General features: G+C 45.7%; 5 protein-coding genes across 7 annotated transcripts in view; 3 read left to right on the top strand and 2 right to left on the bottom strand.

Annotated features, from left to right (window-relative positions):
- Nucleotides 1-13,642, top strand: part of XG (Xg glycoprotein (Xg blood group)) — a 37,965-nt gene extending 24,323 nt beyond the window's left edge. Inside the window, exons 9-12 of one of the 3 annotated variants that reach the window (XM_028114991.2) lie at nucleotides 2,131-2,172; nucleotides 3,495-3,530; nucleotides 4,914-5,030; nucleotides 6,793-13,642. In XM_028114991.2, coding sequence (XP_027970792.2) covers nucleotides 2,131-2,172; nucleotides 3,495-3,530; nucleotides 4,914-5,030; nucleotides 6,793-6,809 — 212 coding nt within the window. In that variant the 3' untranslated portion in view covers nucleotides 6,810-13,642. Of the gene's footprint in view, nucleotides 948-2,130; nucleotides 2,173-3,494; nucleotides 3,531-4,913; nucleotides 5,031-6,792 lie in introns of those variants that run through there. The other 2 variants (XM_028114992.2, XM_088028889.1) reach the window with 2 other exon arrangements.
- Nucleotides 13,643-22,113: 8,471 nt separating this feature from the next.
- GYG2 (glycogenin 2) lies at nucleotides 22,114-54,098 on the top strand. Its single transcript, XM_088028586.1, has 11 exons — nucleotides 22,114-22,310; nucleotides 25,862-25,875; nucleotides 25,942-26,083; nucleotides 35,191-35,365; nucleotides 36,594-36,756; nucleotides 37,678-37,804; nucleotides 39,168-39,375; nucleotides 40,632-40,763; nucleotides 49,884-49,988; nucleotides 51,080-51,187; nucleotides 53,937-54,098. The coding sequence occupies exons 1-11, from the start codon at nucleotides 22,114-22,116 to the stop codon at nucleotides 54,096-54,098; spliced, it is 1,533 nt and encodes a 510-aa protein (XP_087884712.1).
- Nucleotides 54,099-58,163: 4,065 nt separating this feature from the next.
- ARSD (arylsulfatase D) lies at nucleotides 58,164-79,536 on the bottom strand. Its single transcript, XM_028115018.2, has 10 exons — nucleotides 79,464-79,536; nucleotides 77,646-77,795; nucleotides 71,704-71,825; nucleotides 69,883-70,005; nucleotides 67,209-67,632; nucleotides 66,889-67,025; nucleotides 65,470-65,604; nucleotides 63,223-63,385; nucleotides 61,836-61,957; nucleotides 58,164-59,395 (listed from the first exon to the last, which is right to left on the bottom strand). The coding sequence occupies exons 1-10, from the start codon at nucleotides 79,505-79,507 to the stop codon at nucleotides 59,037-59,039; spliced, it is 1,779 nt and encodes a 592-aa protein (XP_027970819.1). The 5' UTR covers nucleotides 79,508-79,536; the 3' UTR covers nucleotides 58,164-59,036.
- A 1,445-nt stretch (nucleotides 79,537-80,981) lies between these two features.
- Nucleotides 80,982-98,716, bottom strand: ARSL (arylsulfatase L). Its single transcript, XM_088028585.1, has 10 exons — nucleotides 98,694-98,716; nucleotides 97,469-97,618; nucleotides 96,005-96,126; nucleotides 94,433-94,555; nucleotides 92,199-92,622; nucleotides 90,318-90,454; nucleotides 88,058-88,192; nucleotides 87,199-87,361; nucleotides 85,102-85,223; nucleotides 80,982-81,373 (listed from the first exon to the last, which is right to left on the bottom strand). Exons 1-10 carry the CDS (start codon nucleotides 98,714-98,716, stop codon nucleotides 80,982-80,984), a joined length of 1,791 nt encoding a protein of 596 aa, XP_087884711.1.
- A 12,297-nt stretch (nucleotides 98,717-111,013) lies between these two features.
- Nucleotides 111,014-129,227, top strand: ARSH (arylsulfatase family member H). The gene is made up of 10 exons (XM_088028584.1): nucleotides 111,014-111,036; nucleotides 112,530-112,679; nucleotides 114,686-114,807; nucleotides 116,912-117,037; nucleotides 117,649-118,072; nucleotides 119,343-119,479; nucleotides 123,313-123,447; nucleotides 126,171-126,333; nucleotides 126,936-127,057; nucleotides 128,860-129,227. The coding sequence occupies exons 1-10, from the start codon at nucleotides 111,014-111,016 to the stop codon at nucleotides 129,225-129,227; spliced, it is 1,770 nt and encodes a 589-aa protein (XP_087884710.1).
- The last annotated feature ends 14,284 nt before the right edge of the window (nucleotides 129,228-143,511 follow it).

The raw sequence follows: 143,511 nt of genomic DNA, 5'->3' as shown, positions 1-143,511 counted from the left end.
CATAAGCAGGAGGAGCAGAGGGAGAGGGAGAAGCAGATTCCCCGCGGAGCCAGGAGCCCGATGCGGGACTCCATCCCAGGACCCTGAGATCATGACCTGAGCTGAAGGCAGATGCTTCACCGAACGAGCCACCCAGGCGCCCCACAGATTTTATTTTTTTATTGTAAAATGAGAACCTTAAAGATTTACTCCCTTAGCAACTTTTAAATATAGGATACAGGATTGTTAACTAGGGTCCCCAGGCTCTATGTGACGTCCCAGGGCTTATTCATCCCGTAACTACACGTTTGTACCTTTGAGTCCCCTTTGCCCTTCAATCAATTTGTGGATTGATTTCAAAGCATTATTTTTCTTTTCCGTTTGCCATGTGTTAAACGTTTTGAGCACCATAAATGAATTGAGTGACTTACCTTTTTGGCCGAAACTAATATTTGTACGGTGCGTTGTTGGCAAGGGGGTATGGTCCTTTCAGAGATGTGGTCCCATTAACCTCCCTAACCTCTGAAGGGCAAATTTTTGTTTTATATCCCATTTTCTAAAGTAAAGGTGAAGCACGGTGCTCAAACAGTCCGCTTTAAGGGACAGATATCTGTCACCCTATAGATGGTCCCGTCCCCATAACGCTGGCCCTCCAAGGTGCACACGCTTGTATGGGACAGGCGGCGTGTGAAGGGTCCTGGTGGAGAGGGGTCAAAGGCTGTCTGCTTTAAACTCAGTGTGCAGATGTGATGGGCCCATCGTCTTCTTTCTTTGGAAATTGTGGGACAAACGCTTATTCGATATTTTTATAAGCAGCCACGTGGAACATTGCATATGGTCAGATGACGCCCCCACAACCCTCCAGGCCAGGGAGGTATCCTGATCCTGGGATGTGTTTACCCCACGCAGGTGTCTCTGAAGGGTCTCCCTCTGCGAGGATCCTTCCCAGAACCTGTTGTTTTGTTCTTTGCCAGATTCACAAGCGGGAAAGGAATGACTCATCTAGCCGTGCTCCCGGGAGCCCAAAGGATGCCTACATTTATTCCCCAGGAAATTTGTCAGGGCTCTGATCCCACGCCACCATGTCTTGGGGACCCGTCTCCCCTCCGAGTGCAGAAAAGCACACTCATCAGGATGATCATTCACCCTGGGGGCAAAATGTCTGCAAACCCCCCTCCCCTGACCCCATGCTCCCGGGTGGGGCCAGGGTCAAGCTGCAGGACAAAGCCTGGCTGATGTGGTTTTCCGGAGGGCCGCGCTCACTGGCATGTGAGGCTCTGGGAACGTGCATCCGGCCCTGTCCGTGTCTGGACCCCTGTTCTGTGGTGCTGAGCTGCGCCAAGCTGTGAGTCAGCTCTCAAACTAGCACCGAGGATTGGGTTCATGCACCAGGTGACTGCGTCACCCGGCTTCTCCCTGGAGGTGGCAAAATGCATTGGGCATGTCCCTTCCTCCTGCACAAAGGACACCCGTCCTAACAGCTTAGTGACCTCATCCTAGCGAGACCTCATTTTACCTTAATTTGGAACGTTGTTACCTTTGAAGACCCCACCTCCAAGCACAGTCCCGTTCTGCAGTTCCGGGGAGCTAGGACTTCAACATATGAATTTTGGGGAGGGGGACATGGCTCAATCCGGAGGCAGTTGATCAAATGACCCATCAGTGTTTAAACAGCACCCACAAAAATGTTCCCACTTCCAAATTAACAAAATTAGCATCAAGCATTCCGTTTGTCATCTCAAACCTTCGTTGAGAAATTGGTCTCCAGACATGAGAAGAAGGTGCCAGAAATCTTTCTGTTTCACTGGCCGGGATGACTGTAGTCTGTGCCTACGGCACTGCTCAGGCTGGCCTCATGGAAAGCGTGTTTGCACGCGAGCTAAGGAAAGCGCCCAGTCTTCAGGCATGAGCATGGCGTGTGCCCCAGTCGTCGTGAGCTCCAGAGGGTGTCAGGGGAAGCTGTGCATCATGCAGGCTGACCTCAGCTGCTGCTCCTTGTGTGGTCAGAGGCCGCCCCGTGGTGACTGTGCCTCTTCCCTTTGCACGGGGAGGGAGGGCTGGAAATCTCCGCAGCTTCATGCAGCATCTTGCTTCCGGTGAGCTGAGTGGTGTCACCCAAACTTCTGGACACGTGGTCTTTCTGTCCTGCAGGAGGAGGGCGCTCTAGACCCAACTCTAACGGAAATACTTATGGTAAAGGAATTATTTCTTACGAGCTGTGTGCAGAGAAACTGTCCTTGGGGAGAACTAACACCCCATCTGGCGCTGGCGGGAAGCTTGTCCTATTGTCTCCTGCGTGGGAAGTTAACTGACCATCCGGGTCTAATTTGTGTGCTCACCGGTCACCAAAGTTGCTTTGCATGCAGTGCAGGCTTACTTTCTTGCAAGGAAGTAAGCCCTGCTTAAGGTTGATATTGTGTGTGTGTGTTTGTACATGCGTGTGTGTGCACATTAGTGTTCACCTGTGCTTGTGCATGTGTGTGCCAATGCGCGTGCATGTGTGCATGAGTGCAGATGGGTGCATGCCGGTGCACACATTTAGGGTTGTATGTGTGCATATGTCTGCCTCTGCATGTGTGTGCGTGCCTCTGTATTTGGCTGCACACACGTCTACTTGCTAATGCATATGGGAATGTATTTCTCCTGTGCACACATGGGCCTCTGTGTGCATGAGTCTGTGCACATGGATTTGCATACAGATGTCCATGTGTCTCTGTGTGCGTGCGTGTGCAGGTGGATGTGTGCACGTGTATATGTGTGTGTCTTGTATGCGTGCCTGCAGGTCTGTTTGCATGTATTCTGCAAACATGTGGAGGTGTGCACACCTGCACGTGTGGAGATGCGCTCATGTGTGGAGGCACGGACATGCGTGGAGGCGCGCGCATGGGTGGCAGTGTGCGTGTATGCATGTCTTTATGTGTTCACAAGCGTGAATGTGAGTGTGTGCTTGTGTGTATGTGAGGATGCGGGCGCATGTGTGGTGGCGCGCGCCTGGGTGGCGGTGCGCGCATGGGTAGAGGCGCAGGCACGGGTAGCGGTGCGCCCATGGGTGGCGGTGCGCGCATGGGTAGAGGCGCAGGCACAGGTGGCGGTGCACATAGGTAGAGGCGCAGGCATGGATGGCGGTGCGCGCATGGGTAGAGGGGCAGGCACAGGGGGCAGTGCGCGCATGGGTGGCGGCGTGAGTGTGTGCACCTGTGCGTGGGTGCCCGTGCATGGCCGCGTGCACGTGCATGTTGCGTCTGTAAATGTGTGTGTGTATCCCCTGTCCCCTGGAATGGAAGCTGCATTGCCCTGTCGCTATGCTGCCCCCTCGCACTCCCAGCATCGGATGTAGCGTCCACAGCCCCCTCCTGAGGCTGAGTGTGCACCTCCTCCTCTGGGAGAAGGTAAGCTCCCTGCACACGGAGATCCCCATACGCGGTGCTTCTCGCTGCATGCCCAGCCTCTCCGGGGTGCCCGGCGGTGGAGACTCTGCTGAATAATCCCATGACCATGTGCCTTCCTCTTTACAGGCGGAGATGGACACTCGACCTACGGGAACCCCCAGGGTAATGGATCCGTGCCGCTCCCGTCTTTAATAAAAACACGCTTTTGCATAGGGCTGTGGGCGGGCCAGCAGGGTCTGGACATACTGTCTTAACCCACAGGCTTTCATGGAGCAGCCTGCTTCTGCAGGGTGCTCACCTCCCTGGGGGCTCACAGAAGGAGGGCGGAGGTGGGGCTCCTCCGAGGGCAGGGTGGGTCTCGTGGACCTGTCCCGGGGCCACCGATGGCTCATGTGTCTTTGAGCAAGCGCACGAACGGAAGCCAAGAAGGAGAACGGGAAGGAGGGTGTGGACATTCGGCCCTGGAGAAGCCCCCTAGAGTGCCCTGCCCGCCCCAGAGCAGGTCAGACAGGGCAGGGGTGGAGGCCAGGAGGCCCACGCTGGTCACACGTTGCTGGCAGAACGCAGCCTCTTAGCAATCCTGCCTTCATGTTGAGGATGAATGCGCTTGCCCCGACGCCAAGCTTCTGTGCGTCACAGATGCTCCGCGAGAAGGACGCATGGAAGCGCTTTGCAGCCTCTGCGTCCCGACGCGCGTGCCCAGCCTCGGGGTTGCTATTTGCTGGGTGTCTGCACTGGCGTTCGCAGGACAGCCATCCATCCCTACCATTCTCCTGTGGGACACAAGCTGGGGGCCGGAGGGGTGAAGCCCAAGACAAAAATCGAGGTGGCACACACGGGGTTGCATGGAACGTATAGGGTCCTGCGTCCAGACAGAGCGTCTGATGCCAGACCGGGGTGCGGAGAGGGCAAGTGATGCTTCCTGCAGGCGACAGTACCCAAGCCAACGTCCCATGGGGGCCATGTATCCATCCCAACAACACACCAGCTGCTTGACCCACTCTGATAGAAGACACAGGTGGTTCTCGCCAATAAAAGCAATGATTTCTTCTTTCTCGGGACCGTCGATTTTTGTCACGCAAGGTCCCAGGCAGAGAAACCAAACTGTTGGCAGTAAGGTGGCCTCCAAGGTGTCAGGTTAGGTGTGTGCCTGTGTCCAGACCTTTGTGGGCACGTGTGCATTGAATATATTTTGCAAGGGCACAAACATTGTACTTCGAAAAAGGTACAAACCCATCCAGTTCAACAAATCCACGGAAAACAAATCGAGTGCCTCTTATTTGCAATACTCTGCCTTGAATGTCCTGAACGGGTAAGACATCGTCAAAAATCTCAAAATCTTCTGCTTACAGAAGCAGAATCCTTTCCTCGGACTTCTTGTTCTGATTTGATCTTTATTATTGTTATTATTATTTTTTTTTTTTTTTTCCTGTGCATGTGAGGGTAGGAAGGGCCCGAGGTGAGATTGTGGGAGGATTTACAATGAACGGCTTTCTCGCCGGCCACGTGTTTTCTGAGACCGTCTTTGGTTTCTCCATCCTGCAGGGAACATGGTAGCGAAAATCGTGTCTCCTATTGTGTCAGTGCTGGTGGTCACGCTGGTGGGCGCCGCAGCGGGTTACTGCCAACGCAACAGAAGGAGAAACTGTTTCAGGACAAATGGTAAGTGTTAGGCTCTATAAAAATACTTCCTGGAGCCTGTTACAGGGCTGGGTTATTTCTGGGGACGTCCCATATAGCGGCCTTGCTTAAGGAAGTGGTTTTAAGTTGGGGCTTCATGGGGGATGCTTTTCCTACACCCCCCCCCCCCCGGTATTTTTAAGCAGCTTTGTGATCTGCAAGAGTGGATGTTGTAACTCACGTAGACTGAAACGTTCTCAGCTCGGGGTTGCAATCGGCAGGGCTGATATGGTTTCGATCCATCGTAAGGGACTCGGAAATGTTTGGGTTGAGCCTGCGATGTTCACCCACATCTCCTTTGTGTCCCTAAGAAGGGAGGCCTGCAGGAACGGGGTTTTAGGTAGGATTGCAAAATCCCAAAACCTGCCCGGGGCCTCCCTCTGCTGGTGGATGGGGAGTACTGACCAAATCCAGACTCGGGGGAGCTCGGGTCTGCACCGCGCCTGGCCCTCCGAGAAGCCTGGGGGAAAACCAAGTCTCTGAAACACCCCTCCCGTGGCTGGCAGCTCTCATGGTCATTGCGACACACCGAGCGTGACTTTGGATTCCGACTTCGGCACGGGCCCGTGGGCATTTCAAAACCCAGCAGTGTAGACCTGAGTTGGCTTTTTTCCTGGCGCCTGCCGGAATTTTGTGCCCAACCGCCTCACCTTACCTGACTTTCTTTTTGCAGCACCTGGAGTTGTTCTTATTTTGTTTTTTTTCGTTTTTTTAAATGTGGGTCATGATCTCCCCGTTTATCTGAGACAAAGCCCACTCTTTTTGTTTGCTTGTTTGTTTGTTTTTTTTTGTTTTGTTTTCCCTGCCTGGAAGCTCTTTTTGCTTTTTTGAAGGCTAGATAAACATCCCATCTAGTTTTTCTGTTAGTTATTCTTTTTTAAATATTTTATTTATTTATTTGAGAGAGAGAGCGAGCATGAGCAGGGGGAGGTGCAGAGGGGGAGGGAGAAGCAGGCTCCCCGATGAGCAAGGAGCTCGATGCGGGACTCGATCTCAGGACCCTGAGATCATGACCTGACGCTTCACCGACTGAGCCCCCCAGACGTCCCCTCCGTTAGCTATTCTTCAGGGATGACGTCACCGGGTCCAGCGGAGACCACGTCTGCCTTCCCATCTGTTAAAGCTACGGTCCTCAGACACCAAGACTGCACACTCGCTGTCATAGCATGAGGGGACTCCCCCCCTCAAGGTGGGCAAGACTCATCCTGGGGCTACCTGGTCTTGCCGGCTGCCAAACCTGCAAACCGTCTAACAAGTATGAGCATGGCGGCTCCATCTAGGGTTTTGTTCAAGACCCGGGGTGCGGGGGAGGGTCTCAGCATTACAGCGAACTTGGCTCCACGCAGTCACGCTGACGTTGCTTGGCTGTGCGGTTGGGTCCGGGAGGTCACCCGTCAGCTGAAGGACGGCTCACACGCCGTCTTGGCAAGGTGTAGGGGGATGAGTTTGCAGTGCACAGCCTGCGGAACTGGACAGGTGCAGCAGCTCCACTTTGAAGCTGCCACATCTTCTGGAGACACACTTCTGGAGATGGGGCCACATACGGGGCAACAGGTGGACTGTTTGAGCATGATGCTTCGGCTTTATTTGGTAAACTGCAAGGAATAAAACCTCCTGAGGTTGTGAAGGTTAATGAAACCACATCCATAAAAGGGGGTTTGTGCAAATATTAGCTGCGACCAAAAAGATATAGTTGGTCAATTCATCCTAGCTGTGACACATGGTTGCCCATCTTCCCTTCCAGAACCAGCACATGTATGAGGGTTTCGAGATCCAGCGGTCGCTTAGGGAGAAGCTCGGTGTAGACCAGAACCCCGTTCGCCGCTCCTGGGACAATTCCTTTCATTGTCGACATCACCTGCTGCCCTGAGGTGCTTTCTGTTCGGCACAGATGAGCCGCCTCCCAAAGCATCCCCAGATCTGCTGGATGAGGTGCGTTGGTGAGGCTAACTGGGCTCCTCCCTGGGTCGAACGAAGATTATTGCTTCATCTGTTGGTGCGATCGTGAATGTGGATAGATGCCGACTGTGTCCTGGGTTCCCAACACGACCTCATGGTGCGGGACGTGCACATGGGCGACCCGTGTGTGTCGCCCCAAAGCACGGGGGGTGTCCCGGGGCATGGGGTCATGGGCGGGGGTGCTGTCTTCTGCTGGGGTCTCAGGAGCACCACTGGGGGTGGGGGGGCGGTTTCCAGCCAGCTGTGGGGAGAAGCTTGACCCAGGCTGAGTGTTCATCAGGGAGTCAGTGCCCACCGGTCCAGCTGATGTGGAATGCGGGATTCTCAGCGCTCGGGGTGGCTTCGACCAGCCCTCCATCCCCTGCCCCCAACCTACGGAGCCTGAGGCTGGGTTTCGGGATTGTGCATGCATGGTCGCTCGAGTGCAAGCCATCTCGGGGGTGGGGGGGGGCGGGGGAAGCGGCCTGGGGATGCTTTACCTTTTCCTGTGAAATCTTACATGGTTTCGGGTTTTCTAGGAAAATAGGGGACGGCGATCGCAATATGTGTCTCTTGACTGTTCTCATATCAGTTTCCATCTGATGCTCTCTAGGTTTCTGTTCTTCAGGCAACGCCATCCTTTTTCTTAGTTTATACTTTTTTTTTTTACACCCGTAGTAGAGAACCTTAAAAAATGCTCAAGCATCTGAAATGCATACTAGCTATTTGCTTCTATGTTAGTAACATTTTAGGGGGAAAGGAAAAAGACAGTTTGGGCTTATTGGCACAGTTTCTTCCAATTTAGGTACATGCTTATAGAACTTTTGGGCTTTGCCCTAAATATCAGAATAGAGACAATTTTTGCCATCTGCAACTCATGGAGAGGACCCAGAAAAGTCCTAAATATGCATGCTTTGTGCTCACCATCATGGACTGGGAGCTAGGTCTCCAAAGAAGGGGGCGCCAAAAGCAGAAAGCCCTAAAGAGAGCTTCCCAAATACAAAAAGGAACTTGCAGCTAAGATGGTGGTGTCTCATGTCAGGGATTCACGTATGATTTGAGCCATTTCAAGACAGCGGCCCGCAATTCCTGTTGGGACAGGGATGTCCTAGCACGCTTCTCAACTGTTTGCACCCAGGGACGAAGCCGCACGGTTGCCGCACGTTTTCTGTATGTGAGTTTCTTTTGACGCTGGTTAAAAGCCTGTGTGAAGGTGTGCGTGCGTCCGTGCGTGGGCACACGCATTTGCACCTTCACATACAGACCTAGATGCAATGGAAGCATTTATAAAGACATCCATCCATCCGTTTTGTTTTTTTCCCCACACCTGTCATACATAAGTTTGCATCATTCTAAATAAATGTAAAAGAAAAAAGAAAAAATACCGCGGTTGGCTCGCCGTGTTCTTGCTTTCTGTAATTCCCACCTACAAGGAGGAGGCAGCACGCGGTAGGTCCACGACTCAGGAAGCTATCTACCCAGCTTAGCGGCACCGGATAAATGTCGTCCTGAGTGGGGCAGAGTGCCCGCTGGGTGTGTGTCTGCCTGTGGCAGGGTGTCTGCTCCATTCCGAGGGTCACGGCAGGGGTTTGGGGAGCAGATGGGCACCTGAAACCTTGCCGAGGAAGACGAGTTGTCACCGGCGCCTTCTGGAATACGATGGAGGGTGAACACTTAAGCATAGTTACAATCTTAAGGGATGAAAATCACCCTCGTGGGGGGCATCTGGGGGGCTCAGTGAGGGAAGGGTCTGCTTTTGGCTCAGGTCATGATCCCAGGGTCCTGGGATCGAGTCCTGCGTGGGGCTCCATGCTCAGCGGGGAGCCTGCTTCTCCCTCTGCACCTGCTTGTGCTCTCTCTGGGTCAAATAAATAAACCGAATCTTAAAAGAAAGGAAAAGAAAATCACCCAAGTGACAAGCAGAAACTGGTTAAGGTTCAACCTAGTTAGAATAAGAATCTTCAAATCATGAGTACTTGGAGGCATATCTTTTTTGGGGTGGGTGGGGATTTTATAGCAGAAGCCTCCTATTGATTGATTGACTGGTTGATGCCTGAAGTCTGCTTGACCCAGAGTGTTACCTGAGTCTCAGGTGGGGAGCATATGTCCTTAAGGAACTCACCCCCCGACTCCGCCCCACCCCAGGGCCACCAGGACGGCATGCTCCCCTGCTAAAAAGAGGAGAAAAGTCACAGTTGGCTGCATTCTGCATGCCCATGAAGGAAGGAAAAGATGGTGTTGACCGTATTGTGTAAAAAGCAACACTCCCGGCTCTTCCTGGGAGCCTGAGTGGGTGCCTGGGGGTCCGGGCCTGGAGGAACATCTTCACGCTGGAACAGAGCGAAGCCCCGGAATCGAATTTTAGACGGGTCGAGAGGACGGTGACCACCACGGGAGCCATACTTTTATTTCCGTTTTCCTGCACGCCCTCGGAAAGAAGTTCTGCTCCCCTCCCCCGCCACGTACCCATGGCGAAGTGCAAGGCTTTCCAGTGGTGGGGGGGGGGGGAGGTGTGGTCACGCTGATTTGCCGTGTGACTTGCAGAGTGGGAAGAAGAAATCACACACACACGCACACGCACAGGCACACACATACCCAAGTTAATATGTTCCAGTTGTAGCCTGCAGCAACTACAATGTGACCTTATTTGGAAGTAGAGTCTGCAGCGGCCATGAGCTGAGGTCATCCCGGAGGACAGTGGGCGCTAACCCCACAGGGGACCGGCGTCCGTGTGAGAGGGGAAATGTGAACACGGACACGCACGCGGGGAGAATGTCGTGCGTAGCTCAGAGCGAAGCTGCCACAAGCCGAGGACTGACCAGACGCTGGGAAGGGGGGACTGGAGCAGAGCCTCCCCTACAATCTTCAGAAGGAGTGCAGCCCTGCCCAGCCCGGATCCCAGGCTTCTTGCCTCCAGAACTGAGAGAGCGAGAGAATAAATGTCTGTTGTTGAAGCCGCTGAGTTTGCAGGATTTTGTTATGGCAGCCCGAAGAAACTCACGTGTCCATCACTATGTGTTGGGTACGAGTGTTCCTAATTTACAAGAGAGGATGGGGACCTCACTGAGCTTCCCTAGGGGCATAGCCGTGAAGCCGGTCAGGATTCATCTCCAGACGCTGAGGCCTAATTCATGAGTTCACAGGCTACCTTCTGCATTTCGAGCTGTGCCACCTGAGGCAAGTTAAACGACCTCTCTGGGCTTCAAGTTACATCATCTGAAGAATGGGTGTAATCATGGGCTCTGCTTCCCCCAAATGGTGAGGTTGAATGAGCTCCTGTGTGACAAGCATTCCCAGCCGTGCCTGGTAGGTATCGAGGGCTGCAGGTGGGATGGGGGAAAAAATACAAATAAACTTTTTTTCCTTAATATAAGTAGAATTACGCTCATTGCAATATATAAGATATGTGTTAGAGTCAGGTGAGAAGTTGAGACCATGAAATCAAAAGTGCAGACACTAACTAAAAACAAGGAGTGTTTGAAAATGCGGGTTTTCCTCCAAAAAAACCTGTTCTGTTTTCAGAATCCATAGTGCTCTAGGTAGGTGCAGGGATTCCCAGCTGAACTACAGTTCCCAGCACCCTTTGCAGGTCATTATGGTCATGTGACAGCTCTGGCCAATGGCATGCAACCTTGATTTCTGGGGCTGCAGGACCCTCCTGTTTCCCAAAAACTCAGCACCAGTCAGCTTGAGGAGCATCAGGAGTCGATTTTGGTTTTGGGGAGGGGCTGCTGTGTCACCACCTGGTTGCCCTGCTGGAGGAACCCTTCACCTGTGCGTCCTCCTCATGCCCTACCGATAAAAAGTGCAGAAGCTCCCAGTGATAGGACCCAAAAGTCATGGGGAATGAGCATGGTGACTTGGTTCACTCTTGCCCATGGTGCATGGGAAAGTCGCCGAGAGAGCGGATCTTCACTGTCCTCGGCACAAAGAAAGACATAGTTAAATCATGTGCCGGGGAGGGAGGTGTTAGCTAACGTGGTGGTGGTGGTCGTCACATGGCAAGGCGTAAGTCTGTCCAGTCATCACGGTGCACACCGGACACTTACAGAAGGTTCTATGTCGATTCTATAGAACACGCAATCAAGCTGCAAAACAAAAACAAAGGAACAAAAAACCAGTTCTGGCTTTCCCCCACAAGCATTTTTGCTTGGAGCGTGCAGGCGTCCCCATGAACAGATGATGCTTGCGGAGACTTTGGAAAGACGCCCCCGTTTCTTTCCATGGTAAATTCACTATAAATGCAATATTCTGTAATAATGCATGACATGTATAGAATTACATATGTACAGTATACAATATATATACACAGTGTATTTATATATAAATGCATACATAAAATATATACTGTATAAAATAAAACTATAGAAAACATGTATATATAAATATAAATATACATTATATATAATTTTATATACATCTGGATGTGGTTCAGTTATGGCTTTATGTTTGCGCTGACATTTTGATATGCATGGAATGCATGCGCATTCCGTGTGTGATATGGAATCTGACTTTCAAATTGCATTTTTTTTTTTTTTCCTGACTGCAATGAAGCTTGTCCATTTTGGAGACTTTTTTTAACAAGAGCTGTGTGGGCACCATTATTTTATCTTCTATCAGATAATTCAGTGTAGATTGGGTTGTTTTTTGTTCCAGAGAATTTGAGCCTTTATGTGAACACATTCATCGTTTTCTCTGAGTTTCTTCCTTGGGATTCATCACCTGGTCTCGTGCATTTGTCCCCAATTCCAAGCCCCAGCGTCCGTAGCAGCCGGACATCTATCTTGAGCAAGTGTTTGCTGACATTGTGTTTGCTTATTGATTTTACGCACTTTTTCTTTGCATCCTTGGGCTTCCTAGAAAAGCAGCTTTAGGGAACCCTGAAGATGGGGATTTCCACCCACACTGTCAATTTTCTGATGCATGTTACTCTCCTTTCACTTGGGCCTTGATTTATTCTGTTTGTTCCTATGACGCAGGCCTTGATTTATTTTGTTGGTTTGTTTCTTTGACACCCAGTCATATGGTCAGAAACATAGTAAAAAATAATCATAATAAAATAAATTTTAAAAAATACCCAGAAACATAGTCTAACAAATCATTGGAGGCAAATAACCTGTGATTTGTGATTTAGCATTGTTTCAAAAAAAAAATTACTCAGTTTTTTTTGCTCACGAGCTAGTGATGGGACCCTAGTTTTGGAAAGTTTTAGGAAGAGCAGACGTCTGTATTCTGACCCCGGTTCCTCCTGTGAAGTCTGCAAGGACAGGAGTGCAGAGTTTGGCTTTCCAGAAATTCACCATTCTGATGCGGGATGAAGAGCTAAGGCAAACTCTAAATCAGGTCCGCTATGAAACTGTTTAACACTGTGCTTCTGGAGTCTCTGGGTTTCGGGGCACGCTCTCTATGTACACAATGCTTCCTCGCCCTGTAGACCTCACCTTGGCCCAAATGTAGGTGGTTCTTTGAGAAAAGCTGAATCTCTTCAGTGGGCTTCTTGGCCCCCCTCCCCAGCATGTTCCATTCCCAGTGGATGGTTTTCCACACGCCTTCAGTTCTTTTTAGGGGCCAAGGGCAGGCCACCCCAAGAGGCACCACTTTGGCATATGGATTTTTTTTATCTTTTTAATTTTCATTTTTTTAAATTCCAGTGTAGTTAGCACACGGTGTTACCTTAGTTTCAGGTGTACAATATAGTGATTCAACACTTCCATACATCGCCCAGTGCTCATCACAACAGGTGCACTCCCCCATCCCCATCATCCGTTTTCACTCATCACCCCCACCCGCCTCCTCTCTTTTCTTGTTGTTGTTCATGGACAAAGAAGATATGATATATATATATATGTGTGTGTGTATATGTATATACATATATAATATATACACATTGTAATATATTTTATATAATATGTATTGTATATATATATCAGATTCCAAGTGTGTATACATATATACATTATATATAGTGTGTATACATATGTATACATTATATATGTGTGTATATACACATATGTATCACATATATAAAATGTGTGTGTATATATATATATATTTATACACACAATGGAATGTTACTGAGCCATACAAAAGAATAAAATCTTGCCATTTGCAAAGACATGGAAGGATCTAGAGAGTATTATGCTAAGTAAACTAAGTCAGCCAGAAAAAGAGAAATGCCATGTGATTTCACTCATATGTGGAACTTAAGAAACAAAACATATTATTTAAATAGAAGTTGCTCAATACACGGCCGGGACAAGGACACTCAGACCCTCCTCTGTCCCCCTGAAAGCGAGGAAATAGATCTCCCAAATGAAAAATGCCCTCCCTGTACTAAGAAGTGAACATACACCGATTCCACCAGAAACTGGAGCTTTAAAGCTGAGAAAACTCTGTAAATAAATCTTATTTTTTTCTGATCTGCCTCTGCCCAAATTCTGCTCAGAATTCCTTACTCATTCCAGCTCCCAAACACCTGTTTTGTTTTGTTTTGTTTTGTTTTAATGCTGTCCATGCTTCACAAATATATTGTCTCTTCATGGAAAATGTGTAAAAACTGCCTGCCTTGGTCATTTCTTTGGTTCTCAAATTTCGATGTTGGGCCTCCGTGCACACGTAATAAAACTTTGTGGGGTTTTGTTTGTTCTCTTGTTAAACTGTCGATTTAATTCCTAACGCGGCTGGAAGACCGTAGAAGGTAGAGGAAGAATTTTCTCTTCCTGACACCGTGAAGGACTTTTCTTTAGGAATTGTGATGGGGATGGTCCTTGCATGCAGGTGCCTTGCTGCCTGTGAGGTGCATCAGCCTGTGCCGAAGACCTGCTGTGTGCAGGTTCTCTCTATGTCTCGGGATGTGCCCGAAACACACCTGCCAAGAGCACCGTGCAAATGTGACACCTTGCCCGTCTCCCCGGCGTCACTGGTGCAAAGCATGGTGTGGACGGCTTCCCTGAGGACTGCAAAGTGAGAGATTCGGCAGCTCTGTGAGGCATCTGGGTGCAGGTGGTAATTGCCTTTTGAGACATGAAATGCTTCTGTACCCAGGGTGCTCAGAGGGTTGTGTATTACGCCGTGCCCTCGCAGACTCGTGAAAGAGTGCGGAGCTTGGTTGTGGGTGGAAGGGCTGTGGGGTGGTGCGGGGCCACGCATTTCATGCCTGGCTTATAGCTCCCCGGCACACGAGACTTTGGGGCTGAGGGCAAGGGTTGGGGTGCAGAATCTCAAACGGACACAAGGCAGGTTAGCTGATGATACGTGCTGTGTTGTCTTGTGATTTTAAGGCGTTTGGGTAAAGGAAAAAAAGACATATATTTCGTATATATATAATTACATATGTATTATAAATATATATCATTTAATAATATATGCTAAATAAATATATAATTTATAAACAACATATGTAAATATACAAATATGCTTATATGTTTATATAAATATATTTATAGATAAAAATTGATGTTTATATATTTATAAATAAAATTTATAAAAAGATGTTTATATACTTATATGAATATATTTATAGATAAAAATTTATAAAAATATGTTTATATATTTATATAAATATATTTATAAATAAAATTGAGAAAAATGTTTATATATTTATATATATTTATAAATAAAAATTTATAAAAATATATAAATTTTATATGTTTATATAGTTTTACATATATATTTGTATATATATTTTATTTACAGATTATATGTATAATTTATATATGTTTATGTATAATTTGTATAATTATATGAATTATATATATTTCTAAATTTATATTATCTATATATTTATATAGATAAGTTTATCTTATATATGTTTATATATTTACATATATTATTTATATAATAGATGATAAAATAATTATATATACTTATGTATATAATATCTGTAAAATAAATTATACATTTATATATAAATATATAAATAAGTATCAACATATCATTTAATAATAAATTAATATAATATACAGGATATATAATATAGAGGAACATAACATATTCCATAATATAGTATATTGTTATTATATTACATGATATTATATATAATATAGACAGATCTACATATACAGGATACATATAATATATGAACGCCAGTACATACATGATAGTAACAGCAGTAGCATGCATATATGTGTTCTATTTCATTAGGAAACTGTGCGAAAAGTAAACTTTTAAAATAAATTAGACTTTACACAAGTGCACATGACAGTGGGCATTGTTGTAAAGATGTAACGAACAGGAGCAGGGGAGAAGGGGAAGGTATGGAGTCTTACAGAACCCACCGCACACCGTGTGGGGTTAATATGCCACGACCAGAGTTCCTCTTTTCCAACCGCATGTCTGAATGAGGCCAGATAATTTCGGACTAAATGGTGTCTTGAAAACGAAGCCATGTGTAAGCAGATATGAGAAAGCAGCCCTCTTCTAGGAAGCCAGGTATTGAAGAGATTTGCAAATGTGCAAAATGAAGCCACCCTTCCCCTCCCCCAGTTATTGTTTGGGAAGACATATTTATTTTTCCACTAAAAATGTGTGATTTGTGTAAAGCGTAATGGGCTTCTTGTGATGACCTTCAAAGTATTAAGTAAACAAACATCTAAAGTCTTTCCGTTACTATTTCTAATACGGAAAACAGGGATGTCATTAACCCACGTAAACAAATGTCTTGGGTTCCTCGATCGTTTTTAAGAGTCTCGAGGAATCGTGTGGCCGGAACGTTTGAGAACTTCTGCTAGGTTGTATGAATCTGGCCGTTGAAGTCACAGCCCATCTCAAAATGGGGAAAACCATAAAGAATCTATCACCTAAGAAGACCTACTGAGGTTTCAGCCTCTGGGGTGGAGTGATTTGAGAGATCAATAATACCATTCTCTGTTTTGTGACCTCCCCTGTTGCAAGGCATTAGCCAGTTTTACTCATGGCCGAAGATCCTGCTGTAGCTCCAGTCATCACAGCCTCATCCATTAATATCCAGGGCCCTATTTAAGGCCACATCCTTTCACTTTCTTCTTTTAAGGATAGAGATTTCCTTCCAGAAGCTACCAGCCAACTTCTCAGTCCTGATTGACCCACAATGGCCCACAGCACCCCTCACCCAAATTGAGCAGATGAGGATGCGTGAAACCTGGGGGAGAATCCCAGCTCTGTCAATCCAAGTTACTGTAATGCTACCAAGTCAAAGGTCCGCGGGTTTATCTTATTTATCTAGTTAGTTTTAAGTAATCTCCACACCCAACTTGGGACTCGAACTCACAACCCTGTGATCAAGAGTCGCAAGCTCTCCGGACTGAGCCAGCTAGGTGTCCCTCCACCGGTTTATCTTAAACTTCAGGCAGATCTTTTTTCCATTTATGATGCTGAGTCAGGGCAAAGTAGGGGTTGAAAGTAAACCAGTATCCTGTGCTATAAACGCTTCGCTTATTTGTTGTATCAAGCGGTTTGCAACTGTAGTTCTTTATACATCACGTGTCTTTACAAGTGGGTAAAATATGGATAAATAATTGCAATCGTGATATCCTGTATATATATATATATATATGGCAAATATTGTCTCATTCTCTTGCTTGTCTTTCAGGTTAATTCCTAAAGCCTTGATCACACACACACACACAAAAGCGTGTTGCACAATCAAATCGGTTGGTGTCTTTTTTTGTAGTTTCTGGTTTTGAAATCTATCCCAACACATGGTTATTATTATTATTAAAAAAAAAAAGTAAGGTTGTATACCTCTCTAATAATGCTGTTTCTGGTGAATGAACGAAAAGTCGCATTTTTTCCCCGGGTCTCCTTCGGGGAGGAGGCAGGCTCACTTCTACAGTTAGCAAACACCTTTTCCCAGGAGCCCAGAGGAGAGCCCACCTTCCACCCAATGCGCCCACGGTGGAGGTCGCCACGTGTCCCCTCTGCACGGCTTCCTGGAGACCCACCATGCACAGGAGCCCAGCGACGCCCAGGGCAGGATGCCTGCTCTGGGTTTAAAAATGCACAAAGCCTGTGGCCGGGGACCGGGGAGGCTCGCCTGCGTCTTACTGCCATCTGCCCTGCTTTCTGAGCACAAATTCGGAGGAGCAAGGGTCCCACGAGGCAGGCGGGTGTGTGGGGCAGGGGTGGAGTCACGATGGACGTGTGGTGTTGGGACACAAGGCCGCTGCTGGGACATCCTAAACCTTCTGTTTTGAACATCTCTGTGGTTCCCTCCCCCTCTCCATTCCCTCGGGCTGTTGCGCATCCTTCCCCACCGTCTCCTGCCCCATCCCCACCTCCTCCTGCCCCATCCCCACCTCCTCCTGCCCCATCCCCACCTCCTCCAGGAACCACAGCAGAGCTTGTGGTTTGAGCATGGATCATGAGGCCCCCATTGGCCCCCAGGCTGAGTTTTCTGATTCCAGGGGCTCGGGGTTGCTGGAGGATGTGCATCCCTCACAGTTTCCCCAGGGAGCTGCTAATGCTGTCTGCTCAGGGCTGACCCAGGGCTGGCGAGTGGGTGGGAGGCTCAGGGGCTGGGGAGGGGGCGATGGTTATTTCTTTCAACCCCCTCATGCACCTGGTGTTGTTTCCTGTTCTGCTGAGAGCTGTTAGAACACCGGCAGGCATTCCAACTCCACCTTTTGGAGCGCTTATGGGGTTGACAGGATACAGAATGGTTGGGGAGGAGGTAGAGACCAGGGATGCACTCTGGACCCTACCATGAGCAGGGCGCCCCACCCCAGCAAGGACTGAAGCCCTTGAGAAGTGAAACCCCAGCAGGGAGCTGGCGTGACCTGACTTTTGCTCCTGGTAATTTGCCCAGATGCCCATGATGTGCATGTGCATCGGAGCCAGAGGCTTGTGTTCCACTTGGAGAGAGATGTGCCTGTCCCACGGCAGTTGGAGAGGCGGGAGGCTGCCCTCTGCACAGCTGACCAGCCACCAGACACTCCCATCGAGCATGCACACCCCCGATGGTGCCCACTGCATTTTCGTCTCCATCGTTCCACACAGAGACTGCTGAGACATATGTCGAGGAAGCTGTGGGGGTGGCCTGGGGAGGGAGAACACCCCCACATCTTTTCTCAGGGCCTGGCAGAGGGTTCTGCTTGGCTCAGCCCCAAGCTGGCTTCTGCACTCAGAAGTCTCTCTTGCTACAGGACAGAGTTTCTCAGTGAGGGGCAATGTCTGGAAACATTTTCAGTTGTTACAGCTGGGTGTGGGAGTGCTCCTGGCAGCTGGTGGGTCGAGCCCAGGGATGCTGCTCGAGATCTCACAGTGCACAGGGCGTCCCAGCTCAAAGAATGGTCCAGCCCCAGATGTCAGTCCTGCTGATGCCAAGAAACTCTGCTTTAGCACAAGAGACTCTATCCATCCATCCATCCATCCACCCACCCATCCATCCACCCACCCATCATAACTATCTATCATCTATCAATCAATCTATCTATCTATCTATCTATCTATCCATCCATCATCTATCATCCATCCATCCATCACAGTAGCTAGCACCCCAGGGGTGATTCTGCCCCTCAGGAGACCATTGGCAAGGTCTGGAGTTGTTTCTGGTTGTCACACTGAGGGAGGGAAGAGCATGCTCCTGGCATGTGGTAGGTAGAGACCAGGGACAGTGCTCCACACCCTACAGTGCACGGGATGCCCCACCCCAGACAGTGACCCGCCCCACATGTTACTAGTGCCAGGTCGAAATCCTGCTGCTGGGTAACTTCTTACCCACGGAAAGGGGACAATTTGGGAACCTCACTGCCCCATGTAGTAAAGGAGGCAGGAGCTGTCTGGGACATTCGGAAATAGATCTCTGATTGTTGGAGGTCTGTCCCAGGACCCATTCCTCAGAGGAGGGCCCTTGCACACAGCACTCCACAGTTTGCTCACTTGAGGCCAGAATGAGACCAAACAGAATGAGCTGTGACACGGATGTGTGGGGACACTTGGCAAATATTAGAGACAACCGCAGGACCAGCACAGAGGCCAGGGAACCTCCGCCTTCCCCTGGAAGCGAGGGGGCTTTCGGGGGCTGAGCGGGACTCACGTGAGACCTGCCCCTTCCCCCGCCTGTCCAGCTTCATGTGAACACTTCTCCCCTTCCAGGCTGGCGGGCTGGGGATAGAACACGGGGTACTGACCCCAGAGGGGGCTCTTCCCAGATATTTCTGCCCGGGTGCCTTTGGAGCATGCCAAGCCCCTGTTCCCCATGGGGTTGCAAGTGGGTGACTTGACCCACTGGGGAACCAGATGAGATCCAGCAAAGCCCTGCTCTGGGGAAGCCGAGATGCTGGAATAACAGTAATAATAATAGCCGGATAATAATTATATCGTTGGGCAATATCCGTCGGATCGCTAATGAAGGTTAGCATGGGCGATGTCCTGTTGGACCCTTTTCTCTCATTTCTGGAGCCTCAGTTGTGCCGGTTCCCACAGTGTGGGATGTGGAATCCTAGCTGGGGGTTCCCTGACACCCCGATGTCAGTGCGGGGTTGGGAGGAGCAGTTTTCATAATAGCACAAAGACCTTGTTCATCTTTTTAAACCACGTTGGTCTGTGCACTGATGGTGTAGACACGACGTGGGGTGAACCTGTGGGGCAGGTGGCTGGGTGACCCCCCTCTGGGACTCCTCTCTCCTCCTCCCCCACCCCAGGTGACTTGACAGGGCAGGAAGCCCTGCTGTTCCATTCCTGAGCAACAGCACGTCAGCTCCCCCCTGCAGACGTACGTCCCCTGGACCCCCTCAGCCGGCAGGACGATGACAACCTGCTGGACCAAGGAGGGCCACAGACAATGAAGAGTTCTGGAAAGAGTTGCCTGGTGTTTCTGATCACTGGTCCTTGTGCTCTCTCCTGGGGCCCCAGCCAAGAGTTGTCCCCTCCCCCACGACTTCCTGGCCCACCTGGCAGACGCTTCTCTCCCTCTGTGAGTCTCCATGGCTCACATGTCTCCTGTCCCAACACCAACTCCTACCCCACATTCTTCTCATGAGCCTTCAAGGTGTGTGTCCAACATGTTCAGCTCTCCAGGGCCGCATCCCTGGGTACCTGCTGCCCCTGTGCTCCCCCTTTCTCTGTACATTCAACTATACTCATGCAATAGTGGGAGGGTTCAACCCGGGGGCTCCTGGGTCCACACACGAGCCACATGCCTCCCTGTCCTGCCCAGTTCTGGACGGTTGACTTGAACTACTTCCTAAATTTCACTTGTGCGCACCTGCATCCATTCAAGGATGCACGCATTCACTCATCCCCTTGTTCATACATTTAATTCGTTCACTCGTGCACACATTCACTCATTCATGAATACTTGCACTCACTCATTCCCTTGTGCATACATTTGATTCAGTCATTCACTCCTGCGCACACTACTCTTTCTTGGATATGGACCCTCACGCACTCATCCAATTACGCATACATGAACTCACTCATTCATGCCTTGAGCGCACTCATTCACTCATTCCTAGATCCCCTCCTTCATTCACGCACGCATGCATTCAGTTATTCCTGTCCGTACTCACTCACGCACCGGTGCGCGCATATCCTCACTCATGCCTTCGCTCGTGGGTACAATCTTGCATTCATGCATGCGGCCCGTCACTCACACATCCAAGCCCGGAGAGCGTGGACGGCACCCACCCGCTCCCTGCGGGCCTGCACAGCCCCACTCCTGCATGCGCACGCGCGCCCTCACTCACGCACACACTCCCTGGTGCATCCGCCCATGCGTGCATGGATTCAACCGCTGAGGCGCCAAGTCTCCATTTATCTTGTGATCCTCTCTGGCGTCCATGCGTGCGCCCATGCTCGACTCCTTCCTTCGCCCACCCCCGAATTCAGTAAGATCGCGTGTGCCTCTGTCCCGCCGGGGAGGTTTCCAAGCGTGGCCTCTCCAGGGCAGCCGGCTGGCCTTGGGCCCAGGCCGCCAGGCCACTGCAAACATTTACTCTGGAGCGGGCTGGGTGAAGGTTAAATGTCCAAACTAGAAACCACGGGCTCCCGGATTCCGCGGGGAGGGGGCCGCGGGGGGCAGGGGCGGGGCGCGGGAACGAAGGGCGGCCCAGGCCCCTCTGCGGCTCTCTCCCCGGGCACTGAGACAGGCGGCAGGCGGCGCGCCGGCACGGCGGGCTGGGGCCGCAGCTCTGTGGTGGGGGACCCGCGCCCGGAGGCCGAGCGGGGGTGGGGCCGGGCTTCCGACGAGCGGCCAATCGCGGGGCGCGGGCCGCGAGGCCCTCCCAGCGCCGGCGGGGCCAGAAACCACCGGAGCGCGCAGGAGGTGTGGGGGGCGAGGGGTTGCGGGGGGCTGGGGAGGGATCTGCGGAGTGTGGCGCGGGGGCTGCCTGAGCGCCCCGGAGGTGCGGGGGGGCGCCGGCTGTGCGGGAGCGCTAGGGAGGCGCGGGGCGGCGGGTGTGGGGAGGGCCGGGGCTGCGGGAGCGCGCAGGAGGTGCGGGGGCGTGGAGGCCGCTTGGGCGTGCCGGGAACCGGAGCGGGGGGGGGGGGGGTGCCGCAGGGCTGCCAGAGAGCCGAGGGACGAGGTGTGCAGCGTGGGGCGCGCAGTGGGGTCTTCGCGAGAAAGGAGGTGACGGGGGCGCGAGCCCGGGGTGGGGCCGGGGCCTCCAGGAGCGCGGAGGAGGGGCGGGGCGCAGCCGGGCCGCAGGTGACTGGGGAGCGGCCGAGGAGTCGTGGGGGCGCCGGGCGGGAGTACAGGACCCACTGGAGCCAGGAAGAAGTGCCTGGCGCACTGGGGACGCTTCTGACACCCGGCTGGCCAAGGGGCTGAGGGTGTCCCAGAACGGGGAGTATAAGCGGGGCGCAGAGGGATCGCAGGTGACTCCGGGGCGAGGCCGGGGGGGTCGAGGGGAGCCTGGCTGGAGGACAGAGGCTGCCCAGGAGCGCGGAGGATGAGGGGCAGGGCATGGGAGTCGTGGAGGTGGCTTCGGTTCAGCGGGGCCCAGGTGACGCGGGGCCGGGTAAGGGGGCGCTGGGCTGGGGCTGCAGCTACTATGGGGTGTCTGGAATGCCGAGCTGTCGCCTGCAGGCCTGGAAATCTGCGAGGGTCCCTTGGAGACGAAGCCTCTGCTAGGCCCTGCTCCCGGCGGCAGAGTCCACCCACCACGCCCAAGAGAACCCAGGCGCACGTCGGCACTACTGTGCCCAAACCATGCCGGGTAAGACCGCGAACGCTTTCGGCCCAGCCTCCCTGCTCCTTCTGGGACCTGTGAGATCGATCTGCTCTGGGGAGAACCCCCCCCCCTTTGCCGACACAATCACCCCCAAGCCCCTGGCCTCCCCAACGCCTCCCCAGCCTATCCCTGCGTTTGCAGAGCCTGGCGCTGCCGGGTTGCAGAGGGAGATGGGGTGAGTCTCACCCGCTGGGAGGGGTCCATATATAGCCTGATCATGGGGCCTCGAGATTCCTGAATTTCCCTTCTGTAAAAGGCAGCCCTAGGAGTTTAGATGCGCTACTTTCTTGGGCAGTTCTCACCCACTGGTAGACAGATAGGAAGTCCGTGCCCCTAAAACTTTAGGAACACAGTGCCTTTGGGGGTTCCCAAGTTCAGACCACCGGGCGTACTCCTTTATTCCAATAAAGACTGCAGTAATCCCCCGGCGGGGCAGTGGGCTTGGGGTGGCCACATGGCTGGGGTTTAGGGCAAGACCTGGCCCCCAGGGCTCAGACTCAGTCTTACACACCCGCCCTTCAGGGGGGTTTGTACACATCAGATGTGGGCAGTTCAGAGGGCTGAAAGAAATTAGACAATGGGACTGTGCCCTTAACCCATAAGAGAGATGCCTGTCCTGTTTTTATCATGAAGACACCCCATCTTGCACGAGACCAGACCTGATCATCCATGAGCGCATTTTTTTTTTTTTTAAACAACAGGTTACTTTGTATTTGGAGGAGCAATTTGGTAAAATCACAGAGGAGCTTCCATGCTGTTTTTCTCCTGCCTGGCCTCGGAAAGGAAAATGGTTCAGGCGGGGTTTCCTGTGGTTCCCGCTGCAGGACTCTGTCTCGGAGGAGAAGCAGAACGGTTTCTCTGTTCCAGGGGGCGGTGTGCAGCTCTCCACAGTAAAAACCACTCTGCCCCCAAAGCCGCTAGGGCCCATATAATGCCAGTATTCAATGAGCAACCTTCGGATGCATCTCCATCAGCCCTGGAATGTGCTCGAAGACCCGAAGTGGGTATTCGGCATGTTTTCGGGGGAACAAAAACCACCTTTGAGTAAAAGAGGAGGGGCCAGGGAGGAAGCTAGCCACTGACTCTAATAGCAGTGTCCTTGGATGGTCATGGACATTCCTTGATACAGCGAGACTTGGTCATCGGTAGCTTCTTAAAAGCAAGGCAGTGTGGCCTCTGAAGACCCGTTAATGAGTTTTCGTCCTTGTTATACCTTAAAATCCACTGGTCTGCCTTTGCACCTCTGACGGGCTCTTGTCCGCGAGTGATCTTGCAACATGGTGCACGGGGCCCTGGTGGCCAGCCTTCGGACGTGTGCGTCTTTCTCGCAGAGCGTGGGTTTGCTTGTTGGGGTCGCTGGAGAGAGGGGGTTGCTCTCCGGGGGTGCTGTGGTGTCATCCTGTTGATAGGACCACGAATCCCTCCATCCTAAGCAAGGGCGGAGTCTACCCTCTCTCTAGACCCAGCACTATCTCCATCCATCCCGCGAATCAGGAAGCTTCTGGACAAATAGCTTGTCCTCAGTGCGTCGCTTGGGGTCCCCAAAGCCCTCCCAGGTAAGGTGCTCCCCTCCACGGACCGTGGAGCAGCCCTGCTCCCAGGACCTCCCGGCTTCCCCCTGCCTCACCCGCGACTCGTTTCTCATGTGGAAGCAGCTGATGTGTTCCAACCAAGTAGGTCTGAAACATGAGACGGTTGGAAATCTAATTGTTCTTCTGGTGTCTGGTTTGATAACTCTCCGGGGAAGGAGACCCATATTTATCAACCATGCTGAGTCAAAACAGACCCCGCCAATTGGGTAACAGTTTCCTTAGTGATCATTGAGAGGATAAAAGCAGTAGGAATAATCTAGTTGGATATTTTTCGTGTCTTTGTGTTAACTTCCATTTAGAAGGAATTTGAGGCTCTTTTTAGGAATATCCAACTAAGCTGTGTTGCGAACTTTCTTTTTCTTTGAGGAGGATCCAATTTAAATTGTTTACATATGAAATGTATAGCCAGTTACAATGGTGGAAATGTAGCTTCGTAGAAAAAGATGAGTTTCTCAGCCTGGAAAGGGCAGTTGCATATAAAATTAAACCTGACAGGGTCACCAGCTGATTGCTCTGCTTCTTTCCCCCAGGGTGGGTATGGGGGAAAGACTCCGCCCTTGCTTAGGTTGGAGGCATTCGTGGTCCTATCAACAGGACGACCCCACAGCACGCCCGGAGATTACCTGGTCTACTTCCTAAGTTTAATGCCCCAATTTATTAGGGTGCCAGACAAATCCCACCGATGGGCTGCCTTAAAGAACATATATTTATTCCTCCCAGCCCTAGAGGGTGGGAGTCTGAGATCCCGGCGGAGCCGAGGCTGGTTCCTCCCGAGGTGTCTCTCCTGGGCGTGTAAACTCTGTGTTCTCCCCGTGTCCTCACGTGGCCATGCCTCTGTCTGTGTCTGTGCCCTCATCTTCTCTTCCTGTGAGGATCCCCGTCTTAGGGGATCAGGGCCCACCCCAATATTTTACCTGAATCCCGTCTTCCAAGACCCCATCTCCAAATACATCCGCATTCTGAGGTCCTGGGAGTGAGGACTTCCTGCGACGTTGGCCGGGGGGCAGGGGGGACATATTTCAGCTCGTAATACCCACTGGTTAAAGCAGTTACATTTATGTGCTTATAAAAATGCAGCAAAACCAGTGTATGCAGTTACCAATTTGGGTGACTTTGCTGTTTGTATTATATTCCATCCTGTACCTTCCGTCAGGCGAACGCAGCTGCACCTTCCTCTTGTCGGGACAACCATCCCGTCGCGGGGGGGTGTGGCAGGAGCCTGTTGTAACAGGCACGTTTTGGAATTTACCCCCATGGAATGTAAAAGGTCAAGGAGGCGGTCCCCCCCCCCCCCCCCCGGGAACCAGGCCTCAGAAGCTTGTGCTCATCACGTTCTATTTAGCGTGAATGCCAGTCCTTCGGGCCCTGCTTTGGGAGCCGCCGGCCCGCGGAGGGGAGGGCGCTCGGCTCTTTGAGAAGTGACGTCTGTGTGTTCTTGCCCCACGTTGCGTGCTGCGAATTTTAATTTCTGCAGACAGCACGGGAGCCTGCACAGGATTTTTCTTTAAACTGTTGTCTCTCTCCCGGCAACGAGCTCCTGGGGGAGCAGGAATTAAGTTGGTTGGAAGTCCCCATAAAAGCTACCAGCACGGCGAGGATGCACTTAGACTGGAAATTGCCGTCCGTTGGATCTCCCCTGTCAGCATTTCTTCCCCACCTAGTGAGACACTGAAACTGGGCATAGTTTTGTTTTGTTTTGTTGTTTTGTTCTGTTTTGAGTTGGGCAGACATCTGCATCCTAGCTCAGACAACTGGGCAGTTGCTTACATGTTTTGATGTGTTTGTTTCTCAGATTCAGGTATTTGAGATGAGTTTTTTTAGACTCGAATGCAGAGCAGAACACGGCATTACGTGTAGGCTCCTTACACTCTTGTCTGCGTGTGTTTGTGTGTGTTCAAAGGAAAAGATGTAGGGGGTGCCTGGGTGGCTCAGCACGTGACTCTTGATCTCGGAGTCATGAGTTCGAGCCTCATGTTGGGCAGAGAGATTACAAAGAAAGAAAGAGAGAGAGGAAGGAAGGAAGGAAAGAAGGAAAGGGGGAAGGAAGGAAGGAAGGAAGGAAGGAAATGAAGTGTTCTTAGTGAACATCTGTAAACTCTGGAGCAGTTGGTCGGTTCAGTTGGTGAGGCTTCAGAGAGAGGGGTGACCGCCAGCCCCTCCACCTCCTGAGACCCACCAGGAACGTGACTCTGCTGTCTTTGTCCACACCCGCAGTATCTGACCAGGCGTTCGTGACGCTGGCCACCAACGACATCTACTGCCAGGGTGCGCTGGTTCTGGGACAGTCACTGAGGAACCAGCGTGCGACCAGGAAGCTGGTGGTGCTTATCACCCCGCAGGTGTCCAGCCTGCTCAGGTAAGTCGGGAAGGTGTTCCCGTGCCTGGCTGATTCCTGCGTCTTGTGTTTGCGGAGGTCCTGGGAACCGTCGGTGCATCTGGAGCTCCCGCTGACTCGGGGGGCATCTGACGGTGGTACGCTCGATTCGCTATTAAAGGAAGTGAGTCTCGGTAGAGGGAGTGAGAGGTTCAAGATTGGAGGTTGTAGCAAGTCGCATGTGGTTCTGCAAAATCCTGCAACGTGCAGCATAGATTTTTACATCCTGGTGCGTCTCCATCCCCATGTAGGATGTTTCCCAGGGAAGATGGGCTCGGGGTACCTCCAAGGGGCCGTGCCGTGAGCCTGGCTCTTCTGTTGTGGTGGTGAGTGCATGTCTAGGGGCAAAGGGTTACTCCGAGTTTCTCTCGATGGCTCCGGAAAACAAAGGCTGGATACAGGGTGTTCACTAGGGCTTAGAGATGTAACAAGCAGGTGGGACGTGGGGGCCGGCCGAGCGTGGGATCGGTGACAGATGAGCGTCAAAGAGCAGGGCCGCCAGGCGGAGCAGATGCGTGGCCCCTGAGAGCTGGAACTCATGGGACACCTGATGGCCACGTGAGTGGGGCCGCGTGGCTGGCTCCGCTACGAGCTTCCGACACGAGCTCACTCGTGTGAATCACGTGATTCCTCTTGGGTTGGCTGCTGTTGGTGCCAGGCTTGCTGCCATTTACCAAGGCTCCTCGGGCAGGCGTAGCAGAGCGGGGATCTCAGCCTGCCCCACTCCATGCTCCAGTCCACCGTCTACTCCTCATGACGAGAGACTGTGAGCTGTCCAAAGGTCAGTGGTCCGCGGGGGTGGATTTGAGGGTCTGAGGGAGCAGAGGGGAGACCGTGGGGCGGGGGCAGCGCCAACTCAAGATAAGCAGCACTCCCTTTTTGTAGCCAGTGAGGTCACACTCAGCAGACACAGGGTCCATAGAGGGAAGCATGGCATAGGCAGGGACAAGGAAGTGGGGGCAGGTTGCTGCCACGATGGGTCCATGATATGTCTCCTGGAAACAGCCGGGTGCCCCTGCAGTGATCTGAATGCACGTGACTCCCAGAGTCCGGGAGCTGCGTGCTCTTGGCTTAAGATTGCCATGCCCGGCTTGAGAGGGGAGCTCAAGGATGCCTGCAGGTCCACATGCGCATCCTCGCAAATGCAGGCGCCTGAGCCCCTTGGCGCCTTGGTTCTGTAGAGCGGGTTGTGCATTCCAGCCTGAGCGTGGGGACGTTCCCATCTGTAGACACACGCGCGGTGCTATCTCCACAATATCACGAGTGGTGCTAGTTCACTTGGGAGACCATTTCTTCCCTCTGGGTGTTCCCAGGTGACTGATGTCAGCTCGGTGTAGCCGTGTGCGTGGAGACTTCTCTTGAAGGTGGCTGCTGTAAGAACAGAGTTTCGTGAATCTGTGGCTTCTGGAGGCATGGTCCGGATGCCTGCGATATGGAGGAGTTTGCAGTATGCCATGGCAAATGCAAAGAATGGCAGAAGAGTTTTGTGATAGACACGTAGGCATGAGGGTCTTCCAGTTTCTTCTTGGCTGTGGGTGGCGTGGACAGGGCCATTGTGTTCATGTGTGGGGTGAGCCTGGAAGGGTAGTGGGAGGTTAGAGGAGGCCTTCCTGGAGGCAGGGGTTGGCAGAAGAGAGTCAGGCTCTGGGTGAGCAGCGTCGGAGGACACGGGGAGGCCCAGAGTTTGCAGAAACCTGGAAAAGTGTGCATGGGCTTATCTCTGGTACGCTGATGGCCACTCCAGTAAGGGGTTGTCCCAGTTAGCAGAGGGCACCAGTAAAGGGAGCTGTGGGAGCTGGGGTGACCACTGGAATTCAGTCAGGCGGTAGTAGGCACAGAGACTTCATTACTCGGGGCAAGGACATGGCTCCCAGAGGGATTTCCCACTCTCTCCTTCACTACACCATTAAAGGAGTGGTGTCAGGTTCGCTCAGCCAGCTCTCGGGGCTGAGATCTGAAAGGCCAGTTCTGATCCAGACTAGGTAGTCTGAAGGAATGAGGAGAGCCCACCCACTCCTTGACGAAGCATCAGGTGGGAAAGCCCACTTTTTAAGTTAAGGTGAAGACACACAGAAGAATTTAAACCAGCACCAAGCCTGCAAGACATCTCCCCAAGTGAAGGTGGGGACGTCATACTCAAGTTCAGGGGAGAGACCGTATTCGTGAAACAAGTTACTACGGGATGGATGGAAGGACTTGAGAAAAGATCCGAGGAGTGCTTTTAGTAAAATTCGTGGAAGTAGAGATTTGTTGATACAAATAGAGCTGCTAGGACAGATGGAGTTGAAAGGGGTCTGGCTGTGAGCTGAGGAAATGTTAGCAGTTAATAATAACAATTACGAAAAATTAAACTTTTTAGAGACCCCATTCCGTGCAATCCGCCCTGCAGACTGTGAGAGTCATTGTTATATGGAAAATGTCAGATGCTTCCGGGCACCTGAGCATAAGTTTATAGAGTAGGAAGCTTTAAAACAGAGGTGGGCCTGCTCCAAAGCTGAGAGCAAATGAAACCAGCTTGGAAACAAGATTGTATTTGAAGAAAATTTCCCAAAGTGAAGAAACACCAGGAAATTGTGGGTATCACCAAACGTGAGAAAAGCAAATAAAGCCCCCAAACGTAGATGTCTACGTATTGATGACTTTTTAAAGTTGCAGCGATGATTTCTGGGTTTGTCCAAGACGCCATTTGGCCAAATTTATCGGTCATTGACAACGTGGTCGGAAGTGATTCTCAAGCACACAGGTGGTTCGGGGCTTTGCTACTAAAAAGAGAAAAAAAAAATTATCTGCTGGCTGAATGTGATATCGAAAAGCACAACTTAATGAGAAAGCCCTTTCTGGAAGGGTGAGGAGGCGAGTAAAAACCTAGTATTGAGGGTAAATAACCATTGTGAATACATTTATGAAACTATGCACATTGAAAAGGGACCCATGTTATCTGAGATATATTTTTAATATATTTATATATATAATTTACATATGTTTATATTTACATACAAAATAAGTATATTATTTATATGTATATATAATTTATATATGTTTTAAACTTCCAGTTAGCTAACATACAGCATAATATTAGTTTCAGGTACACAATATAGTGATTCAACACTTCCATGCGTCCCTTGGTGCTCATCACAACAAATGCCCCCCCTTCATCCCCATCACCTACTTAACCCATCCCCCACTCACCTCCTCTGTCTGATGTATTTATTTAATAAACGATGGACAGAGTTGTTGGATCACATGGAGAAGAAAGGAAAAGCAGAAACAATCATACGGTTTTCTGAGTATAAGAATCTGGGCAAGGGACACTACGTAATAAAGCGGAGAATTCACATTTCGGATACACTGCTCAAGATCCTTTATGTGCCAACAATCACCATGTGAAGCATATTAAAAAACCCAACCTGATACACAGGCACATGCAAAGAAGGGTAGAGGGAGAGTCTTTTTGTGTAGTTTTCCTCGTGTTTAACTCACAAATGAGACACGTGAGTAAATTGATCTAATGAATAGTGCATGAGGGATCTCTTAAATGTTATGCATTATGTAAACAGCGATCTTTAGTCTCATCAGCCATAGACCACTTAGAAAAATTGATTTTATACTCATGGTACAAGGAGGCATTTAATGGGACACTTGGAGCAGAAATTGAACGTTATAGTCTTTGACTATAATGTAATAAAAGTAGGCATTAATAGCAAAACGAATTTAAAAACCACATTACCCTTGGACATTTTAAATTAGAAATTCCTAAACATTTCAGAAGCGAACAAATCGAAGACTGAATTCTACGGTGCTTAAAAAAATATTAGCAATATGAATACTACCGATACAAGCCAAACGGGAAGGCTGAAGTCATGCCAGAGAAAAACATTAAAATCAGTGAAGAAATAAATGATCAAGTTCAAAAAAAGTTTATATTAAAACAAACAAAAAATACAGAAGGCAAACAATACAAAAGTTAAAATCAGTGAAGAAATGATCCATTTGGAAAAAAATTAAGAAAAAACAAACAAAAAATACATAAGGCAAGAAGGAAGAGATCCATGAAAAACTAAAAACTGGGAACAGGAAAAAAACCCAAGTGTTGGATTATTTAAAAGTAAATTAAGATGGCAGAAAACATAAGTATCCAAAGTAAAAGTGAAAAAGTAGTCATTTGCATGCAACTTCAATTTTAAAAGCAAACAGGACACAGAGCACTTTGCTGCTAATATTGACGAAATACTTGATCCTTGTAGGGAAATTCAGATGACCCCACACTGATACTAGAAAGCGTAGAAAACACCGCTCAGTACGCCGGGGTGGAAAATAGAGAATGTTACCAAAAGCTTATCTGGTAGAAGGTTCTGAGCCTGGGCAGTTATCAAGGACGTTTTGTTACGTTGGTCACAATGAATGAATTTCCATGTGATAGGAGTGATCTCAGAGACAAGGGGAAAAAATGAATGCCTTCATTTATTTGAAGAAACTGTCCCAATCTTGATACCCAAACTTGATTTACAGGTTTGGTTGTGTTTTACATATAGATGAGAAAAGCCGCCAAATACACAGCAGCAGCCAGACCACTCGAGGTGTATCGTAGAGAAACGAATGGTGCCCTAAGGAAGACCGTTCACGGCCTCCATGTAATTCAGCCCATCCATCATCTGAGAAAGGCAATGATATGGTCCTTTGACTATAAAGCTAAATGTGTACCAAGATGAATCCGGGTAGATTGTGAGTGTAAAGGTAAAAGTTTTAAAGCATAGAGACATCTTAGAAGTCAGTAGATGAGGATGTCTCAGCCTGGGCACTGTTAACATCTGGGGCTGGATGATTCCCTGAGTTGGGGTGTCCCTGGTCTGCACCCGCCATCTGCTGGTAGGATCACCACCCACGACCCTCCCCGAAGTCGGGATAAGGAAAAATGTCTTCAAACACTGACATGGATGGATGTTTCATTCGTCCGAATGTGGGGGAAACCATCTTAAATGAAAGCAAAGGAGGATACCAGGACCTGTACAGGCCAGAAATACTATGTGTAAAAGTAAAAGATCAAACAAATAAACTAAAGGAACGCATTTACAAAAGCTTTAACGGGGAGGAGGCTTGTTGTCTATATAATATTCCAGAAAAGTCTTACAACCAGACTTCACAAATGGACAGATGAATCTCACAATGGTGGAGGGTATGAACCATTATTACATCGATGGGGGATATTTATGACCAGCTAGGTTGGCAGACTGTCTTTGTAAATGTTGGTCTTTTGGGGGGGCAGACCTTCATCTCTGATACCAAATGACATCATTAGACTAGAGGCAAATCGGCTGTAACCCATTTTCTCAAAAGTGTTTCAACTTAGTGTGTACAGTGTATTTCCTCTTTTGCCAAAGTTGAGCTCTTCGTCCCCGGAGAGAAACACATTCCCCTATGTCCAGAGCCCTGCTCTTCAGAGTCAGACCAGAGGCTCCAGCAGCCGCAGAGCTGGGAATGCTGACCCTGAGGTAGACACGTGTCCCTGTGTGTGTCGTCTGGGACCAAGACAGGAAACATGGGGTCTTTCTTGGTTGCCTACTGGGCCATCAGTCCCCCTAGTGATTGGAGGCAGCCATATTTTTTCATAGAACTGTCCTGATGAAGCCAAAAGGACCCCACACGAACGCACCATTTTGTCCTCCATTCCTGTCTCCTCAGGGTCAGGAAAAGCTGTCAACACTGACTCTCTTCAGTCTCCTGGTCCACTCAAGATGAACTGTAAAATATTCAGACACATCCAGGACTCCTGGGAAGGTTCGGTATTCCAGAACCATGTCGCTTTTATAGGACCCGTTACATACTTTGCAGTCAGTGGGAGAGCTGAGGAACAGTGCCCTATGGTCCACTGACAAACAGTGACAGGTGACCACAAGTGACCGAGGGTGTGGGTATGAGGACCACCACTCTGCTCTTCCAGGCTGTGTGGTCCAAGAGCAGAGTGGGGTAATCATTCTGCAGAAAGCTTCAAATTGTAGTCTTAAAACTTCATTCCAAGCCCAGGCACTTATTTTGAGAAAACAGGCAGAGCTGAACAAAGGGATTTAAGGACATACATCACAGTCTATTTGTAGCAACATGGAGTGATATTTCTTTTGGCCTCCGCCCCGCTGCTCCCGGATCTTTATACAACCCTAAGGATGCCATGAATTCCATAAATAACTGGGTTAAAAGCAAGGGAAACTTGGTGATGAGAGAGTACACTCTCAGAGATGTAGGTACTTTTAATACCGTTCAATGAAAAAGCACCAAAAAATGTAAGGTACAAGCCGGTACAGGATATAACAGATAAGACTCTGGAAGCATAAACATCTCCCTCATACTGGAAGTTTCAAAAGGAGCAAAAGAGAGAACGGATTGTAGGAAATAACTCCTCTCCTATTTCAGCTCTGAGAATGCCCCGTTGAGTGTTGGGCAGAATGAACGAACGCAAATGTCAATACCGAGGGGTGGCATCACAGAGCATCAAGAACAGAGAAAGGTGCTAAAAGCATTTCAGCATCAGTCAGGTTGAGATAGCTGATGTCTAAAATTTTCTGGAGCAAAGCAATTTCATGTGTGTGTCTACAAAAGTATAGTTGATGTCGAGTATTACGTTAGTTTCGAGTGTACAGCACGGGGATTCGACATTCTGTGCATTACAGAATGCTCACCACAATAAGTATGGTCACTGTAGAAAATTATGACAATATTATTGACTACATTCCCTATACTGTACTCTTCATTTTTGTGACATATTTACTTTATAATGGGAAGTTTGTACCTCTTAATCCCCGTCACCTGTTTCACCCCTCCCCCCACCATCCTGCCATGGTGGGGCAAAAGTAATTTTGGAATGAGATGTCTGTATTCAACCAAATCAGTGCAATTCGAAAGCAAATTAAAGATATTCCAAATACATGAAAGCTTGAAAATTTTACCCCTCAAAGATGTTTGAGAACAAAATTACTTGAGGATATACTCAAGCAAAGTGAAATGCGAATCCAAGGAAGAAAAACTTGGAATAAAGAAGTAGCACTAAGCAAATAAATGAGTGAAACTCAAAGTTAATTGTAAATGTGTTGAGGCATAATTATGAAAATAATCTCGGATTTACAGTCCACACAGAGGTGAATGAGGGGGGCAGAGGGGAGGGGCGGAGGTGAACATAGGCTGATATTCCTGTCTTGTCTGGGGTGAAGATACAGATGCTGACCGTTTTTACATTCAGTAGAAAATCTAAGTTTAAATATGTGTGTCGAAAGTTGAGGATGGTAACTATCAGAAGACTAGAAAGGATATGTACAACTTCCCAAGCATTAATGGAAAATGCATGGAATGGGAAAAAAAAACAAAAACCTAACCCATGCAGTGGAAGGTGGGAAAGGATTACAAAGAAGAAGAAAGTCTGATACATGTTAAAAAAAAAAAAAAAGGAAAAAATAATACTGCAGGACTCCACTCGAATATATCAATGATCATACTAAAGGTGAATGGGTTAGGGCGCCTGGGTGGCTCAGTTGGTTGAGCGACTGCCTTCGGCTCAGGTCATGATCCTGGAGTCCCGGGATCGAGTCCCGCGTCGGGCTCCCTGCTCGGCGGGGAGCCTGCTTCTCCCTCTGACGCTCCCCCCGCCATGCTCTCTCTCTCTCTCTCTCTCATTCTCTCTCTCAAATAAATAAATAAAATCTTTAAAGGTGAATGGGTTAAAAAAACCATTTAAAGGAGAGAGAATTTTGTCATGGGAAAATAAACGTAAAATCCAGCCATATCCTGCATGTGTACAGGAGGCACTTTCAATAGCAACACAAAATGTTGAAAATAAAGGATGCCTTTGATGTAATGATTCTGTTCCCATCCGGGATCCCACGTTGCGTTAGAGAGGTCTGCCCTTGTAACTTCCCATCTATGACATTTTCTCCTTCTTTTCTTATGTGTCATGATCTTGACATTTTCGGGGAGTACTGGTCATTTGTTTCATAGAATTCTTTGGGCTTGCATTTGTCCAATATTTTCTCATTAGTAGACTGAGGTTATGTATTTCTGGCAAAAAAAAAAAAAAAAAGTCCTCAGGAGTGATGTACCTTTACCAGGGCGCCCTATCAGGGAGTATGTGATGTTGCTGTGACCTGTTACTGGTGATATTAAACCTTGATCATATGGATAAGGTATTATCTGTGGGGTTATGATTTTTGTCTTTGTAATTGATAGGTCTCCTGGAGGAGATACTTTCAGCCTATGAAAACATGCTATTTCTTCTCAAAACATTTACGCATTGATTTTAGCCTCCACCGGTGAACCTTGTCAGCAATAATTATTACTGTCATGTTAGCCTAATGGTGATTTTCTATTTCCCTCCTTCCTAATGCATTTAGTATTTGGAATTCTTCTCTAAGGAATTGCTGCTCCTTCTTCCCCGTTTACTTATTTATTCAATTATGATATTAGTATGGACCCATGAATATTCATTTTATACTTTAAGTTTGTTACTTGTTTTCTTGTTCAAATCCTGATTGGCTCCCTGTACCCTTTTGACATGCCCCCATCTTTTCTTCTGGCTCTTCCTTAATTTTTTGTCATCCCAAGATATTCCAACCTCTGATGAAGTAGAATTTAATCAAAAAAAATTTAATGGAATAGAGGAAAATTTCATTTTGATAAAAAGTACAGTCTTCCAAAATTTGAGTCTTGAACTTGTATGCCCTTAACAATGGAGGTTTTAAATACGTAAGATAAAAACGAGTAGAGGTCGTAGTGGACATCTGTCAATTTGTACCTCCTCGGCATTCATTCCCATGGCCCATGCATTTTTCAAAGAGAAGTACCTTCTTATGGGATGACTGGACTCAGTCCACCTAAGACAATTGTGTACAGTTGTTAAGATTTTCAAGTTTGCATAAGGTTTAAGCATGAATGTGGAAAGTATGCAAAGCTCCATATGGGAAAAATAAAACCTGAACATGAAGGTTGATGGGGTTTTGGATCCATGCTCCATGTGTGTGAGTCACAAAGGGGTGTCATCTTGAAGGGATAGCATGTCCCGGGTTGAATGTTTCCTTGCTCTCCTGGTGCCTGGCATGTGTCTTTTCCAGGGTTATCCTCACGAAGGTGTTTGATGAGGTAATTGAGGTGAACCTGATCGACAGTGCAGACTACATCCACCTGGCCTTTCTGAAGAGGCCTGAGCTTGGGGTCACCCTCACCAAGCTTCACTGTTGGACCCTCACCCATTATAGCAAGTGTGTCTTCCTAGATGCAGATACTCTGGTGAGTACCGGGGGAAAGTGAGGACCAGACACTCCACTTGATAAGGAACCCCTCAGAGACAATGCCTTTCCCTTTTTAAGGAGGCTGCTAGTTCTTACAGGTGGATTCCCAGCAAATAACATGCATCTCTATCACCAGCATTGACATCCATCAAAATCAGGCATGACGCAGCACTAGCACTGCTCTAACCCCTGCCCAGGACACTACAGGACTTGAAGGCATGCTCCTTCCCTAGGAGGGCTTCATATTCACATAATTTCATCTACACAAAATAGAATAATTAGAAAAAATATTTTGCCTTGATTGCATCTTGAATTGCATAGTTCGGACTGGACTGGTACACCTGGCTTCTTAGGCTGTGGCATCCTCCGCTTGTCGTTTGGGGTAGTGACCTGCAGTGTAGGAGCCTATGATGGCTACTTTCAAACACAGCCATTGGGAAGTTGGAATGTAAAACGAAGCTGGGGTGTTGGCGTCCATTCTCGTTTGTCTCGGTTGTGCAAAAGCAGCTCTATAGGAAGATGAACAGGTGCAGAGGAAAATAAGACTGATAACACAGTCAGAGTCATGTTTCCTTTTTCTTTTTTTTTTTCAAACACAGCAGAATTTAGAAAGGCAGTGGGTGTCGGAGGGGTCTGTAATCAGTAGTCAAGTTCTGGAAAGCAACTGATGACATTGGAGTGACTTGCAAAGCTCTCCTTTCATGTGTTTTCAGAGTTTTGTTGGTCACATTTGGTAGATTAAAGAGCATACACAGTCAGGCGACTTCCAGAGAGGATTTTCAGAACCTTTAGAAAATAATTTAGTTTCAGAAGTGGTGTGATGTCAATCACTTGAAATAAACTGGAGAGCAATCTTATACACTTTTCTCTTTTGGATGTAAGCCGAATAGAAGAGTCAGTCCAGAAAATGGGGCTCCTGGGTGGCCCAGTCTGTTAAGCGTCTGCCTTCGGCTCAGGTCATGATCTCAGGGTCCTGGGATCAAGTCCCACATCAGGCTCCTTGTTCAGTGGGGAGCCTGCTTCTCACTCTCGCGCTCTTCCTGCTTGTGCTCTCTCTGTGTCAAATAAATACATAAAATCTTTAAAAAAAAAAAGAAAAAAAATGGGCACAGGTTTCCAAACACTAGACTTTGTCTGACCATCCTGACGTTTCTGCTGCATTTGTCACCTGCATCCCGGAGGCAAGAGAAGTCTTGCTACAGGTTCTCCATGCTCTGCTTTGCCAGGTGCTATCCAATATCGATGAGCTGTTTGATAGGACAGAGTTTTCTGCAGCCCCCGATCCCGGATGGCCGGACTGCTTCAATAGTGGCGTATTTGTCTTCCAGCCGTCGCTGGAGACCCATGGCCTCTTGCTGCAGCATGCCACCGACCACGGCAGCTTTGATGGTGAGTGATGGGAGGCTGGAAATGGATGGAAGAGCATGGGGCTGTTTCCGGGACCACACCCCTGCCTCATCCTCATTTCCCTCAGATATGTGAATGACGTGAGTCAGTTAAAGATGTGGTGGAAGGCCACGGCCAGACAGGGTGATAGGAATAAGTGAAGTTAGTAAGGAAACATGCAGCAGAGAAAACCACTGAAGAAAACGTCCTCAGTGAGTAGGAAGAACGGTTCCCCAATCCTGATCATACAGAAATGGGTAGGCAGACCTTTCTCTAAAGACCAGATAATAGATTTTCTTTCAGCGTCATAGGTCGTATGATCTCTGCTGCAGATATTTAACCCTGCAGGTGTAGAGTGAAAGCAGCCATTGATAAGACTTACATGAGCATGGCTGTGCTCCAATAAAACCTTATTTGCAAAAATGGATGCAAGCCTCAGTCAGCCAGCCCCTGATAGAAAATAAAGGGAACAACTCAAGTAAGCAAGAGAAGCTGATGTTTCACTTGAATGGGCATCAATAGATGGGGAAGATGCTAGGATTGTTGTCATATGAAAGAAAGTAGTAGACTGATGAAGAATCATCTCTGGCTAAGGACAAGGAGTTGCCCACAAAGCACTGTGGCTAATGGATGGAATTCATTGCGGGAGCAGTGGAGAATGTTGGGGACAAGACGAGGGTTTATTATCAGTGGTTTGGGTTATGGGTGGAGAGTTTTGGAGAGAAAATATGCACTGTTAAAATTCATGGTATGGATGATCCGTCCTTTTTGAGACAAACGGTCCTATGGTAGTGGGCAGAGAAAACAAAGATAATGGGACCCCGCGTGCAAGCGTGTATGTTAAGCCCTGCAAACACATCCTGAATTCTTCGAAGCGCTCTACCACCTGTGATTAACCTCCTTGGGTGTGTGTTCGCCATTTAGGGGCAGATCAAGGCTTATTGAATAGCTTCTTCAGCAGCTGGTCAACGGCAGATATCCACAAGCACTTACCGTTCATCTATAACTTGAGCAGTAACAATGCATACACCTACAGCCCTGCTTTCAAACGGTAAGTTCTCCACTTTCTAGATCCTTCTACGCCTGCTGCCTTCCAGCAGCCCTGTCTCTAGAATCTTTATCAGTTTTCGGCATTTGGGGAGAAAAAAGCTAGATCATCCCTCTGTTTGCCTACTGCTTTAAATTATAGGTAGTCAAAGCAGCAAGTCTTAATGACAGTGGTTCCCAAAGGGTGGTCTAAGGAACCCCTGAGGGATTCCCCCCACAGTTCTTTTGAATGTCTGCAGTCAAAACGACTTAAAAAATAATACTTCTAAGATGTTACTTTTTCTTCTCATTTGTTTTTTATAAGTGTACGAGGTGGATTTTACAGAAACTGCCTGACATGATTAAACAATACACTAAAAAAACAAAACAATGCACTGAATGGAGACACAGATATAAGAAAGCAGCTGTCTCCTCTTGAAATGGTCAAAGTCATTCTTTTGACAGTTGTATTTTGAAAATACAGTTATTTTTCATGAAAAAGTATGAAGTGAACATCCACGTCTCGTGGGTCGATTGATTTCTAACGAATTGATCAAATCCGTTTTCAGATTTCTTAGTTTTGTTGTCTGTTGAGGTAAATATAGACAGATGGAATCCACGTGGACAAAGCTAAACTCTTGGTCCTCCATGCGTTTTAAGAATGTCAAGAAGTCCTAGGACCAAAATGTTTGAGATTCGCTGCTGCGGGTGATGTTGTTATAAACAAAAGTGGAAAATCGGAGCAGAATCTAGGGAAAGAATAATTCTAGGGCACGCATTTTTAACAGGGAACGTATTGCTTCTAAGGAGCAGAAGTGGGTCCTCAGGGAGTGAAAACATTCTATTCTTTTTAACGAATAAAGCAGAGATGTACATACAGAACATGGATATATGACACAAATGTAGTGTTAAAATTTCATGGGAAGATGATTATGGGGGAAAATGTTTAAAAAGGTTGAGAGGAGAAAATTCACAATCTTGTAAAGAGAAGCCAATTTTCTTGTTTTCAGCTTGCATTGTCTACTATCTATAAGTGATTTTTTCTTTTTTTTTTTTTTTTTGGTCCCTGTTGTCTGAAGGAGATGATGTTTTGGGCTACCTACCATACTGTTCATCTTTAGAAGACTCTTGATTTATTCTTCTGGTTTGAGGGAATTCCCCACTGGGTTATGATTATGTTCCTTGGTAGATAGAAAACAAAATACTCCCAATGTTGATTGTTTAAAACCACATATCTTTAAGGAAAATAACAGCAGGTCCACATAGTAGGGTTGAGACAAGTGTTCATGTGCTGCTGTCTTTGACACGCCTCGTGGTTGTGGGGGAATTTCCCTGCGTGTGTGATCACTTCCAAGTGGAAAGTAGAATGCTTTGTGTTTCTCCCTCAGATTCGGTTCAAGTGTGAAGGTAGTCCACTTTTTGGGGCCCACAAAGCCATGGAACTACAAGTACAACCCCCAGATGGAGGGCTCCGGGTTGGCCAACCAGCACCAGGCGTCCTTCCTTAACCTCTGGTGGAAAATCTACCAGCACAGCGTCCTGCCTCTTTACGGAAGCTTCCGGGATGAGGAAGAACACGCATCTCCAGGACACTCCGTAAGTGGGTGACACCCTCTAAAAGCAGGAGTTGAGGATGGGCATACACTTTGCATGATCGAATCGATACCCAGTGTACTTTCTCAAAATGCTCCCTTCTGTTTCTATGTGTTGTATTTCATAAAGGATGCTGAAGATACAGATACCCTGGGTTGTTTTCTTCTGGCTCAAAATCATGAATGTTTAATGAGCCAAAATGTGGCTGTGATTTAGAGGGTTGATGCATAAATAGATTATTTCAGTTAGCCGCCTTCATCAGGGAAAGAGCCCCTCGTAGCTAAGTGGCTGCAGATGATTGATTACCAGGTTGTTCAAGGAGACACTTGCCAATTTACATCATCAATTCAAGTAGCTGTTGGAGGACGTTGCTGAAGAGGATTTTTGAAGCTCTTGATTGATACCAATTTGATTTTTTTTTAAATGTAATGGTAACCCTTCATGCTCTAAATAGTCACGTTTGTGTAGCTAGTTTACTATGGATACACCTGCCATACAAAAGACCTCTTGAAATTCGGTTCCAGGAAGCTTTATTACCTGATCGTTGTTTACCAGGACATGTGTTAGTACCCTACAGTTAATCCCCAGCCATTGCATTGATGGGAAATGGAAGAGAATCCGTACTTTAGTCTTGGCCATGGTTTTTGTTGGGTGGAACTAGGTGCTTCTCTTTGGAAGGACTCAGTTGCTCCCATCATTTCCCACGAGGGAATAGGAGTTTATCTGTGTTTGTGTTGCCACTTGTTTTCTGCTGGGCAGTTTGCTAGACATCTGGTTGTATGGGATGGAAATTAAGATGTGGAGTCAGGCCGTTCTGGGAAATAAGGCGTTGAGAGCGGTCTAGGAGATGTGTGCCGTGTGGTTTTTCTCGCCAGAACGAAGGCAGCTTCCTAGAGGACCACCCATCACGTGTTCTATCAGAGCTTACCTTATGAGTCGTCACGTTTCCAGGATCCCTTCGGCCCTGGAGGCTGTCTGTGTTGGCCCAGGGGTGTGGGAGTGCTTGCTTTTGTTTCCAGAGCATCAGGCCCTGTGCACGGCCAGCTCAGAACATGGATAGGTTGTTTATAGGTTCTTGGGGCCCGGTTTCCTAAGTCTGTGTGCATTCCTTGGGCAAGCTTCTGTTTATTGAGTACAGATGATAGGGTCGGGGAGCGCGGGCCACACAGAGGACGGGATGGGCCCTGGGGTCCCCAGGGTAGCCGGAGGGTTAAAAAAGATGTAAGGAGGACTTACCAAGTGCATCCATCTTTGTTCAGGCTGGCATCGGGGAACCATGTGCAAAGCCAGCGGTGGGGTCCAGCCACCCTTGGCCTGCTGAGGGCCCTTCAGAGCAGACCATGGTCACAGACGACACCCCACCCTCACCCAAGGGATGCCATTCGGAAGATGTAAGTACCCACCCTCCACACAGGTGTGCCTGGAGAATCAGAGAATCGGATGCTGGCTCCCCAAGGAGACAGAGCTGAGAGCCTGCTCCCGGAGTTCCCACGGCTTCCAGGGAGGGAGAGGGCATGGCTCCGTCTGCAGTCTGCTCTAGCTTCGAGGAGCTCCTGTGTTCATGTAGATCATTGCACTGTGACCCGTGGGGTACATTGAATAATGCTCCCCCACCAACATGTATGTGCACATCCTAATCCTGGGAACTCGAACATGCTACCTCATCTGGAAACAGGGTCTTAGCAGGTGTGGTCAGGTTGAGGACCACCAGAGAATGATTCTGGGTTTTCCAGGTGGGCCCTGTGTTGTCACACGGGTCCTCGTATGGGGGAGGCAGAAGGAGATTTGCTGACAGAATGTGACAGAGAAGAAGCAGAGGCCAGACAGAGACGGGGAGATGCTAGTTCTGCTGGTGTTGAGGAAACACGGCCACAAACCAGGGCTGCAGGAGCTTCAAGGAGCGGGAAGAGGCCAGGAGATGGACTGTCTGCAGCAGCTGCCAGAAGGAATTCACCCTTGCCCGCACCTTGACTTCAGCCCAGTGACACCCACGTTGGACTTCTGACCTCCAGAACTGCCAGGTGCTCAGTCTGCATTGTTTTAAGCCACCCAAACGGGCAACAAATGTGGGCATTGGTCACGGCAGCCACAGGAAGATAATACACACCCTGAGAACAGGTGTTGGGTCTCATCCTGATATTGCAAGGTCCCCAAACTTTAATGTTTCAAAGGCGTTGCTTGCCTCTCCCTTGAACCCAGCTGCCAGACCACGTGGTTCTACGTCCGGAGACCTTTTGCCACACCCCTGATGCGAATACGACTTGGAGACTAATGTTGACCCATGTGCTCATTTCTGCTGCGGCTGGGTCTGCTGAATTCCTGGCCTCAGAGAAGAAAAACAACACCGCATGTTATTTGCAGAAGGGGGAACAGCAAATGAGGCCATTGTTTCTCCATCCCCAATTTCTGAGTGAATACATTGGAATAATGCCCAGTGTTTAAAGACTTCTGAATTTGGGAATCCTCGCGTTGAAAAGCATTTTTATTACCTTCATTTCTCATTTATTACCTTCATTTCTCAGATTATTACGAGTTTGTAGCTGGGGATGGATCTGGGGTATGGGGTCAAGGGACATCATATTTTTCCATGTGCTTCAAACAGGTTTGGGAGAACTGTGTCTTGATTGGGAAGAGTCGATGTTTAAATTTTAGCAAACATGTCTGTGGATGGCGCTCTAGTCTTTATTATAATACGGAACAAATTACATTGTCAAAGTTGTTAATAGCCTTTGAGTTTGGATTCACGTCAACCCAAACAAATTGAGAAGACCCTCAGCTTCGCACGGTAAAGACAGACATAGTAGAAAGGGAGCGTTTCCTGGTTTTTCATTCCTCCTGATGGTACACTGAGCCCCCCACAGTCTGAATGTGGCCCCAGGAAATGCCACATGTGAGTTCAATAAAGGCGTCTGCTTGTTGCAGGAACATGAAGAATCGGTCACTTAAGCTCTCACAGTGAGTGTACAAACTGCTCTCTGTTATGTCACCAGGAGCCACGCCTGTAACGGGATCTGTAAGAAAATTCAACGTTCTCACAAAATGTTTAGCAAACACATGGACTCGATTAAGTATTGCTCAGAAAACCCTTTTTGCACCTTGATGGTTGATTTTATCTGTCAACTTGACTGGGCTAAGGGATGCCCAGATAGCTGGTAAAACATTTGGAAGGCAGCTATGCTCACCACTATACCACCAACGCGCTGGTAAAACATTTGGTTCATTAATTTTGATTTCCTTGATTGCTGTGGGTCGTCTTGGTGTTTACTTCATACCTGAGTTTTGGCTTCACAATTGTCGGTGAAGCTCTGATAATAGACAACAAATATCTGTCTTTGTGTCTCTGTGTTTACAAGCGGCATTTCAATCCAAGCCGGCAGAGCCAGGCCCAGAGGAGCTCTTCCTGCAAAAGGGACCGGGCTTCTGGGCAAAGCCTATGGAAAGAATCTGCATCTCAGGATGGTGTTCCCTCGATGCCTGCTGAGCTGGACAGTGGCAACCAAAGGACACAAGTCCACCACCAGCAGCCCAGACATGGGGACAGCTGGCCACATCCGTGGCGGAAGATGGTGGTGTCACTTGGGCAAGTTTGCTGTGGCCCCAAACCCTACCCCGTCCTTAAGGGGTAATATCGGGGAGAGGAAGATTGTGGGAAAAGATCCCAAGAGTTGGAGAAAAGTGGGTTCAGAACAAGTCCTCATACAAGAGGAGGGATGTCACTGAACGTGAGAACCCTTCTTGTGTCCGTACGGGCATCGGGGTCTATAGATGGGACCTGGGGCTACCATCTTGCGGCACTCAATGGAGTCTGAGCCCAAGGCCAGGGGTCGGCAGAGGGGAGATGACTCCCCAGGTGGGATGGGTGTGCCCGGCTCAGGATATTTAACTAGTCCTCACAAGTAACTGTGGAACTCCAGTCTCTCGTCTTGGCGGCTCTAATGGACTGGCCCTGCTCCAGCTCACCTACACACCCCCGCACCTCAGGCCTTGAAGACATCTCCAAACAGCAGGTTCCTGCAGTGAATGACCTGTATTTGCAGATTGCAAAGGAAGCAGCCAGAGGAAAGAATACAGAATGATCCACCCGGATGTATAATTTTGATTTGTATTAAAGTGCTCAGAGGAAGAAGGGATCCTCCAGGCATGAAGAGGCAACAAGGGAAGGCATCCTTGTCTATTGAAATGTGTAATTCTGACCAGAGGGGTGTCGTCTCTGAGGATCCGAGGGAAAGAGTGGGGGACTCAGGCATGTGAGACCCCGCCGAGCTCACGCCCGTGTGTCTTGGACACTCAGAGGAGAAGGGGCTCCAGGCAGAGTACTGTGAGCACTCCTTACGTGCATCATATTGCCCGGGGAGGAGGAGAGGGATCCAGACAAGAGCTCAGGAATGGGCAGCTGTTGGAGAAAGGGCTGGAAGTGGAAAGGAAGCCACTTTGATAAGTAAATACAGACTCAACCCTAAATAGCTGGGGGAGGTACGTTGGTAGCCTACAGCACATTGAACACTTCGCTGGAATAAAAGTAATATAAACAAGGAGGAGCGTTTCAGGGTGTCTGCGTCATTCTTCAGTCCCCTCTCCCCGCCCCTTTCCGTCCTACCACCTGTGAATAATCCGTTGCCGAGATGGACTTTTGAAGAAATCTCGGTGGCTTGACTAATTAACCATGAGCATGCGTCTCTCAAAGCGATGAATTCTTCATAATTTTAAAAGGAAGGGATGCATCACTAAATTCTACTCCTGAAGCCAATACTACACTATATGTTAACGAACTAGAATTTAAATAAAAACTTGAAACAAAAACAAAAACAAGGAAGGGATGCTTTCACAGTAACTTGGGTATAGTGCCTTATTTTGGAATTAATTATGGGGCATCGCTGCCACCTACTGGCAATGTAGTGAATTACTGACTCTGGGTCTTAAATTTGGGGAGCTGGAACCCAGTCTAAAAAAGAAAGAAAAGATGATTTTCATAAATTCCTATAAATGTACAGGAGCTAGGTCCTGAATTTGGGATCCTTATTGAAGACAGGAGCCTTTGAATGATGGCAACAGTATTGACAAGGAGGTCTTAGTTTTCAAAAGGAAAGCCAAATGTCTAATTTTCTTCCCATATAAATTAATGTATTAGAGAAATATATTTGCCCTTTACTGTCTTCACAGTCAAGTGTTTTGTCCTCCAGTGTCATGTTTGTCCTCCAGTATCGTGGGTGGGGAAATGTAGTGGATGAAAATATGAGGAATGCCCTTTAGGTTTTTGAAGTTATTGGTTGTTTTTATTGTGCTTTCTTAGAACATCGTATTTGTTTTTTCATAAAACGTTTTGTTGAGGGATAACATGCATGTAAAAGAGGGCAAACATGGTAACTATACATCTTGATGCATTTTCAGAGTGAAAAAAAAAATCTTAAATAACCACAATCCAGATGCAGAAACTCACCCCAAATACCTCTTGCACCCTCCCAGTCACTAGGGAAGTCCATCCTGACCTTGACCCACACCACTTCCTTGTGAGTGCTTTTGAGCTCCTTATAAACAGGATCCTACAGTATCTACTTTTGGGTCTGGTCTCTTTCACTTGACGTCTTCAGGAGATCCATTCGTCTAGAGCTGAGTGTAGTTCACTGATTCTCATAGGCTGCATATTATCCAATTGTAGTAAGACAGAATGTACTGTTTAATTCTAGTGTTGGTGGACACACTGCTATTTCGGGTAACACAGGTAACTCCGCTAGGAACAACCTTATACATGCCTCTTGTTGCCCTCACTAAGCATTTTTGGAGAGGTTATCCTTAATGGTGGGGTCCTTAGAGCAAAGGGCATGCGTGTGTACCCTTTTGCGTTAGTAGATTCTGCCAAGGATTTTGTACCCCTAGCAGGGTAGGGAAGTCATGGTTGTCCTACATCTTCAGCAATCTTCCAAAATGCCAATGAGCATGTGGGACATCTCTTTGTGGTCTTACTTTGCACGTATGAGATGATGTGGAGTTAACTTGAACCAATTCTCGGTGCTTATCAAGCTTTGACTCTTTTGGAAATGCTCGTTCAAATATTTTGAACATTTTTTTCCTCCGGTGTTTCCTTTTTTTTTTTTTTTTTAAGTTAGAGTCTTAACAATTTGTATATATTCCAGATGCAAGTTCTTTTTCAGTAGTGCAGTCTAAATGCTTTCTCCTACTCTGTTCCCTTTTCAGTCCCCACATGGCATCCTTTGATGAATAGAAGTTTAGCCAGGTTTTAAAATTTCCTTGATGAGGCGTATGTTTTGTTTATTCTTTAGGAAATCTGTCCCTAAACTAAGGTCATGGAGATAATCACCTTGGTTGTCTTACAGAATTTTTATCGTTTCTATCTCTTATAGGTAAGTGTATAATCCACTTGGCATGGATGTTAGGTAATGAATGAGTTGGGGGTCAACATTCACAACTGTTACATGGGGGTCTATCATTAACTCAGCACGGGTTATCAACAACACCTTTAATTCCCCCATGCTTTGTCATGTTTCCTTTGCCCATATGTGGATGGATCTATTTCCAGATTCTTGATTCTTTTATTTTTCCCTCTCTTGCACCAATAATATACTGTCATATGATTACCGTGGCTTTAAAATAAGTCATGCGAGTATTTCAACTTTTTTTTTCCTTTCCCTGCCTCTTCTAAATTTCCTTTAGATTTCCATATGAGTATTAGGATCAGCTTTGCAGTGTCTTGGAAAACAAAACAAAACAAAATTTTCTGGAATTTCCACTGGGATTGCATTGAATCTATAGCTGGGTTTTGGAAGGATTAATATCACCAAAGTTTGAGTCTTCTGCTCGTTGGACTTAGTGTATTTCTACTTTTAGATCTTCTTTAATTTCTTCCAGTATGTTAATTTTTTTAGTAAAGACCTTGCATACATTTTGCTAGACTTAATTCCTGGTTTTTGGTGGATTGTGAGGCAATGATAAGTAGTGTCATTGTAAACACTAAGATTGTGCCTGGATTCTTTTGGTTATTCTGTACACACCTTATCATCTGCAAGTGAAACACTGTCCAGTAGTTTCTTAAAATGTCGATCATACATCTAGCATGTGATCTAGCCATTCCACTCCTAGCTGTTTACTCAAGAGAAATGAATGCATATGTTCATATGAAAACAGCAGTTGATTTGTTTTTTTTTTTTAAGATTTTATTGATTTATTTGAGAGAGCGAGTGCACAAGCAGGGGGAGCAGCAGAGGGAGAGGGAGAAGCAGACTCCCCCCCCCCCCGAGCAGGGAGCCCAAAGTGGGGCTCGAATCCCAGGACCTGGGATCATGACCTGAGCCAAAGGTAGATGCTTAGCCGACTGAGTCACCCAGGAGCTCAGAACTGGACACAACTCAAGTGTCCATCAGTAGGTCAAAGTATAAACGAAGTGTGGTCCATCCACACAGTGGAATACTACTCAGTAATGAAGAGGAATGAACTATCGATCCAGGCAGCAAAGTTGCAAAGGGTAATTATATCGAGTCAAAGAAGCCAGACAAAAGATAAAACATACCATGTGGTTCCATTTCTGTAAACTTGTAGAAAATGTAAAATAATCTACAGTGACAAACAGAAGATGAGAGGTTCCCTGGGGATGGAGGAGGAAGGAGGGAGAGATTATTATGGAAACTTCGGGGGCCGATATGTGTTTACTTCTCTTGATTGTGCCCAAATTTGGCAGCATGTACAGTTTAGTCCAGTTTATAGTATGGAGATTGTACTTCAGTAAGGCTGTTAACAAAGCAAGACATTTAATGCTACTGTCTATTCTTGGCACATCTTTCTATTGTTATGCAATATTTCTACTAAAGTTTATTGCCTTAAAGCTTTGTTTTGCTTCGTACTTATATGGTATATCTCGTTCGGCATTTTTCCTGCCAACCTTTCTGTGTTCTCATGTTTAACGTGTAACTCTTTAAGATGTTCAGAATGAGGTTTTGTTTTCTTTCTATCCAAATACTTTTTGCCTTTTACCTGGGGTACTTTGTTGACATTTAATGTAATTACCAGTATATTTATGTTTAAATCTGTCCCTTGGTTTGCTCTTTATTGTCACCAATTTGAGAGGTCTTTTTCTTTCTTTGTAATCTTTCTTTGGATTGATTAATGTATTTTTAGTTATTCCATTTCAGCCTCTTTTACATGTCAGTTTAGCATTATTTTGATTATTTTTTAAGTGGTTACCCAGAGATTCCAATTTTCATTCCTAACTTTGACATAATGTAACATATTCAGGACTTTGTCGCTTCCAGGGAATAGAAGAACCCCAGAAGGCTTTCAGACTGTCCATTTCCCTCCACATTTTGTTCTATTCTTACAGAACAATATTTTAATTCTGTAGCTACTTTACACAGTCCAAGTTCACTTAGCTATATCATTTTATTTTTATTCCTTATTTCATTCTTTCTATCAGTCATCATTGTCTTCTCTCCAAAGAACTTCCTTTATTATTTATTTTCATTCAGGTTTCATGCTGAAAAATTCCCTCCCTTTGTATATCTGAAAATTCCTTTATTTAACCTTCATTTGGGGCCGTATTTTCCTGGATGTGGAATTCTCACTTGGCAGTTCTTTTTACAAGGGCACTTTGACCGTGTTGTTTCGTAATCTTGTGACGTCCATTACTTCTCTGCAAATGCGTCTTCCAGGCTCAGGGTCTATGCACTTCAGGGTCATTGGTCTCTTTGCTCTGGCCGCTCTTCAGATTTCTCTCTTGGGCTTCAGTTATCTGTTGTATAATCATGGCTCCGGGTTTATTATTCTTTGTATTTGTCCTACTTGGAGTTTGTAGCTTGAGCCTGCATTCCTTCTGCCCATTCTGTCTCTCTCTGGCTCCCTCGGGTTGAGTTTAATCCGTTGGTAAGCCCACATTCTGAACACTTAATGCCAGTTACTGTGTTCTGAACCCCAGTAAACGTCAGATATTTAATAGGGCAGTTTCCATACTTCATTGAAAATCTCCAACTTGTCCCTTTATTTCATTTAAAGTATTTCTTACACTTGGTTATAGTCTATGTCTGACAAATCGTATATCTGGATTTCATTGTGGATCTGCTCTTGTGGTTTGATTTTGTTTTTCCTCTTGTTCTTCATTCATTTGGTCTTGTCTTGCTCTGTGCTAGTTGATTTTTGATACCACACATCACACTGCATATTTTTTTAGAGTTTATTTATTTATTCGGGAGAGAGAGTGAGAGAGAGAGAGAGCACGTACAAGCAGGGGGAGCTGCACAGGGAGAGGGACAAGCAGGCTCCCCACCGAGCAGGGAGCCCGACCTGGAGCTCAATCCCAGGACCCAGGGATCATGACCTGAGCTGAAGGCAGGTGCTTCGCCGACTGAGCCGCCCAGGCGCCCCTGGCAGGAAGTTTTCATAGAGGTGGTGTGCCCGTGCCCTGTTGGAGGTTGAACTGGGGTGAAATTGGGCTTCCGTGTGTCTAAGAGCTGCTCTGTTTCTTGTCCTCCTTTTAGCGCAGTCCCTCATGAAAGCCTGTGCTGTTCAGAGGGTCCCTCCTGAATACCTCATCGTTTATGGGTTCCTCAGCCTCAAAGCACTGCTGAACTGTCTGCTCAGATTCTTCCTACAGCCTCTTGGTTGCCTCAAGGGCGAATAAGATGCCAGATGCATTTATTATATTCCCATCACAGACGCAACCCAGCCCACCCACATGATTTCTGCAGTATGTTTGCAGGGACAATTGGGAAATGTGTCAATGTTCTTTAGCCTCTGTAGCAGACAGTGACCAGGTTAGTGTTGCAGAAGCCTTTGGACCATTTATGGCCCCCAGCGCCTGGGTACAAGCTTGCTTCCTGACCGTGAATTGATTAGGCTTGCTGTATAACAAACAGCCCCAGGTAGGGAAAAAATCTACGTCTGTGCCCCAGTCAGCTGCGGTGGCAAAGGCATCCTGGGCTCCATGCCGTCACCAAGGGGTCCAGGATCCTCCTGTAGTTGTAGTCCAGCTTCTTCCAGGGTGTCCCTTGTCCACTGTGGCTCTCTGAGAGAGAATTAGCCCTTCGTGCTGAAGCCAGCCATCGCACACAATGCATCGTATTGTCTCCTAGGCACCTGAAATGCTCTTGGCTATGGAGCATCCTTGGAAGCACTGAGAAAATAGTCGCTCAGATTGCTTTCTGTAGGGGTTTGTTTTCTCATGGAACCCCAGGTGAAACAGGTTGGAGGGATCTTGTTCTTCACCTGACCCGTGAGTAAAGAGGGTAGGAAAAGTGTATCCCGCATCAGTGGAGGTGAGTCACGTGGCATCTCAGTGGTGTGGATGAGAAGTCATCGTATGGCTCCACTTAGGTACGAGGAAGACGGGGGCATGTGAGCCCAAGACAAAGGAGCAGACGCAGGAAACGGTGAGCCTGGCACCGTCTGCCCCACACCTGTTCCTTGTCACGCTGCCTTTGTATCGTGGAGGCAAACAAAATAGATGGGGTGTTTTCAGATATTTGCAGGAGGGTTATCCTAATTTGCTTTTCTTTCTTTCTTTATGACAGACAATAGGGTGGCCTGAACTTGAGACATCCGCTGGAGTGAGGTGTGACCCATTGTCACCACCCTCCCCCCAATGTGCAGACTCCTCAGGGACCCAGACCACCTCGGTACACCTCATTTACACTCCTTACGTACCTCTGTGTCTCCTAGTGTTGTTTTCTTGGCATGTCTTTGTCCATCGAATACCAAAGAAGATGCCCCCTGCTTTTCTTCTTCATCCGGTGATCTTTCGGCATGGTTTTCCCAACCCTGAATGTCTGTTGTGATTAGTCTATACAGAACTGGGGTGTCTATTCAGATTTCTGTTTGGTTTGTCATTTGGTTAGTCCATTTCCCTTTAGGAAGAATTAGAGATGACAAAGCTGTAACATCACCATGACATATATTCTCCCTTTCAAAATAAATTTTTTGGTAGGACTTTGGACCCATGTTTCATATCAGTATTGAAGGATTATGAGTCCTACCCCTGTTTTTGCTAAACTTGCCCTCATGAATCTGGGCTTTTTTACTGTGCATGATCAGAGGTTTGAGCTCAGAGTCTGCTGTGCTCATTGAGACACGAGCTTAGTAAAATGCTTCCATGGGCATCTGGTATAAACTATAGTCAACCCTTGAGCGACACAGTGTTGAACTGCATGGGTCCACTCATACACGGATTTTTTTCAATACATACAGTATGGTACTATAAGTGTATTTTCACATCTTACGATTGTCTTAATCACATTTTTTCTCCAGCTTACTTTATTGTAAGAATACAGGCTGTGATATATAGAATGTGCTAAATATGTGTTGGTCGACATTTTGTGTTATTGGTAAGGCTTTCGGCCAACAGCAGGCTATTGGTAGTTAAGTTTTGGGGGAGTCAACAGTTATACGTGGATTTTCGACTGTGTGTGGGTCAGTACACCTAACCTCCCATTATTCAGGGGTGAACTGTAATTGAATCCCTGTCTGAAAAATTAGCTTTGGTACCTCCCATAAAAACTTCCAGCATCTCATCTTGTGTGAGAAATGGTGGGTGTCAGGGGAGAAGGTGGGAGTGGGGAAGCCCCCCTTTCTAGTCTTTGAGGAAAGGGCCTTTGACACGACACATTCCTTTGATCTTATTTTCCCCTGGCAGAGTGCTCTGTTCTTGTAGTTAAAGCCGTCGTCGCCTGAAACCGTCTGCCGACTAACGATGGAATGGTTATGTTTCTAGCAGCCCATGGATAAAGGAGAAGGTGACCCATCTGTGGAAATCTTGGAACCAAGCCAGGAGCCCCCTGTGGATGTCACCGGGGACTCCAGTCCTCAGGATGCTTTGGAGGTGGTACCCTCATTGTCTCGTCTGGCACTCCTGCTGGATGCTGTCCTCCATCACTGGGGCCGGCAGTACTCATGCGCCAACCTCAATGTCCAGCCTGACTTTGTTGAAATAAGACTCTGCCTGCCTCTCTTGGTGCTTCTGATTCGTCTTTCTCCTTTCCGGCGTTTGCCTGGGGTGCTTGGTCACTTTCTTTCCCATCCTTAATCATCATGGCCTTTCTCTCTTTAAACACTGTTCCGCAAAAGTTAATTGACCTTCAGGGGCTTTTTCTGTTCTTCTTGCTGATTGCCCAGCGAGCCATTGTCTCATATGAAGAGGATAAAAGCAAAAAAATCTGGGGGTGAACGTTTGGCGCCAAATGGTGCATGCTGTGCTGTCCTTCCGCTTTCAGATGTCCTTGTCTTAAATTTTCTTCTTTCCACGGATATGTTGAATGAAAGCAATTGCAAAAAAAAAAAAAAAAAGTCTAACAGCAATTGAATGACACCTTTTGCTTTTTAAGTAGTAGTTAATATGGCTCTAGAGCTGGACATTGGGTATCTGATGAAAGTTAGTATTGAGCACGTGTCTGTTTCAGTGGGTATTAGCAGAATACTGTAGCCTGGGGGACTTATGCACATAGTGCGTTTATTTCTCCACAGTTCTGGGGACTGGAAGTCCAAGGTCAAGGTGAGAACCACTTCCTGGTTCATAGACCTCCATCTTCTTGTGTCCTCACACGGAGCAAGGGGCGAGGGAGCTCTCTGGGGTCCCTTTTGTAAGGACACTCATCCCATCCATGGGGGCTCCACCCTCGTGACCAGACCACCTTCCAAAGGCCTCCCTCCTCATACCATCCCTATTGGGGGTTAGTATGAATTTTGGGGGGACACAGATACTTAGTTTATAGCAATATTTGCAATATGGCCTACTCTATAATACATTTTTTAGTTTGCATGATGCTTTTACTAGAATGTACGGTGGAGAAAACGTGTACGCTTTTCTCCCTCTTACTTTGTCAGTGTAGTAAATGCCAAATGCACTATTTAGAACTTATTTCTAGAGGCTTCCATGACAGGGTTTCTTCTGAAACTCTGCTGGTGGCATGTGGAACGTGAGCGTATTCAGCTCTGGCGGTATGGCTTTGAGGCAGAGTGATTCGGGTAAATAGCGCTTGGGGGTGACACGGTATGGGGGTGCTGCTGGGCAGACCTCATTTAACAGCTCAGCCATGTGGTGTGGGGGCTTTGGGACCGTTGGCGAGTTCATTACCTTCTCTGATCCATGAGGTGGAGACGGGGGTGCCCACCTGGGAAAGCAGGAGGTGGGGGTGGGGATTAGACTCAGCAGTGGTTTGGAAGAATCCGTGATTGTACCTGGCTCATAAAGATTAGCACCAGCCCTACCACCAGGGCTGCTCCCAGCAGATGGCACCGGTAACACTCCCACCTTCTAGGGTGATGCACCTGTACAGGATGCATCCCGTTGTGAGGGGACCTTGTGAGCACCCAGGAAAATGGCACTCCATTACTTGTCCGCTTAACTGGGGCATGTTGACTTTCTCCTCCTATGTAGTGTCTCCACTCCACTGTGGATGACCCTCACTATTTTGTATAATACCATGTTTCATAAAATCAAGGGAGTCTGTGGTTTTCCTAGATAGGTCTCTCCTCTTGTTATCACGGAGGACGCAGTCGCCACACTGTTTTGTGTTGAGCGATAGTATACCATGTGTTGAGCGATAGTATACCATGTGTTCTATGGGTCCTGTTAATTCCAGAAAAGTTTTAGTTCCCAGACATGCACTGAGCCCGAATCCAAGGGCTCTTAGAGGAGAGAAGGGCTAAGATCTAATGGAAAATAATTCTTTATTAACTCTTGCTATTTCCTTGGCCAATAGGATGGCAGTGTTTGAACACGATGTAAGGGAACAAGGGTAGAAAACAGAACGTTATCCATACAAACTCTTTAAAAACACTATTGTAAATGATCAGAGTAGAAAGTCCCATATGCCCAGTAGCATCGAAATTCTAATTTAACTATCTGGCATCCAGTGTCATCCCACCAACACACACAGTGTCTGGGGAACACCTGAGTGTCTCCTGTAGCGTGTGTGTGTGTGTGTGTGTGTGTGTGTGTGTGTGTGTGTGTTATCAGCACATGCATATTTTTAGACATCTTTTTCTAATCCTTGGTAAGAAATTTTTAAAGGAAACATATTCACTACTTTTATTGACCCATTTGAGTGCCAAACAAAAGGTGCGTGTGTGTGTTTGCACATGTCTGTATTTATATACTGTCTCGTATTTTGGCTTTAAGAAGATAAAAACCCTGCCATTTGCAAGCAGAAAACCACTGCGGTTATTATTTAAATGGCTTTGGCAGGCTGTCCAAACTACTATAGGCTTTATTCATACAAGGCGAGTATTTTCTTGATTTCATGTAGTTTGATTATATACGGTGATACCAAACATTGAGGTTTCCGGTGGGTGGAAGCATTAAATCGGTACAGGTGTGTGTGTAAAATGGTTTAGTGGTAAAAATTAAAACACTTCTTATGAAAAAGTGAACACATGTACCATGGTATTTTATAAGATTTCACAAAACGTGGCCAGGAAAAGCGTCTTCTTCTAAGAATATTATATTAAACTCAGCACATATTTTGTTCAAGAGAACTGAGATTCATTTGTAGACCCAGTCACTAAACCAGATGTTCAGTTGCGCCAGGGATGGCTCCAAAAACCATCTTCTGTCTGCTTGTCCTCCCTAGGTTGGCCTGGCCATGTCTGTTTATGAAATTTCCATCGAAGAGAAGGTCAAGGAGCCGAGTCCCGAGGAAGAGAGGAGAAAATGGGAGGAGGGACGCATCGATTACATGGGGAAGGATGCATTCGCCCGCATCCAGGAGAAGTTGGACCGGTTTCTGCAGTAACCCCAGGGGTCGCATTGCGCCGTGTGTGGTTAGGCAATATTCTGCTGCATGGTCCCGCGAACGCGGACATCTCCAGGCCCTTCGAAGGGAACAGGTGTTCAACTATGTGCCTCTGTTTATGGCTGACCAACTTGGGTGCCTCACAAAAATAATGTAGACCATAAAAAACCCAGCTTAAAGCCCTCTACCCCCCTGCCCTGCTTATCCAAGCTACCCATGCCTTCTTGGCTCCTCTGAGATGTCAGTTCTTCTCAGCAAATGGGAGCAGGGATAAACTTCTGGTAGACCCTTGATCATGCTCTCTGGTCTTGCTCCAAGGAGCTCTGGGATGCTGCCTTGGTCAGGTGCTACCATCTCTATCCCACGTAGGGTTAGACATCACTGCAGATTCTCTTCTGCCCCTAAGCTAATGACAGCGGTACATGTATACAGGACCTCAGGAAGCCTCGACGATGGAAAGTCCTTCCCTTGAGGACTAGGTAGACGTTCAGACGTCTTGAGGGAGACTCTCACGTAGACTTCACGGAGCATGTCTGAGCAACACCACAGGTGTTGTTTCTCTTCTGCAAATCCTGGTGGGGCTGCCAAGTGCTGTTGGCGGATGCCCGACTTGGGAAATGCTGGAGGTAATGTGGAAGGGAGATTCTAGCTGGCTTGGGGGATGGAACGTCTTCTTGGTTGGGGAGCACTGAGGGTTTACCCCGGGTGGTTCTGATGACACCTCACTCACGCTGACAGGATCTGGAGAGGCTCTTTGTGTAGAGGCAGATCTGTCTGCAGTCCGTCACAACTGACTGTGCTCTGCTGGATATCACTACCTCGGTGCTAAATAACGAGTCGAGCCACTGTGTTCTCCAGACCATTTCAATGCAGCTGTTTTGGGGAGAAATCTCAGTTTTATGAGACTGGATGCTTTATTCTATGAGAAGTCCTCATCTTCAGAAGTATCCTCGTTTTGTGAATTCACGCAGTGTGTTGGAACAGCTCTGACCGGGTCACTGCGTGTGGCCACCACCTAAAAATGGGCACCACCGCGCTAAAGAGAGGGAAATGTGATTTCTTAAAAGTTAGGATGGTTTGTTTATCATGCACGTACTGTGGAACATCAGAGGGTTTCCTACAGACAGGTTTGGACCACGTGGTGGTGGCTATGCTATAACTTGGCGGGTGTGTTTGGCCATGTTTTACATCCTGTCAAGCAGGTGAGCCCTTGGGTGGAGGAATGTGGGGAAGTGCATGATGTTAGTTGTGGTCTGAGCTTTTGCAAGATGTGAGTTACCGGGGGGTTGTTTCCTTTATGTCTGGGTGGCTAATGGTCCGCAGTCTTGGTTGGGCATCGCACATACGAAGCTTCTGGAGCTAAGTGAAGATAGCCCTATGGATATATAGCCTTACAGGGATTGAGTTGGGATGGTAATCAAGCATTAGAGTAACACTATAAACTTGTTCTGGGGAAAGACCGTGGGTGCTGGGTGCCCTGGTGTTGGGTTATGAAAAACAGGAGCCCGAGTCTGACATACTTGAGAAGGAGGAGTCTGGTGATGAATATTTGAGTCTGGTTCAGCTTCTGTGGGGAAGAGAACTCCTGTTTCTGGACAGTGGTTTAATGGCTTAAGGTGTCTGTTCAACACAGACTTCTGTTACGCATTCTGGTCTATATCTTTGATTTCAATGGATGCTAATGCACTTCAATTAAAAATTTAAAACAGCAACATGGTGTCCCTTCTGGTGTGTGTTTGTGTGTGTTCTGAGCCATCAAAATAATATTTTATATGTCACAGAGGGAAGGGATGTGGGTGTGTGTAAATTTAAATCACCAACATTTTTTTTCAGAATTGCTAGTAGCAGTAAAGTGTGTAGAACTGTTTACTTCTCACTGTGTTGAAATTCCCTAAGGTCTCCCTAGGGAAGCTACCCATTTCCTAGCATTGTTTTTCAATGTCACATTCATTCATTCAATCCATCCACCCATCTTCCAATCACTCACCCATCCATCCATCCATGCATCCAACCATCCGTCTATCCATCCATCCCATGGTTATTGAGTTCTCTGTAGGGCAGGCCCTGTGACATGTACTTACTCATAAATGAGTAGTTCAGAACCTTCTGAGGGTTGCTAAATAACATCTGTGTAAGAGGTATAATATGATGTTGTTACATGAGTAAGGCCAATGCAGAATCTGTGCTATGTAAGGTCAGGACCACACAATTGTTCGAGTCCCCAGGAGATGTGATTTGACCTGTACTATCATTAATATTTGGGTACATAAAAGGTAGGTTGTGTGTGTGTGTGTGTTTACGTTTTCTTGTTCTAGAAATATTTTCCAATGATTATTTGGGAGCAGGAGGAAATGCCACGTGGGGAGAAGCACCTGTGGATATGGTGACTTCGCAGGGTGGGTGAAGGTGTGTAGATGTAGAGGAACAAAGTATAGTATGATCACTTGGTCCTATCTTGCTGAAACCATTGTGTGGTACTTGAATGCACATGAACAGCTCACTTGCTGATGGGTTTTGGCGTGGGACTGCAAACAAGTTGAAGCAGAACGGGGTTTCTTTCTGGTGACCACTCCTGAATAAGGAAATGCAGACCAATTATCCTTGTACGTGCTTATTAGTCATTCATTTCTTCTTTAGTAAAACGACTGCGCACATCTTTTGCCCACGTCTTAGGTGGTCTGTCTCCTTATTATGCAGTTGTTTTCATTTGGAAATATTTTTCTCCCCATCTGTGGCTTATCTTTTCCTTTTTTTTTCATGGTGCTCTTTGAAGCACACAAGCTTTGAATTTTGATAAACTCATTTATCAAGTTTTGAAAAGCAGATCAAGCTTTGGTTGTCTTATCTTAAAAAATCTCTTCCTGACCCAAGAGGACAAAGATTTTGCCGTGAGTTTCTTTCTGATCCTCTTTTTCGTTTGGGTCTCTAGTGGATTTGGCGTTCACCCTTCGGGACGTGTGAGAGGCTAAAGGTCTAAATGTGTGTTTTTGCGTGTCAACAGCCAACTGTGACAGGGAATGCCCCATTGGATGTGTAACAGACTCATCTATGGGGCTAGCCGAAGCTGACCATATTCTGCAAAATTTCCCTAGTTTGGATATTCGAGTGCACTCCCAGGCCCCTCAGAGCCTGCTCACACTCACGCAGAGCTTGCAGTAAAGGCGTGGGACAGGAAGGCGGCCAGAGACGGAACCTGGCAGGCAGCCCTGGGGGTTCAGCGGCAGTCCGTGCAAAGCTCCCCGTTTGCTGTGTCTGCAGACCGAGCACCAAGGTCTGTGGGAGGAAACTCGGTTTCAACTGAGCCGACAGCGGAGGGGAGGAGTCTGTCTTGCCTCCCGGGGTTGGCGGAGCGGGAGGTGGCACGTAGTTACGCTACAGCCGGTCTAACCGGTTAGGCCACAGCTGCCAATGTTTCGCGGCAAGTAAAGACACAGGGCCCCGGAGATTAAGATAAGGCTTTTGCTCCGTCGGGTAGTAAATCAGCTCTGCTCTGCCCTGACCCCGGGAGTGCATCCCGCTTATCACCGCCCTGGGGCCCTGGGCTGCCTCCTTCCCCGGTGGATCTGCAGGCCGTCCCCGGCGTCTTTCCCCCCGTCCCTCCCTGCTGCATGTCTGATTCTGTGAGTCAGTTTTGCATTAAAATATGAGTATGTCAGAGGGGGAGACGAACCATGAGAGACGATGGGCTCTGAAAAACAAACTGAGGGTTCTAGAGGGGAGGGGGCTGGGGGGAATGGGTTGGCCTGGTGATGGGCATTGAGGAGGGCACGTTGTGCGTGGAGCACTGGGTGTGATGCACAAACAATGAATCATGGAACACTGCATCAAGAACTAATGATGTAATGTATGGTGATTAACATAACAATAAAAAATATGTATGTGTAGAGTTGGATATTGGCCGTGTTTTGCGAGTGGAAAAAGGTTTCACTCAAAAAGGACTGACTCATGAGAAGCAGACAAGGAAGTCATAGAGGATGAAGAAAAAGGGGGGGGGGCGCGGAAGAAAGAAAAAAAGCCCAGGAGGAGGTTTCTTGGGGAAATTTGAGGTTTTATAAGCCAGCTGGAACCTCGAAATTTGCTAAATAAGTAATTTGGCAATGAAATATGTATCAAAGACCTCGGACAAGTCATTATAAAGCCGGTCTCACCTTTAGGCTGATGAGACTAACCCTGATTCTACCCCCTGCAGGTATGTGCCCACTTCAAAGAGTGAATGTCTCAATTCCCAGTTGTTTCTACGGAGGGAAGCAGGAGTCCAGGGTTAGAACCTCTGCAGAATCCCCTTCACAGGGGCTGACTCTGCTGGGAGGAATGCCCTTCTTCCTGCAGCCTGGAATGTCTATGTGGTGGCTGGAGCTGCTGCAGCCATCCCCAGGCCATGAGGCAGAGGGTGGTAGAGCTTGGAAATGCCAGGAGGCTGCTAGCATGGGGTTGCGTCCCTCCAAGACCGAACACACCCTTCCCTTCTTTTTTGTTAAGATTGCACGAATCGGTGAGATCATGTGGTATTTTTGGATCTGTGTCTGGCTTATTGCACTTTGCATAATGTCCTCGAGTTCCGTCCACGTTGTCACAAAGGGCAGGATCTCCTTGCTTCTCGTGGCTGAGTCGTGTTGCATTGTGTGGATGGACCACATCGATGGGCACTTGGGTTGTTTCTAGGTCTTGGCTGCTGCTATGAACATGGGAGTGCAGGTATCTTTGAGATCCCGTTTTCATTTCCTTTGACCAAATACCCAGAAGTGCAATCAGTGGGTCATAGGATAGCTCTGTTTTTTAATTTTTGTGGGAACCTCCATCTTGTTTTCCAGAATGCCTGCACCAGTTTGCATTCCCAGCAACAGTGCAAGACAATTCCCCTTTCTCTGCATCCTCACCAACATGATTTGCCCCCTGTCTGTCTGATGACAGGCATCCTGCCAAGTGTGAGGTCATGTCTCATTGGGGACCTCCGTCCTGCCCACATGCACACAAGGGGAAGGTTCCACAGCACGGCTGCAGCCACGGCTTCCAGATGATGTTGCTCAGGGAAAACTGGGGGGGCACAGGACTCAGGGTCTTCCTGTGCTGATCCACTGCCTCGCCCACCCGTGCTACCACCGCGTGGTACCGGGGTTCGGAGCCAGGGGACAGGGGCTCTGCCTCAGAAGGGTCCCTGGAGAGGTCAAAGAGCAGAGGCGGGCTGTGCTGGGTCACGCCGTCCCCAGAGCAGGGGCACAGGCCTCGGCCGTAGCAGGCCCCCGCCCCCTTGGGGTGGAATTGCGGTGTCATGTAGTGGACCTTCCAGAGTCTTCCACCTAAAGACAAAGAGAGCAGTGAACACCTGACCCAAGTACCAGCCCTGGGGAAATCATCAACATCCCATCCAAATAAAAAGAGAGGAGAGAAGAAAAGCAAGTGGTTCTTGCAAAGTGTGTCTATATGGTGTGGTCCAGGCACACAGAGGCAAAGGGACTCCTCCCAAAGTGCTCGGTGAGGCTGCCTGCATGGATGATAACCCTATGGGCCGTGCTTACTTCATTCTGACCCTTCATTCTAATTGCTCCACGTCCCCATACTAGTTTCATTAACAGAAGCAAATAGGACACATCAACATCGTGAAAGTTCTTGCTGTGTCCTCAGGGGGTGCATTTGCGTACAGGGCAGATAATAAAGCCAACCAGAGGGCGGTACGGGGTGGAGCCCTCAGATTCCCTTCCCCTGTACATGTGCCCAGCACCAGCCATCATTCTCCACGAGATACTGATTCTTCTCAGCTTCTCAGAAAGAGATTTGCTCTGTGATGTTGCATTTCATGCGTCATCATGGCCAGCCTATGGCACCCAGACACACGGTCAAAGACCAATCTGCATGTCCCCGTCATGGGTTTGCTTTTTTTTTTCCCCAGTGAGATGAACATTTACATTAGCAGACCGCCCTCCATACTGTGGGTGGGCCCCACACAATCAGCGGAAGGATGTAAGAGAAAGCCGACTGAGGTCCCCTAAAGAGGAAAGAATTCTGCCTGCAGAGCACAACACAGAAATTCTGCCTGAGTTTCTAGCCTTTGGCCTCAAGATGGCAGCATCCACTCCTGCGGGACTGTGGGCTGGCCCTGAAGATTTCAGACTTGCCAGTCCCCACAGCCACATGAGACAATTCTTTGAAAAATCTCTTGTTTCTACCCACCCATTCATCTACATCTGTCTTTATCTTCTATCTCTATCTATCATCCATCTGTTATCTACCTATCTACCTCTCTGTCATCTATCTATTTCATGATCTATTAATCTATCCTATCGATCATCCATCCATCATCTATCATCTATCCATCCATCCATGATCTATCATCTGTCCACCCACCCATCCATCCATCCATCCAACCATCCATCAGGTGTCCATCCATCCATCTATGCATCCATCCATGTGTCACCCATTCATTCATCCATCCAACCATCCATCCGTCCACTTATCCATGCATCCACCCATCCATCCACCTTCCATCCATCCATCCCTCCATGTGTCCATCCATCCATCCACTTATCCATGCATCTACCCATCCATCTGCCTTCCATCCAACCATCCATCATGTGTCCATCCATCCACCTATGCATCCATCCATGTGTCATCCATTCATTCATCCATCCAACCATCCATCCGTCCACTTATCCATGCATCCACCCATCCATCCACCTTCCATCCATCCATCAATCCATCCATCCAACCATCCATGTATCCATCCATCCATCCATCCATCCATCCACAAATCCATGCATCTACACATCCATCCACGTTCCATCCATCCATCCCTCCATGTGTCCATCTATCCATCCATCCATTCATCCACTTATTCATGCATCTACCATCCATCTACTTTCCCTCCCTCCATCCATCCATCCATCCATGTGTCCATCCATCCATCCACTTATCCATGCATCTACCCATCCATCTGCCTTCCATCCAACCATCCATCATGTGTCCATCCATCCACCTATGCATCCATCCATGTGTCATCCATTCATTCATCCATCCAACCATCCATCCGTCCACTTATCCATGCATCCACCCATCCATCCACCTTCTCTCCATCCATCAATCCATCCATCCAACCATCCATGTATCCATCCATCCATCCATCCATCCATCCACAAATCCATGCATCTACACATCCATCCACGTTCCATCCATCCATCCCTCCATGTGTCCATCCATCCATCCATCCATCCATCCCTCCATGTGTCCATCCATCCATCCACTCATCCATGCATCTACCCATCCATCCACCTTCCCTCCCTCCATCCATCCATCCATCCATCCATGTGTCCATCCATCCATCCATCCATCCACTTATCCATGCATCTACCCATCCATCCACCTTCCCTCCATCCATCCCTCCATCCATCCATCCATCCATCGTGTCCATCCATCCACTTATCCATGCATCTACACATGCATCCACCTTCTATCCATCCATCCATCCATGTGTCCATCCATCCATCCATCCATTCATCCACTTATTCATGCATCTACCATCCATCTACCTTCCCTCCATCCATCCATTCATCCCTCCATGTGTCCATCCAACCATCCATCCATCCATCCACTTATCCATGCATCTACCCATCCATCCACCTTCCCTCCCTCCATCCATCCATCCATCCATCCGTCCATCCCACACACTCTTGGTTCTGTTTCTCAGGGGGAACCCTGACTAATGCAACCGCCCCTCCCCGGCACTGGGAAAAGGCATGTACTCACTGTCCTTCTCATGCCAGCGTGCTGCATGCAGATGCTTTCCACAGTAATGAAACAGGAACTCATGTGCAGAGTGCTCAGCAGCCCCTTGAAGCAAGGGCACCAGGCTACGGCCATCGATCACCCTGATTCAGTAAAGAGACACAAGAAGGAATCAGGCGAAGGCCGCTCAGGCTGCGTTGCACCTGAAAATGAACCTCCAAGCTTGTAAGGGCCCCTGCTATGGGGCAAGAGGAGCAGAGATGAGCTGTCTCCCCAACTCTGTCCAGATTGCAAGTTGTTGAGCAAGATGCATGTCACTGTTTCTAAACACAAAGTCACTAAGTTGTGGGGTCATTTGGTTATGCCGTGCCACAGACACAGTGAGCTCACAGACATATAAACACCATCCCAACCTTGCCAGTCATGGCCACATGACCATATTTTTTAAAAAGTCCTCAATCTGAACTTAATGTACAAATGTAGTATTTTCCCTCACGGTTGTAGAACACTTTTATTTTAATTATACCCTAATTATGGTGGTTCTGTTTTCTGTGCCCACTCGGCTGGGTCATGGTGCTTCGTGATTTGGTGAAACGCCAGTCTGAGTGTTGCTGTGAAGGCATTTTTTTAGATACTGTTAACATCCGTCATCAGTGCACTCTGAGCAAAGCAGAGCCCCCTTCACAGTGAAGGTGGGCCTCACAGAATCAGTTGACGGCAGCCAAGAGCAAAGACTGAGGTTTCCCAGAGAAGGTGGAATTCTGCCTTGAGACTGTAACAGGGAAATTCTGCCTGGGTTTGCAGCCCACTGGCCTGACATAAGGATTTCAATTCATCGGCCTCCACAACTGCATGAGCCAATTCTTAAGATATATGTCTTATTTTATAAACACACAGACACCTGCACATATAACGATTGGTTCTGTCTCTCTTATACAGGAGTATTTATTTGTTCCCTTAAATGGAGTAAAACGAAATCATTATCAAAATATTTACTGCCTTGTTTTTATCTTGTATTTGCAAGAGTCTTTGGTTCTGTGCTAATATTGAGGTGATAAATCATTTCTAAAGCGTGCTGTCACTCATCAACATACAGGCAAGAGTGCATCTCAGGAAATCACAGGGAGATGTGTTTCAGTGGATTGACTTCTAATGCTTTCATCTCCTCGTTGTTGTGCTGAGTTATAAAATTTTACCAAAATGGCAAAATGAGTAGATGGACCCAGTATTTTATTTAATCGCGTTTAAGTGAGTATGATTATTTTGCCTTAGGCTGTCCCCTACATTTGAGGATGTGAGAACTTTCCGAACGTTCTCACATTGTGGTAGGGTTTCTCCCCTACGTGTAAAATAGGAAGAGGACAGCTGTGAGGAACTGGGGAAGACGGAGACCTCATTACATGTGTACCTGTCCTGGGGCACCTCGCCGCCCCCCAGCTCGACCACGGTGGGGAAAACATCCATCAGGCTGGTGGGCTCGTGGATCACTCGGCCGGCCGGCAGCACCCCAGGCCAGCGGAAGATCCCCGGCACACGGATGCCGCCTTCCCAGCCCCCCATCCCTTTGCCACCTGTAAGTAAACACCATTAGAATTCTCCAGGAGATGGTCCCATCCACACACCCCCCTGGGTGCACCTGTCTGTCTGTGTGTATCTACCTGGGCCCCCCCACACGTAATCACACACGGTGGCAGCCTGCATTTCCCAAAAATATTTGCAGCAATAATCCCAGAACCTCGTCACTTCCCTATGCGCACGTGGAGTCCATATGCTCTCCTCTTGAGATTCAGCGGGTCTTTGTGACCACGCGAACGCACGGGGTGTGCAATGCGTGGCTTCAGAGCTGTAACTGGCACTGGGATTTCATACCGCTCATGGTTCATAGTCCCCGTCTTCCTCCGTCCTTTTTCTTTCTGAAAGGACTAGGAATTGGATCTTGGACCCCCTTCTCCTCCTCTCCCACCTGCTCGCCATACCATACACCTGTTCCTTTACCCCTTTTCCTGGTTCTTCTTCATTTCTGGGACCCTTAGCAGTGAGTTGGGGTCCAGGTTGGCTCTTTGGGAAATGCACACAAATATTGAGCATTAGACAATGTGCTTCCACTTCCTAAACTCCGGGTATGGAAATCGAAGCCATCCTACGTTACAGAAGGAGAGTTGTAAACAGGGAGGGATGTGTTCAGAATCTTGCTAAATAAATGCTTCTTTGTCGCAGCTCAAAAATTGTAATGGGCTTGCCTTTGTTTTGTACTGCTGCGTAACAAGTTACTGCTGCGTAACAAGTTAGTGCTGCGTAACAAGTTACTGCTGCGTAACAAGTTAGTGCTGCGTAACAAGTTACTGCTGCGTAACAAGTTACTGCTGCGTAACAAGTTAGTGCTGCGTAACAAGTTACTGCTGCGTAACAAGTTACTGCTGCGTAACAAGTTAGTGCAAATCAGCAGCCTCACTCCTGGGTATCAGGTCTCCCTTCTGCATGTTGGGAGTCAGGCGTGGCTTGGCGGGTACTCTGTTCCGGGTCCCACCGTCAGAAACCGAGGGGTAGGCTGTTTGTAGAACACACCACCGGGAATGATGAGAATCTACTCCACAGCTTGGGGATGTATATGGAGGATTGGAGGAAAAAGCCACTTCCAAGTCATAGGAACATATACAGTCGACTCTCATTCCCTGGAGTGATGTTCTACAAAGTCACCACAAACAGCTCATACTGAACAACGACTCTCAGGTGTAATATAGGGCTCAGTTCCAGGGAGACTCTGGTCCCCGTATTTTCATCAGCTAATCAGTATATTTCTGTGTGTTTTGGTTTAGACTCCTTATTGAGTAGATGTTGTGATTCATTCGCATTGGACTCACGGCCAACAGCGCTAGAATTCCTGTCTGGACGAAGCCAATCTAACACACCTATTTTCTCTCTAAGGCACATCGCAAGCTTCTTGCCCTTGGAAACAGGGAACAGCCCTTCAGGACTACGATTGGGAGCCATTTGAAGTAGCAAAGTCACCAACAAAAAGCAAACAAAACTATAAAAACGTGGCCACTAAAGAGTCTGTGAAAATGTTTATAGTCTGAGAGATGAAATTGTAGGCACAGGGTTACGTCATCCAACCTTAGTTGAGAACATGCATGTCAGGCGACTAATATTTTTACTGCTGTTCAAATGAGTACAAAGGCATTGCAAGTATTGATTTTTGGGGTTACAGATACATTTTAGCAAGTGAATGAATTCATAAATATGGAATCCATGAATCATGCAGAACAATTGTATCAGACTTTTAAGATGACAATATAAAGGTATCACGCCCTAAATCTCGCATGATATTGTGGAATACGGGGACACATATAACTAAGGTTATGGTTACTGTGCTACCTTGGATTTAGGATGGCATTTATTTCAATTTTATCTTAATTATTTATTTGTATATCTCACTCTTCTACTAAAATGTGAATTCTTTAAGGGAAGTGCAGGTGTCTTTTTTTCTCTCTCTTGGCATCTGGATAGAACTTGGTGTATAGGAGCTGCTCAAGAAAATCCCCCTTTGAAAGCACAGACTCTTTTCCCCTTCTGCTTGCTCTCCAGCCTGTATCACTGGGAATCATTTGGTGGGTCACATATCTGACTTTTAACCCCCAGTATGCATTGGTCTCACCTCTGAATATTCCATTCCATCCCCCCAGCTGGCCACGTTCGTCCCTTGCCTCCAAATGTCCTCCATGATCAGAGGTAAAATACGTGAATGTCATGTTTTTCAAACCGTTTACTTCAACGGCTTTAAGGATTTCACCTTTAAGAGAAATAGAACAATTCAGGACAGAGCCAATGAAACAGCATCAGTGAATTCAACCCAAATTTGCCCTTTCTTGCTAGAAAGTCCCATAAGGGGACTCTGCACCTACCAGGAGACTGTCGTTATGAATGTGATCACAAAGTGTGAACCCCTATCTGATTTTCCTGATACCACAGGATTCAGAATCTTGTTTACAGAGGTATCACTAGTGATCATTAGTGATACTAATATGGAAAACAGAATAAACGCCTAAAGCCAATATGCCAGCAATGGAGTGTTCTGAATGGGCACTGTTGGCATGCATACGTGTGTCCATAATGAGCGCATGGGGGTGGGCACGTGGTGAGAAAGGGTTTGATGGGACAACCCCGTTGAGACGGGAGGAAGCCAGAGCTGTGAGCATCCATCTGTGCGTGTTGGCACATGGGGGCCAAGGCTCAGGAGAGCCGAGCCATCTACAAGCCAAGCACTTGCTTTATCTACGGAGACCAAATGCACATCTAAAGCACTGAAAGTAAAGATTTTACACCACTCGGGCATGTACAGCAGTGGAAATGCATGTTTTTAAAGCATGATGTAATCTACCCTCCCATTTTGGGGTTGTTTGCCTCTTTACTTGGTCTACTGTAGCCCTATGCTTCTCCCAGGATAAGCCCTCGGATCCTGCAAGGATTTAGATGTCTACATTCTTTCAAGAATCTATATACACTTGAAACTAAGGTAACACTATGTATCAACTATACTTCAGTGTGAAAAAAACAATCTATAATCTCGCTGGATCTCTCCAGGTTTTCTCCAGGCCGTAGTGAAGTTGGTCTGTTTGCCCTGAATGACAGAGTTCTTGCTTCACTTTCTGCAATGTCTCATGATGGTTTTATTATTTTTTTTTAAGATTTTATTTATTTATTTGAGCACAGAGATGGGGGAGGAGCAGAGGGAGAGGGAGAAGCAGACTCCCCACTGAGCAGGGAGCCCGATGTGGGGCTCGATCCCAGGACCCGAGCTCATGACCTGAGCCCAAGGCAGACGCTTCACCGACTGAGCCACCCAGGTGCCCCTCATGATGGCTTTAAATAATACACTTTGTAGGATGATTTTGTGCAGAAGTAGGCCGAGGGATCGGAAGTGCTGAAGGAGCACATGAATGATATGGGAAACTTTCTCCCTATTCTTTGCCTTTTCTCTTATTCTTTATTGCAGCTTGGTTCCTAGTGAGGTGGCCCATCTGTTACCAAAGTTCAGTGGTGAGACTAAATGAAGCACAGCTGTGCCTTGACTTACCTACAAGCCAATCCATCTCCTCCACGTTGTCGCCGTATAAGCCGTGCCGGCTTTTTCCAAGAAACTGTTTTGTAGTTACCAGGGGAATGTGTACATGCAGCAAGGACACGAACAGAAGGAATGGCCTGTGCTTATTTCTGAGAGAGGAAAAACATCCTTCAGACACGATGACACCTGTATTTGATCCTGTTTCAACAGCCTTTGATCCATTTGAGTCCTTGAAACTCACCTCCCCATCAGGGCTGGTTTAAGAAATTCCAAAGATGATAAAGAGACTCAGGTGCTATGAGAACTCACCTCCTCTTTAAAAGTGGGATTACCTTTCAATATAGGAAATTGCCTCGTGTAGCATGAGACTCGCCGTTCTTTCCAAAACCATGGGCTGCTCTGTGACGTCATGGTTTCTCATCAGGATGCAGTTCCAACGACGCACAAACCCAAAGCTGGCGTACCAGGAGACAAAGAAGAGGAAGACGAGGCTGGCTGCGCCCAGGACTACCTTCCAGGACACAGAGATTAACCCGCAAGTCTTGGCAACAGCAACAGTCAGGACCCCCAGTGCCGCCATCTGGGTATAATGCCACAGCCTGCTTCTAGTCGCGGCGTCCAGTCCCGGGGGCCTGCCTGGCTGACAGTCATTCACAAGCGTGAAAGGCATGCCATAAAAATAGTCAAATCCATGGTTCAGTGGGTGGTGGCAGTGGTCGGTGCGGAGTTCACAGTTCACACCCTGGTGCCATTTTCCTGAAAATAAGAGCAAGAAGTTAAACAAGAAGACACATGGAAGGCACTCTGTCTGATACCAATCACCTCAATAATTTGGATGCTCCAATGAAAATGAAGGTATGCAAACAGCAAAATCTGAAATAGAAAAGGAACATGATATAAATTGGAGATAGAAAGGAATAAAATGAATGGGTTTGATCCTGGTGTGTTTTTAAATGGTTACACTGCACTTTGCAAATACCGAACAAACGTATGGAGGTCATGATCGTTATCAAGAGATTAAAGGTTTAAAGAAAAAGATTAAAGGTTTAAAGTTTTCTGGGCTGTCGGGAATTACAAGTTTGCAACCCTACACTATTCTGCTATTAAATCACTCAGAAAATATCACTTACGATATTTCTTACTTAAAAGACAACTACTTGATAACAGGAGCTGGCTCTAGAATAATCTTATGATACAGCAGAAGGAAGTGACTCACTCCACTAACTAGTAAGCAAGAATTGCTTATAATAGATTCTTTCCAAAGGCAGTAATTTTATAATATCATTGAGATGGAACATGAGGAAGCCCATATATCAAATTCTGGCAGGTTATACAAGAATTGGGTTATCTCCAGATGCTCAGCCAGCTTTAATTGAGCTACCAGATAGAACAGGAAAGGGTCCAAGGTACTGTTTGCCCTAATTTCCCAGGTGCAGAGGTTAAACTGGGTCCCGCCCTGCTCTTCCCTCCCATGACTCACGAAGCGTCTTCAGAACTTGTAGGACTGGTTTTAGTTCCAAGCCCAGGGACATTCCTTTACGTGCCTGCTTCCATTTAAGAAGTGAAAATGCTGAGATGGGGTAGGTATGTGGAATGTGAAGAACAGCCTTGTCTGAATATAGATGGGGTGTGTGCACCAGAAGAGTAAAGTTGCACAGAACAAACCGATAAACAGGTCTGCAAGTCCAGTAAACACAAAAGAAACCTACTCACCTAATTTTAAACACGATTCCACCCACAGAGTAGGAGAGACCTGGGTGGCTGTGGGGTCAAGGACATTGACCCGATGGTGGTGAGTTGGTAATGGAAAGTTCCAGTCAATTTGGGTGGCTAAGAAGCTTCGCTCTACTTCTTAGGATTGAAAAGAGAAATATAGGTGATAGAGCAGATGTGTACAAAGTCCTTGAAAATGTCTTTGAAAATGGGATATGCTATATTCTGAGTATCTGTGTCTTCCCGAAATTCCTGTGTTGAGACCTGACCCTGAGGTGGATGGAATTTGGAGGTGGGACCTTGGAGATGAGAGCAGATCCTCAGGGTGGAGGCCCCGTGAAAGGATCAGTGCCCCAGAGAGATCCCCAGCCCTTCTTCTCACATGTGAGGACACAGAGAGAAGACAGTCCTCTGTGAGGCAGGATGAGGGCCCTCGCCAGACACGGAAGCTGGATCTTGGGCTTCTCGGCCTCCAGCTCTGTGGGAAGTATATCTACATAATCTCTATTTCTAAAGTAGCAGGACATTTTAAAAGGGGGTAAGGGTGATTCCCCACCCCTCCAGCCAATCACCGCCCTGACGCAGTGGGGGTGTCATGGTCCCTTCTGAACTCAACAGTGAGTCTGAGTGTGGAAGAGCTGGTGAGGGATCAAATCGGAGCCCCTGCACACAGACCCGACCCAGCCCTCCCTTGACCAAGGGGTTGGGGAAGACGCCCTCGTCACCGGGCCTCTGATTCCTCTCAGACGGGATGCCACTCCTAAACACACAGGCTGAGGCAAGGAACGAAAGCGGTCACAAGCATGTGGTCCATGACAGGTGGGCGCCCATCTGCTTAGAAGTCACCTAGCAGGTGTCAGAGCACTGTTCTCAGACAGGTGCTCTTACCAGGTTGGCCCTTGCTAATGATGTGTGACAATCGGCTCTCCAGAGGATTCCCATCATTCCCTAAATAGTAAGTGTGGCTCTGTGTCTAAAATGTTTGCACAATGTGGTTTTGCTGAACACCTGCTTTCCTTACGGAGGCTGGAGTTTTGGGGGGTGCCAGGCAGCGGGTGCCTATGAGACCAGCCCCTAATACAAAGCCTGTGAACGGAAGGAAAGAGGCAAATCTCACAAGATGTTGAATTAAAATTGCTTGTCGATGACAGAAGTTCCAACAATGTGACCAATCCAAGAGAGACCAGACGGGGTCAGCACCCTATTTTGGTTCTGACATGGGATGTTTTTGCCTTGTTGGGAAACAGGTGCTTTCGATGGTTGATTCTCCATCCCCTTGAACCATATGAGTACCTATGAGGCCGGTTGCATAACCTTGCTGCTGCAGGATTCTCGCAAACGTGGTTTCATTCACGGGGAGTCCGCCCGATCCCCCGTTCCACAGGAGGACACGGTACCCATCATCAGCATCCATGCCTGTGGAGCAGAGCAGAGAGCAAGCACTCACTCTCCCTTGACTGCAGCAGGGGTTCTTGCCTGGGTTGGAACGTGGCTCACGCTGTCTGGGGTTGGTTTGGGTTGTCACAATTGCAGGAGGGGTTCTACTGGCGTCTGGTAGGGGAAACACCCTACGGTGCCCAGGATGCCCCTACCACAGAGAATCATCCGGCCCAAATGTCAGCAGTGCTGAGGTTGAGAAGCCCTGCCTTGGCATGAGAGATTCTGTCTGTTTCTCTCTCTTTCTCTCTTTATCATCCATCCATCCATCCATCCATCTATTCATCTATCATGTATCTATCTATTAATCTATCATCTATCAATCTATTATCAATCAATCTATCTATCTATCTATCTACCTATCCATCTATCTATCTCTGTCTATCTATATCTTCTATCCATGATCTGTCTATGAAATGGTTCCCAACCGAAGGTGATTCTGCCCCCCAAGGAACACTTGGCAATGCATGGAGACATTTTTGGTTGTCACAACTCGGTGGGGAGACTGGCTGCTACTAGCACCTTGCACGTAGAGACCTGGCCCCCAGCACCTCAGAACGTGACTGTGTTTGAAGACAGGGTCTTTAAAGAGGTAAAAATGAGGTCATCGGGATGGGCTCTGATCCCACAGGACTGGGGTCCTTATAAGAAGAGGAGCTGAGGACACAGACACTCATAGAGGGACGACCACGTGAGGACAGAGGGAGGAGGCAGAGTCTACACGCCATGGAGAGAGGCCTCAGGAGGAACCAGCCTTGCCCACGCCTGGATCTCAGACTCCCAGCCTCCAGCCCCGCCTGGATGTCAGACCCCCAGCCTCCCAGATGATCAGAAAATTAATCTCTGTTGTTTAGGCTGGTCCTTCTGTGGTATTACGTACGGCAGCTCAGACAGACTAAGACAACAGTATTCCAATGTGTGAATGTGCCAGTTTATTAACCCACTCTTCCACTGATGAACTGTGTCCGTGTTTGCACCGTACAAACAGTGCTGCTGCGAACGTGCTCATTCCATCTTCTGTAGAACGTGCATGTGTGTACATGTTGGGCACCTACCTAGGAATTGCTGGGTCACAGGGTGTGCATGCACTCAGCTCAAGCAGACACGGACAAACAAATCAGGGCCCCCCTCCTGCAGCCTCACAGTGCATCTCACCAAGCTGTTCCTTGTCCCTCTCCGACTCTGACCCTAATGCTTTCCCCTTAGAAGGGCCTTTGTGATGACACTGGGCCACTTGCATAATCCAGGATAACATTCCCATCCGAAGATCCGTCACCTAATCCCATCTTCAAAGTCCCCTTTGCCATATAAGGAAACATTCACCCGTTCCGGGAATTAGGATGTGGGATCTTTGGGGACCATCATTCAGCCCCCTACATGCTCTCAGAGCCTGTCTGAAATCATGACTACACATCAAGACCGACTAAAATATTTAAACAAATAAACACAATGTCAACCCTAACCAGCTACCCTTGGAGAGTTCCACTCTGAATTCCCAGTCAACCAAATCATCGCCTGACTACCTCAAACACAGGATTCTTTATGTAAGTTCTAGGTGATGTCACCACAGATTCTATCTGCACCGTTTTCCCTGGATCTCAACCATCGCTAATATTAAGGACGAGTAATGAGTGGACACAGACGTGCCCCTTTCTCAGTTGTCCCCACAACACTGACCTGATCTGAAGGAGTGCCTCCCCGTGAGGAAGGAAGATCTGCTGGGGGTGCAGAGGGGGGCGGCCGCCAGGTGCTGGGTGAGCCTCACACCTTCCTCTGCAAGCCGGTCGATATTGGGTGTCCTGCGCAAACCACACACAAACATCCCCGTCAAGACGGGGCTTACAGGGATCCCTGCACCAAAAGGCATGGCACGGTATACATGAGTATTTCTTGAGGGTTTTATAAGCGGTTGCATATGGTGTCTCGCAGAGGCAGATGGACCCACCCCCAAAACAACCAGCATGAGCACATGTACTGAGGACCACTTGCTGCAAAAGGTGCTGAGCCCTTCTCCCCGGTCCGGGCCTGCAGCCCAACCCACCGCGTGCACAGCCACCATCCCAGCCCACCGCATCACCCAAAGCTCTTGGTGGCCAGGAGCAAGTTTCCCTTGATGCTCTTGCTGTGTGTAGCAATAAGAGTTGTGCACCACCTTGCTCTTGCGTCTGCTTTTGTCAGCCAGGAAGCTGTGGCCAAGAAGCTGGGTCTTTTAGAGCTTGCTACTCTTTGCTCTTCTGTGAGCATGCTCTATCTCACAAATGGGAAACGGTCTTCCCAATCGAATGGGGAAGGAGTGCCCCTTTCCTGCCTACACCACCAGGTTTCCATGTGAAAGGGTTAACTAGTAGAGAGCAAGTGGATCAAAGAGAGACAGGAAGACATGAACACCGAAGCCACTGGCTGGAATATTTATATTGGCTGGAATAGAATCTTTGAGAGCCGATGCCTAAAACTTCCTTACTGGGCAGGTGGTCCAATGGCCCCAAGGTTAAAGGGATCTTTGGAGGTGACTTGAGGCATGCGTGGAGGGCTTCTTTGCTGAGTATGAGTGTTGGTGGAGGGCGCTGAGGGAGCTGAGTGGTCCACAACCATCATCTACCAGGGAGAAGAGCCTCTAAGTGTCCCTGTTCCCCCAGAGCACGCAGAAGTGACCATGGCTTTGTTGAGGGTCTGGGCAGCCCCAGGCTGAGTCATGGCGCTAGTGGATGCTATTTTCTTGGACACAAGCCACTTCCAAATCCCTGTGACCCAAACTGCTTGCTAGTGGAAGGATGCCAGGTGTCCTAGAGGGTCCCTGTCCATAAGTTTTATGGAGAGAGGATAGAAATAAGATGAATCCTGAAGGAGCTATAGGCCAGCTGAAGGACTTCTAGGAGCCAGTGGGCATCCCAAAGCCCTACTGCGGGCTTTGGGGTTCAAGATCTTTCAGACGCATCAAGACCACGGCCAAGACCATTCTCCAAACGTTGTGGTAAATACCTTTCTTACTAACTCATATGGCGTTGCCAATTTTGAAGAACACATTTTTAGTTTTAATTTTTGCTTTTGTTTTGATCCCTCTGAGTGAACATAGTATACGTTGTCTGAAAAAAAAAAGAAAAATTACGTGTATTCTTCAAAATCCTCGAAGCTGGTTAAGCACAGGGGTCATGGGCAGAAGGAAAGTGTTCAAAAGATGTTTGGTGTAAATGCATGGGAGGTCACTAAGTAAGTTCTGAGTTAGTGTAGTAATAGAATAATATAACACCTTTGGAGATTACTAAAGTGAAAAGCTGCATTTTTGGAATCCCTGTGTTATCTTTCATCCCAACGATTTCCTAGTCATCGGAGTGATCTCCGCATTTGCGAGGAGGCAAGCAAAGTTGGGAGATTGAGCCACTTGTCCGTCCCTGGAGCTGGGAAGTGCCAAAGGAGGGTTTAATACCTCCTTAAGTCACACCTTATCCGTGTGACTTAAAAGATCCACCGAGTGTGGCATTCTGGGGGTTGTGGCTCAAGCACCTCCATCCTCAGGCTCCCATCTCCCATTAATCATAGATTTTCCGATAGTTCACGACCACCCATCCACTTTGTGACCACTAAAGCTTTTTTTCTGATGGCTTTGTTCCTATTTAAAGAGAGAGAGTGCCTTCTCCCTCTTGTTTGCAAGCTATTGTCTGTACTCATTCAGCTGTGGCTTCCAGGCCCCTCCTGCATGCCCAGAAACCACAGCTGAAGCTACTATTTCAGATGCCTGCTCCTCCAGGCAGCTGCTGGGGCCCTGCCACGCCTCTGTTTTTGGAGAATAGCTGTGTCAGTCAAGACTGTTCTGGCCACTTTGGTCACCTTTGACTCTTCTTAAAATTGCAACCAACCGAAACAGAAAGGCTGTTATTAAAAATCACCCATTTTGTACTCATGCTGGTTGTTTTCAATAACCCAACTGTAAAAATTTACTTTTTTTTTTGACTAAACTATGACCATGAATTGCAAGGGCTTATAGGATTCTACTAATTAACCATAATTATATTAGCTCTGACCTATTTTTCAGTTTACAAAAGTTCTATCTCGTTTGATATGCAATAGTCCATCTATTATTTACCAGTCTGTCATCTATCTGCCCATCCTTCCATCCATCTTTCCATCCATCCATTCATTCACTCATCTCTTTGATGAGTTTGATATCCAATAGTCCATCTATTATTTACCAATCTATCATCTATCATCTATCTACACATCCTTCCATCCATCTTCCCATCCATCCATTCCCTCACTTATCTATTCACCCCTCTTTCCATGCTTCCTTCCATCCATCCATCCATCCATCCATCCATCCATCCATCCATCCACCCATCCATCCATCCATCCATCCATCCACCCATCTATCCATCCATCCATCCATCCATCCATCCATCCATCCATCCATCCACCCATCTATCCATCCATCCACCCATCTATCCATCCATCCATCCATCCATCCATCTATCCATCCATCCATCCATCCATCCATCCATCCATCCATCCACCCATCTATCCATCCTTCCATCCATCCATCCATCCATCCATCCATGCATCCATCTATCCAGCCCTCCATCCATCTTTCTATTCTTCCTTCCTTCCTTCCATCTTTCCATCTTTCCATCCATCCATCCATCCATCCATCCATCCATCCATCCATCCATGCATCCATCTATCCAGCCCTCCATCCATCTTTCTATTCTTCCTTCCTTCCTTCCATCTTTCCATCCATCCATCCATCCATCCATCCATCCATCCATCCATCCATTTGCCTGTCTAGCTATCTATCTCTCTTCTTTCAAGTATTCATCTCTTACAGATGTCTTCATGATTATCTACATTGTGGAACAGAATGAAAAACAGCACAGGTTTCAACCTCAGCATCGAAATCTTCTGCAGAATCTCATTCCTCTACTTGTTAAAAGATACCTTAAAACAGGAAAAATGCTACTGATTTTAAATTCTGTGCTTCTCGATCAATTTACATTATTTCCTTCTTTCCCTAACCAAGTTGATTGGCAAATATAATCTTAAAATATTACTCTCAAGTGCCCTTCATTTTTTATGCATTCTTTTCCTTTTAAATAACCCTCTGGCCTGTGGGATCAGATATTTTCATTTTAACAACAGAGAGAAAGTATGAGAGTGTCTGAGAATGATATAAATACGCTGAGAAACAGCCCAGTGACTGTCATGAAAGGGATGGAGGGGCAGGGCATGTATGAGATTTTCCTGAAAGAAGAGATATCTTTTCTTCCTATTATGCTAATGAAACGAGCAGGTTTCACATGTATTTACAGACTCGTCTCCGTCATTAACACATGTCTGGTGTGGCTTTGCTGTTAGAGCATCAGGGAGTCACTTCCATGATTTGCATCATGGACCCAGAAGGAAACATGGAGATCATCCAATGGCCTTATATCAAGAGGGGAAACTGAGGCTGGATGTGTGACTGATGTCACAGCTATTCAGAAGCAGGGTTGGGGCCACAGAGCCAGTCCCGGGGCTCCCTCTTCTGTCCTGACTTCCTGTTCCCCTGACCCTTGGTAACTACACATTCATTACACACCTCATGGGTTCTCCACTTCCATTTCTTACGAGGCCAGATATGAAAGACAGACCTGGTGTGGCCCACATGTGGGACCAGAGTGATTGGCAAACAAGGGTGTCTGACCTGATTTTGAACACAAGCGCCTTCTAGCATATTTAGGCATGCACAGTGAATACCGTGGTCGCTGGAGAGAATTCTACGGGACGGCTTACTAGTGAAGCTTCACTTACTATGTGCTAAAGGAGTCGGAACAATTTCATAGCAAATCTCCTAAGGATGAAGGGAAGGAGGCCTTACAGCACGTGCAGCCAATTCTCCTGGAAAGCAAAGACAGTTTCTCTAAACCGGGTGGTTCTTAAACCCAAGTTAAGTCTTCTACCTGTCAGCCTTGATAGCTTACTTGGGCAGAATTGTTAAACGGGGTGTGCCGTGCTCGCGTTGGGGTGGGTGGACATGCAGTGGAAACATGTTGAAGACCAGGGAAGTGTGGTAGGTTTGTGCAGAATACCCACATTCCTTAGAGGCGGATCGCGAGGGGCATGGCCCCCACGTCTGTAAGGGGCGCCCTGCAACCCATGTGGCCTGTTGGCTCAACGTCTTTTATTTTATTTATTTATTTATATTATATATATATATAAAATATATTATATTTTAGTTGGAAGGCAAAACACTGTACATAAAAATAGTACTAATAGTAATCATGGGTGCTGCCCCCTAGCGGTGGTATTGGGCATGCAATCCCAGTTTCTTAATTTCTTACTGGCTTACGTTTTCTTAACCCAAAGCGGCAGGCCCCAAACGGTCCTGAGGGGTTAGGAATTCATGATCCGAATCCAGGGGGACCCGATTCAGTCCATTACAGGGAGAGATGGCTCGGAGAGGGCACGGCGTTCTCTTGGGGTGTGAAAATATTCTAAAATGCACCGTGGTGATGGATGCACTTCTCTGAAGATACCAGAAGCCAATGAATTGTCGGGTTTCACTGGGTGAATGGTCTGTTCTGGCAAAAGTATAACTGGGCAGGCTCAGCGCGGGGAAGGAAGATCCCTGCATACACAGGGCAGAGTTCTGCTGCAGTTGGGAAGACTGCGACCAAAGGGGGTGGGCACGGGTCTCTGTAGGCCAGTCCCAAGGTGGGCAGCTACTGCAAGGCAGATTGTGTGATGCTGGGGTGGTGGTCTTCCTAAAAGAAAGGGAATGGGGTGCTTTTCTTCCTTTTCTCCTCCTGTTGCATAGACCACGCAAACATCATCGTCCACATGTTTGCCAGCAGGGATGGGGTAGAAGCCTGCGCACTGTGAATACACACTAAGCTCCCCATGTGGGTGAATAGCAGCCCCAGGGGCAGAGCTGCTACATCCTGATTCCCAGTATTTGTGAACAGGACCTGTGACTTGGAAACGCGGTCTTTACAGGTGTAATTACTTAAGGATCTGAGATGAGCTCATCCTGGATTGGGGTGGCCCTAAATCCAAGGGCAGGTGTCCTTGTAAGAGACAGAAGAGGAGACACACACACAGAGGAGAAGCCACGTGAGGACGGAGGCAGAGATGGGAGGGACGTGGCCACGAGCCCAGGGACTCCTGGAGCCCCAGAAGCTGGAAGAGGCAGGAAGGACCCTCCCCTGGAGCCTTGGGAGGGAGCATGGTCCTGCCCCGGCTGGATCTCAGTGGTCCTGCCCCGCCTGGATCTCAGCGGCCCTGCCCTGCCTGGATCTCAGACTTCTGGTCTCCAGGACTGAAACGGAAGAAATTCCTGTTGTCTAAAGTTACTCCATTTGAGGTCCTTTGTTCAGGCAGCCCTAAGAAAGGAACACACCCACGCGCCAGAGTGCTGCGCTGTTTGAACATTTCAGTTTAGGACCCTGCTTCCCGATCAAAAAATAATTTCTTGGGTGTTCAGATCTGAGGCGCTAAGGAATTTCCCAGTACAGGCAGATTTTAAATGCATCATTCAGCCAGATGCAGCCCCTTACACACATACACACACACACACACACATATGCACGCACGCGCGCGCGCACACACACACACACAGCACCAGGACCCCCACCATCACCAGGACATTATACCTGAGCGTATCGTTCCCATAGCAACCAAGATCCCCAATGCCAAGATCGTCTGCCATTATCAGTAGAATATTGGGTTTAAAGGCATTTGCAGCTTTTAACTCGGAAGTCCTCGAGAGCAAACACAGAAGGAGTAGAACCGACAAAGAGTCCCTGGAGAGACAAACAAAAAGGCCGAAATTAACGTCGACGATTTAGGGAATGTTCAGTCGGTATTTCAAAGCCGCTTGCTGGGAAGGCACATGCATTTGCCCTAAATTGGGTTTACCGAGGGATCCCATCTAGGTGCTGGTTCCTTTTGTTCGGACTGCTCGCATACTAACACGCGGAGCAGAAAACGGGAACGCGCGAGGATTTTGCCCAGGGACCTCCTCCCCTCCACTTGGTCATTAATCCTGCTACCTGTGTGGGGAGCTCCCTAAAGGGCAGGGTCAGAGGGCTGAGCGCTTGCCTTCCGGGCCGCGCCTTCCTCCCTTTCCCGGTGCAAAGGCGGCCAGAGCGCGCCTTCCGTCCCCGGAGCGACCGCACAGGAGGGAGGCGGACCCAGAGGGCTGGAGCGGCGGGAGACATGCATTTTAAGGAAGAATGTGGGATTCAAAGCACCCCAGCCACGACAGGGAGACACGGCACTGCTGGTGTGACCCAGTAGTGACAACACGGGCTTGCAGCGCGCGTTGCCAGCGAGGCCGGGGCGCACCCGCGACCGCGCGGGACAAGGGATCCGGGGCGTCCCGGACGCGGATCCCCGGCCCTGCCCGCCCCATAAAGCGGGAGGGACGCGGGGCCTGGAGCGCCCTGATCCTCATTCCTGGCTCCTGGCTGGCAGCGCGAGCGTGCCCCGGGGTCCCCCAGCAGGGCCCCCACCGCTGTCCGGTCCTCTGATTGCGCCCTGGTGCGCCAGCAGTCCGGAGCAGGGCGGCAGGGACTGGAAAGGCGCGGCGGGACAGGGCCTAGGTGGAGCGTTAAGGGGGTGGCCGCATTCCGGGCGGGGAGCGGGCCTGGTGCGTCTTAGAGGGCGGTGGGGAGGAGTGGGCCGGGACGCGGCCGAGGGGGTCTTGGGGGACTGGCCATGTTTTTGGGATTACGGTCAAGGCTCCGCTCCGGCTGGCGGACCGGGCCAGGCAGGGGCGGGGCCGTGCAAAGAGGAAGAGGCGCGCTCCGGGAGGCGGGCATCCAGGGCCTGGGCCGGACGTGTCTCAGAGTGGGGGAGGGTGCGGCCGGGCTGGGATGGGGGCGGGGAACGGAACAAAGGGGGGATGGGGGGAGGAAAGGAGCGGGGGTGGGGGGAACGCGTGCTAGAGAGGGAGACGCCGCCGTGCTGTTGGGGGGGACGGAATCAAGGCGGGGGGGGACCGGGCGTGTGGTAGCGACTGGGGTTTGCGGACACGGCCGCGCTCCGGGGCTAGCTGGCTGGGAGCACGTGCTAGGGGGGCACGCCGCAGCGCTATGAGGGGGAGAGTGTTTGAGGGGCATGTCTTGCTCGTGGGGGCTACTCGGGGCGAGGGAGCGCGTCCCACGCAGTGCGGGATCGCGACCAGGCCTCGTTCTGCCGGGGCGTGGCCTCCGAGCACCAGCCTGGCGGTTCCCCTTCCGCTGGCCGCCCCCCCTTCCCTCCGTCTGGCCTCCTCTGCCCTCCCCTCCGACGTCAGCTCTCCGGTCCCGCGTCCCTCCGACTGCGAGACGGACGTCTAGCTGTGTTCTGGCCACGCCAAGGAGTACACACCGCCCGCGCGTCCCGGAGGCCACTCTCGCCCAGTGTGCACCTCCCCCAGCCCCCCAGCCCCGTCCCGAGTGGGGGACGCGTCCTCGGGCCCCGCGCACCTGGCAGCGGACGCGCTGCATCCCCTCGGAGCCCTGGGTCCCATGGCCGCGCGCGGGCCGGGCGCGCAGGACCTCGTCCCCAGCGCCAGGTGCCCGGACCCGCCCACGCAGCGGAGCCCTGCCGGCGGGAGGGCCCTGTCCCGCCCCAATCCGTTTAATGTCCTGTCGCCCCAGGCCTTCCGGGAATTGATCTTTCCGAGTCCCACTCACCTCCGGGCGGGCACTCCCGGGATATACTGGGGTGGAGGAGAGGGTGCTAAATCCCGGCTGGGCCTGCGCTCGGGGAACCCCAGCAGCCCTCGGCCAGGGAGCTCCCTTTTCCAGCAAGCTCTCGAAAGGTCTGGGGACTGGCCACGTGCAAGCAGGCTGCCTGGATGCGAATTGTTTCCCTAGGGTCCAGGATGCCAGCCCCCTTCTCCATGGCCAAGGTGGGGCAGGGCTTAGATGCCACCTAGGCTAGTTAGACCCGCACCCAGGGACTTGACATCGGGGGTCTACCTGGTAGTCATATCCACGTCCTCGACCCCATTAGCTGCCCCGAGTTCTCCTTTTCCCTTTCCAACTCAGTTCTGCATTTGGGGGAGATAGTGATTGCGAATTAAGGCTTGCCAAAAGCTTGGGGGTTGGGGTAGGTTGCCTTAACTCTCCTGGGGGTGTTTCTTGAAAACTCATTGCTGAAGGATATGTTCAGAGAAAAGACCCTTTTGCCTTTGATTTGGCAGAGGTAGTTAGCTCACGTTTCCTGAGAGGCCTCGGGGAGAAGCCCCCCCTGTCCATGCCTTGATCTCGGACTTCCCCCATCCGGAGCTTTGAAGGAATAAATTTACGGGGTTAAAGCTACTGTCTTGGTGGTTGTTATGGTGGCCTCAGCAGAGTGATAGTGGTGGGGTGCAGGGGTGCGTGTGTGCAGAGAGGGGGTCGTGGGTGCGGGGTCTGGAATAAAATCCCCGTCCTGCTGGTGTCCCATCCTGGGCATGTCCAGTGCAAAGCCAGTGGACCTGGGAGCTTGGTCTTCATGCAGTGACCTCCCAATTCAGAGCGGAAGAACACTGAATACCCAGCACAGCCCCCAAATTCTGGGTTTCCTTAAATCTCTAGGGCATCCACGCACTGAGCATAATCGCTTGAAAAGAGTTAATAAACCTACACTCTTTAAATTGGCCCCTGTCACACCTTTTCAGGGCTACTTATACGTGGTGCTCACCGGGCCCTTGTCTGCACATCCATTTGGTACAGAAATACCCTCCACTGGGACTGTGAATTCTGGATGGGGTCAGAACAGCCTCCTCCAGGTGGGGCTGGGGTCCGGTGATGGAAATCCCCATGGCTGGAGGGGCTTTACTCCTCACTTCGTTGTTGGGGGGCAGGGGGCCTGAACAATCCTTCAGTGGTTTGGTTTACTTAGGGGTGACCGCACGCCGCTGCGTCTTCCTTATACCTTCTGTGTTTGGAACTGCACATAAACGGACGACGACTGAACTTCACAGGGGAGTTGTATTTCGACCAGAAGTGCGGGGATCAGGGAAGGAGCCAGCTCTCCCTGGCAGGCAGTGATTCTGGGTCTCCCTCCCGATCACACCAGCAGAGGGGGAACCGGCCGCAGCAGGGCTGGAGCCAAGGTCTCCAGATGTTGCCCCACGTGTCCAGCTGCAGAGGAACCGGGCTGAGCGTCTGGCGATGCTCCTCCACGGCCCATGCGACCGTGTCCATCACCTGATAGAACAAGGGCTCCGTGTCCGGGGTGAGGGCGTGGGCTTCGGAAGGGTCTTTGGACAGGTCGAAGAGCAAAGGTGGGTCGTGGTGGGCCACTTGGTCCCCGGAGCATGGGCAGACCCCTCTCCCGTAGCAGGCGCCGGCTCCCTCTGGGTGGAACACTGGGGTCATGTAGTGGACTTTCCACAGTCTTCCTCCTGAGGGAAGAACAAGAATCTCAGAGGGTTGATGTGGAGAAATAGAAGGCATTGCTGCAGTGAAGCCCAAATGAATGGACAAACAGATGTGGTCCATCCACGCCATGGGATGAGATTCAGCCATAAAAATAAATAAAGCTCTGAGACCTGTGCATAAACGTCAAAAACGGGATGATCAGTGAGAGAAGCCAGACACACAAGGCCACCGAGTGCGGGATCCCATTTGTATGAGACGTGCACAACAGGGAAATCCAGAGACCCAGAAAGGACGTGAGTGGATGCCAGAGGCTGGGGAGGAGAATGGGGAGTGAGCGCTAATGAGGACAGGGTCTCTTTGGGGGAAGGGAATGTTCTGGTACTAGATACAGGTGATGTTTGCACAACATGGTGAATATGCCAAATGCCCCAGAGTTGTACATTTTAAACGAGTGAATTTTACAGTGTGTGAATGTTACGGATGGAAATCGTGTCCCTCCAGAATTCATATATTACAGCCCTGACCCTCAACAGAATGGAATTGGGATAGAGGCTTTGAGAGATGATCAGGTCACAACGACAGAGCCCTCAAAAATGGGATGAGTGCCCTTACAAGAGTCAGAACAGAGCTTGCTTCCCTTGTGTGTCTCCACCATGTGAGGACACAGCAAGAAGGTGGTGGTCTACCGCCCAGCAGAAGCCCATCTAAGGATGTCCAGCCCCCAGAACTGGGAGAAATAAGTCTGTTGTTTGTAAGCCACCAGTCCCTGGTGATCTGCTAAGACTGAGTTACAGCTCCGTACCGCTGTTTGCAAAGAAGGGAATTCCTCAGGTCTTAGGTAGTTCCAAGCAGGATGCTCAGAGCCTTAAAATGGCAACAGGTTTCTTTTCTTTTTTTTTTTCTTTTTTCTTTTTTAAAGATTTTATTTATTTATTTGAGAGAGAGAATGAGAGACAGAGAGCATGAGAGGGAGGAGGGTCAGAGGGAGAAGCAGACTCCCCGCCGAGCAGGGAGCCCGATGCGGGACTCGATGCCGGGACTCCAGGATCATGACCTGAGCCGAAGGCAGTCGCTTAACCAACTGAGCCACCCAGGCGCCCCTGGCAACAGCTTCCTCCTGAAGCTTGCTCCAAGGCTCCTGGCAGCTAGCTAGGAAGGCAGCTACAGGAAAACATCGATAGGAAAAGGAAGGGAAGGAAGGAGGAAGGGCGGAGCAAGCTATAGCAAACCACCTCCAGCCTCTGGGAGGGCACCAGACTGAGCTCTGCCTCAGGAAGGGACTTTGAAAGAATGGAAGGAGCTTGGACCATGGAGGTCCCTGCACCAGCCTCCTGCCCAGAGTTGGGTTGTGCCAACCGCACAGCCTGTCCTCCCTGGCTTTCTGCTGCTTTGGGAGCGAGGCCTCCACGCCCATCCTTTGTATCCGCCACAGGGCAGTGAGTCTGGGGAAGTCATGTGTGTAACCAGAGGGTAGAGAGCAGGATTCTGGTGGGCCTGCCTCCTCCAGGAGCAGCTCCAGGGGCAGAAAGACCAGGAAGCAGGGACAGATATGGGTCAGGATCAGGGCTGCTCCTGAGATCTAGGAAGGAGGCCAGGAAGCACAGCCCTGTGCACCTAGCAAGTGTGTGCAAAGGAGGGCATGCCTCCCTCCTTCCTACCCCCTGCCTGAGTCCTGCTTCCTGGGGTTGGCACCACTGTGCTTTGGTATTTAGAGATGTGTACCCTGTGATTAAAATCTCTGGCTTCTGTCTGCCTCTGAGCACTTATGGTGACCTCGCAGTTCCCAGCTTGCTAGCCTGTGACCTGGGGATAGCCATCTTCATCTGTCATTGTTTCCAGGGTGAAATGGAATACTATCCATCTCATGCTCATTAAGGTCACTCCTTGCTATCATAATTCAGCAAATGTGTTGAGCACAAAGAGAAGACAAAGTCTTAGTGAGGGGAAACAGGTCCGACAGTGGTAAACACACAGAAATAAGAAAATTGTGCAGTGTGGAAGATGATGGTGAAGGTGTGAGTGGGGGGGCGGGGCATGGGTGCATCATGCGGGCAATTGTTTGGGTCAAGAAAGCCTTGCTGAGAAGGTAATATTGCATTTGAATATCAAGAATGAGCCAGTCACGTGGAAGTCCCGTCCCCCTATGAGTGTTCTCAAAGATTTGGGGAGGGGCTAGCTCACAGGACAAGGAGGAATTTGGAGGAATTTGTTCTGATGTGTGTGCCGCAGGTGGTCTTGGGATGGCTTCCAGAAGGGAGCTAAGTGGATTATGCATGTAGGATAAACAGTGAATCTGTGAAGGCCAGTTAGGGTGCCACTGAAGAGGCTTGGATAATGAGAATACACTCCCCATCTACTGCCCTGGAAGAAATACGGAAGTATTCACCCAATGACTGACAGATGAGAGGTCAGTGATGGGGTAGCCACAATGTAAAAGAACAGATTTGAACACTGGACCCAGGTATTTGTGCTGCCAGGCATGCATGGATGTAGATTGAGATGTACAATGGAGTGACAGTTTTTAGAAAACCCCCCAAAAGGGAAGGAAATGTGTAATACATAATTTAAAAAAATGAAAGGTAGCAATAAAAGCCTTACCAGATTACAATAATATTGAAAAGAATGGATGAAAAGGGAGGGGCATTTAAAGAAAAAAAAAGTCAATGGTAGCTTCCTCAAATAAGGGAGTTCCCAAGAGGTATTTCTTCACTCTTGATTCAGAGGGCTAAAGACTTCTAGAGAATAGGAATGGAAAGATGAGTAAAATCACAGGGAGAATACAGCCCTTCCCAAACACTGGAGGAAAAAAGAATCACAAAACCTATGCAATCACAAAGTCACAAATCTAATCAATCCGTAGGGCAAATCCAAAAGACAGGAGAAAATACCAGGAAACGACGGAGTAATAGGGAAATAGAAATGATGAAAAGTCACTCAAATAGGTGAAAACTTTGTTATCAGAAGATAAAGTTAGCAGCAGAAATCAATTGTGTATAAAATTTAAAAATAACAGTTCTTAAGTAAATGCAAGAACTGAATTTTTAAAAGAAAAATAATCCCTAAAAACAGAAAACCTCTGGGAATGACAGTTAGGTGAAGATGGACAATAGATTCATATAAACATAGAGGCAATTAAAATACAATGAAATTACTTGGGACAGGAACAATATGCTTGATGAAAGGAATACTTTTTAAATAAGAAGAATAAGTGGAGGGACATAACATGTTTCAGTTGGGAAAATCTGATATTGTAAAGATAACCAGTCTTTTTCCTGCGTTAATTTACACATGGGATGCAAAGCCAATTCAGATTCCCATGGGATTAAAAAAAATCTTGCAAATGATTTTACAGTTCCTTTAAAAGGCCAGTTGGGCCAAAATAACCCAGGAAATTTTGAAATGCAAAAATTATTCAGTATGGACTTTGCTGCTTATATCACAAAGTTATGATTATTACAAGGATGAAATCACGTCACTGAGTGAAGGTGGTTGAGACAGGTGGAAACCAATGTAGATTAAGAGCACAGGCTTCAAAGGTGAGAGGCAGACCGGAACATTTGTGTGCAGGAAAGCCATATGAAAATCCCCTAAGCAATGGTAATATGGTGATAAGGTGATTGACGGCTTGCATCAGGAATTATGTTGCTGGAGTCAGGGGAAGATACTGCCAAGAAAGAGAGGAAAGGGCTAGTGTGAAGCAGGGCCATTTGAGCAGAAGCCAAGATGCGACTCAGTCACCCAGAGTACTCACTGTCCCGTTGGAGCCAGCGGACTGCGTGCAGGAAATTCTCACAGTAGTGCAGCAGGAACTCATGATCAGAGTGCTGTGCTGCCCCCAGCAGCAAGGGCAGCAGGTCCCGGCCATCAATCACCCTGCAGACAGGAGCACAGGGACTCAGGGATGCTGCAAGGGTGCACAGAAGGCATGCTCGAGCCTTAGCAAGCTTAGGGAAGCATGGGAACAGCCACCTCCATTATTCATCTACAAACACCACCTGTGGCTAAAAGATCACCAAGTATCCAACATGCTCGGCTTAGGTTATTACCTGCCCAACCTTATTAGGAATGCAAGAATAAGCTGAAGATTCACTGAAATGTCTTTTTGGTTTTATACTGTATTGGACTCCAAGCCATTATAGTATACAGTGTATTCTTCGTCAACACTGGGTACCGTTTCCTTGTCCGCAGAGCGCCTTGCCTCCACACCCCTCCTCCCTCCCTGCCTGCCTTGTCTTCCTCCCCCTTCCCTTCCTTGTCTTCTTCAGTTTCCAAGATCCAGCTCCATTTCCATTCAGGATGGAGGTTTCTTGGGATTCCGCTTCCATTTTCTCCACCCTTCCTAGGAGAAAACCTAAATCCACCACTTGTGATTTGAGGGGATGGCCCTGAGCATTTTATGTCCCAGGGACGTGGTCAGTTTTCAGGATCTTGTGTGTCAAATATAAATCATCAGTACTGAGGATAGATTTTTACAAATGCCATGAACTTAGAAAAGCCATAAAAAAGGGATCTTTTTTTCTAATTTGACTAATGTTCTTCATCAAGGTGGAGAATTCAGAACCCCAGGTAGATTTTACTTAGAGTTACTAGTTACCCGGAAAAATGAAATAAAATTATCTATCTATCTATCTATGTGTGTGTGTATATATATATATATATCTCCAATGCTATATGGCTATATTTACTTACCTTCTAGTGCAACAACACATTTGGAATATACATGTCAGACAAATTTTTATTTTCAAAGCAAAAGATATATTATACATTAATTTAAAAATTAGCACCCACTTAGGAAAAAATAATCAACCAGAGATATGATATTCAGTGCAAGAAAAAACAGGAGAATGTTAAGGTATGGAATATTCAACCTCTCTAAGGATAAAACTGAAAATTATAATATACACATATATGTATATTTGTATAGACATGTATGAGTAATTTATATGTATATATTACATGTACAGAATTTATATTTATTTTAGGTCTGTTACGTTTTAAAATAGACATCTCACATATGGCTAGTAGTGATTCCTAAGGAACAATTTGACAAAATATATCAAGAGATTTACCTATAAACAGTCATACTCTTTGACTCAGGAATTCACCTTCTAAGGGATTCTTACTAAGGAGGTCATTGTGACAAGGCAATAACATGACAAGATGGTATTTTTTTTAAGGCGAAGCTAATGTCCACATCTAAGGGGATGGTTGAAAGAAAATAACATAAAGGCATTAAATTTTTTTGTCTATGCACAAAAATTTCTAAATATATATATTTGCATAAATATATATAAAACATGGAAAATATATATAAATGATATATCTAAATCTACATATCTATATAGATCTAAATATAGATCTAGATAGATGATATATATCATACAATATGTAACTTATGAGAATCCTACATTTATTATATGATTGCATAATAATTATGATTATATATTGTATACATAATTAATTATCAGATTCTGAAACAGTTTTATTTTCTATCTCCCCCCAAAATTTCTATAATTTTTTAGACAGAGGAAAATTGGAATCTATGCAAAATCTCTACCACACTACATGAAAAGGAATTTCCTGTGATGAATTGTTATTTTTCAATGACCACCATAAAAAAAAAAAAAATGGCTCCACTTAAGAATCAGGAGAAGGAAAATGGACATTCTATGTATAAAATGAAGCAGACAGCTGATCCTGGCAGCTAATGGCAGGGAGCCTAGAATGTTTTCCCAGAGACTGATCTCATGGATGTGTTACACAATGCAAAAGTGACATCGACCTTTCACGTATATGTTTGTGTCTATGAAAAATTGAGTTGCTTGGGTTTCCTTGGGCTGTTCTGTACCTGTCCTGGGGCACCTCACCGCCCCCCAGCTGGACCACGGTGGGGAAAACATCCATCAGGCTGGTGGGCTCGTGGATCACTCGGCCGGCCGGCAGCACCCCAGGCCAGCGGAAGATCGCCGGGACGCGGATGCCGCCTTCCCAGCCCCCCATCCCTTTGCCACCTGTGTGTAAACATGAACAGGAAAGAATGTGATTGTGCCATGTTTTTTTGGCAGCATGTTTTACAATCTTTGGGTGCACCCAATAATGATGTGTCTGTAGTTGATAGAATTCCAGTTTGAATATGATGTGGCCACCACTCTCCTGGGCTGCATTGCCTAATTCCCGAGTCCATCACTTGATGAATGGATAATCAAAATGTGGTTCATCCATACAATGGAAGATTATTCAGCCATGAAAAGGAATGAAGCACTAACACTTGGCACAATGTGGATGAACCTGGAAAACATCATGTTTGATGAAAATGCAAGCCAGTGGCCAAGGACCACATACTGCATAATTCCATTTACATGAAATGGTTACAATAGGGAAATATACAGAGATTGAAATAAGTCAGTGGTTGCCAGGGGCTGGGCACAGGGGGAACCAGGGAATGATTGCAAATGGGTACGAATTTCTTTTTGAGGAGATGACCATGTTCTGCAATTTAGTGGTGATGATGGTTGCACAATTCTGTGAATATACCCAAAACCACTGCATTGTGCAAAAGAAAAGAAAATCGAGTAGGAACATGACCAATTATAAAAAGCAGTAGTCCCTGGGGACTCTCTTGAGGTGGATGGACCCATTCCATGGGAAGGGTTGGGAACTAGAGGGTGGGATAAAGACCATACACAAGAATCTGGTCATATCTCTACCTTTGTAGATTCCATTCCAGCCGCCATACTGGTTGTTTCTGACTTGAGCCTCTAAAGATCCCCCATGATCCGACGTAAAATAAACAAGGGTGCTGTTAGTCAAACCTTCCATATCCAAAGTAGCAAGGATCTGCCCTGCAAAGAATATGTGTATTTGAGCTGGTCAAAATGGAAAATTATCTTAAACCAAAGTCTTCAGTGTGTGCTTCAGCATTTTGGACCTCTCCATGAGAATGAGCCTTTAGTGTGAACATATAATGGCAGTAAGTAGCAGTAAAATCGTGCTATCCTGAGTGTCACTGACCCAAGATTCATATATGCCCCATTCTGTTTCCAAAAAGTTTCAGGCAAGCTACAGTGTGTAGACTACATAGGACAAAATAGCAAAAACTTAAAAAGGAGGCAAAAGAAGATTATAGAGTCAACCATACTTCAATTAAACAAAGGGAAAGAGGGCAAAAAAGGAAAGAGATCAACAGAGTCTAGGAAAAAGGCTGACAATGGCACTGGTGATGTATGTCCACTGATGAAGAATAGTTTACACTGTGGCTCCAAGTTTCTTATGGTTACCTCAAAGGGAAATCTTATGGCTGATGCAATTCACCATGTCTATGAGATTTTTTTTAATTGGATGGGAAGAATCATATTATTTTATTTCTAACAGTAGACAAAACTTTCAATCTACTTTTTCATGAGGACCCGGTGCTGTGAAAGCTGACTATGGTCTCAAATAGATCCTGTTATTGGATAGCTTTTACTTCTACCTTATCTGTGTCCTTATATTTAAAACAGTAGGTCTTTTGGGTTAGGTCTTGTTTTTTTCCTACCGTCTGATGACCATGCATTTTCATTGGTTTGATTGAGCACAATTAAGACAATTGTCCATTTGCTTAGCTTAAAATTAACCAAGTCACTATTTTTTCTTTCTTTGTTCCATCCCTTGTTCAGCCATTTCTTTGTCTTCAGTTGCTTTCTTTTGGCCACAGATTTTAAATTTGTGGTTCTATGAAATCCCCTTCCTTTAATTATTAGATTTTATTTATTTTTTTTAGAACAGCTTTAGGTTTTATAGATAAGCTGAGTCGTAGTGTCATCAATGAGCCAATACTGATAAACTATTATTAACTAAAGTCCGTAGTTTCTATGGTGGTTCACTCTTGGTGTTGTACATTCTAAGGGTTTTGATTAAATGCATAATGCCATGTACCCAGCATTATAGTACGAGAGAAAATGGTTTCTCTCTCCTAAAAATCCCCTGTCCCCCCCCACCTACACCAGGACAATGATTTTCACTAAAAAACTTATCATACCATGGCTTGATTGAGTTTGAAACTGGAACACAGGGGCATTGAAACCATAGAGAAGATTCTTGAACTATGTCTTAACAGTTCCTTATCTTGATGGACTTAGGGGGTTCTTAGCTCTGTGCTGTAGAATTTCAGACTTTATCATTGCATATGTATATGATTAGATATATTAGCGCATGTATTCATTTAAAAGATTTTCCCTCAAGTTGTGGCATGGTGAATTCTGTTTTAAACACTCAAGATTTGATATCACATAAAATAGCCTGTATTTTCCAGTGATTCTTAATCTTTTCCACACAAGGACCATAATGGCAATGATGAGTGAGTTTGTCCTGAAGCCCCACTGGGGATGTGATGTGATATCTATCTTTGCTTACATGTCTCCCAACCTCCAGCATTTTCCCCAACAGTCCACTCAAATGATGCATTTTCCTCCAAGGTGATGTTTTCAATGGATTTTTAAAAGTATGTTTTCTCCTAAAATCTCTGATTCCCATTATGCTGCAGCCCCTAGCTCTCCCTGTCCACCACCATGTCAACCCAAGGGCACCCAAGTCCTTGCTTGGGACTCAGGGGAGTGGCTGTGTCCATATCCATGTACCCACTGAAAAAAATGTGCACTCTGTGTCATACCACGCGTCATTCCAAACCCAGGAGATGCACGGGGAGAACAGAGCAAGACAATCCCACCCATGGGGATTTTAATCTATGTTCTCCCAGGGAAAAATAAAAAAAATCAACCCACCTAAGACAGTGTGATGAACAGAAAGAAAGCAAACACAGTGAGGAAAAGGCCATGCTTGCTTGCACCCTTCACATTCAATGAGATCACAGTACGCACCCTGCCTCTTCCAGCTTCAGGCTGGATTAATCTCATCTCATTGTGTATGTCCCTTCCTCCTGCTGTTTTGGAAGGGGCACCAGTCCTGTTTTCACCGGGAAAAGGCACTTACCCAGCATCCAGTCCATCTCTTCTGTGTTATCCCCGTAAAGCCCATGCACGCTCTTCCCGTGGAATGTCTCCGTAGTGATCAGAGGGGTGTGCACATGTAGAAAGGAGACAAAGAGAAGGAAAGGTCTGTGCTTGTTCCTGAAATAACAGTGACTGGAGTTATTTCTACGTACAGTGCAGACTGAGGTCCTAGAGGTGCAAAGTAAGGATCTAGACTGTCACGTCCTTAAACGAGTGTATCTGTTACTCTTTAATGTGATGACTAACTTTCTAAAGTCTGTTGAAAAATTTGCACTGATGTTATACGTATTTTTCCTGAATTTTAGCAATTTATAAGTCTACATACTTCTCGCAAGTGAAGGTAAAACAGAACAGCAGGCAACTGTCTGATCTGACATTTATTTCAATTACTTCAGGATACGTTCCCACCTCGAACCTTAGCATACAGAATAAAGTGATACTGCATATTTGGTTTTCTTTTTAATTGCTCTCAAGCAACAAAGTTTAGGATATGACATGGTTATTTTAAAGCACACTTTAAAAATGACATTAGGTTATTAATTTCAATTTGATTGTCCCCCCATCTAGGTGATGCCTCATCTGTCCGTCTCTCCATCTGATCTCTATGGTCCACTCTGTTCTTAAAGAACGGAAACAAAGGCGAACATCTTAGGACTTAACTTAGGACACATTAGGCTCACCCGCTGTGTTTGCAAGGTACGGTTGACCCTTGACTAACACAGGTTTGAACTGTGCAGGTCCACTTATATGTGTATTTTTTAAAAATATAAATACAGTAGAGTACTATAAATGTATTTTCCTTATGATTTCTTTAATAATGTTTTCTTTTCTCTAGCTCACTTTGCAGTAAGGACTCAGCATGTAACATACAAACTATGTGTTGATCAACTGCTTATGCTATCAGTAAGATTTCCACTCAACAATAAGCTATTAACAGTTAAGTTTCGGGGGAGTCAAAGTTATATGTGATTTTTAGCAGCACATAGTGTCAGTTTCCCCCCAAGGGTCAACTGTAATTATCAGCATCATTTCTGACCCATGTTAGGCAATTCCATGAAAAGAATGTTCTGAAACATGATCACAACCTTATCACCACCAGGTGAATTGGGATTCAATGGTATCCCATACTTTACTGGAACCCACTTGGGGAGCATGGAGTTGCCCCTGTGTGGTGTAGCTTTTCATCATGCGGCTTTTGGCTTTGACATACTAAGTGCCTTTGTTATTCAAATTTACATTCAGTTGATAAAGTTAGCAACAGGACAACTTAGTTCTGAGGATAGAGCTTTAAAAATATTTATAATTTAAGGGGTGCCTGGGTGGCTCAGTCGTTAAGCGTCTGCCTTCTGCTCAGGTCATGATCCCAGGGTCCTGGGATCGAGCCCTGCATCAGGCTCCCTGCTCGGCAGGAAGCCTGCTTCTCCCTCTCCCATTTCCCCTGCTTGTGTTCCTTCTCTCGCTGTCTCTCTCTGTCAAATAAATAAATAAAAACCTAAAAAAAAAGTTAATCCCCTTATAAAAAAATATTTATAATTTATTATAAGTCTTCAAGGGATTCAGTTTGTTTTGTTAGTTAAATATGGCCCGTGGTGATGAGCGGGTGCTTATATAATGGCGCTGGCTCCAAGGAGGAGGGGACAGCAGCAAATTTCAACTGACTTGTCACCTGTTTCAATGGGCACAATCAGATTGGACTCGACTGAACATCATCTCTGACACACTTTACCAAAAATACCTTTCTGGCCCAGGGCGATTTCACCATTCATCTCTCCATTACAGAAAGAAAGTGGAAAGACTTCTTGAAATGCATTTTCATCAGGGACCAGAGCACTAGGATGAAGCTAACCCCTTCGGTGCTCACCTTTGGACAAAGGACGAGACCTCTTTGAGAATAAGAGACGTCGTCCTTTGAAAGTCCATGGGCTGCTCAGTGATGGTGTGGTTTCTCATCAGAAAGCAGTCTGCGTGAACAATCAAGACCCCCATGAAATAGGACGTCATGAAGAGCAGGATGGCTGCAATGGTTGACCAGATGACTGGAGTCCAGGAGCCCGATGTCAGGTGGGTGAGTTTCCCAGTGGTGAGCATGAGGGCAGTGAAGGCCATGATTTGGAAGCAGACATTCAGTTTGCGCTCCATGCCTGCACGCTTCTCTGATAGTTCCCAGTGGATGCAATCTCCCATCATGGAAAAGGGCATTCCGTAGAAATGGTCGAATCCATGGTTGAGCGGGTGGTGGCAGTGATCATTGGAAGATTCACAGTTGAGACCCAGATGCCATTTTCCTGAAAGGCAAAAAGGATGCCCACGTGACAACTAGCTGATCATTGATTAGTAGGTGTTGCGTGCTTGCCACATTCCAGGTGCTGTGCTGCATGCAGGAATAGGGTAGGGAAGTACGGGGACGTAGGTAGTGTTCACTGCTATTTCGACCACAACCTGGCTTCACTGAGACAGGAATGAAAACCCTGTGTGGCAGCATTACGTGGTATATTGGTTCCCGTGCTGCTGAAACAAATTACCATGAATGTGGTTGCTTAAAACAATAGGAATTTATGCTCCCATAGTTCTGAGGCCAGAAGTCCAGAATCAAGGTGTGATAAGGCCATGCTCCCTTTGTACACTCCTCGGGAGGATCCTTCCTGCCTCTTCTAGCTTCTGGGGGCTCCAAGCATTCCTTGACTTGTGGTCATATCCCTCCCATCTCTGCCTCTGTGGGCACACTGCCTTCTCCCCTTCTGTGTCATATATTTTTCTGTGTCTCTCTTAAAAGGACTTTTGCCCTTGCCTATAAGGACCACCTGGGTAATCCTGGATAACCTCCTCATCTCAAGATCCTTAATTTAATCACATCTGCAAAGACCCTTTTTCCATATAAGGTAATATTTTTTTAGCTTCCAGCATGTAGGACATGACATCTTTGGTGACCATTATTCACTCTACTGTACCTGAATTTGCAAAGGTCTGTGGCAGAGCAATAAGGAAGGCACAGAGTGCTCACATTGTTCTAGAAAACAATCTGCTGTACTCAGCATGGGTAAAAGGTTTCCTGACTTTGGAATTGTCCTTCTCTTTGTTAAACCACTGTAATGGTGGTCAGGGTCACGGTAGGAGATAGGTTCTACAGAGCACACCTTTCAAGTTCAATCAATGGCAGATGCTTAGCTTCTCTACTGTCCCTACTAGAGTGTTGATAGAGACCTGTGTGTCTTCCCACCACTCCAAATGACTGTCTCTCATCCGGAAAACCTCATGAGATTTTCCAAGGAATGTTCCATGAGAATAGACTTCTGTCTCAAAAAAAAAAAAAAATAATGAGCCTGTTGGATTTGATATTTGGTGTATCAGCTAGTCTTGGTCTTTATCATCAATAAATGGCCTTGTTAATAAAAACTGTCACTTATAACATGATAACGACAGTGACAGGTTGGTCCCCTGTCAAGAAACTACTCTCCTTTTTTTTTTAAGATTTTATTTATTTATTTGACAGAGAGATAGAGAGAGAGCACAAGCAGGGGGAGCTGCAGGCAGAGGGAGAGGGAGAAGCACACTCCCTGCTGAGCAGGGAGCCCGACATGGGACTCGATCCCAGGACCCCGGGATCACGACCTGAGCTGAAGGCAGCTGCTTAACCGACTGAGTCACCCAGGCACCCCAAGAAACTACTACCCTTAACTGTACTTCATTCTGTACATGACATGGTTATTGACATCCAGAAAAATAAGTATGCTATTTATGGAAACAGAGAGGGAATAATTATGCCCTGCAGTCACATTTCTGTGCAGAATTTAGGGAAAACAACATTATGGAAATTGTTGGTAACTTGTTGACATTAGAAAAAAATTTTCCTTTTTTTTTTATCATGTGTATCAGCAAATACTATGAAATGCCAGGTGTTTCATTAAGCTGGAGATATATCTTGAGCATCTACTTTGCACTAGGCAGTCTGTGTACTGAGGTCATTCCTGCATTCATGGAGCTTTCTGTGTGGTGGACAGTCCCACTGCATTAAAACTATTTCATTTCCAAGTTTTTTGGTTGAATACACTCTCCATATAAAGGAAATGTGCTTAATACTTAAAAAAATGTACATACCTATTAGGCCAGTGGCATATCCTCTGTCTTTTAATATTTTTGCAAAAGTTGTCTCATTGGTTGGGAGCCCTCCAGATACTCCGGTCCACTGAAGAACACGATAACCATTGCTGGAAACCATACCTTTGGGGAACCATTTTCAAAGAAATGTTACTATCACACATTGACATTTATCGTTATTATTAATTTTCATTTAAAATATGCAGTGAAACATTAATTGAAAACGTAGTGAGAAGACTTATTGTCCTGTTATGTGAAGGCTATAAACACAAAGAGAATTAAGTGAAAAAGGAAAGAGAATTAAAAATGATTTTATAATTTTACCAAACTCTTGATATAATCCAGAGATTCTCAAACTCATCTGTACTTTGGAATCATTTGGGAAGCTCCAAAATATTCTGAAACCTGGTTGTCAATCCAGAGGTTGTGATTTTATTTTATTTTAAGATTTTATTTATGTATTTATGTATTTATTTATTTGTTTGTTTAAGGGAGAGAGAGAGAGTGTGAGCAGGGGGAGAGATGGGGGGGAGGGAGAGGGAACGAATCTCAAGCAGACTCCAGGCTGAATGTGGAGCCCAACGGAGGCTCGATCTCACAACAGTGAGATCATGACCTGAGCTGAAATCAAGAGTCGGATGCTTAGCCAACTGAGCCAATCAGGTGCCCCCCCAGAGACTGTGATTTTACTTGGTTGGGGTGGAATTTGGGATTTGTAATGGTTGCAAGATGCCCCAGAAGATTCATGTGTGGTAACAAAGTAGGGAGCCATGGATATAGTTCACACTGACCCAATATACCCAAGGCATCTACTCAAGTGTTTAAAAATGTAGGTTAAATATTTTTCTAAAGCTCTGCAGTATATGGCGGAGAAACACTGACTTGGAAGATGCTCTGTGCCTGCTAGACCGTTTTGATGAATGCAGCTCAGTCTTACTAGAGAAGATCTACTTGGCTCCAAGACTGAACATATCTCATCGGTCATCATTTGGGAACTAGGAGAATTCTTTCTGAGATTTTCCAAAACTTTGACCATGCATCTGGTTCAGTGGAAGACCAGTGGAACAAAAATTTACATTAGCCAGGATTCCTTCTTCCCTGGGGGCATGAGAAGGTACCAGGGACCCATACATATGAGGGTCTGTGAGAGTCAGTTTAGTGTGTCACATGGCCAGGCCAGTCCCCAGTTATTCAAACACTAGTCCACTAGTTTAGGTGTTTCTGTGAAGGTCTTTCAAGATATGGTTAACATCTACAATCAGTTGGCTTCAACTAAAGGAGATAACCCTTGATATGGAGGTTCGTTATCTTTAGGGCCAAAGGTCAGAAGGATGCCAAAGACATCACACAGACTTTTGAACTTTTGGTCTACTCTCTACTCAATCCCCCTGCCTGTGTCACCTCATTACCTGTGGGGTTCTATGGCTCTTACTGACTCTAATCTGATGGTAGAAATATGGAGGGAGTAGATTATTCTCTCCCCACTATAGCAGTGGGCCCCCGCTTTAATACCTCTAATACAGGGAGCGTGTTCTTCTCCAGAGCCATGGTTAGACATGAGAGAGGACAAACCTGATCGGAGAGGGTATCTGCCTGTTAGGAAAGCAGCCCTGCTGGGGGTGCACACTGACGCAGCTGCCACGTGCTGGGTGAGCATCACACCATCCTCTGCAAGGCGGTCAATATTTGGAGTCCTGCAGAGGGAAACATGAAGAGTGTTATTCCTTAACAAACAAGCACGTAGGTTTTTCTACAAGCATATATATACATATTTAATAGAAATTTGGCCCATCAATGTCCACAATAGCCAAGCTATAGAAAGAGCCCTTATGTCCACCAACAGATGAATGGATAAAGAAGATGTGGTCCATATATAGACAATGGAATATTACTCAGCCATCACAAAGAATGAAATCTTGCCATTTGCAATGAGGTGGATGGAACTAGAGGGTGTTATGGTAAGCAAAATAAGTCAGTCAGAGAAAGACAATTACCATATGATCTCATTCATATGTGGAATTTAAGAAATAAAACAGAGGATCATAGGGGAAGGGAAGGAAAAAAATAAAACAAGATGAAATCAGAAAGGGAGACAAACCATAAGAGACTCTTAGCTATAGAAACAAACTAAGGGTCGCTGGAGGGGAGGTGGGTGGGGGGATGGGGTAACTGGGTGATGGACATTAAGGAGGGCACGTGATGTGATGAACACTGGGTACTATATAAGACTGATGAGTCACTGAGTTCTACCTCTGAAACCAATAATACATTATATGTTAATTAATTGAATTTGAATTTTAAGAAAAGAAAGAAAATCGGCGCATCATCATTTAACACATCAAGGTATTCTTAGAAATAATCAAAAGTCAGTGGCAAGAACTTCAAATGTCATCTGAACCATCAAAAAAACATAAACTCAATTCAATATTGTTTACTGTTTCTGCAACATGCTACTGGTACAGAGATGGGCATCATGGGTAATGCAGAATTTAGAGTCTGGGGTGCCTTCTCTCATGGGACTTACAGTTTTGATCGGAAAATGGGACCTCTTGGCACCAACATATTGTAGTCGGTACGTGAGGGTGGGATTCAGATGCACGTAGGTGGTGTTGCCTGAGCTAGGTCCCCAGGGGCAATTAGAATGTGATCAAGGTGATGGGGTAAGCTCATTCTAAGAGAGATGGGCCAGCAATGACAGGTGAGCCTGTCATATCTGGTGGTGACAGGGACAGGGATTTGTCCGTCGGAAGCAGAGCTTTTCAGCAGGGAGCCCTGAAGTCATGCATGAGTGGGTGGACTTGGGCTGATGGGTGGAACTGGAGTGTGAGTAAGCTTGGGTCTTTGACTCTGATGCAACACCAATGATTTTTTGAACACTGTCCATCATGGACCGTGCTGATGGAAACCATGTCTAAAAGTGAAGTGATGAGTGTGTGCGGAATCCTGTGGAAGTTTGGATGGCGCGTATGAAGAGTTAGATCCATCGTCAGTGGTGTCTTCCTCAGGGTGCCAGATGAGCGACTCTCAGACCCTTGCCTGATGCTGTTGTTGCCATAGCAGCCGATGTCGCCAATGCCGAAATCGTCCGCCATCAGAAGAAGGATGTTTGGACGCGCACCAGATAAATCCCCACAAGCTGATGGCCTCACACCCAGAAGCACGCTGACTGTCACAGTCAACCAGCTCCTGAAAGACAAGGTGCCGATGAACGCTTAATTAACGCTGCTGTTGCATGTCACGTACGTGACTTCTGTAAGTGAGACTTTTGTAGGTGTGTCGCCATTTTGGGGGACTTCGATATTAGCATCCCATTGCCAAAGAGTTTGAATACATTCTTAGGCATTTGATTTTTTTTTTCTTCGTTGAAAACAATTCATGCTCTTGATGGTTTTATTTTAACTGTAAACCCTTTTTTTTTAAATTTTAAGCCGTGGGGTCTGTTGTTAGGTGATCATACCCTTGATTAAGAAAAAGCCTTATTTGGTTTTCTTTTTATGCATGGATTAGGTCCCCAGAAGAGTTATAGCTCCTTCCCCTTTGCCCCTTCTTGATTTTTCCTTAAATAAGGAAACTGTGTTGAACTTGGGTATCTGTGGCACTTTGTAGGCAGTTGGGCCACTGAGCAGAGCAAGACAGAGATGAAAAGTCAGGGCAAGGGCTTACCAATGCCAACTGGTGATTCTGAGTCTGTTAAAAGTCTCCATATGTTCCAGCATGAATGTAACTGACTTTTTTCATTCACGGATAGCTGATGGGAAGAGGGTCTTTTGAGGTGATGGAGGTTGCAGCCCAGAGCAGAGACACCTGATATGGTGGTGGCATATCAGGAGAAAAAATTGCCATGGAGCTTGGTGGGTATCCCACTATCATTACTACCATAACTATGGCGTCCGTGGAGTCCCTCCTATATATATATATATGGAAGCCACCTTGGGCACATGCATACGCAGCAGGACAAGACGGTTGCAATCCCCAGTGCCATGGAATAAAGATGAGATCGGAGTCTCCGAAGAAGATCTGCAATAGGGGCTCCCTGGAAAACCAGACAACTGGGTTTGGGAAAAGTGAAATAGAATTCCTTCAGAGGCTCCCGGGTGGGGAAGCATGGATCACTGATAGGAATCCTGAGTCCCACGATCACTCCCCCAGATGCACCATCAGTGACTAGGTGAGCAAGACCACTCTGTCCATGTGTCCTGACAAAGGGACAAAAAGAAACATAGAAGCAGAAGATTAAGGATCGCATGTAATGCTGTCTTACCAAGAGTGCTCCTGAGGTAACATGTTCTCTCCTGCCTTTTATTTCCTGGAAGAAAGAAAGAGGTCTATCAGAACAAAGGCAGTAGATGTGCACTCATTCCATGTATAAAATACTAAGTACCTGAGGAAAGGGAGAGTTTGACTCTCTCTAATGCTATCAATGAAACCTTAAAACAACGACTGAAAACTCATAAAAAGAATGGTCTTCCCCATTGAAAAGGCCCTTAAAATGCTGAACACTGTCTTAAGAAAGTAGAACGTGTGTCTATTGAGGGCCAAATGATACACATTTGGGGCTTTTCTACCCAGATAATCCTTGTTGCTACTATTCTGCTCTGTGGCTATAACATGGCAGAGCCCATGGGCGATAGACGCATGACCAGATGTTGTTGTCTTCCACTGAAACCTTATTTATAGATCAGGTGAGTTTTGCCCCCATGAACCATAGATTCCTGATCTTTGACACAGAAGGTAGAAAGGAAAGAAAATGCAAAATTAAGTGATACGATTATTGAGTTGAAATGATCTCCAATACATGTATTTTTCAAAAAATTTTTACTTGCCATAAATACAGATAACAAAATTTACCATCGTGACCATTTTTAAGTGTAAACCTCAGTGGCATTGAACAGATTCACACCATTGTGCAGCCATCCACCTCTGGAAATTTCTCATCTGTTCGAACTGAAACTCTGTCCTGATAAAATACAAACTCGCCATCCCACCCTACAGCCCCTGGCTCAGACATTAAGGCAAAGCCAACTTTGGATTTTTGTGGGTCAATGACCTTGACCTGGCTTGGCCCTTGCAGTGACCTTGAAGCTCTACTCATCAGTTGTTTGAAGAGATGATGGCTTCCATGGTGTCGGGGGAGGGTGCTCCTGAGTCTGGGGAGCCTCCAGCCCTCCTGTGAGCACTACCCTGTCCCGTGTGAGCTACTCCCTGGGAGAGGCCAACGAGCTCTGTGTCCTTCCAATCCAGACTGACCTTTCTGCATCCTTCATGTTCTGTGGATGTCAGTCCTTGCTCACAGGTGATACAGGGTTCTTTGCAAGATCCCTGGCCATCTCAGGTGATTTCTCACAGCTTTGCACACGGCATTCATCTCAGCGGAGGGACAGGGCAATGAGCCTGTGGTCAACCAGATGGCCATTACGTGCCACTGGAACAAGGCAAAGCTTGTGCAGGAAAAGACCCTACAAGATAGGTTCCTTTGCGGGCCATATGTGGATACCGGAGACTGCATCCATCGTAAGGAAGTTTTCAGGTTCAATAAAGGCTGATGGGTTCCACCAACGGGCAAGGTCTAGCACCAAGCCATGGCTGTTTATTCACTTCACTTATTCCCAGGAAGGATTTCCGTGAGGTGTGAGCCACCCAGCCCCGTGCACATTTTTATTTTGCTTCTGGAGGGTGCGTGATGTTATGCCTTGTGATAGTACCTATGTGTTTTCTCTACCATCCAAAATGCTTAGTTTACATCGAGGCTCACTCTTCGTGGCGCTCATTCTATGGGTTTGGACAAATGTATAATGACATGGATCCACCGTTATAGTATCCTACAGACTGGTTTCATAGCCCTAAAAATCCCCACTGCTGCACCTGTTCATCCCTCCCCGCCCCCAACCCCGGCAACCACTGACCTTTTACTATCTCCATAAGTTTGCCTTTTCCGGAATGTCCTAGAGTCAGAAGCGCATAGGGTGTGTGTTGTTGGTGAAGCCACTCCACTCCTCTGATGGACAGCTAAGATGTCAGGGACTCTGTCTACCTGACTTGCTTTTACAGGTAGAGGGTTTCGAACAGCGTGTCTCAGAATGAGCAGAGGAGGGAAGGTGGAAATACTTTCTGTTCGTACTATCCACGTGCAACCTACCTTTAGTTTGGTCCAGTGCACGACTTTGGGCTACACATCTTACATCATGACCTCTTAGGGGGGTCTGTATAAATGTTTTTATTTGTGTACATTTATAAGTTACATACTATATTATACATTATATGGTAATATATATGTACACATGCTATACATTATTATATGGTAATGTGTAATATGTATGTACTACATAAAAATATAAAATATATGCTATAGGATAAAGTAGACATGGCCGTTACGTGCAGCTGAGACAGGAATTTGATCTATTTATACCTAAAATTTTGGGTTTTTTTTCCAGAAAAAAACCTATTAGGGGATGCTTCTGACTTTTCTGGGGAAGGTGGCTGGTTTTATCTGTCGTGTCTGGTTACAGTTGAGACTCTATACCTGACAATCAATCGTAATTGAAAACTCATATGAGGTTTCCTTACACCAAATCTTTGGCCTATCTTCTAAAGGATATGCTCTAGATATTTAGCTACATAAAGGGAGTGTGTATACACACACACACACACACACACACACACACACACACACACACACACATATATTTGCAATGACCTCAGCAGTTTATAGAATGCTGCATACTTTCCTCCAGATTGGCTTCCTGTTAGCAGAGAAAACTTTAAGAAAGTACAGGCGGAGAAGAGCAGAGAGCAGTGTGGTGGTTCCTAGGGGCTGGTGTTGGGGGGCGCTGGAGGAGGTGAGGTTTCAGGGACAAACTTGCAACCAGAAGAGCATTAAGTTCTGGCGACCGATTGCACAACGGAGCACTCATCCTCAACAGTGCTCAAAGTGGCTAACAGACCAGATCTTAATCTTTTTCAAAGCAAAAAAAAAAAAAAAAGGAATGGTAACTCTGTGACGTCCTGAAGGTATTAGCTAAGGCCGGTGTCGTAATCACAAAGCAATTCCCGCATGTACCAAAGGCACACGTTGTGTCCGTCAAACTTGGACAATGTTATCGGTCAATTGAACCGATAACAGAAAAAAGATAGGGAAAATGGGGTGCAACGCATAATATAGGCTTTGACTCTCTTCCAGACCGGGATGAGATTGCAACCCTGCTTCCTGGCTGTCCTCCAGCCCCAGGGCAGCAAGCCTGCCTTTGCCACTCTGTCTGAGCCCTGTTCCCAAATTTAGCTGAGTTTCCAATCTCCAGGATCCCTTCCACATCCAGTCCACATGCTTTGAGACCTGTAGGAATCTAGGACCCTTCCATTTCCCCCACCTCTGGATTATGTGTCTAGTTCCTTCCTATCTGCATTGCTTTTTGAAATCACCCTGGGGAAGGGGAGGGGTTAGAAATGTGTCACTGATGTTTTTGCTTTTCATTTTCTTCCCCCTTTTCTACAAAATTGCTTCTAAAAGATTTCTACAGACCGCCTCCGAGGACATGGTGTGCTCTCCATGGCGGCGTGCTGTTCAGGACAGCTGCCCAGCATCCCTGGACGTGCTGGGACCTCCCTGCCAGGAGCCCCAGGAGAGCCGCTTACCTGAATGGCTGGAGGTTGGAGGTTGGAGGCGAGGGGCTGCTCGTGCAAGGCAGGGAACGGCCTCTCCTTGCCGGGGGCCGGAGGCACTCACCCGCTGCGAGTCCCCAGGCCTGCTCAGGCTGCTACACGCATGTGCACAGCTGATTCACTCTTCAAACCCACAGCAAGGAGGTGGCAGAAACCAAGTTCGGTTGTCCAGAGAGAATGGACAAGGCAGTCGCCGGCGACTGGGTGCTAAGGTAGGGCCCGTTTCCTACAGAACACCTTCTGTTCTTCATTACAAAACGGAACCCTCCCAGAAGGAGCCCGGAGGACTCGTGCTGAGAACAGTGACTCATTCATTCCCGACCTTTGTTCAACTCAGAGGGATATTTGCTGGCGGTGTTCCAAAATGGGAAAGTCGTCGCCTTGAAAAATGCCTCTTAAACGGTCCTTAAATTTTGTAGCTTTTTTTCCCCCCTAACTCTGGCATCTGCCTCAGAAATTAAAAAAAAAAAAAAAAAAAAAAAAGCCGGGGGAGTGGAACAGAACACAGCTCTGCTTACATCAGCAAGCACCATCCTATGCAAATAGCTTTGCACCTCCTTAACCGTATAACTGTATTTATGATCTCCTTCTGGGTTTTATGCCATATTTGTTTGTTTGTTTGTTTTCTATTCACGAGGGAGCACGTTCCTTCCTGGGGGGGGGGGGCAGGATGCAGATTTCAGGCAGCATTAGATGCAAATGTGATCCTTTCCAAAACTTTCCTGAATAAGAGCTTTCTGCACACTGCTGGGGGTGGAGTCCTATCAAAGGATACATCCTCGAAGCCCCTCATGTATTTTCTTCTTGCTCTCAGCAGCCTGAGCATGGCCGAGTTGTGATTTGAGGCTCACGCTGGGCAGATAACCGTCTTATAACTCCACAGCTTCAAAAATTCTTTGCAAATTTCATAAATCAAAGGAAGAAGGGTAGGCGCCCTTTCCGTGGGGATACCTGGCGCTCCATGGCAGGTCTGCTGAATGATGCTGGTATTTAATGAAGGCAGCCAGACTCCTTCTGTTGTTTTTTTACCCGACGTCAACTAAGAGAAGACAGGTCTCTGAGATCTAAATCACAAGTCCCAGGTGACCTGAGGTTCAGTGCACCTTGCTCTCCCTTCAGTGAGAAGACCGCATTCTTGGTTGGGGACATTTTGACATTTAGGGACCAGGAAATTCTCTTCTGTAGGGGCGGTCCTGTGCATTGAGGAGTGTTACATGGCATCTCTGGTCTGCACCCACCAGATGCCACTAGCCCCCACCCCACCCCGGGGTCGTGACAACCCATAATGCCTGCCGACATTGCTGCATTGAGGACCCCCCAGTGATAATGCCTTTCACAGATGGCTGACACACATGTGATCATCACAGTCCTGCAGGGCAGGGGGCACAAGGAGGCTCTGAACCCAGACTTATAGCTTCTTGCTCCTTCTCCTGGGAGCTGGGGGTTCTTCCTCGTAGCTGAGAAATCACAGAAGCAAAGCCCTCGGCTACTTTGTACACACCCTGGATTTAACGCCTCCTGAGAAACCTATTTTATTGCTGCCCTGAAACCAGGTCATTGTGTGCTTGGGTTTTGAGTCATTTGGGGGCTCTAAGATGACATGTAACTGTGCATCTATATAGCGTTCATGAATTCCTGCCAGGTAAGTTCTAATTTGGACTGTATTCCACCCCCCCACCTCCGCTGCCCACCTGGACCTTGGGTTTCCACTCTATTTGCTTTTATGCCTCATGACTGTGGAGTCATATTTTATAGTATTCAGCAGCAGCCCAGACATCACACGGAGACTGCGGGATTGCCTTAAAGGTGAAACTTGATCCCTAGGGAGAAGGGTCTGTCTGCAGAGATTGCACTGCAGGGTGAGGGCTTGGAGGATCCCAGGATTAGAATGTCTTTGAAGTATGGCCTCCTTGCAAGCTTGGCTCCTTGCTTGTAGCTGCAGAAATTATGGAGCCCTGGGTAAACTGTGTTGCTGGGATGATGACATGGCTGTCTTTTTCATGGTAATCGTCATGTGAACGTCTCTCCTCGTCCTCGTACACCTATCCCCATTTTCAGACTGTAAGAAAGGGTAGACTGTAATAAAGGGTACAATTAAATGAGAAAAAGTCCTATGATAGAAGCAATTCTTATATCCCAACCATCTATCATCTATCTACCCATCCATCCATCATCCATCTATCCACCCAACCATCCATCATCCATCTATCTATCCATCATCTATCCATCCATCCATCTGTCCATCATCTATCCATCCATCCATCCATCTGTCCACCGATCTATCATCTATCTGTCTACCTGTCTATCTTCTAAACAAGTTTTCTATCATCTACTCTTCTAGGAGTGTGTAACTGAATCTTGCATACAGGGTGTCTTCTGTGCCATTATATCTCCACCTATAAATGCAGCTAGCGATGCTCACCCTCCTCAGAGGTGTGCGTGGAGGCTTAAAGATGCAATGTTTATAAGACACATTTAGACCAGAAGACAGAAGCTACTCTTCAAAAATTTGTGATAGAATTTAAAATGCTGAAAAGCACCTTGTTGTACACCTACTCTCTGCTATTTTGAAAACCTAACTGGAGCCGTCAGTGGAGGTTTTTTTTAACCTTCTAAAAAAATTTAAATTTTTTAAAAAAATTATCCTGGCAGAAAACGTATTTGAGTTAATTAAGTCCCCTTAATTATATATGTATGTTTGATAGCAGTTGAAAGCTGAGATGAAAGATCCCTTTGCTAAATAACTATGTACCAGCTGCTATGGTGGGTTATGCTTACATATAAAGATAATTGACAGACTTGAGTAGTGCCCAACCATGGTACTTAATAAATATTTAATTATAATAATGAGTGCAGTCACTTGGAACTGTGGCAGGAGCCTGGACACACAGGACCAGTGTCCACCAATGCAGGAGCTGGAGAAACAACTTGTTTCCGGTAAGTAAAATATGTTAAGTTCATGTAATTCAATAGAAAATATGTGAAGTTAATGTAATTCCGGTTTGGCGTGCTTAAATCTTTAACGGTCAACAAGGTGGAGAGTGAAGGGCTGAGGATTCGTTGTATCAAATCATCTCTCTCTCTCTTTTGTGTTTTCTAGGATTTTATATAAATGGGATCAGGAGATATTATATACTGTTTTGTGTAGCTTCTTTCACCCGGCATACTCAATTTGGAGATCCCTCAAGGTTGTTGACTAGATTATCAACAGAGTACTCCTTGTCGTTCTGGGTGGTATTGCATGGGATTTGGGATGTCCCAGACTTGATTTATCCATTCACCTGTGAGTGGACACTTGTAGAATATGGATTTTATGTGTTTAAGGGCATTTATGCTATTCCAAGGGATACAAGTAAGTGCGCTAATCAAAGGTCATGGAGGTGGGGGACTTTTGCTCGGCAGTAAAACGATAAAGTCTGTACAAGTAAGTTTACAAACTTTAAAATTTGTTCATCCTTCCTTCCTTCCTTCCTTCCTTTCTTTTTCTTTCTTTCTTTCTTTCTTTCTTTCTTTCTTTCTTCCTTTCTTTCTTTCTTTCTTTCTTTCTCTCTTTCTTCTTTCTTTTTCTTTCTTTCTTTCTTTTTCTTTCTTCCTTTCTTCCTTTCTTTCCTTCTTTCTTTCTTGACACTGTCTGTTATAATCCCTGAATGGGATAATGCAGCTCATACCATTACAGTGAGTCAACGAATACCAAAATATTGAAAATCATAAGTTGACACATAGCATAACAGTTTTGCTGATTTAGAAACCAGGCTTCTGGTCTCTGAATTTACTCCATAATTGTTGTCATTTAATGTTTTACTAGTGGACTTTTTCTTATTGGAAAGCAAATAATGGAGAGATGGGTTTATCTCATCCAGCAGAAAATGTGGGTTTATATGAATTGTTGACGGGGGAAGAGTATGTTTTTGATAACAGATGTATTTAAATTTTTTTCATGCTGTTGAGTATTCTCCTTTATATTTTATAATAATGATGTTGCAAGAGTCATTGAATAGGGGAACCTGGATGGCTCAGTCGGTTAAGCATCTGCCTTCAACTCAGGTCATGATCCCAGGGTCCTGAGATCAAGCCCCATGTCCAGCTTCCTGCTCAGTGGGGCGTCTGCTTCTCCGTCTGCCTCTGCCCCTCCTCCCTACTCATGCTCTCTCTCTCGATCTCTCAAATAAATAAATAAATACTTATTTATTTATTTATTTATTTTTTAAGATTTTATTTATTTACTTGAGAGAGAGAGAATGAGAGAGAGAGAGCACGAGAGGGAAGAGGGTCAGAGGGAGAAGCAGACTCCCTGCTGAGCAGGGAGCCCGATGTGGGACTCGATCCCGGGACTCCAGGATCATGACCTGAGCCGAAGGCAGTCGCCCAATGAACTGAGCCACCCAGGTGCCCAATAAATAAATTTTTTTTAAAAAGTCATTGAATATCAGTCAGTTTGGAGGAAGCTTGGGGATTTATGTGAATCTTTTTAGAAGTCTCTTCAGTGAGGAACCACAAGATACCACAGTCAACATATTAAATTCTTTCCAGCAGGAATTAGTAAAATAAAGCAATGAGAAAATTGCTACGTTCAATTTTTATTCATATATTTAAATTAGGAGAGAAAAATAATAAAACCACAGAGATTCTATTCTAAATCAACAACCCTGGATGAGAAAATCAGAATCTTGCCTGATGAATAAACAGCATTTGAAATCATCAAGAATGATTTCCTATCAGTCTGGTTCAGTGGAGCTCACCACGGAGACAGGATGATTTCATGCTGTTTGGCGATGTGTGGGAATAATTGGGGTTGTCATATCTGGGGAGGGGGCGCTCTGCTGCTCATCATCCTACAGTGTCGAGGATGCCCCACCCCCAGAGAGCTATCCAGCCCCAGATGCCCACAGTGCTGAGACTGAGAGAGCCTGTCCTGGTGCTTTTGACCCATTTCCCGATTGTGCCTTTCATGCTCTTGTTAGGGACACAGGTGGGAATTTATGTCTTTAAGCATCTCCTCTGCTTTAGTTGCGTTGACTGGCCCAGCTGCAGGTGTTGGTTCTCAGCACATAGCAAAGAAAGGAAGGAGATGCTCAATTGAAAATTATGATCAATTGTTTGCTCCATTTCAAGTATGATTGCTGAATTTTGCCTAGTTCCGCCTGGGTTGCAATTATGTCTTTGACTCGCTCACCTACACACGGACAACTACCAGGAAGATAGTGGTGGTCCTCCACTGGACATCCAGCCACCACCACGGGTCCGCTCTGCAAGTCGACTGCGGCTTTGGTTATATATAATGCATGATTTTCCAGGTGTGTAGGGGAAAGAAGGAGCTTCTGTTTTTTTGGAAGAACATTCAGGCACTTTCGAGACTGGTCTCAGTGGCTAGAAGATTTTTGTTAGTGAATATTAACAGGGAGAATGTTTTAATTAGTGGAGAGTTTGCATTTGGCTTTATTAGGTGGCCCTAAGCTATACCCTAGTTCCTGGAACCCCCTGTATCCGCAGAAGAGTGGGAGCAATCATAGGATTACTGTCCTTCCTCAAAGCTTAAGGGGATAACACCCAGGTAGCATCGCGGTGTCCTTGGATGAAAGGTCCCATAAAAGTAATTACTGTTTGGATTTCAGCTGCGGTTGAGGAATGCCTCACAGAATTATACAGCTTTACCATCAAAGAATCCCAAAAGATCAAGGAGTGCATCTTCCTTATTTTAAAGAAGATAACATAGATTTCTGCGTGATGAATATGCTCCCATTTATTGAGCCGCTCCTGTTCAGCATGCTTTCAGCGGGCTTCAGCCTGACCCCATGTAAAAGCAATGTTACAATGAACATCCTTACTCCTTACTTTTGCCTGCTGGCTGAGGGTTTCCCCAGGGTGAGAAGCCACAAATACTGTGTCACAGTTTATGATTTCTTAAAACTTTAATATTTAGTGGCAACGTACCCTCACAAGAGCTTTCCCTGGCAGTTTCAGGTAACTTTCTTGGAATCTTTCTTAAAACTGCATGCTATCAAACTTGAAGAAATTACTGGGGTTTTGATAGATATGCAACCTGATGATCCTTAAAATTTACTTTTTCTGGTTACTGAGGAGACTAAGCATATAGTTATGAGTTTATTGATCCCGTGTGACTTCTGTGAATGGCCTGTGGACACCTCATGTCTAGGCTTTCTATTATATCTTTATCCCTTTCCTAATCTGTTTATAGAAAATATTGTAGATATTTTCTCCTTCTCCGAACGTGCCATTTTTGCTTTGTTAATGGAGTCTCCTGATGTAGAGAAGTTGTTTCTTTCCCCCTCCTAACTGCTTATATTTGTTTCTTGGGGCTGCTGTAACAAATGACCACAAACTGAGGGCTTACAGCAACAGAGGTGTATCCTCCCCCAGCTCTGGAGACCTGAGTCTGAGATCCAGGCGGGGCAGGGCTGCTGAGATCCAGGCGGGGCAGGGCTGTGTTCCGTCTGGAGGCTCCAGGGGAGGGTCCTTCCTGCCTCCTCCAGCTTCTGGGGCTCCAGGCCTCCCTGGGCTTTTGGTCACATCCCTCCCATCTCTGGCTTTGTCCTCAAGTGGCTTCTCCTCTGTGTCTGTGTCTCCTCTTCTGTTCCTTATAAGGACAACTGTCTTTGGATGTAGGGCCACCCTCATCTACAAAGGTGTCATCTCCAGATCTTCACTTCATCACATCTGGAAAGACCCCATTTCCATATAAGGCACCATCTTCAGGTTCTTCCATATAACTACCTGATAACCTTTCTCTCACTAAGGTGTCCATGACTGATATGTTTCGCTATTTCTGGGTCATTAGGAGTTAACCTCTGAGGGCAAAACCATGAAAACCTGGAATTTTAAAGACTTTTTCCCAGCTTTATTGAGATGGAATTGACACAGAACACTGTGTAAGTTTAAGATGTACAATGTGATGATTTGCTATCAGTGTGTATTGCAAAGTGATTACCAAAAATAGGTTAGCTAACACATCAATCACCTCACATAGTTGTATTTTTTCCCCATCATTTTGGAAGGTTCACGCCACCATCCAGGGGCACTGGTTTTGGCGTTTTATTTTGGTTTGGTTTGGTTTTTGACTCTCACTCTCTCTCTGAAGGAATATAGTCCACATACATCAGCACGTGCATTTTCATCCATTTGGGGATGCGATTCTTTTGCTGGCTACTGTGTTTCCCGCTTTTTCTATTAATAACATGACCTTATAGAATAGCTTTTTGAGCAATGCTTCTTGATTAGGTTCATAACTTTGGACATCTCTTCAAAGACAGCTAGAAAATAAAACCAATTCTGAAAACCACATTGATATATGATACCAGCCTCATGCATTTGTACATTTCCAGAAGCCCAGTTATGCATCACCAGTTTGCCCACCTTTAATAAACTCCTATGTTAAAATTTGAGAGTGGGGAGAAGAAGTGGAGAAAGGCATTGTGCAGAATGGGGTAGAGGTAGAGGAGCTTCCTGGGTAGACACGGTCTTCTTGATATCTCTTAAAATCTGGATTTGACATGTATAATTCTTTGAGACAGTAGAAGTTCTGTTATACCACGGAGCTAGCTTTTATTTCCATCTATTTTATAAATAGCTTTTATTTTTTGCCAGTTAGGAAGAACTTTGCATATGTGACTAGGACCATCCATTGTGACTTTACCAATCTTAGGTTGGAGAGATCCGTTCTTATGAAATGAGGTGGACATGGCTACAACTGGTAAATAAATTAAAAAAAGCACTGTTCTTGCATCTTTCACCCAACCCTTGGGAAATGTTCGATGTCTTCAGTGAGGATGTACTGGAAATGCATTCTGGAAATCAATGGAAATTTACAGGAAGGCCATATAATGTGTGAGGCAGTGGGGCTGGGGAGAGGAAACATTAGAGTATGGCTTTTCAGGAGGTCACCATGGAACCAAGCTGAATGCACAAGTATTGACTGGGGGTCTGTGGAGCAGAGACAATGGGAGTGTGGGCTTCACCAAATGCGCCAGGATAGTCGGCCTCTAGAAATGTCCCACCTGAGAGCCTTCCTGGAAGTCTAAGATGACAAGGGAGCTGGGAATTGGACACACACACACACATGATTATAAGGCAGAGACCTCCTGAATGCCTCATCTCCAATTTGCCAGCCTCTGTGAAAGTGTTCTAAACTCTATGACCCCAGCTCCCTCTCCCATAAAACAAAAGAAGTGTCATTAAGCCTTCGAGGCAAGCAGGGTGAGATATTTTGAGGCTCCAATGGGAACATTGGAGATGCCTTGGGAATGAAAAAGCCCTATAAACTCTGGGGTGTTGTCATTAATTGTTATCATAGAGCATTTGTCTTGTGGGGTGGGTCCTTAGCCTACAAAGCATCACCAACTTGGAGCCATTTGAGGGTCTTCTGTGGGGAGAGCACAGGACTCTACCACCCTTTGGACTCTTATAAAAGGATCATAATTATAGCTGCTGAACACGGCTTCTTGTTCTCAATGAGTTTGGCCAACATCACCATAGGTCCATAGTGTTCATCACTGTGCTTTTTTAAGGTAGACATTGCTTATCCACCTCGGGCAGAAAAATGTTCTTTGCAGCAGAGTACCATACATACCGTATGGGTGATACAAATAGTTACGGAATGCATGCCCATTCGTGGATGACTTATTTATTTCAGTGATTCTGCCATGAAGGGTTTTTGTGGCCAGATCCACATCATGTGTTGGAAGTCTGCCATGACATCTACCCAGAAATGAGTGGGTCGTGCATGTTCTTTGTCGCATTCTCTCTGCACGAACATGACTGGTTTGCAATTAGCTGTAAAGAATTGAGAAGATGATCACATCAACAGGTTCTTTAGTACTTTGGATCGAATGTCTGGCTATGAGAGAAATGTCAGCTCTGCACCTCTTCTGTTTTTTCTTTTTCTTCCCTAGGGGAGCAGAATACGCAGTCATGAAGCAGCCAATCTGTAACTGGTAAGTAGGTGACTTCGCAAACCTTCCTTTTTCTCCGTACCCCAGACAGAAGGGTCCCAGGGTTCCTCACCTCGGCTGATGTGTGGTCTACTTCATCTGCCTGACACCTGCTAAGGATAATGAGGGGTGTGTCAGGGGCTGTGGGTTGCTGGAGTCCCACGGGATGGCTTTTCTGTGGAAGCGATGCTTACCTTAGGAATGACAGCATGTGTGCGAATTCATAGGGTGAAAGTCAGGATGTTGCAGAGAGACAGGGCTTGTACAAGGTCCAAACTCACGGATCCTTGTAGGGAATTCAAGGACGCCCATGGATGAGCCAAGGCTGGGGGGTGGGTAGTGAGAAGAAAGCATGATGGAGCAGCAAAGAGCAGCACTGGGTGAGGCTTGACAATCATGGCGCAATGGGCAGCCACTGGACTTAGTGAAGGAGCACTGCAACCAGATTTGTACGTTGATAGGGTTGCTCAGCTTGGCCGTATTTTGGAGGGGGGCCAAGTGGCAAAAATGGGACAAGCCGGGCCATTTGGGAGAGTTTGGAGATGTCCGAGTGAGACACGCTGTTGAGTTCCTCCGCCTGCCCTGATGGGCCTGTAGGTGGATGCATGCAAGTGGATTTAAGATGCATTTTTTGAGGCAGCACGAACAGGGCCTGGAATGGATCGGATGGAATTTGGGGATGGAGAATCAGTTTCCTGCAGGAGACAATGGTCCTCAACTTGGAGCGATTTCAATCCAAGGCTGTTGTGTTTTTCAGAGCATACGATAGACTTTAGCAGTTATGAATGCATGAGCCTACAGCCTAACATTTAGTAACATATACATGTATGTTAATTTTCCTTTTTCAGATGTTGAAGGAATTCCCAATGTTATTTTAAATATATATTTTAATGTATTAAAAAGTACAACTGAACATCAAAAAAAAAAAAAAAAAGCCAGACTCGCTGGTGATTTGCGTCCGATTTTCTATTTTGTTTACATTTTAATCCCAATAAATCAAATTATTAGGCCCTCCATTCAAGTTTAAATGCTATTAGGGCTTCATTAAGGGTCTCATATCATGAAACGGTTTGGGAAGTTATAAGAATTTAATTATCACAAGGCATAGAAAATTAATGTGTATGTTATACTATGTTAACATAGAATAAGACTTTAAAAAAAACATTCTGGGGGCACCTGGGTGGCTCCGTTGGTTAAGCATGTGCCTTTGGCTTAGGTCACGATCTTGGGGTCCTGGGATTGAGCCCCTACATTGGGCTCCCTGCTCCGCAGGGACTCTGCTTCTCCCTCCCCTCTGCCTGTCCGCCTTGCTTGTGTTCTCTCTCTCTCTGTCTCAAATAAATAAATACAATCTTTAAAAATAAATACAAAGCAAAAAATAAAAGTAATTCTGGTTTCTGAGTCAGGCAGGCCAAGGTGCACTGTGCAGCGGGAATTGGCAAACGCGGATTGACAGTGTGAGTTGCTGTGTTTGTCACGTCCCCAAATGCTTTCAGGACTTGCTGTCTGTCCGTATGCCTGTGCTGCTGGTTTGGGGGCCTGAGCGCGGCCTTCGCCACGAGGAACTCCAGGCCCAACATTGTGCTGCTGATGGCGGACGACCTTGGGGTGGGGGACCTGTGCTGCTACGGTAATAACACAGTGAGGTAAAGAAGCCACCCCTGCCCCGCTGTGGAGGGGGGGTGCCTCGGGCCCGCGGGAGCCGCTGGGCCCTGGCGGCCGACAGCAGAGGTTGCCCTGGGAAGCCTGCAAAACATCAGGACAGCACTTTGCATCCTGGTCTCCCTGGTCTGGTGGTTGCGGTCGTGCTTTTGTGGTGAGATAGCCCTAACACGACATGCACCCTTGTAACCCACGGGAAGGGCACCGTTCAGATGCGGGGAGCATGTGCACAGGGTGGTGCAGCCATCCCCTCTGTCTGCTTCCAGAACTTTGGTATCGTCCCCAAAAGGCAACCCTACACCTAGTATCGGTCGCCTCTACCCCTCAGCCCTCATCCCTCAGCTCCTAGCAGCCGCCAATCTGCTCTGTGTCGCTTGGGATTGGCTTATTCTGGAAATTTCATATACACTGAATCATATAATGTAATACCATGCTAGGGCCACCATAACTAAAACCACATCCTGAGTGGATTCAACAACACACATGGATTCCCCTCCCAGTCCCCGAGGCTGGGAGTCTGAGATCCAGGCGGGGCTGAAGCCTGGAGTCTGAGATCCAGGCGGGGCCAAGGTGGGGAGCGTGAGATCCAGGCGGGGCCGAGGCCGGCTCCTCATGAAGCCCCTCTCCCTAGTGTGTAGACCCCGTGTTCTCCCTGTGTCCTCCTGTGATCCTCCTTCTGTGGGTGTTCTCATCTCTTCTTACAAGGACCCTCCTCCTCTCGCATTAGGACCCACCCCTGACTTCGTTTTAACTCAGTTTCCTCTTTAGTGACCCCACCTCCAGAAACGGTCCCATTCCGAAGTCTTGAGGGCTAGGACTCCTACTTAGGAATTTTGGAGGACCACCATTCAGCCCATAACACACATTATGTGCCCTTTTGTGTCTGGCTTCTTTCACGGAGCATCGTGTTTTCAACGATGTGATAGCAAGTATCATCCCTTCCTTTCTGTCGATAGTTGAATAATATTGCACGGCAGAGACGAATGACTTTAGAGTTTTTCAGGGTCTTCCCTGAATTATTTCTGAAGTCTTTGATGACCATGATCCTTCTGTATACGCCCTTGCTCCCCAGCACCAGACAAATCTTATTCATGTGCAAATACATGGTGCCTCTTAGCATGAATTTAAATACCATCGTTTCTCCTTGGAATGTGGCTCATGGAACAGTCCTATATTTAAGCATATTTTTGGACTTTGAAAGGGGCTGATGTTCTTTAAGGCATTTAAGGTCTACATGAGCTCATTTGTCTCCTATTTAATTCCTGCAAGGAAGTAACGGGTAAGGCAGGAGACATTGCTTGAGAATCTGGTACTGCCAGTCTCGTCCAGTTGCTGACTCTCCCCCACACAGATACTGAGAGTGTTTACGGGTATAGGACTCTCTCCCCCATCACACTGCTGCAGGGTTGTGAGACTAGTATGTCATTCACATGTTACTAAGATTGGGGATACCTTAGCTTATGGGATTTGCTAAAAGCACCTGTGTGAGCCTATATTCTATAGATGCTCCAAGAAATTTTTTGAGACCTTAAAATATCAGATGAGCAACGTGGGCAGTAAATTAAACTCCAAAATGTCACCATTTAGTTATTTTTTTTAAAAAAAAGATACATGTTACTACAAGAAATACAGTAAAATTTTATGTAATCCAAGTCACCTGTTCATTTCAGGAATATAATATGAACAATTGGATTAACGTCTGCCTTGAAAAGCCTATGAGCTCAGACTGGTTATAGTTTAATTATACCCGTGGACCTATATTAGTCTGCAATTGTTTTGCCTGAGGATATATTGTTTTAAAGTCTGCTTTCCATTTCCTTGTGACCATTGAGGAGGCCTCTAAACAGGTAGATGGATTGAAGCTTAAAAGACATGTATTTTAGATTTACTGGCAACAGAGTCAGCTGGACTCAAAACAGGATGGCTTTGAATCTTCTTTGTTTTGTTGAGAATTAGAAACCCGCGTGATGAATCCTTCTTCTGTCCGCAGCACACCGAATATCGACCGCCTGGCAAACGAGGGCGTGAGGCTCACCCAGCACTTGTCAGCTGCTTCCATATGCACCCCGAGTCGGGCTGCCTTCCTGACGGGCCGGTACCCCATCCGATCAGGTGCGGCAGGGCAGTGCAAAGACAATGTTGTCTTTATGTCGCGCTTTCTTCTTCTTTATTCTTTGCTACTCTTCATAAGGATTCTCAAAAGGTCATTTACGGTATTAAGAATCTACTTGCAGATGGGGGTTGTGTCGCTATACCCGCACAGCGTAAAGAGGTGGGTCTCTTGCCAGGGGCCACCAAGCCTGCTCGCCTGTGTGCATACAATGAAGGGTTTGGGCTTCTGGAGAGCAATATCCCAGCTGCTTGTAGGATTTGCAAGTACTTGTAGTCAGAGCCTTCAAAATGTTCCTTTTGTCTTTAAGCTAGCAGAAAGCATATCATAGTTCCAAGAAAAGTGGGTCTGTCCAGTGTCAGGGGATGCGATTGGAACCAGAAGAAGCTCTTGAGAAGAACATGGAAAAGAAGGAGACTCATACGTTTTCTCTCTCTCTCTCACACACACACAAGATGATGTTGTAGAATCAACATTATGAATATCAATTTTTATACTCAGCTACCACATATTGAACCTTTTGTGATGTAGAAGTTACCAATATTCCCAATCCCTAAGTTTCTATCTATCTAAGTTTCTACCCAAGTATAGAGACGTCTACATAGGACCTCAACTTCAGAGGAGGGTCTGGAGGAGACATGGGTTTCTCACCATGTAGCAAGATGGGATCAAAGTTCTGCTCCATCAAATTTTTATACGCACACTAACATCTATACATATATTTATAATTAATTAAAAGATGTAACCACTTTTCTTGAAAATGGTAGGTAGGCTTTTGTCTTTTAGGATTTGGCAAAAGGCATCCTTTTTAATGTACCTGTTTCTGTTGAGAATGGAAAAACAAGAAGCAGATTGGATCACAATGCTAACTTAACATATTTTGATTTTTTTTTTTTTTTGGTTGTGCATGTTTGTGTGATGCCTTTCATTTATAGGTTTATTCTTGGTAGTTGTAACGTAAGTAGGATGTTTGCACCTCAAGGCGCCAAGTGTTCCAGTGGTCGAGATGCAAGGAATAGTTCAGTGAGTGCTGGAAGCCCATCAGGACCTCTCCAGCATCCCAGGAAAGTCCTCCTGGATGAAGTTCCTTGAAATGTGAGGAGTCAGGAGGGAGGGTGTGCTCAGCAGAGGAAGTGGCATGCATAGACAATGCAGTCAGCCATGAGTGCGCTGGGCAAGTGAGATAGCCACAGCAATAATCAGTTGTCTCAGATTACCAAACACTGTGTGAACTCCACCCCAAATTTACATTTCAACAGAGGGTGATGGACGGGCAGTAATGAGGTCTGACCAGGGGAGGGACGTGGGCTGGAAGGGTTCTTCAGAAGATGCCTCGGATAGTGGACAGAGATCGGCTTGTGGACATCAAAGCACAGCCCAGCTGAATCTCTGCTCGAAAGCTATGGCGTTGGGGATAAATATCCAAACCGTTTACCCAGTTAGAGCTATCAGGACTTGACATGGGATTGGACAGAAGAGGTGACTCTGAGTGAGAGGGAGGACCCCGAAGGAATTCATGGATTGGGTGGCTGGGGGGATTATGGTGTCCTTGGTTGAGGCAGGTTTGAAGTATGATGACCATGGACTCTGTGTTGGTCATGTTGAGATTTGGGTTCCTAAGCATAGAGATGTCTAGGACCTCAACTTCAGAGGAGGGTCTGGAGGACACGTGGCTTTCTCACCATGTAGAGAGATGGCATCAAAGTTCAGAACCAAGGTCCAAGGATATCACCCCCAGAGTCACATGCATGGTTGCATTTGAATTTTGAATCTTCAGTGACTACATTTTTAGTACAAGTATGCCCCATGCAACATGTGGGGCATGCCTGTACTAAGAAACCATTCATTGTTCATATGAAATTCCAGTGTGACCGGGCGTCATGTGTTGAGCTAGTGATCCCGATCCCCACAGAACATCTGCATCTGGCAGATGTGAGGACAAGCTAAGTAGAGACAAAAAGGCAAGGGAACGTTCGGGAAAGAACAGCATGGTGGGGGCTCAGTAGGAGACCCTTCAAGGAGAGGAGGATGAATCCTGGAGTTTGTCATGAGTGTCATGAAAGAGGGAGCGTGGGACTCATGGGGTGCCTCCTTCTGTGACTTCAGGAATGGCATCTCGCTTCAACCTGAACCGCGAGCTCACCTGGCTTGGAGGCTCGGGCGGTCTGCCCACCAATGAAACGACTTTTGCCAAGCTGCTGCAGCATCGTGGCTACCGCACGGGGCTCATAGGTATGGCACGCAGGACTCTGAACTCGGAAGCATGCTCGTGCACATCCCCTTTCACCGGGACCGAGCTTTCCCGGGACGTCAGCTGGACCCACGCCAGTGACCTCTTGTTGTGAGGATATGCGTGGGGCAGGGATTTAATGCACGATTGTCCAGGACCTTTAGAATCTCGAGCAGGGTATTGGAAGAATCACGGGAACGAAAAAGCAAATGGGCTCATCCATTGCCATCACCAAAATGGAATATTCTGTAGGGGGGCGAGGTGGGGGGTACACTACTTTTATGACATCATTACTAGCAGAGAAGTGAGTGCGTTTTTATTTATTTTTATGGTTTTATTTTATTTTTTTGAAGACTTATTTATTTTAGAGAGAGAGAGAGCAGCAAGCAAAGGGGTTTTTACTGCCCTGTTTTAGTCTGAAAGGTGCAGGGTACAGGGAAAGCGGTGTTGGTGGCAAATATGGGAACCTTCTTAGCATCCTTAGGGTGTGATTGGGGTACCAAGAAGATAGCCCCATGGCAAGGGAGTGCAAGTCGTATTTAACTTTTGCTAAGTGAAGCCTACGTTCTAGAAACAGGTGGATGTATCTGCTGCCATTTTGTTTCTCCTGCAGGCAAGTGGCACCAGGGTTTGAGCTGTGCCTCTCGGGATGATCACTGTTACCACCCCCTCAACCATGGGTTCGACTACTTCTACGGGCTGCCCTTTGGCCTGATAAGCGATTGTCAGACGTCCAAAACACCAGAGCTGCACCGCTGGCTCAGGATCAAACTCTGGATCTCCACGGTGGTGCTCAGCCTCGTCCCCCTGCTGCTCCTCATCCCCAAGTTCGCCCGCTGGTTCGCCGTCCCGTGGAAGGTCATCGTCACCTTCGCTCTTCTTGCCTTCCTGTTTTTCATTTCCTGGTACTCCAGTTACGGGTTTACTCGGCGTTGGAACTGCATTCTTATGAGAAACCATGAAATCATCCAGCAGCCGATGCAGGAGGAAAGAGTGGCTTCCCTCTTGCTGAAGGAGGCTCTTGCCTTTATCGACGGGTATGGAGTCATTTCCGGCCTGATTCCATGCATGGGAATTTTGTCTGTGTTTCAGAGAAGTTGGGTTCATCTTGGGGATAGGGGCCTTCGTGTGTGTGTGTGTGTGTGTGTGTGTGTGTGTGCGCGCGTGTGTGTGTGCGCGCACGAGCGCGTGAGTGTGTGTGATATTTGCCATATGATAGAATCTCTCCTTAGGATAAAATTGGGCATTAAATTTACTGCAAATTGTAAACTCTGAAATGGTAAAGAAATATATTGTGCTCACTCTTTTTTATAAAAACTGGAATCCCTATACTGATCCGTATCACTTCAATATGGATTGGGATCTAAATGGATTCAATCTTTGGGATTGATGTTGATTTTGGTTTGCCTTAGAAGCAGCCGGAAAATCCTTCTGTGTCCATGAATCATGAGGGAGTGATTCTATGTATAGATACCTAATCTGAGGTTTTATGTGTTCAATACAAGCCACGTGGGCGTGAAGGTAACGGTCTCCTGTCTTTGCATACCAGCTCCCTTCTAGGTTACCAACGAGAAGCAGATTGAGTTGTGGGTGTGGATGCTCATTGACCTGGTGTGTATGGGGTACAGGGGAGTGGATGGAAGAGGAAAAGGTGTAACTCTGTGGGGATAATGCGTCCGACAATGGGATCTCATCCACTCATATGCTTTGATCCTTTGCTCTAACACAGTGGTCAGAATGCAGTCACTCAACTCTGCCTGTCACTCCCATGGGCTGTCTGTGATAGAACACACCCAATCTCTAGACCCTTCCCCGTTTATAATACCCGGTTGTAAAAGCATGTGAAGGAGGAATCTTAAATGGCCCCATGGGACATTAAAATGCAGAACACAACAAACAAGATGTATTAGCATCTTAGCTCCTTCTATCTTGCTACCTGTGATTCTGTGCAAGCAACCTCGTGGCCCAAAGTTAATGCCAAAGCTCCAGCCATCACATTTACATTCCAGACAGCATAGAGGAGGAGGGGGAGGAGGAAGGAACGAAGAAGTCTTTCTTCAGAAGACAGACTGCAATCACTATTTTGTTGCTAATGCAAAGGTCCCAATATTCTTTCTTCCTACTCACGGCCTTTCTGCTGATGTCCTGCTGTGTTATTTGTTAATCTCCTGAGTGGTATTCGTCATGTAAGGACCTAGACAACCTCCATCAACTGTTGCGAGATCTTTCAGCTGATGAGGAATCCCATCCGAGGGGAGAAAAGGCCTTTGTTTGTGACAATAACTCAGTTCACGTTCCACCCCTTAGGTATAAACGCAGCCCCTTCCTCCTGTTTGTGTCCTTCCTGCATGTCCACACTCCACTGATCACCAAAGAGAAGTTTGGGGGGCACAGTAAATATGGACTCTATGGGGATAACGTTGAAGAAATGGATTGGATGGTGGGTAAGTGCTGAGAAAAACAATCTTAAGTATCGGATGCATGCGCTAGAGAAAGCGAATGCATCCTGGTTGCCTCAAACAATGGACAGCCCCTTGTGGATCTTGGGCAGTCGGCAAATATTGGTTCCAGGGAACGAATTCAAAATCTGGCTGTAGGTGCAGCAAAACCACTGACTCTTCCCCCCAAGAAAACAGTCACAATTATAAATATGGGATTTTCCCGTCTTTAAAACAAAGACTCATTGTTCAAAATGGATGAAGTTGCATTGTAAAGGATACTGCCCTTCCCCATCATTCTGATGGTTATAAAAGGAAATGTGTTTTTCTCATGAGCTCGTTTTTTTTTTTTTTTTTTACGAGAGATGCTTAGAAAAAGCGGGAGGGAATTTACCTAAACTGAAGCCATTTGTTTCAAAGTCATAAGGGTTCAATGTGCTTTCCAAATTGCCTTTTCCTTCAATTGGACATGATGGAGTATTTTTTTCATCTCAAAAAGTGTAGTTTACTTTTGAAGCACAGGATGACTTTTTTTTTCTTCTACTAGCAGAAGCTTCTGAAAAGTGTTCTGTGCAGAACCACCTAAACTAATATTCACAGAATTTTAAATTTTTTAAGTTTCTTAAATATAAAAATTTACTTTTATATATATTAGGTATATATAAACATGCATTTAATATCTTTGATATTAAATCAACTAAGAATATAATTTAAATTAATATTGAAAATCTATCCATGCAAGTTAAATATTAATGTTCATATATAAATACATATACATAAACTGTTTATATGTCTATATATGCATGCTACTATGTGTATATATATATTTTAATTCCCTGGCAAATACACACAAATATTGATAACTGCTACAGTAAAAACAATTCTAACATGGTAACTTTAGTGTAGTTGATGTTAATTATCGTCCAGGATCATCTGCTTTGGAAACAAGGCATTTTGCCGCATTTGTATCTCGAGTCAGAGACCAGTTTTATGCAAAAAGACTTTCTGTCCACGTTCATATGCAGAGTTTGCCACAAAAGCTAATTATGTTTATTTTGTAATCTGTGTAAATACACAACGCAGATGCGCTGTAAATACTATTAACTGCATTTAGTCATACTTTTAATTGCATTCCCGAGCTAATACCATTTACATGGGAGAAATGAAAAGTAGGCATTTCTCTGCATGACATCTTCCCAACACGCTGTGTTTTTTTCCCTCCATGGCTTACGAAAATCATATCAAAACCAGAGGCAGATCAAAAATCAGAGAAGTGTCTTTTGTGTGTGGGTTTGTTTCTACTTGGCAATATGATGATAAAACTTAAGATCATTTCCTAAGTTAACAACCTTCTCAGGAAGAAGCCATAATAATGGTGTCCTTGGAATGGCATGCAAAGCGAATCTCCTGAAGGCTCCAAGCGTTCAGCAATATTTTAAATTCTCTGTTCGAGGAAACTTGTACTTTAAAAACATATTTTAGCGGCTTTTCATTCTTGCCTTCTTTCCTTGTATTTTTGTCTTGTAAGAGATTTTATGATTATTCTGTTGCCATATGCACATACATATACACACACGCTTTTACATGTTTTATACATTGCATACACAGAAGCTTACATCTATGCATTTCCAAAAAATAAAAGGATTGGCACGTATTTTATTTACTTGGTATAAGTTACAAATAACCTTTATGCTAAATACAATAGCCAGCTCTAATGAGAACTGATAATTTACATGTAATTATTCTCTTACCAAGAAGCCATTATAATCTTTTATCTTCCGTAATCTGGGCTTTAAAATATATTAATTTCTAGCTGCAACGTTTCTAAAAAATGGCCAGTGTGGCTTCTAAAACAAATCACTTTTAAACAAGGAAACAGAAAGGTTAATGAGTTTATGCTTAAATAAGTTAAATCAGCATAGTTTGGGATGTGGCTAGATGAGCTTTCTACTTGTTTTTTTCAAAAACCCTTTGTCCCCAGGATGCCAGAGTGGCTCAGTCGGTTAAGCTTCTGCTTTCAGCTCAGGTCATGATCCCAGGGTCCTGGGATCCGGCCCCAAGTCAGGCTGCTTCCTCAGCGGGGAGCCTGCTTCTCCCTCTGCCTGCCGCTCCCCCCTGCTTGTGCTCTCTCCCTCTCTGACAAATAAATAAAATATTTTTTAAAAAAAAGTCCTTTGTCCCCTTAAGAGATTGTCCACACATCAGCACCATGCTTGCTGAGTCTAGTGAAGTATTAATTATGGTCAGATGCTTAATTACAAGAATAACCTGCAGGTCGGATGCAAACTTTAGAGGGGCGTGGGGATAGTACATCCTTTACGGGGTGGGGCTCATGCTCTCTGGAGCAAGGGTATGACTCTGCGAATTTATTCCTGGACATGTCAGTTTTTAAACTGTCTTCTCTGTTTTATTAGTGTTTGTAAGTTTCTTTTAACTGACAGGCCTAGGGGCGCCTGGGGGGCTCAGTCATTAAGCATCTGCCTTCGGCTCAGGTCATGATCCCGGGGTCCTGGGATCGAGCCCCACATCGGGATCCCTGATCAGTGGGAAGCCTGCTTCTCCCTCTCCCGCTCCCCCTGCTTGTGTTCCCTCTCTCGTTGTGTCTCTCTCTGTCAAATAAATAAATAAGATCTTTAAAAAAAAACAAAAAAACTGACAGGCCTAATATTTAAAGGTTATTTGAATTTTGAGTGATGATGATGTATTCTACATACTAGTTCATACTTTCTAATATATTGTATGCGTATATGTAGTGTGTGTATATAATGTGTGTATATAATATTATGTAATTTGTAAAATAAATACATATTCTTATATATGGTATAATATATATTTCTTACATGTAGTATATGTCATATTTTATATATATTATATATTATATTTCTTAAATATTAGATAAGAAAATCATTCATTACAAACTAAAATGATATAGTAAATGTTATATCATAAAATTACATATTACATGATAAAAAATTTTCTATTAGTATTATATAATAAGTAACCATTATATAATACTGTTATATAGTATATAATCATCAAACACTATACAGTATTTTAACAGATTATTTGTATTCTATAATAGATTATATTATATATTTAATATAAAATTTCAAGATATTATTAATTATAACTTATAGTTATAATTATTTCATTATACTTACATATCAAATATTACATATTTGTATATCATATATTACATATTACCATATAATATTCATAATATAGGAACTATATAGGATTATAATACATAATTTATATTTTGTATATTTATATACAAATAATATATTTATCATATATTATAGTATATATTATGTATTATAGTTTATTATGATTTAAAATATAATATAGAAACATCTTTTATATTTTTAAATAGAATTATATTTATTATATTATTATGTATAATATTTATTATATTATTAGATATAAATAATTTATATTATACTATTAGATATGAAAATTTATATTATATATATTATTATTTTTATTATGTATTTATATTGAATACATGCTTTTATATACATATATAAAATATTATATAGTGTAAAATATATAACAAATAATTATAAATATATAAAGCTCAATTTTATATTGTACACTATCTAGTATACGTATTCTATGGCATATAGGATTTATTTATGTCTCTACTGTATAGAATACTTATATATACTACACATGTATGAGAGTATATGATCATGATTTATTATATATTATGATAGCCTATACAATAAAATAACCCTCAGTTATATTGTTATGCTAACAAATGCCTAATAATAATCACGTCATAGACTGACAGTGGTCCACGGTGAAAGGCGAGAGTTTCTTGTTTCCCCCCGCACCAGGTAGGATCCTGGAGACCCTGGACCAGGAGCGCCTGGCCAACCACACGCTGGTGTACTTCACCTCAGACAACGGCGGTCGCCTGGAGGTGCAGGAAGGCAAGGTCAAGCTGGGTGGTTTCAACGGGATCTACAAAGGTGATGTGCAGAGAGTCCATGTGTTTTAGTTTAATCCCTCAGTGGGGGTCTACTTCGTTTTGCCTGCACGTGCATTCATTTGCAAACTTGGTTTGGAGGTTTTTGTGGGAGTTATACTCTGTTATGAAAGTGGATGGGACAAGGAGCATGTTTGGGGGCAATGTCTGAGAATTTAAGACAACAATGCCTGAAGTAATGAGAGCCTCTTGAGTGTAAATGCAGAGGTTCTCCATGACCATCTAAAGCAGGTCTCTCGGGCTTGGCACCCTGAGCATTTGGGGCTGGATGACTCTTTGATGTGAGACGTTCTAGGCACTGTAGGGTGTTGAGCAGTATCCCTGATGTTCACCCTACAGTTGCCGGGAGCACCTCCCACTCCCCTCCCTATCAAAATAGTGACAACCTAAACTGTCTCCAGACATTGCCCAGTGTCCTGTGGGGCCAAAGTCCTCTCCAGCCGAGAACCACTTGCTCTAGTATAATACTAACCTGAGTACCCAAATCCAGGTTTTTAGTGGAATGAAATCAATTATGTTATCACTATGCTTCAAACACTGTGAAATGATCAGGAAATGAGGTGTTCATTTGGAGAGGGTGCCTTCCTCCTCATTGCGAGTGGATTCTTCCGACATCTTTGATGTACTCTCTGCTGGATTATTCAGTAGCTCCCCTGAGCCTGCCCTTATGGATCAGCAAAGCAGATCAAAAAGAAGAGTTTAAAAATGAATTTGGTGTTTGCTACTCCCCTCCTACCTCCCCCAACCCCAATCAAAAAAAAAAAAAGTAAAATGGTGTCAAAGTTGTCATCATTACAAAAATCAGAACTTTAGGAGCTCCTCGTACTTTATGAAACAATTTAGGATAGAAAGGTAGATGATGGATAGATGGATGGATGGATGGATGGATGGATGGATGGATGGATGGATGGATAGATGGATGGATAGATAGATAGATAGATAGATAGATGGATGGATGGATGGAATAGATAGATGATTGATAGATGGATAGATTATAGCTAAATAGATATAATAGAAACATTATATATTGTGATTGACAGCAAGTGAGATCCTAAATATATTCACCTTTTCTAGTGGGTCATGTTTGCTGTAGACATACTGTTTCCCAGCGTAGAATAAATTGGTGACAAGCCTAGTAGCAAAGGTGTGTAATAAAATTAATATATGCCATTATGTATGCCATCAAATGAGAAGTGATGATTTTAACAGTGACATTGCTTGTGTGTGGGCATGTGGTGGGGGTTGTGTGTGCATAAAACCGTCACTCTAAAAAGTGCTTTCACATAGCTCTCAAAGAGGTACAGCAAAATTGTTGTGAGCAGATTTTACCTTTGGAACTGGCCTCCAGATCACCAGGAGGAGCTGAGTCCATTTGAGAGACAAATTTGGGTGTTTGGGTAGAAGGTTAGACTTGTTGTAGGTGCCTAACACATCGCTGGCTATTAAATATGACCATGAAAATGTCAAGGTGGGGGGCGCCTGGGTGGCCCAGTCATTCAACGTCTGCCTTCGGCTCAGGTCATGGTCCCAGGGTCCTGGGATCGAGCCCCACGTCGGGCTCCCCGCTCGGCGGGAAGCCTGCTTCTCCCTCTCCCACTCCCCCTGCTTGTGTTCCCTCTCTCGCTGTGTCTCTCTCTGTCAAATAAATAAATAAAATCTTTAAAAAAAAAAGAAAATGTCAAGGTGGGTTTATGTTTAGTTTTTTGTTTGTTGCTTATTGGTATACAAACATAAATTCAGTGCAGGGAGCTTGTTAAGTTTTCCAGAAAGAACGGTGCTGATGGCCTCGGACGGCTTTGGATACTGGCTAGACCAGAGTCTTTGTCCCTAAATGTTTTCCCATTTAATGTCTCCCCCCTTCTGCCTGGAGATATCCCATCTCGTCTTTTCTTTGTAATTCATACTGCCAGAGTGACCAGCACGTGAAAGGTGTTCCATGAACATTTCATGTTTGTTCTACTTTGGAAGAGTTTCCTCCCACCCCACCCAGAGAATCTCATTGTTTTCCCTTTAAAAAGTCTGTATGATCCTGACTATGTCATTTGGCTTAGGATTGTATCTCTATTCTGCAATGAACATCTTGACTGTAGGATAGGTCCTAAAGCACGGGCTCATCTATTTTGTGCTCGGAAACACCTGAAATGTCCTCTGTCTGAGATGGAATCCTCAATGCTTTATTCACCTCTGCACCATTCACGAGCCCATGACCTCTATCTTTGTCCGTATGGGGGATCACTGAATGAAGTCCAAATTCCTTATTTTCTCTCAAGGATCAGCATGGCCCAGGTAGAACCTATTTCTCTGGTCTTGCTTGGAGCCTCACTTACTTACCCATCTTTTAGAGCCCAGTGTGATTCCAATAAAGACTGAAGATTTGCCGGCTTACAGAATGCTCTCTTTTCTCGTAATAGTGAAACCCCGTGGCACTCACTGGCACAAAATAACGCACCGTATTAGGACATCACTTGTTTTTATTGGTTATAGATGGGTTTGTCGCTTGACGGCCAGATGTTCACAAGTCGAGTTTCAACTTCTGGAAAGCAAGAAACATATCTCAGTTTGTCTGTGTCTCTCTGTGTGTGTGAACGTAGCACATTGGCAGGAATTTGACAAGTGACAGAAAACGTTCCATCTAGATGTAATTTCCAGCTGAGTGGAGAAATATGGCTGACTTGACGTCATCTTTGATTTGATTTTTGGTTTTAGGTGGCAAGGGGATGGGCGGATGGGAAGGGGGCATTCGTGTCCCAGGAATATTCCGGTGGCCGACCGTCCTGGAGGCTGGGAAAGTGATTGACGAACCAACGAGCCTCATGGACATTTACCCGACACTGTCTTATGTAGGTGGAGGGACATGGCCGCAGGACAGGTATATGGAAACAGCATTTGTCCTTAACCTATAGGCAGATATATCTGACCCGCGCTTGGCTATACCAGCACATGTTCTGTGTGCATGTGTGCTATATGACTTAACTTTCAGTAATCGGCTAGGATTGCCAGACAGCATCTGTCTCCCCTTAAGAGATGGTGGGGTAGCTTTGCCTGTTTCCGTCTTAGAATATGTTCTACTCTGTCTCTCATACTTACACAGACGTAGGCTCTGTTGTCCTCATGGTTGGGATCGACTCTCATTCGGTTGTATATCCCCCACAGCACCCACACCATTAAGCAAATACTTATTAGGTGAACTACGGAATAAAAGTGAGTACGTGTTAATGTACGTGTGATGAATTATGGCTTATTTCTCTGTGGGCTTTGAGATGCGTAAATGCATTTCATGCTCTAATGATGAAATTCCATGTGTGTGGACTAGTGCCTATTCATCTGCGGCAAGGTTTTATTTGAATCAAATGAGTGTCAAGAGCTCTTCTTCTTCTCCCCTTCCTTCCCCTTCCCTTCCCCCTCCTATCACAATATGTGTGACCAACCCAAGCCTCTCTCACCACTTTCTTCATCTCCCTCTCTCCTAAGAGTCATCGACGGTCGGAACCTAATGCCCCTGCTGGAAGGCAGGGCGTCCCACTCGGAGCATGAGTTCCTCTTCCATTACTGTGGGGTCTACCTGCACACAGCCAGGTGGCATCAGAAGGACTGTGAGTATGAACATGGCAGACGTGGGGGAACACGATAAAGGCACAACCCTGTTTCCTTTTCGTCTTGGGGGAAGTTGGGCCATGTACAAACAGCACCCAGCCATGATGGTTCTTTTCCCTTAGGGAAGTCAGTTAAGCAGCCATTGCTCTGTGGTGGATTTTAGAGGTGTGTGCAAGCTTGCATGCACGAATACGTCAGAGAGAGAAAGAGACAGAGAGAGAGAATATGAATATCCACTACTAAGGACACGGAAATAATTGGCAACAAGGAGTAAAGTCTGCAGTGTGACCCACACAGCCATGACTGCCCCCTTCCAGTTCATCCTCTCTGCCTTACCTTCGTGCTATAGGAGTCATGGAAACAAATATAAATTAACAAGAGATATTCAGGGGCGCCTGGGTGGTTCAGTCATTAAGCGTCGGCCTTCGGCTCAGGTCATGATCCCAGGGTCCTGGGATCGAGCCCTGCCATCGGGCTCCCTGCTCGGCGGGAAGCCAGCTTCTCCCTCTCCCACTCCCCCTGCTGTGTTCCCTCTCTCACTGTGTCTCTCTCTGTCAAACAAATAAATAAAATCTTTAAAAAAAGAGAGAGAGAGAGAGAGAGAGATTCATTTCCTTACATCTGTAGACCCCAGAATTCTTAGTTGATGGGAGTTAAGTTAATTTTCAGAAAATATACGGATTTATCTCTCATGTGACCCATCACCTGTGGCGTGATCCACTCTTCAGGTCAGTGTGGATGAATCTCCCCCATAAAACTAGAACAAACCAACAAAAATCTCTTCCTTCTAGATTCTATATCAGTTAGGGGCATGGTCAATGGTAAGTAACAAAACAAAACAGCTCCCCTCAACAACAAAAGCTTCCCAAATTTAACTACAGAGGGTTAAACAAATAGAATTTTACTCATATTATCATAGTGAGGATTTCAGAAGTTGGAAGCACAGAGCTGTTACCGTGCTCAATGCCATGACCAGGATCTGGGTTCTTTCTCTATTTCCACTCCGCCCTCTCTGGCGTGCCGGTTTTCATTCTCATGCTCCTTCTAAGGCTCTGGTTGCAAAGTGGCTATTGTTTCTCCAACCATCACTTCTGCACTCCATGCAGGAAGGAGAGAGAAGAGCAAACGGGGTAAAGGGATGAGCCAGGTGATTTAGCCTAATTTTATTAGAAAAGCATAGCCTTTCTACAAAACCCAACCCACAGACTTCTGTGCAAGCCTCGTTGATCAGAGGCTTGGAAACACGTTTTCCATCTAAAATTGATCTCTGGAAATAGAACTGCTAACTGTTTATATGCAGGAAGAAAGAAAGGAAACAAGGAGGGAAAAAAGAAACAGGGACAGAGGGAGGAAGAAAAGAACAGGGAATGATGGGTCCTGCCAAGTCACCATTGTCAGTATCAGACCTGAAAGTGGTAATTAGCCTTAGAAAATTTTCTACTTTGCCTATACCCCGTCAGAGCAAAGGAGTGATTAGAGTTAGAATTTCCAGGATCAGGGGCTCCTGGGTGGCTCACTTGGTTAGGGGTCTGCCTTTGGCTCAGGTCATGGTCTCAGGGTCCTGGGATCGAGCCCTGCATCCGGCTCCCTGCTCCGTGGGGAGTCTGCGTCTCCCTCTGCCCCTCCGCAGCTCATGCCCACGCACACTCTCTCTCTCAAATGAATAACGTAAATATTAAAAAAAAAATAAACTAAAACAAAGTATCAATTTTTGGCCAAAGTGTTCGAGAAATATATTTTCAAGGGAAAGAGTCCTCAAATGAGAAGAAATATGGCATTCCAGGGGAGCCCTGTTTTCCAGGTGCAACCGTGTGGAAGGTCCATTACGTGACTCCCAAGTTCTCCCCAGATGGAGCTGACGCCTGCTATGGGAGTGGAATCTGTTCGTGTTCTGGAGATGTCACCTACCACGACCCTCCCCTGCTCTTCGACATCTCCAGAGACCCTTCTGAGGCCCGACCTCTTAACCCTGACAATGAAGCTTTATTTGACTCGGTTGTCAAGAAAATCGAGGCGGCCATCAAAGAGCATCGCAGGACGCTCACACCTGTCCCACAGCAGTTCTCGGTGTTCAACACCATCTGGAAACCATGGCTACAGCCCTGCTGTGGGACTTTCCCCTTTTGTGGGTGTGACAAAGAAGATGACATCCTTTCCACTGCTTGGTGAGCAGAAAGGGGACACTGGTTGCCCACCACCAACACACTGTTACAGAGGGCATGGGAAGAACTCTCAGCTGACTCATTCATTCCATGTGGGACAAATAATTATGCCCTCCACCATTTTTTTTTTAAACCCTCAGATTTCAGTTCTTTCTTCAAGTCATGTCCAGGAGCTCAGTGACGTGAAAGCGGACCTGGACACCAGTGCACTTAGAGTAGAGCATTTGTGGTGTCGTGTTTTTATATATTGTGTCATTGTTCAAGCAAAAAGATAGACCAAGGTGACCTTCTGCAGATTCTTATGGATCTGTGGTTCTTAGAAGGTGATTAGAAGTGGTAGGTCTGATGGCATTGTTTTTATGCGGTTACGGTAGAAACTTCTACTTGCGGATCCTCAACCCAGACATCTTATTTTTGTCATCAGTGATGATAAGTATTTTGTTTCAGCCTGAAGCAGATGGTGTACATAACCCTGGAAGTGATGTCATACTCATTTCCACTCCTTGCTTTCCTGTCTTTTCATCTTTCCTTCTGTTCCTGTCTTACAAAATGCCTCTCTACAGGTCTTGGTTCTTCTTCCTGCTAACCTTTGATTGGGGAGGACTTGTTGTGTCTTGGTGTTTTTATGTGTAAAATGGGGGAAAACCAGTGTTTATTGCATGTAGTAGCTGTGAGCGTTACATGCATTAATTCACCTGAAATCACCGTATGTACAGTAAGCACTCAATCAGTGTTATTGTAACGAATGTTGTAATTGTTGTCAATTGTAATTCATCATATTTCGTGACGTACAGAGTAGGAAGCATATAGAAGAGGCAATATTTAAAATAGAGAAATAAAGGGGCGCCTGCATGGCTCAGTCGGTTAAGCAACTGCCTTCGGCTCAGGTCGTGATCCTGGAGTCCCGGGATCGAGTCTCACATCGGGCTCCCTGCTCGGCGGGGAGTCTGCTTCTCCCTCTGACCCTCCTCCCTCTCGTGCTCTCTATCTCTCATTCTCTCTCTCAAATAAATAAATAAAATCTTTAAAAATAAATAAATAAAAAATAAAATAGAGAAAGATGGATGAAAAAGGTTTTCAATTGATGAAAGGCATTCTGGAAGCATACTTAGAAAACAATTCTAAGCAGCATAAACAAAAATAAATCCATACCTTGAACGATCATGGGAAAACTGCAGACTACAAAAGACCAAGGAAAGATCTTTAAATCAATCAGAGGAAAATAAAAAGTATTAAAACAAAAATAGATTTGCTAATGGCCCCAAAGGAAGCCACAAGACAACAGAATAATCTCCTCAAAGTGTTGAGAGAAAACTGTCAACCCAGAGTTACCTACTTAAGTTATTTGATAATGATGGTGAAAAATTTAAAAACACATACAGCTATTATTTTGGAGTTTTTATCCTTTTAACTGCTTTTGTGTATTTTGAAGCTCTCTGGTATTAGAAGTTTTTTGAACAATTGTTTTCCTAATGAATCTAACCTTTGATCATTATGTAATTTATCTCTTTATATCTGCTCATGTTCTTTATCTTCAAGTGCAGTTAAGCTGAAATGAACATAGCCTTAGTGTTAAAATTTAATTAAATTAAAATTTGCTTTAAAAAAACTAAAATTTACTTAGTATTTAAATGGTGTATGTTTTCTCATCACTTTAACCAAGGTGTGGCTTTATATTTAAACTGCTTCTCATTGTCTATCAACTATTCTTAAATAAAAAAAAAAATAGACTAATCAAAAAAAAATAGAGTGCCCCTTTTCTAGACATCGTATAATTGGGTCTTGCTTTTTTATCCATTCTGATAATCTATGGTATGAATTGGAATATTCTGTCCATTAACATTTAGTGCAATTATTATTGATATGATTGGATCTGGGTCTTCCAATTCTGTTTGCCCCAGCTATTGCTATGTTTCTTACTTTTTTGTGTTACCCGATTTTTTTTTCTTTTAGAATATTCTTTTTATCGTTTGTCTTTTTGCTATTCCTCTGCATTTTTTCGTGCTGGATCTCTAGAAATTTAATATATATGTTTAGCTTATTGTGGTCTAATTAGAGTTAATATCGTATCACCTCCCATAAAATGGAAAACTTTGTTACTCTATATATTTATTTGTGAGCACTCCCTCAATCTTTACGCTCTAGGTGTTATATGTATTACAACTACATGCGTTATGTCGCCCCCAGATAGTATGATTGTTTTGCTTTAAACCAGGCATATATTTTAAAGAAATCAAGAGAAAGAGTCGTCTCTTACGTTTAGCTCACTATTGACTATTTTTCACATTCTTTGTATCTGGGGGGACTTGTGATTTCATCAGTCATCATTACCTTTCAGACTAAAGATATTACCTTAGCCTTTTTTTACAGCGCAGGTCTTTAGATGATGACTTCTCTTACCTTTAACGTTTTCCTGAATATCTATCTAAAAATGTTATTCCATCTTCATTCCTGACAGGTACTTTCACAGGTTACAGATTTAAATGTTGGTTTTTCTTTGATTTTAGCACTTTAAATATGTTGATCCCTCAGTCTCCCGATCTTTCACAAGTAATCGGCAGTTGTTTGAATTGATGTTCCCTTGGATCTCACGTATTATTTTTCTTGGGCTACTTTCAAGATTTTCCTTCTGTATTTGGTTTTTAGCGTTTTGTTTACAATGGGCCTAGACATGTTTTTCTTCCTATTTATCCTACTTGAGTTTTGCGGAGCTTCCTAAGTCTGTAAATTTATGGATTTCAGAAAATTTTGGAAATTTTCTATTTATTCAAATAATGTTTCTATCGTATTCTCTCTCCCTTCTCCTCTGTGACTCTAATTTAGACTTTTTGATATTGTTTTATAAGACTTCCTTTAAATTTTTTTTCTTCCTGATCTGAAAATTGAATAATTTCTGCTGATCTGTTTTCAGATTATGGACTCTCTCCCCTTTGTTCTCTGTTTAGTTCTTAGGCATTTACAGGGAATTTTTATTTAAGTTCTACATTTTAATTCTAGAATTTACATTTAGTTCATATTTGATCTTACTATGCCTTTGCTGAGATTTACCATTTTGTTTTTGATATGAACATATTTTTCTATATCTCATCGAGTGTAAAGATAACAGTTGCTTTAAAGTCCTTGTCTAGGTCATCCTGGGGTTGGTTTCTGTTGATATTTTTATTTGTTCGTTTTATTCTTGAGGGTGGGTCACATTCTCCTGACTCTATGTACACGGAGTAATTTTGGACTCTGTGTTGGACATTTTGAAAGTGATGCATGGGGATTCTGGTTTCTTTTATAGTCATCAAAAGAGTGTTGATGTTTTTCGTTTTATCAGGGAGTTAACTTGGTTGGACTCAAATCGAAAGCTCTGCCTACTAGGTGGCAACTCAGATTTCCCTTCCGATCTTTTATCTTTAACTCGTTGTTTTGTGTTTGCCCTGCATGTGTGTGGTTCTGGCGCCAGACACAGATCTGGGCCAAGCTTATATGCAGTGTCTCCAACAATCTCACTCAGGCTCCTTCTTTTCTTTCTGTGACACTCACCTTCTTTTATACCCGTTTTGGATGTTTTGGGCTCTATTCTTGAATCCTATCTGAGCTTTAGCTGCCCCTTGTGGTATCATCTGTAGGCCACTCATGGATTCAGAGCCTTAAAAACCAGAAAAAGTCACCTCTGGATGGCCCCTTCTTCCAAATGTTGACTCTTCTCCAGAATCTGCCTTTTTTTTGTCCACTCTCCAGAGCTTTCACTACTTCTTTTTTGTATTTTGTGTAGAGATCATAGCTGTGATCTCTGGGAAGATGGGTCTGTCAGGACCTTGCTCATCCATTCTTGAGGTAGAAAGCAGAGCAATCCTTTTGAGCCAATGGTTTTGGGCATCAGACATTGCAATAATTCGCTTCAACCATCCTCAATGACACTATTCCATTTTTGTGACTCAGTTTCGTACGTGAATCATGGAAACTGTTAAGTGTCCATGAAGCGATTAAGAGTATGTTTGCTCTTACTCCTAAGGATCTTTGTACGAGTGGAACGACAGGCTAATTTCTTGCTTTAGAGAGATAAGTCGGCCAACCTTACTAAGTAAACTAAGCCCTAGAGCCAAACTCATCCTATCTCTGGGGAGAGTCACCTCTTTGTAACCCTATAATATCTCACCTGGAAAATGTAGACAGTCATCCATCCCTCCTCATTAAAGGTTAACAATAGGCATCATGAATTTATTTACAATGTAAATCCCACACAACTATTATTGCTATTAGAGTGAACACAAGAATTTCACATTCATTAAGCATGGAAATTGACTCACTGGTCTCACAGGATTACTTTTAATTATTACCATGTTTTAAGAAAAATACATAGCTGGTTCCTCATCACAGATTTATCTCAATGTCCTCAGTAATTATAATGATATCTTTTTCTTCCGTAACCCTCATGGTGATTTTGTGGGGCTGGGCACACATTAAGTACATAAATACACAGTAGATTCAAATCTTTCATGGTTCCACTTCCATGAGGTGTCTAAAATAGTCAGACTTGTAGAAACATGCAGTAGAATCGTGGCTGCCAGAGGCTGGAGGAGAGGGGGCATGGGGAGTTGTTCAACGGGTATAAAAATTCAGTTATTCAAGATGAATAAGGTGTAAAACATTGTGTCTACAGTTAACAATATTATATTGTGCACTTAAAAGATCTATGTGATTCTTTCACATAGATTCTTTCACAAAGAAAAGTATTCTTTCAGTAGAAAAAAAAATAAAGGAACTTTCCAGACTAAAAATAAAGATGAATAAATGACTAGTTGTCTGAACTTTCTTATAAATACAACCACACATGTATAAAATGTATATAATGCATGTGTGTCACGGTCACATCAGTGACAGTGAGACCTGTCTGAAATCTAAAGAGTAGCATAGTTTTGTGTTTATTGTCCCAAAGTTTTGAAGTTGCTGGATTCCTCACTGCTTTTGTTTGTTATAGTCAAGAGCAGTAGACGTGTTTGCACCATGGGCTGGCAACAATTCCAGCTAGCCAGATGGCAGCAAATCACGGTGCAGGATAGGAGCAAAATTACACACACACTGACCTCCGCTTCACTGGATGCTGTGTTCTCACGCCATTGGGAATTAGACCATGTTCTTCATGAACAAGTTAACATTTTCTCCAATGATTTGTGGTCTCCAACCAACTTATAATAACTTCAATGAAAATAACCTTACATGCTTCAAGGCAGAAAGCTAAGTCAAAGAGTTGTGTGCACATCCTATGAAGACCATCCTCACTGGATTGTATGCCTCAATCATAGGTATGGCCTCAAATAAACTAGGTCAAAATTTGCATGCCATTGCTACTCTTGGCATCCCAGGAGGCCTCCTGGGAAGGAATCCCCACATTTGCATCCCTCTTAAAGAAAGTAGGATATAGGACTGGAAAGATTAGTAAGAGGGGGCAAGTAGAAACTATTCATGGTCACAGGGCCGAAAAAAAGGTAAAGAGAAAGAAAGAAACTTTTGGCTGAATGAGTGATTTGACAGAACAAAACTATATCACCTCATCAAAGAATTTCAAAGTAACGCCCTATTATTATGTCCTACAAAACATGCAATTTACAAGTCATGGTCCTTGTCATATGACACACCTGAGTGTGTTTATAATTTCTTCACTTAGATATGAAGAAGCTTGTGTCCAGATATCACATATTATTTTGGCGGGGGGGGGGGGATTTTTTTTTTTCCTTTAGATGAGAGGGTGTTTGATCGGAAGATTCACTTGTATAAAACAGATACTAGCATCAGGGAAATCCAAATCAAAACCTCAATGAGATACCACCTCACACCCGTCAGAATGGCTAAAATTAACAAGTCAGGGAACGACAGATGTTGGCGGGGATGTGGAGAAAGGGGAACCCTCCTACACTGTTGGTGGGAATGCAAGCTGGTGCAACCCCTCTGGAAAACAGTATGGAGGTTCCTCAAACAGTTGAAATTAGAGCTACCATTCGATCCAGCAATTGCACTACTGGGTATTTACCCCAAAGATACAAATGTAGGGACCCGAAGGGGTACGTGCACCCCAATGTTTATAGCAGCAATGTCCACAATAGCCAAACTGTGGAAAGAGCCCAGATGTCCATCGACAGATGAATGGATAAAGAAGAAGTGGTATATATACACAATGGAATATTATGCAGCCATCAAAAGGAATGAGATCTTGCCATTTGCAACGACGTGGATGGAACTGGAGGGTGTTATGCTGAGTGAAATAAGTCAATCAGAGAAAGACATGTATCATAGGACCTCACTGATATGAGGAATTCTTAATCTCAGGAACAAACTGAGGGTTGCTGGAGTGGTCGGGGGTGGGAGGGATGGGGTGGCTGGGTGATAGACATTGGGGAGAGTATGTGCTACGGTGAGCGCTGTGAATTGTGCAAGACTGTTGAATCACAGATCTGTACTTCTGAAACAAATAACGCAACATATTTTAAGAAAAAAGAAAAAGAAGAAGATAGCAGGAGGGGAAGAATGAAGGGGAGTAAGTCAGAGGGGGAGACGAACCAGGAGAGATGATGGACTCTGAAAAACAAACTGAGGGTTCTAGAGGGGAGGAGGGTAGGGGGATGGGTTAGCCTGGTGATGGGTATGAAAGAGGGCACGTTCTGCATGGAGCACTGGGTGTTATGAACAAACAATGAATCATGGAACACTACACCAAAACAAATGATGTAATATATGGTGATTAACATAACAATAAAAAATTAAAAAAAAAAACAGATACTAAATTTATGCTCATGAACTTGCTTCTAGTAGGAAAGAAGACTGTTTTCTCCTGTTTTCTCTTCAAAATCTTATGCAGATTGCCCATGGGGGCGGGGGGGAAGAAAGCACACAAAATGTGGGAAGCCTGTCCAGGGTTTGTGAGACTCATTCATAGGGTTCACACTACCTGCAGATGGCCATGTCTTGCCTTACTTTCTGCTCCTCTGAGGCTAATATTAGCTGTCTTCTGGCTTCTAGCTCCTTCTCCCTTCAGTTTAATGCTTCCCTAAAAGATCAAGAGCATCAGGATGGAATAAAAAGTGTCAGAGTCTAATTTATCACTGTGTAAAGGAATTAATCCACCATGACTTCCCTGTGTGAATGTACCAAGTAAGTGACATGGTGTAAAGACACCACTGAAAACATACTTATGAAGTCACGCATTCCAAGGGTATCTACCCAAGAGGAATGAGACATATGGTTATGAAAAGCCCTGTACAAGGATGTTTATAGGACACAGTGGTTTCCAAACAAACTAGTCAAGCACTCGTTTGTTTGTCTTATAATGGAACTGAGTCTTTGCCATATTTTTATCAGATTTTTTTTCTTTCCCTTAAACTTTGGTTGTTCGGCTTTCCTATAAACATTGTATTCATAATAGCCATTAATTACTTCCAGCCCATTGATAGAATAACTGAAATTCTGTCTTTCATTGATAGAATAACAGATAAACAAATTGCATAGGATGGAGTAGTACTCAACAGTGAACAAGAAGAGGTCATGGATGTACATGACACCCAGAGGGGAATTTCAAACCCACCATCCTGAAATTAAGAAAAAAGGCACCAAAAGAGTACATATGGCATTATAGTATTATTCTATTTATATGAAGCTCGAGAAAAGGACAATAGAACGATAGAGTAGGAGAAAGCAAATCTGTGGTTGCCCAGGGCTTGGACTTCAGGTAGGCAGATAGATTTTCATGGGGATTACATCAGTATAATGTTAAAAAACTTTTTTTCTTTGTCAAATGTCATTGGTCTCAACACTTAACACACATCTATTTTGTTGTAAGTTATTAGTTGCTAAAGTTGACAATTTAAAAAAATGTACCTTCTAAAATACTTACGCATTGACCTATACATTTTTTATTGTGAGCTCACATGGAGGCGGACACTGCTTTTGTACACATTGCTATCTAGAAATAAAACTGATGTACCTTGGAAATGCATTTAATTCAGTCTAAATAAGTTAGGTTTTGACACTCATCCTTAATGATGTAACAAACACCTGCACAAGCTCCTTTTTAAGACACTGAAATGTACATCGTTCTTTGTTTCTCTCCAGACCTATCTCTGTCCTTATTTTTAACACAGAATTTTGTCCTGTTGAGAAATGCGTTTCATCTTCAAAATCTTATGCAGTTTGCCCATGGGGGCGGGGGGGGAAGAAAGCACACAAAATGAGGATTACAGAAGGAAAAAACTCAAAATCCTACAAACAGCAAAAGAAAAAGGGGAGAATCAATATAGTGTACTTGGCAAATTAGATGCTCTGGAGCTGGTGACACTTGTGTTCCCTTGGTGGAAATGTATCAAGCCACACACTTGCAATTTGTACTGCTTCCTCTGTGTGTATTTCAATAACAAAATTACATAAAAACAGCCTTTGACATGTTGTTCTTATATGCTCACATATGCATTTTCCATTAAAAAAAAAAGTTGCAAACCACGTTGACATCACAATAATCCTCAAGGACTAAAAAGAAATTTAGGGCTGTAAAGGAGAGCTGTGAGGGTTTGGGCTAGTTTTCTGGTTGTTTGGTTGCTTGGAACAGAGCGGAAGAGGAGAGAGGTCACCCACCATGAGGGCTCAGCTCCTGCAGCACAGTTAGATGGTGTTTTTTTTAACACGCCATGTAACTCGTATGAGGCAAGAATTTTATGACCTCCGTTTTCTCATGGGGAAAATGAATTTTAAAGTGTTTCAGTAGGTACCCAAGATGACACAGATGTGACAAAGCACACTTCTACCTGGAAGGGGGGTCAGGTGGCAAGGCGGTGGGTGTGTTTTCCTGATCTTTTCTTGGCTTTGTCCCTGTTCCTGTGGGAGAGTTGGTGGCCTTCCTAGCTCTTTGTTAAGTACTGATGTTTAAAGATAACACTGTTACACTTGTGTTTTAAATACTTTCAAATGCAACTGACCACTGGCCTTTGAAGATCTAATCTTGCAAGTATTAAAAAAAAAAAAAACAAATGTGAAAATGCTTCTCTTTACCAGTCAGAAAGCTAAATGGCTTCTTCTCTGTGAAATTTTGTTCCCTTTACCAGTTTAGCGCCTCTGCCGCATGGCTTTCCATATGGTTTTTAGCTTGAAGTTCTTCTGGTGGTTACTTTATCATACTCCTCTATGGTACAAAATAGTTATAAACGATTTCTACTTTTAGTTTCCATTTATTTTAAATTATTTCATTTTTAAACATTTAAAAAATATTATCAGGTTTTGTTTGTTTTCTTCATATGATTATAGATGTTAAAAACCCTTTCTGCCTAATTGGGTTATCAATACAGTTGTTAATGGTCTGGAATGCAGAGGGGATCCCGAGCCAGGAGCCAGAGTGAGGAGGTCCCATGGGAGGATGAGAGGCTTCCAGATGACACCTGTGCAAACCAGGAACTGTCACCTATGGCCGGAGTACAAAGTGACCCAGAAAGATAGGCACTGAGCTGTCACGAAATACGTTTTCCATTCAACTCGCACGGGAGTCACTGATTGCCTGCTTCTGTTCCAGTGAAATCGAACAATCCCAAACTCACCTCAGTTGCAACAGGATACGTGACACAATCTCAGAGCTGATTGTTTTTTAGGACATTTTCTGAAGTATTACCAGGACGCCTGATTGAGAATTGTGGAATAATTATGGCTTGGAGGAGAAGGACAACCTAAAGCAAGGTGCCAGTTAAGTGTCTTTACGTATCCGGCACTTGTGACATTCTTCAAATAGTTTGAGCATCAGAGAAATGGGCACAAGTAGACAGTCTGGCTAGCAGACTCCTAGATGAAATAAACGGAGTCATCTCCTTAAAAACCACACCATGGTTTTTTTAATCACGAAGCACACAGGCACGACATCCTAGACATATTGGAGCTCTGCATCTCATTTTTGCACCTGCAAAGGCTCTCAACGTCTGTGAGAGGAACACATGTCTTTGCCAAGCAAAATGGAAACGGAGAGGAGTATCTTCATATATTCCGCATACCCTGATCTCACACGGCGGATAAGGATCAGGAGGGTTTTTGTTTGGTTGGTTTTTATGTTTATAAATCATGGCTTTCACCATCTGTAGTTAGTGAGGAAAGAGGACTCTGCCAAAAATCCAGAGACAAGTTGGGCGGCTGACATGGGAGCTGTCAGCTATCAGATCCAGCCTCCTGAGTGACCCTTTGTTCTGGCTCCAGAAACATAAAGGAGACTGGAAAATCAAGGGAAGTTCTGGATAATTAGTTCAGAAGGACTAAGACACACCAAGTCTTGCGCATATGGGACAGGCAAAAAACAGTGACAGCACCTAGGAATCCAAAGACAAGGTGTGGCAATAATATTTAAAAGAATTTCTGGGTACACCCGGGTGGCTCAGTCGGTGAAGCGTCTGCCTTTGGCTCAGGTCATGATCTCGGGTCCTGGGATCAAGCCCCACCCACGTTGGGGTTCCCTCTCTTTCTGCTGCTCCCCCTGCTTGTGCTCTTTCTGTCTGTCTCAAATAAATTTTATAAATCTTAAAAAAAAAAAAAAAAGGATTTCTGGGCCGAGTTTGTTTGTCCTGTGTCTTAAAATTAAATTTGTAACACTGAAAAGTAAAAAACACTAAAAAGAATATGACAAGAATCTATATTCCCACCACCCAGACATAGCACTATTTAATCCATTTAAAGGATGAAATCTATTAAAATAGATGAAATCCAGTAAAATCTATTAAATCTTAAATTCTATTATATCTATTAAAAAGAATCCTTTTGTTGCTGCTGTTGTTGCTTTTTTACAAACACATGTGCATGCATCCTACTGGTAACTGATTGTTGCAAAATAGTTACACAATACTGCCTATCAGAGAGTTTGTAGATATATTGTTTCATTATGTATCCTTGGAAAAGATAATAATTTGCAAAGCTGTGCCAATTTCTGGAACAGGGCATGTGAAGTACACATTATATCTATATTGTTACATAGTTATTATTACTATATAGTACATTTTATTACACCAGCAACACAAATGTTGCTAACAAGAAATTACTTGCACCTACTGTGTAGACAATGTGAAACAATACTGATTTCATCTCTCAGTAGGAGACTTGTTTAGAACCCGTTTGAGCCAGCTGCTAATGGGGGGTCCTGCCCTGAGCTCAGTATGGGCGGATAGTTCGGATCCTCTTTGTGCATGGGGACATTTGGATTAATCCACTTGTTGGTCTCAGGGTGCGTGGATGGCCATTCTATGACTTTGGTCACCCCGTCCAAGTAATTGAGGGAGGGGATAGCTTTTCTCCAGCCCCGCTGTGTGTAGAACTCTGGGGTTGCTACCTCTTGGCATTCGCCCCAAGTTATAGATCCTGGGTGTGTTTCTATAATTGCACAGCTGATGTGAAGTAATGTATACAGCTTACATACTGGTTCCTCTTTCTTTGTTACACAGTGAAAATATTCCTTTGCTGCAGTTTTATAACACATTCGAGGATCAGGTCCACTTGTGTTGTAATTTTCCAGAGAAATAGTTTGTGCTTTGCTCATTTTTCTAGATGAAATTCAAGGTCAATTTGCCAAGTTACAAAAGCAATATGATTTTTGGAAGGGGTTCCTTTTAAAACATGGATTCATATAGGGAGAAGTCATATCTTTAAGACACTCAATTTTCCCATTCAGGAAAAGGTTTGTATTGTTCTTTCTGCAAAACTTAAAAACAAAAACAAAAACAAAACCCTTTGTGGAATTATTGGTGTTTGTTTCTTGGTTTGTTTAATATAGATTTTATCACTCCTATGTATTTTATGTTTCCTGCCATAGTTATCTGGAGCTATTTTTCATTCTATTGTCTATGTTTTATTTGGTTATGTAAAAGATGTTAATTTTGGCCTTAATACCCTTACTCTCTAATGACTGAGCTCCTGTGTCTTGTTTTGTGCCTTTCAGGGGACACGTGTAGAATCCAGCTGTAAGCAGGCATTCGTTTCCACATATAGTGTCTGCTTGTCTGTATGTGTGTGTGTGTGTGTCTATCTGCGTAATCCCTTGGCTACTACACCAAGGGATTAACACAGCATTTTTATTTCACTAAGAGCATTTAAAATTATGGATGGATAAGATATTTTCAAGATGTCTTTAGACTGTCTATGGAAGTGATCACCTTCTGTTTTAATATTCTTTTATACAAATAGATTTTCAAGATGGAATGACCCTTGTATTTATCTGGGGTCTCAGAATGGCAATATTGGGGGGCACCTGGGTGGCTCATCCAGTTAAGCATCTGCCTCTGGCTCAGGTCATGATCCCTGGGTCTTGGATGGAGCCCCACATCTGCTTCCTTCTCAGTGGAGAGTGCTTCTCCCTCTCCCTCTGCCTGCCACTCCCTCTGCTTATGCTCTCTCTCTCTCTGCCAAATAAATAAATAAAATCTTTAAAAAAAAGAATTGCAATATTGGAATAGAGATATTGGCAGCAAAGAGTGCCCTTCTCCTCACCCCCGAGAACAAAAGTCAGGGACTTTTATAGACAAAAAGGAATGCCTGTGTATGCAGTCTCATAAAGCATTTTGATGGCTTTTGGTGGCAGAACACGCATCTTGGCTGAACCTGACTGCTTACTCAAGTTTTCACTAAGCCGAGTGTCCTAGTGGAGTAGGTTGCAGGGGTGTGGGCTGAATCCTGGGAGGATTTGTGGTTTGACTCAGTTCTCAAGTTCATAGTTTTGCCAGTGGGGACGTGCAGAATGTCCACCTCCTGAATGGCCTCCTGGGTCCACCCCACCTTCCACGGAAGTGAACCAGGTCACCTGCTGGTCCCAGGAGAAGTTGGTTTATTACAAGTGAGTTGGACAGTTAAGTAGTCAGAGCCAGGGTTCCCAACAAGGAAACGTGGAGTCAGGGCAGCTAAGACCAAACAGCACTGACATCCTATTTTGCAGCTTAGACAGGACCACACTGACATTCTGCTTTGCCGCCTTTGCAGAAACGACTTCTGCAAAATGTCCTAAAATAAGACAATGAACCATAAAAGCTTTTGTCAATATCACGGGCAAGGGGCAGTTAAGACCCAAGCCCCCAGATGTCAGACCATCAGCACATGGACATGAACCTAGCAGGTAGACAGATCCCTGACCAAAGCCCTGATTGGCATGACTCAACACACCCTGATTGCTTAAGAAAGTTCTGCAAAAGAGCTCATAAAAAACCCCTAAACTTAGAAATTCCAGGGGCAACCCACTGGGGTCCCCCTCCTTCTCTGGAAACTTTGTGCTCTTGCTCAATAAACGTTGCTTTCTTGCCCACCACTCTCCATCTGGTCTACCTCTTCATTCGTAGAAGGGGCATGAGCAAGAACCGTGGGCACTAAGGGGACACAAATCCTATAACAGGTTGTCCCACGACAAGCCTTCTGACTAAGGCTGCCACCTCACTCGCTTGCAGCTGGATACAAAAAACAAAGGCTCATCTGGGTTTTGTGTCCTTGGCTCTTGCCAAATGAAACAAAGTTCCTTGAAAAGACAGATAGGTGTCTGAAATCACACAGTTGGGATACCTTCCGTTTAATTCTCAGAATGAAAAAAAAAAAGGATTATAAGCCTCAATACATGTTGACGTGACTTTTTTTTTTTACTAACAGTAAAATAAATAATAGCATAGGTCAGTTCATACTTGTTTATTGAGAGTAAAATAGTATAAATAATAGCACATGTCAGTTCACCCTTGTTTACAATTAAGCAATGATTTAAATGACGTGTTTTTGAAATGAAAATACATTTTGCCCCCAAAGACAAGGATTAATGTTTCTGACATTTAATTCATAGAAAAATAAAAATGTGAGCCCAATTCTTAGGCTCCTCAAAGTCCATGTGTTTTGAGGTTCAGTTGTGAGATCCAGTTTTAAATATATATAGCATAAATAAATATATAAATATATATAAAATGTATATAAATATATAAAATATATAAATGTACAAATAATAGAATAAATAAATGCATATAAAATAATACAATATATTATATATTTTGTACATTCTCTATATGAAAATGTATTAATGTATATATAAAACATAAACATTAATTTCATATATTTTTATACAAATACATATAAATTTATATATAAAACATAAACACTTATTTTATATATAAATATATATAAATGTATATTATATATGTAAATTGTAGCATCCCCTAGGTTTACATTTCACCCTTTTTCTGCTTTAAAGTTACATTTTGGGGGTGCCTGGGTGGTCAGTCTGTTGAGTGTTCCACTCTTGCTTTGGGCTCAGGTCATGATCTCAGGGTCGTGAGATC

The sequence above is a fragment of the Eumetopias jubatus genome, unplaced genomic scaffold (assembly GCF_037043125.1).
Source record: "Eumetopias jubatus isolate StellerSeaLion01/CBP00866 unplaced genomic scaffold, mEumJub1_p1.0 scaffold_11, whole genome shotgun sequence".
Lineage (NCBI taxonomy): Eukaryota > Metazoa > Chordata > Mammalia > Carnivora > Otariidae > Eumetopias > Eumetopias jubatus.
The sequence above is the reverse complement of the archived record's forward strand: the minus strand, read 5'-3'. Positions and strand labels throughout refer to the sequence as shown.

What these genes read in the sequence shown, in the direction of transcription:
- GYG2 (XM_088028586.1), top strand. Translation starts at nt 22,114, where the DNA reads ATGCCGGGTAAGACCGCGAACGCTTTCGGCCCAGCCTCCCTGCTCCTT. An exon ending in TACAGCCCTGCTTTCAAACG is followed by an intron (nt 37,805 to 39,167) that starts GTAAGTTCTCCA and finishes TTTCTCCCTCAG; the next exon opens with ATTCGGTTCAAGTGTGAAGG. An exon ending in ACGCATCTCCAGGACACTCC is followed by an intron (nt 39,376 to 40,631) that starts GTAAGTGGGTGA and finishes ATCTTTGTTCAG; the next exon opens with GCTGGCATCGGGGAACCATG.
- ARSD (XM_028115018.2), bottom strand. Translation starts at nt 79,507, where the DNA reads ATGGGACCCAGGGCTCCGAGGGGATGCAGCGCGTCCGCTGCCAG. An exon ending in TATGGGAACGATACGCTCAG is followed by an intron (nt 71,826 to 77,645) that starts GTATAATGTCCT and finishes TGGTTTGCGCAG; the next exon opens with GACACCCAATATCGACCGGC. An exon ending in GAGGCACTCCTTCAGATCAG is followed by an intron (nt 70,006 to 71,703) that starts GTCAGTGTTGTG and finishes TCTGCTCCACAG; the next exon opens with GCATGGATGCTGATGATGGG.
- ARSL (XM_088028585.1), bottom strand. Translation starts at nt 98,716, where the DNA reads ATGTTACCTCAGGAGCACTCTTG. An exon ending in TTACCTCAGGAGCACTCTTG is followed by an intron (nt 97,619 to 98,693) that starts GTAAGACAGCAT and finishes CTTGTCTTTCAG; the next exon opens with GAGCTGGTTGACTGTGACAG. An exon ending in ATATGCCACTGGCCTAATAG is followed by an intron (nt 92,623 to 94,432) that starts GTATGTACATTT and finishes TTTGCCTTTCAG; the next exon opens with GAAAATGGCATCTGGGTCTC.
- ARSH (XM_088028584.1), top strand. Translation starts at nt 111,014, where the DNA reads ATGAAGCAGCCAATCTGTAACTG. An exon ending in GCTCTTGCCTTTATCGACGG is followed by an intron (nt 118,073 to 119,342) that starts GTATGGAGTCAT and finishes TCCACCCCTTAG; the next exon opens with GTATAAACGCAGCCCCTTCC. An exon ending in TTTCAACGGGATCTACAAAG is followed by an intron (nt 123,448 to 126,170) that starts GTGATGTGCAGA and finishes TTTTGGTTTTAG; the next exon opens with GTGGCAAGGGGATGGGCGGA.